At 37.5% G+C, this 133088-nt stretch overlaps 1 protein-coding gene across 1 annotated transcript; it reads right to left on the minus strand.

The window, feature by feature from the left end:
* Nucleotides 1-31095: 31095 nt before the first annotated feature.
* PXDN (peroxidasin) lies at nucleotides 31096-119616 on the minus strand (the record flags this gene model as incomplete). Its single annotated transcript, XM_080617054.1, has 23 exons — nucleotides 31096-31218; nucleotides 31860-31973; nucleotides 33182-33314; nucleotides 35753-35873; nucleotides 44219-44427; nucleotides 46802-46936; nucleotides 47792-49295; nucleotides 54080-54237; nucleotides 54674-54782; nucleotides 58096-58252; nucleotides 59214-59326; nucleotides 61646-61804; nucleotides 62937-63053; nucleotides 64396-64668; nucleotides 65583-65752; nucleotides 67858-67975; nucleotides 69242-69411; nucleotides 72317-72388; nucleotides 73002-73073; nucleotides 80405-80476; nucleotides 86939-87010; nucleotides 88608-88679; nucleotides 119405-119616. The coding sequence occupies 23 exons, from the start codon at nucleotides 119614-119616 to the stop codon at nucleotides 31096-31098; spliced, it is 4455 nt and encodes a 1484-aa protein (XP_080473180.1).
* Nucleotides 119617-133088: the final 13472 nt, after the last annotated feature.

The raw sequence follows: 133088 nt of genomic DNA on the forward strand, positions 1-133088 counted from the left end.
GAGCATGACCAGCAGTTTGAAGGAGGTGATCTAGTTTAGTGTTCACATGTTGATTTACAGCTAATGTAGCAGTACTGCAACTATGTAAAAATCCTGAGGGTGGGAGAAGTTGAAACTGGCCAATTAGTATTGGCCCACTGTCAGGCTGATTTCTGCTTTGCTCCTAAACCAAACCTGTGTTTCTTTGCCAAGATTATAAGTCTGCCATGGGAAGTAATTCTTGCAATTAATATAGCCCCTTACCCTTCAGCTTTCCTTAATGTCATGTTCTGCTAAACCTGCATATAGAGAATGTGTTCTAAAGTCTTAAGTCACAAAAAGTAGCAGAAACACAATATTTAAAATATATAGTCTGAATCTCCAGCTGGTACAAACTTTACCTCACTGAAAATACTGGCATTAGAACCCATTTGCAATGTTTTTTTGTTCTACAGTTCTTGTGTGTAGGAACACAGAACTCAACTTTTCAGTTTATTCTCCTCCTCTGTATCACAGATTTGGGAAAGCAATCACTTCACACGTGACTGGGACATTCCCGAATGTAGCTCTTTGCACAAGAAAAACCACATGGTGCTTAATAAGGGTATGCTAAGGTCCAAATTAGACTGATTTATGGAGCTTTACCTACTGATTCTCCAAGTATTATTCCTATTTCTGTTGCTAATATGCACACACTGATATTCTTCATAGAATAGCATTTTACCTCTGGAAGATGCAGAGATCTCTTTTTCACTTGAGATAGAGTATCTTCTGGAGAAATGTTTTCTAGGCCACAAATGTTTGTGGATAAAAGGGCATTCATGGCTGAAAAACATTATGCTAGCACCACAGTAAGTTTGTCTGTATAAAGTTCCTGGGCAAATGATGGAAAACCAGTGCCTGATGAAAAAATAATTGTGAATTGGAATACTCCTTGCAATATCAGTGTGTGCAAGTCTCTGGAAATTTGTTGTAAATAATTAGAAGTTATATCAGGAATCAACAGGATATCATACTATTACATGATATAGCTTAGAATTTGGGGAAAAATACTGAATGGGGAAGACTGCCTGATTTGTGTTAATAACCATACAGTGTAATTATTCAGTGCATCCAAATGAGTACAGTACATTTTTGACATTTAAAAAACGTGAAACACAAGAACAGCTGAACTCTCATATATATTCTCAGGGAGTTACACTGGCAAATGCCCCTCAATATGCAGGCTCCTCTTTGATTTAGGGTATTCACATGGGCAATTAAACTTCCATCCTCTCAGCCTGAGGCCAAACAAGGCTTTGCTGGAATCCTTCAGCTGCCAGATGAGCAGAGTCCCAGAACTTTCACAGATTTTTCTTGCATCCTCCTGTAATAAAATGACTGCCAAGGTTAACTGTCAGATGCTTATAAGGAGCAGTAACTCTCACAGTGAGAAAGGTATTTCCCATTGTTTAGTAAGAAAAAAAGGAAAAAAAAAATCATGTTGGAATACATGTGAAAGGAAAAGACAAACTGTGCTTTGAAGCCTGAGCCTTTTTCAGGACAGAACATCTTGAGTTTTTGCATCACAAAACATTTGCAAAAAATTAATAAGTGAATGGGAGTTACCAATTCAGAAGCCATTACAGAACAAATTAGAGATGGATAAGAAGCTGCTCAGGAAAATTCAGAGGAAAAAAGAGGCTTATAGAAGGTGGAAGCAGGGACAGGCGGCCTGGGAAGAATACAGGGATGCTGTCCAGGAAACTAGGGACCAGGTGAGGAAGGCTAAGGCCCAGTTAGAATTGAACTTGGCTAGGCATGTTAAGGATAATAGGAAGGGATTCTATAGGTACATAGTGAGTAAAAGACAGACTAGAGACAACGTAGGCCCCCTTCGGAAGATATCGGTAGAACTGGCAACCATGGATTTGGAGAAGGCTGAGGTTCTTAATGACTTCTTTACCTCAGTCTTCACTGGCAAAGTCTCTGACCACACCACCCAAGTCTTGGAAGGCAGACGCAGGGACTGTGAGAATGAAGACCCTAGGCCCACTGTAGGAGAGGATCTGTTTCGAGACCATCTTAAAAACCTGAACGTACACAAGTCCATGGGACCTGAAGAAATCCATCCGCGGGTCCTGAAGGAGCTGGCAAATGAAGTTGCTAAGCCACTGTCCATCATATTTGAAAAATCATGGCAGTCAGGTGAAGTTCCCGATGAATGGAAAAAGGGAAATATAACCCCCATTTTCAAGAAGGGGAAAATGGATGACCCGGGGAATTACGGACCAGTCAGTCTCACCTCTGTGCCTGGCAAAATCTTGGAGCAGATTCTCCTGGAAGACATGCTAAGGCACATGAAAAACGGCAAGGTGGTTGGTGACAGCCAGCATGGCTTCACTAAGGGGAAATCCTGCCTGACCAATTTGGTGGCCTTCTAGGATGGGGCTACGAAACTGATGGACAGGGGCAGAGCAGTTGACGTCATCTATCTGGACTTGTGCAAAGCATTCAACACTGTCCCACATGTGACATCCTTGTCTCTAAATTGGAGAGGCATCAATTTGATGGGTGGACCACTCGGTGGATAAAGAACTGGCTGTATGGCTGCACGCAAAAAGTTGTGGTCAATGCCTCAATGTCCGGCTGGAGACCAGTAACGAGTGGCGTCCCTCAGGGATCGGTGTTGAGACCGGTCTTGTTCAACATCTTTGTCGGTGACATGGACAGTGGGATTGAGTACGCCCTCAGCAAGTTTGCTGATGACACCAAGCTGTGTGATTTGGTTGATACGCCGGAGGGAAGGGATGCCATCCAGAGGGACCTCGACACGCTTATGAGGTGGAGACCTCATAGCAGCCTTCCAGTATCTGAAGGGGGCCTACAGGGATGCTGGGGATGGGCTATTCATCAGGGACTGTAGTGACAGGACAAGGGGTAACGGGTTCAAACTTAAACAGGGGAAGTTTAGATTGGATATCAGGAAGCAATTCTTTCCTGAGAGGGTGGTGAGGCACTGGAATGGGTTGCCCAGGGAGGTTGTGAATGCTCCATCCTTGGCGGTGTTCAAGGCCAGGTTGGACGAAGCCTTGGGTGGCATGGTTTGGTGTGGGGTGTCCCTGCCCATGGCAGGGGGGTTGGAAGTAGATGATCTCAAGGTCCTTTCCAACCTTAACTATTCTATGATTCTATGAGATCGCAGTCTGAGACCTTCCAGGGTACAGCCAGTTTTATATGCAAACAGAACAATTTATATGCTTATTTTCTCCAGGTTTGATTATGAATATATCTCACAATTAGTTTATAGATTCTTTTTGGTGGTTGTATTGATTTTCTATATATCTAAATGAAACTCCTTCATCAGTGTTTTCTGGCAGATACCACTCTTGTTCTGGTATGTAGAGCACTTCCAAAGTGGATTGCTTATGATATTTTCTCACTGCGAGCTAAAATCTGTTGGAAACACCTGTGATTTTTTCATTCTTCAGCAAAGCACTGTATTTTACATTTTGATTAGTGTAGCCTCTGCTCTGAAACTGGTTCTAAGGTTATATGATCGACATTGCTAGAAAAAAGATCTACATTATCCACTGTACATGTTTTTTCTAGTTTTCCAAGAAGCAGTCATCTTAACACACAACTTTCTTTTACCCTATATCTTCATTTGCAGCTGTTGTTGCTTTAAGTGGGAGTTGGATATGGGGATTAAACCCAAGCTATTTCCTTTAGGGACTGATGTTAATACTTCTGTTTAACAACACTGAGTCATCACATTTGCTCCAATGCTGTTCACTTACTGTGTGCTATACTGAAAAATCCATATCTTCCTTCCATTCCAGCTCACAGTTTCAGCAGAATTTCTCCCTGCTCTGAACACTACATTTTACTCTGTTTCCAGTGGATGAATTTTGTTAACTTGTATGTACTCTGTGCTATGAGATATTCTCATGTGTTTTATGGGCTGTGAAGAGTGATACATTTTGAAAAGATTCAGACATGACATTACTGAAGCCAAATATCTTAGCTGTATTCCAAGAAGTATTGGACCTTTGTATGAATAGTAAAATTATCCAGAGGATAGAAAAGATTCAGAGAACTTTTCTTTGATATAGAAGTCCTCAGGTTTAAAGGTATGAACCAGCTTCCGACTACTGAAGGAAAAGAAACTTCCCCATAGGTGATAGCTTACTCAACAGCCTGCTATACCAAGTTGAAATGTGTGCTTCCAGCCACAGATGGACTGAAATACACATAGCTTTCTGACAATAATTAACATCTTTCGTTGCTTTCACCATTATTAAGATTCTTCTCAAACATTTCCCACAATTATTCACAGTTTTAACATTCTAAATCTGCCAATGTCATATCCCTTGTTTATTATCATCTTTCATCATGTCTGTAGAAATGAATGCATATAAAAAAAGGTGGGAAACAAGCTGGTGTATCCATCCAGAAAATCAATTATAAGAAATTCATTCAGCCACCAGGGGAAAAAAACAAGTCCATATATGTCACGCAAACTTTGCAACTTGAGCAAAAGTGGCTAACTTTTGAGTTTCTCTGTTGCCTGCCAAATGAAAAAGTAGAGTCAAATATTAAAATATCCAGTCCTGTCAAAACTTGCTAAGAATCCACTGAAGCTCAAACAGTAAAAATTTCCAGGGAAACTGGAACCCCATTGTATGTTTTCCTCAGAGAGATCTTACAGCAAAGCAGATTGGACACATGCACATGATTAATTACAGTTACACGCCAAGAGTATCCACACCACTATGATTCAAAAATGAGAGCGGAAAGGATAGCTGTGAAAAAAAGTCTGAAGGAAAGCAGAAGTAAATAGGGAGCCAGAAAATTAGCTGTCAGGCTGGAAAAAACAAGACAGGAAAAGCAGTAGCTCAACAGGAGACAGAACGTTCAAAGGCTCAAGCTGTCATAATAGAACAGCTAGAACAGAAGAGCCTTTTTCTATGGTGGCTATTTCTTCACAGTTCTATTTTATGCTGGGATCTTGGGAGAAAAAACAGACCCCATGTATGGCTTCCCTTTTCTTTGTTCAGAAATTCATTGCAATATGGGGACTCAGATGATGTGAATGTAATTTAAGACAAATCAGTTAGAAGCTACATCAGTAAAGATGCTTACCAATGAAGTGCTTTCTAACATGACCTAGGAAACTGACCATGTTCTATCCAATTGTGATATTGGATATACAATCTGTGCATAGTATTCATCTAGTTTTGAAAATCCATTTAAAGTTACAGCAGTTAAAAAAAGAGTTCCCCTGACAGGAAACAGGCAAAATTGTCTAAAGCTTTAAATACTTCTTTGGGAGGAACGCATTTGGTTCCCAGTTCTGCCAGTGAACTGCTGTTCTTTCTCCATCTGTCAAGTTTCTCAGGTCGTGGTTGACAGTAATGGAGTGTCATATAAGAAATAAATGCACCATAAACTTTGATAAAGAGGCTTGATAAAAATGCTATTATTTTTAATTAAGAGTGTTTGAATTAAGTAAATGTCAGTTGTTGACATGGATTTTTGGGTTGGTTTTTTTCAATTAAAAAAAGCTAATATCTTCTGTTACTGGTGTTTCCTACCCTTCTTTTTTTCCTTCTGTCCCCCTATCTTCTAATTAAAAGTGATGTGAAAACAGTATTAAAGAACTAAAAATCCAGCATCACTTGGTTTGCATGTTGTTTAGAATCAAAAAAATTTGGTTGGTAGGTATCTCTGGAGGCTATCTAGTCTGACTACCTCCTAAAACCAGGGCTAGCTGCCAAGCCAGGTCAGGCTGTATGGGGCCTTGCCAGGTGGAGTTCTGACTGTCTCAAGGATAAAGACCCCACAGCCTTTCTAGGCAACCTCCTCCAGCACTTAACCACTGTCACAATGAAAATTTTATATTATATCTAGCTGGAATTTCCCTTGCTGCAAGTCGTGGTTGTTGCCTCCTTTCACTGACTGTATTTGAGAAGAGTTTGAATATACCTTCCCCCTCTTAGGCAGCTGAAGATAAGAATTAGACATCTCTTATTTTTCTTCTCTTCACTGAGATGTATAAGTCTATCTTTGATCCTTCTCATGCTTTATGCACCAGACCACTTGTGTCTTAGTGTATGTTTGCTGGATCTGCTGTTTTTAAGATTTTTTTATACACTGAAAGGCCCCAAACTGGACCAATATTCCACATGTAATTTCATTAATGCAAGGTAGAGGGGAATATTCACTTGTTTTGACCTGCTAACTACTCTCAGCATGGCTAGCTATGACACCTCCCTCAGACAACCTGATCATTTCTTATGGGAGATGAATTCTCACTGATCTGGAACAAAACTTTATTTCTATGAACTCCATGCTTTGCCTTGGAAAAAAATATTTTTTCTTCCTTTTTAAGAAGTGTGACAGAAAGGTTTGAGGACAGGTGAAATTAATTCTTTTTTGGACAGAGTGGTACAAAAGAAAACATGGAGTGATCAACTAAGCTTAATTCTTTTTACATGAGCTTTGCACATGTTAGACATGCAGATACTGCTGTCCATTCTGGGGACATTCTGAAGTTAATGATAAGGATTAAGATGCATGATAATGAGTCTGAAGAACTGGGTGAGCAAATAATTATATGAAAGAGACATCCTGAAAGCAATACCCAGAAAACTATGGAGCTTGTAGCCATCATCCTTGAAACTGAAATACTATAAGGTTTTTTTTGAGATATAAATGATCTAGAAATGGATTACAAATGTTTGTCTCATTTAAAGTGAAAAATAACCTGATGGACTAATCTAAGAATACATCAGTCCTAGTAAAAAGCAGTGAAAAACTAAGAATACATCATTCTTAGTCCCATATGCTGAAAGAAAATTTGATTTTTTCTTGTTTCCTTTGTATATCATAAAACATTTCTCTGAAAAAAACCAGCATGAAAGACGTTGAAAGAGTTTAATAAATTCAGTTCAGAATTTGTTAAAATGTTCAATGTTATGGAACACTGGGCATTCCTGGATTTCTCTATCAAGTGAAGACCTCATTAATCATAGATTATAGAAGATGATTGCACTTGAAGGAAAATTTCCAGTCATTATTTAGTCTTTGGCAACCAAAGCTGAGATCGTGTATCCCTCACCAAATGTGTGCAACTATCTTTCAACTTTAAATGCTGCTCACAAGGAAATTCAAGTCTATATTCATTATGGATTTTAATTTTTCTCCATAACACTGAGAAAGTCCATCACCTAATGCAGCACATCCCAGTATTTTGGTGAAATCCCTGCCTTTTCTGTCATAATCCCTGTCTTTTCAGAGAACGGAGGAACTGTGAGAAAATCCTTTACATTGCGCTTATGTGAGAAGGAGAACAACCATTCCACCTCAGAGTTCCTTTTCCTACTAGAATATATTAAGGGCTTAAATTTGCAGTAAGTATTGCATGTAAGTGTCTATCAGCATGATAAGCTAAGTTCCAGTTACAGTGTATGGAGTTCTAAAGTGTGCTGTCAATGAAGCCTGGAGAGCACTTCAGTTCTCCCTCTACTAAACTTATAAGGATTGATTCAGTTTATCAGAGGGATCCAGTGCCATTTGAAGAGTCCTAGGATCACCTGTTCGACATTTGGTAGGGCACAGACATCTGCAAGTTCCTTTATGCCCTCTCTCACTCTTCTGTGGATGTCTGCGTCAGCCTAGGGCTTCTCAGATGACACTCAGGAATGACTGTGCTGATGGGCTGATTAAGTAAATAATCCTCAAATACTCAGAAATCACACTGAAACATATTTTCACTGCCTGCAGCGGAAGTTTAAGCACTTAAAATGGCAGCTGATATCTACCCCCAAGCATCTAAACAGAGGTGTCTTTAGTGCTATCAGTGTCTGGGTCACCTTAATGCAGAGTGACAGAAATGGCAATGCCTACATTACCTGTGGTAATGAGGCATCAGTGACAGTGACTTTGACCACCTTCCAGTAACAAAAGTGGTTCTAAAAAAAGCTTACAACAGAATCACTGAGCAATTTTAAAGAAATTGTCTAGGGAAGGCTACATTGCAATTCAGCAAGAATGAATGTCAAGTTCTGCACACAAGCAAGAGCAATCAGCTGTATAATGACTGGATGAATAATTATGATCTCTGGTGCTACAGAAAACGGTATCTGAGCTATAGTGAGTCACAAGCTGAAAATGATTCAATATTAGGCTGCTACAAAACCCAGAACATACCATACCGTGATAGATAAACAATAGCTTTGTCCGCAAAACACATGAAGTAACTCTTTCCTTCCACTTGTGAGTAGTATGACCTCAGGGGAAGTACCGTGTCCATTTTTGGGCAGTGTAGATCAAGAAGAATGTGGGTCAGTCCAGACAAGCAACAAGAATGACTGAAGGTCTTAAAAACATGGCCAAAAAAGAAAGGTTGAAGGAATTAGGATTGAGTAATCTAGATAGGGCTGAGGGAAGAATACTTGGCAAGACTTACTCTTTTCTGCCTTTAAGAATAACAAACAGAATGAGGAGGAAAGACACAAGGCCTTTTCTGGTGCTGATCCCTACTAAAGACTTTTGGTCACTATGATTTATTTTTCCCATGCATGTGCATCAAGAGCAGGGTCCGTGCAGCCAGTTCGTCCATCACTATTGCTTAGCTCACTCTCATGAGCTAGACTTTTGGCAGGAGAAGGCTCTCTGGAAATGTGGAGCTACTGCCAAATACTGAGGACAGCCAATCTTGTAACCTTTTTTCCTCTACACTGTGTATCAGCTTGCACTTGTACAAAGAGTGCTTGCACAACGTAAGGACCTGACTGAATCTGAAACAGAGGCAAACAACACAAATAACTTCATGAAGAAACTTGATCACCTCCCTGTTTCTTTAAAGGCAGAATGCAACTGTCAGCTGAAGTTTAAACGGTGCTGCAGAGTTGCATACAAAATGTACTTCTCTTTAAAACAGAAAATAAATACCAATCCACTGATCAAAATCTGATGTCAGGTAGTAGCAAGGGCCAGCAACAGTCTAAGGGCATGGGAGTCGATGATGATTCAGTGCAAGCTGTACCCTCACCATCAAGGTGAGTTCCACAGGCTGAGGGCTTGCAGCAGGGTCCATCAACAGCCCCAGATCCAGATGCTGGGGATCCCATAAGAAGCAAAAGGAGATGGAGCCAGGGAAATGGCTCCAGGGAGAGTTGCAAAACAGAGGGACAGAGAGCCCCATGCTGAACGAAATCGGGTCCTGAGCCTACAGGCAGGGACTGGGGAGGCCCAGTGGAGGCTGTGCAGGGCCAGTAAGGTCTGTTGGTGCTTTCAGGGCCATGGAAAGTTTCAAAGGAAATAAAAATATCACACTCTTGATTTGACACACACCTGAATGATTTTAAGGTTACCCATATTTAAAAATTCCACATAATAACTTCTAAGTCCTGAAGATGATAGATAAAATTCAATAAATGCAATGATTTGTTCACTACTATTGAATTCAAATATAGCCAATTCTACTGACAGCAAAACATCAGATATATTTATTAGTAAATATGGGCTGAAGGAAAGATTTTTAGTCTTGGCTTAAGCCTGAATGGTTTTTACCAGAACTATAGTTTGGGTTGGTGGCAGAACTGACCATGCCAAAATATTTTTTAACAATTATGTGGTTTTGGAAAAATCTCATGAATTCTCCTGAGAATTGTTGTTTATTGAGAATATGGCTGCATCTCAATGGGAAATGGGTTCTTATGGCTTTAGGATCTTACTGAATGCCATAAGCATAACAGCAATGGTGAAGCTGGGAATTAAAATGTTTCCCTGCCTTTCTTGGCCACAGGTAAGATGAGTTGGATGCGGCATCCTAGTTTTAATCCAGCTGTTCTTTCAGGCACTATCAGATGCATAGCTCATTTAACTGACAGAAAATTCTCAGAATAATTTTTATTACTTGCATTCTGCAATAGCCTCGTTGATCTCTTCTCCTTCCCCATTTCATCCACAGACACAGACTTAGCTATTCATCATGTGTTCCTCACCTCATTGTACTATGAGACAGCTGCGCTCTGATGGATTGCTTTAGACCATTTGGCTGCAAAAGCTGGCAGGCAATCCTGTACAGCTGTAACCCTGGCATACTAACTTTCTAAAGAAAGCCATGCCACCATGGGTACCAGAGGGGAAAAAAAATACTCTTTTGTCCATGGAAAGTATGGCAGGGAAGCAGATTCACTTTTGTTTCAATAACAAATTTCCTTTGACTGCAGCCCTCCCTTTGATTTTTTTTTTCAAAGTCAAGTTTGCTGAATAGCCAAGAGCAGGAGAAGACCTATAGAACTTTGAGCCACAGTTGCCAATTATTGGAAACAAAGAATCTATGAAAAATCAGCAAAGAAACTGCTAAATGAATTCTTAGAATACTGCCTTAGTAGGAGGTGGTTTTATTCCATGAACGGGTTTCTTTTTCATCTGCACGCACATTCAATAAAAAAGCCTTGAGCAGTGAGGAATGTCTGGCATTTCTGCTGTCAGTGTGCATGTACATTGGAGTATGGTATTTTTAGAAGCCCATCACATCCAAGTATGCATGAATTCTCACGTAACCTCATAGTGTGAACAGCTCACAGAGTCAGGGATGAGAGGGTTTATCAGATTAAACACACAACTTGGTTCCTGCTGAGTGTCCAGCAAATACCGAACATGTGAAGTTCTCCAAACACACGCTGCATATTCCAATCCAGAGGCAAAATACACTTTAAGACTCAAATGGAGGAAAGAAGCAGAAAAAGCTGTGGTAGCCGGGGTATGGCATAGCTCTGTAGTGCAGAGCTAAATTTCATTAGCCTAGAGACTGCATGAAGAAAGTTGGATGTTCAGTGTGCTTTAAACAGCCACGTGTCTCTTGTAAGTGTATCTGAAAAGGTGTGCCGTTCTGAGGGGAAATTTTCTGTAAATAGGTTTCTGCTGGGGCTACTGTTGTTTCCTGACCCATGCCCAGAAATTAAGCCTTATTTCTTCTCTCTTGGCCAAACCATCTGACCTATAGCCTTAAAGTGCCTTCAAAATATAAGAAAAACAGGGTCAGCTTTACAAAGAATGCCCAGGGAAGGTCAACTTCAGAGAATGTCTGGTTTGAGACACACAGTTATTCACACAAGAAGGTGAACTTCAGTGAAAGGGGCAAGTTTGAACTGGCACCTTTCTGGAGCTTTTTCAATTTCCCTTTATTTCTCAAAAGATAACAATACCATTTTTACAAAGCCAAAACCTAGCAAGCGTAAGGAAAACATTTAAGAAAATATTCCAGTGCTAGAGAAAGATAGAAGTTTCACTGATTGAGCCACAAAACAATTTTACAGCAAGCTTCCACTTAAAAGGGCACTGGTTTACAGATAGGGTAAAGTGTCTCTAAGCTGCTGAATGACTTCAGATCCCTGAAATTTTGTAGGCCAAGCAGAGGACAGTTTAAAGTGCCTTGCATCTTTGCCCTAGCACAGAAACAACCAAAATTACTTGACATGTAAGTGATAAGGTGACTGAAAAATAAACAGGAACATATTCAACCAGTGTGCTTTTGAAAAAAATATTTTTTGCAGTAAAATAAGGCAGAAATAAATATGAACCAAAGGTCAAGTATTTTTTAATTTCTTTTCATTAAAGTGTTTAATCAGACTTTAAGTACCTAATTTAATCACCAAAGCTTGGGCCTAAAGCCATTTGCTGAGTGAAATCCAAGTTTAGAACATAAATACAACATTCATGCTTAATGCAGCTTTGATCTAATGACTAATAACAAGAAAGGATTCTTGTTCTATTACTCCCAGGACACAAAAGAAATGGCCTTTGTGTTAACTTTCTCTAACCTTGATTACATCTATATGTCTTGTAGGTCTAAGAGGGTAAGACAAAAGTAATTTCTGCATTTTGAAATGGGCTAAAGGGACTTTTTTTTTTTTTTCCCCTTCTTTTTAAGTTGCTTTTAAAAGACAGAATGAAGAAATGGGAAACAAAAATGAGCTAATGAGATGGCTAGTGCTACTTGTTTCTTCTTGTGAACTTGTCCAGAATTCGTAATGCATTTTTTCTTAAGAGAGGAGATAAAGTCTTAAATAAATAAAGATAACACAGTGTCATGCTACTGGAATTGTGTAGGCTTGTACAGCAGCCTGCAAAAACACTGTGGAAGAATATGTTGAATGTCTTTCTAGTCCCTATGGTAACCACTGGAGCAGTAAGTTGTTCTGAGGACAACAGGAAAAAAATGCTATGAGAAAAACAGACCCTTCCTGACTACAGCAAGGAAAAGGCATGATCTCTGCAGCCTCCTAGCAATAATGTACACTGTGATTATAACTTTAAGTATGCAAACAGAAATCCAAGTGGCACAAAGTGGATGAAAAATAAAGAGCTGGCCCAGTGCTCTGTGGTTTTATGATGGGGCTTGAGGTACAGAGGTAATTTTCAGTCTGTAATTAATATTTCCCTGCTACTGCCAAGGCTTTCAGAGACTAATCTCTCCTCTTTCAAGGTTCCTAATTGGATATTCTCTGAACAAAGTCCCATGGCTCTAAGTAACACAGTGATCACAATAATATTACCACATAGTAGCAGTTCTCCAAACACTTCCTAAGCACTGTAGGCGGCTCTGTTGCTGTTCCTTCATTTCCTGAATTCACACCTTTTCCCATGATCATATCATCACTTTACTTAGCACCTAACATCAATCATCTTCAGAGATGCGTTCAAGCTACTGCTAGGTATGAGTGGGATTTCCTTACTTTAGGACAGAAATACCTATTACCATCAGTGTAGCACTGCCATCAGAGCTCACTAAGTTGAATTTCTTGTCACAGCATTATCTTACATGAATTTTCAAGTAAAAAATATTAATTGCTCATAATTGAATGTATAAAAGAACAGCTTGGTATACTGAAGATAGGGAATTGTGTTGTTTCTGCTATAGAGATCTCAGAGAGCAGGAAGGAAATGTTCCCAAGGAACACAGGGGAAAGGAAGAGAATCTGGAGCATAAATTTTCAGCAGAGAATTGGAGGAACTAGCTGGGAAAGATGAACACCTGGCATAGTAATTGAAGTCCATAACATGATTTTACATTTGAACATCATACCTGTACCAAACATTTAAAACACTGTATGTTTAATATTGTTTCTAAAGCATATATCTATACTCCAAAACATAAAAATGTCAGTAGCATATAATATATTCATAACTGTACTAATGAACAGTTCATAGCCAGATAAATGTTATACTTGATTTTAATCATTGTCTAAATAACTGAGAATCCCTCAATGCTTTAACTAGCAAAATCATCTTTTCTACCAAATACAGCATGTTCTTGCATCTCACTTTAAAGGACAAAGAGCTCTCTTCAGTAGCTCACTAGAGCAATGATTGCCACTGAAAGGGACCCTTCATGTTACACCTCTGATCTAGGAAATACTTGCTCTAAATACAATTTTAGAAGTTCTTCACCTCATCATTCTCAGCAGCCACTTCCCCTTGGTAACATCCCTGGCTGGGCACCAAATTCAGACATCCTACTGAAGGACTGTTTTTCACTCCTGCATGTGCTGAGGGAGAGCCTTAAGGAAGCTGCACAAAGACAGATTGAAGGCCATTGCTCTCCCCTGGCACACAGTTCTTGGTTAAAAAATAGAAGGGGAACTAATGAAGAATATAAATAAGGGAAAACAAATACAAAAAGGCTGAAAAGAGGTTACAATAAAACAGAAATTGGAAACAGGCATAAATTAAAACCAAGAAAGTCTAAATAGAGACAGGCTGGCATCTGTTCAAGTTATGGGACTTAATTTAGACAGTCACCTTTAAAAAGAAGTCATAAAAATGCCTTGGCTGTATCAAGAACTTAAGTCTTTCTATACAGTAAAACCTCTGTTTCTCTTTTTTAATTTCCCCTATTTTCTCATGCATCTTGGCATTCCACTCAGGTCCTATCCCTCACAGATAACTTTCAACATGTTCCGAAAGGTCTTATTTAGACTAGTTAAAAAACGTTTCTATAATATTCTGATAAGCAATGGTATTGTTCTGGATCTTTGACAAGGGGTGAAATTTTTAAATAATACTAAATTTATATAACACAATTATTTGACACAATAATTTTTACTATATTACAACTCAAAATACTAAAAAGGCAGTTAAAAGTATAGACATTTCTGAAGTGATAATAAGTAAACATTGCCATCTATAAAGATGAACAGTAAGAAAAATTAGCATGAGAAAATGAGGTTACCATAACAGAACAGCCTGGTTTTTTTAAGGGAAACATCTTTTGTTTTTTGAATAGGGATAAAAAGTTGTTGAAAATTCTTTACAAAAAAAGATCTTATAAAATGCCCTGTCACTGAAAGCATGAATGATGTTGGCTATGTCCAAGGTAGAACCAAGCTAAAGTATCCACCATGAGGTCATAACGATTTCCCAGGACCTCCTTGAAAACGTGAAGTGTGTCACAAGGCGGATATTCCTGATGAAATAATGTATAAATACCTTCAATAAAGTAAGCAAGGGAGTTAATTCTGGCAGAAGGGATCTGCTTCGACTTATTGAGAACTTCCTCTTTTCTCATGTATCTTTCACTGACAATTTAAATCAATGGATCCTACAACTCAAACCACCAGAGAAGAGTAAAACCTGAGGCTGGTAACTTATTACATCATTCCCAGTCATACATTTTGGGCTGCCAGGAACCTCTTCTGTCCCTTTTTGATTCAGCACAGGGCACTGTTCAACCCATCTGTCTACCCTGCTGTCTCCTTACCCCTTTGGACACACACACACACAGAGGAAAATCTAGCTACAGCTAGCTAGTTTAGAAAAGAAAATTTGTTCCAAGCTGTTATGTTTCTCAAGTGAATATCAGATGAATTCATAATTGTGGGAACTCTTGAAACATTTCCAGTTTTATACAACATGTTTGTTTTAAGGCTCCGGTGACGTCTGTAATGTGTGGGTCTGCTGAGATTTGGAACAGATGCATTATTTTCCTCAGCCACCTGGAAGAAAAGTAAAATATTGAGAAAAGCTGGTTTGTAAGGACTCCCTGGTGTCCACAAACTGGTCTGGTTAATAAGAGAGAATTTTTTTTTTTTTTTTTCTGACTGCAAAACAAATAATAGCTAAACATAAAATTTCTGCTTTCTTACAGGAAAATAATGTCGGGAGACTTGCAAGGCTTAAAATTAACACACGGTAGCTTGCCTAGTGTTCTGGTTTGAGGGGGACATTAAAGATTTGGGAATGTACTTTTCAAAACTGTCCTGCAAACCTGAAATTGAAGACAGCAAAATCTCAAACCTACCTGCAATTCAGAGTAAATTGCAGCTCCACCTACTTAGACAGCTTTAGCAGGAGTTAGAGGAAATTCAGGAGGTTGTTTTAAGTTCTTAAGTTCTTTTACTGAGGAAAAGACACACTTCAAGTATGCACTTGAGGTTCAGAGCAAAAGATCTCTGAAAAAAAAAATGCAAATGGCAGCCCAAAGAATGGATTTTAATACAGAGAGAAGGACATGGAGTTGTTGGAGCAAGTCCAGAGGAGGGCCATGAGGGTGATAAGGGGGGTGAAGCACCTCTCGTATGAAGACAGGCTTAGATAGTTGGGGCTGTTCAGCCTGAAGAAGAGAAGGTTGAGTGGAGATCTCGTAGCAGCCTTTCAGTATCTGAAGGGCACCTACAAGGATGCCATAGAGGGACTATTCATCAGGGAATGTAGAGATAGGACTAGGGGTAGCAGGTTAAAACTTAAACAGGGGAAGTTTAGATCAGATACAAGGAGGAAGTTCTTTACCATGATGGTGGTGAGGCACTGGAATGGGTTGCCCAAGGAAATAGTAAATGCTCCATCCCTGGCAGTGTTCAAGGCCAGGTTGGACAGTCTTGGGTGACATGGTTTAGTGTGAAGTGTCCCCGCCCATGGCAGGGGGGTTGGCACTAGATAATCTTAAGGTCCTTTCCAACCCTAACTATTCTGTGATTTTATGAAGTTACTACATCATATCTACAGAATATCAGATTAGCAATCAGGTGAGAAGTGTTTGAGCAGTTGACTGAACTTTGCCTTCTCTTTTGTTGATGAAAATTGGAAACACAAATATTTTTTAGTCTAGCTGACTTGGATTTATCAGGTGGTCAGGGAGAAACTTTTTACTTTTAAGAAGTGTTTTAAGATGTCTTCACAGGCTGACAAGAGCTTTCCCATATTAAGATATACAAGGCACTGCTTGAACTGTTTTCACAAATTGACCTGAAATATCATCACTGTTAGGTAAATGAGGTAAGGTGTTTCTTGGCTACTGCTGGGAATAGGGAGGAGATCATATATACAGCAAAAATACACTTTTCAGAAACAAGAGATTTTGTCCAAGATATATACATTTCAGCAGCAAATGTAAAAAGCAGTTGCCTCACAAAACATCCTAAGCTGCTGGTCTAAAAATTATATATTTGGCTAGATAATATTCTAAAGAAGACAATCCTCTGACCAGCTGTGTTTGAAGGCTTAAAGCTCCTGAACCTACCTCTCCTTTACATGCTTCAGCTCTGGTATAAAACATATAATGGAATTTTCAAAGAACTACATTTGAGCCCTATATCTTCCACTGAAATTATTTTTTGCATTTCTTTGAACTATGACATTTCAAAGCAAACTACCTGCATCCATGGTCAAGAGAATATAACGTTTAGCTGAAGTCCTCTTTGGTCTCTGCATTTCAGATATTGAATGGCAATGACTAACATGATTTTATAACAAATTTTTACTCATCACTAGCAAAATTCTTGCCTTGATCTTGTGTGCTGGCCATTGCATAAGACCACCTCTGTCAGCAAGTGCTGTGTAAAGAGTTTAATGTAAGATTAGCTGGCATGTCTTAAGAAAAAAATAAGGAAATTAAATGTTTCTTTTTTAAGCATGCCCTCTGCAAATTGAACTAGAATATGAAGACATTTAATTATAATAGTAAGAAAATAAATATGGAATACATTCCTCTCACCCCCCAAATTCTAAATCTTCATTATCTAGCAATGTATAATTAGTTACATCTGCAAAACTGCACTGCTGCATTTGAAAATCCCAAAGGTCCTACTGCAATTTCTAACAGATGTATCACTGCTCTTAAACAAAGGGGAAAAATTATTTGATCAGCTTTTCAGCCCACTAACCACAAGAAATACATCAAGTTATGTATCCAGCATCTGGTGGTGATATCATGTCCTAGTTTGTTTTTTAGCATCTTACATGGACATAGAACTAGATCTGGCTGTGAAGCTGAGCAGAGAATTGTACTACAGTTCACTTCTTATTGCCTTTTCAGAAATTCTGTGAAGCATTTCATTGAAATGATAGTGTATTTATGAAGTCTATTGTTTAGTGAGCCACTTGTCAGCTTTGTATCATGGAAATAATCCAGGTATCAGGTTTACAGGAAATGTCTGCTTATGTTAGATTCAGAAGTGCTCTGCTGAGGCTTGTTGACATGCTTGATTCTTCCAATTTAGCCCAACTTGAAGCCAAAGAGGGAGTGAAATGAGCAGACTTTGATAAAAAGCTAACGGGAGTAGAAGGATTAAGATGAGAAGTTAAGGATGCAAGAAGGGGAAAAAGAACAAGTAACCAAAGTGCAGCACAGTAGAGAAGACAAGCTGAAGGGTGCATCAGAGAAGTGAGAGCAGGGCTAGATACAAATAGGGACTGTCAGCTAATGCAGGAACTGCATAGAATTGTATTCTTCAAGCAGCTCACATAATTGCCACCTATCCCGGGCACAATCTAGTCCATTGGAGTTTATATGTCTAAAAGTTGACACCCTTTAAATCTGATTGCTCTGATTGTGCTAACTTTTTGGAAAGTGCTAGCTGGAATGAGCTGAAAGTGTGCAGATCCTTTCTAACTAAACACTCAAATTTTCAGGTATGGAGCCTGGCATTGTTTTATTTACTGTCATATAGAGCTTCATCATTCCTGCTCCCTTGGAGTAAGCATCACTGCCATGCCCTACAATCAGCTGTTCTTGTATTTAGAGCAGCCTGACTTAGAGATAAAGTTGTTCTCAAGTCACTGCAGTGACAGTACTACTACAGCTGTGAATTTTCTGTTTTCATTTCATGAACATTTAATATTAGACAACACCTACTTCTCAGCCTGTCAAATACTCCTCTGTCAGCAAATTACTGTAAAAGCACTAAAAAACATAAAGCCTCATCAGAGTTTTAAATTAAGTGTTATCAAGTAGCTGAAAATCAGTAGCAGCATGCCTTTTCCCATTATATATGAAGAAAAATGAGAATTCACTGAAGTTATTGTTTTCAAAAGATGGCTAAAGTATATGTTTAATGCTGTTCCTTGGAAGAGGTAATGGTGCTTTGAACTCAATGGCATATAGAATATAAAGTCCAGACACAGGTGATATTTAATACATATTCTCAGGGTGTCCCTTCAGGTTAATGTAGGTTGCTCATTGTTCAGCATATTCACAGAATCATAGAATCATAGAATAGTTAGGGTTGGAAAGAACCTTAAGATGATCTAGTTCCAATCCCCTGCCATGGGCAGGGACACCTCACACTAAACCATACATCCCATTTTCAGTTTCTTAACTCTCATTATTCATTATATTACCCTTAATATCCAGCTCTTAAGATTTTTGTTTTTACAAGACCTGAGTACCTTAAACATAAATAGTTATTTAAGGAAGTTCTTCCATTTTAAGACAGTTACTTTTGAAAATTTTCAAACTATTAGCCAGCTAGTGTGCACCTTTTATTTACCCACATGCCAAAAAGTCACAGTACTCTTCGACAAATTACTCTGGGCATACGTGAACACAGACAGACCATAGATGGATCCTCTTTAACCTGATTAATGGCCTGGATGATGGAGCAGACTGTACCCGCAGCAAGTCTGCAGATGACACAATTATGGGAGGAGTGGCTGATACACCAGAGGCTTATGCTGTTAGCCAAAGGGACCTCAACAGGCTAGAGAAATGGGCCACTAGGAATTTCATTAAGTTCAACAAGGAGAACAACATCTGCATGACTAAAAGTTTGTTCTTACTAGGTATATATATTAATATAATTTTTCTTTCCATGTTATAACATGAAGCAGTTAATGATCATTCAGAAAATCTGCCACAGTGTAACAAGATCACTGGTGATTATCATATGAATCGTCTAGTAAAAACACCCAGCCAAACGAGATAAAGAATCTTAAGACTGAAAGAGAGCAAGAACACATCTATGAAATGCTTCGCTTAGTTTTACCTCTGCTCAACGTTTTATAGGGAAATCTCTAATTAAACCTTTTAAATGGAACTTGAAGTGTTAAACCCTTTTGAGGGAAGTGAATGAAAATGTAATTCATGCCTATAAAGATAAAGGTATCTTCAGTTGGAAGAATTTGAATTCAGCAGTGGAATGAATTAGTTATGCTTTGTGATGTGCATTTGTGAAAGGGGTATCTCTACAACTTTATCAAGATGCCTGTGATGCAAAACTTGGAAGAAATCAACTGCCCACTGAGAAACACTGGACACTGCATGGCTGTGGAAGCTCAGTTGAGAAACTGGCGGCATGTCTTGTCCGCCTTCCCTAAATTTTCAGAGACAGACTGGGATCAAAGATGACAACAAGTTGCAAAGTCAGTGTTTTCCAGATGAATTCAGGCTTAAGATTGTTTGAAGAAGTAGAAATTCTGATGAAAGATAGGCTTGAATGCTCATCTGACATCTCAGAAATTTAAACTGATGAAAAGTTAATTCTATCTGTTAGCAGTGGCAGCATGATTGTGTATGTCTTCTCTCGTAATGATTTTAAGTTCACTGGGGTTCAGTAAAATTCTGGGATGTTCTATGATTGTTTTCCAGCTATATTAACTGATATTTTTCCTTCAGTTTAATTTTGGGTGGTAATCTGAGGTTCAAGTAACTTAAGGATTTATTTTTAAGGGTATAGGCTATCTGACAGAAATTAGATATGCTCTCACTCTTACATATTCTTCACAAGCCTAACTCCATGTACATGAAAGGAAGGAAGAGAGGACAGAGAATATCACTTCTATCGTTTAACCCCCCCTGAAGAGCAGCTGGTAGGAAATGACAGGCACTGCAACACCATTATCAGCCAATCTCAGACCTGGAAAACTTCTATGATAATCAGATCCAAGACTCAACTTCCACTTCTGGTTAAAGTTCATGGACGTGTTGTAAATGGCAGTTTTGTCTTCCTTTGGTCAATGAAATTCCTATTCAAAGTAAAGGCAAAGTTAGTAAAAATGAAAAACAAACAGGAAAAGGAAGTAATGCAGAAGAAGGAACAACAGTTAGCTTTCCCTGAGACACAACAGACCACTAGCAAGCCTGAGAAAATTTTAGAAGACTTTAAAGAGACCTGCATTATTTTATGTTTTTCACAGATGGGAAACTTAAACACTGAGAGATTAAATTAATTTCTCAAGCATGCCAAAAGCTAATCCAAGAATAAACCCATCCTGTTTCTTATCTTCAAGGCCATCCTGCCTTCAATTAACTGTTCAAGACTTAGCCAGACAATGTTTAAGAGATGTTTTCCCCCCTTTCTGGCTTGGTCCAGAACATCTTTTAGGATCAAGATGTCAACTAGTATCAATACAGAATCCAGCAACTCTGGAGACAGGAGGGCCAGCAGCTCCGTTACCCACGTGTCCTTTCTATGCATCCAGCAGTCCAGATGGTTTCTTTAGAGCACTTCTGATAAACAATCTATACAAACATGTTACAGCCAAACCCGTTTATCTTACTCATTTGAAACACAACCGATTTGATCTGTTTAACAGCAAAGCCTCCTCCTAAACTCCATTTAACTGCTTGGGATAACACAGCTTGACTGGAAGAATTGAAAACCATTTTATCTCTTTCTAAGTCTAGTTTGGACAATTAATTCTACCTCTGACATTTACTAAAAAAGAAAAAAAAAGTTGAATTTTAGTTATATTGTTTGTTTAAAACATATAAAATACAGGATATTGCATACAGACTGTAGAATACTCTGAAACAGCCTGTCTCCATTTCTCAGTACAAAGGTCTGTGCTTCCTTCAGGTCGGGGAAACAGAATTATAATGGAGAATACAAAAGGCTGCTACTGAAAAGCAACTAAAATATGGACTGATATGTAAAAAATAATTTAATTATTTTCAGATACTGGGAACAAGGCTCCTAATCAGGATAATACTGTCATGTTAGCATCATTAGCAAAGATACATACAATTTAATAACACAGTAATAGCAATTTATCACCTAAAAAACCCCCATTTCAAATAACTGCAGATAGTTCTTCCACCATGGTATTTCTTTCAAAAAAAATAGAACTTCCTAGATACTGATGAATAAATCAGCGTAAAAATGTGCTTAGATAAGCTGCAATTCTTGCAAATAAGCAATATATTATTTATATTTATTTATTTTTGTGCATCCTGCACTTAATTTTGTGGAAATTTTACCATGAGCTGAACAGATGAATCTCTTTGGTGCACATCAGGGATTATTCCACACTTTGAGGAACTGAATAGTTGCTCAATGCTCAGTAACCCTTTTTCTTCTCCAAAACTGCATTCTATTTAAACTACTTCAAACAACCATTTTCCCAAATATTTCCTTCAAAATAATTGTGAATTGTTGTTTTATTTTGTCACTTCATGATAGTTGTTTGACAAAAGCTCTTTTAACCTCTCTTATGAAACTAGTCCCTGTGGTACCATAAATATTGTTTTTCTCTTAGACCCACCCCCTTAGTCAGAATACTCTGGACATGATTTTCTATCCTTTGTCTAGGTGCAGGGTCACCAGTGTCATGTCAGAGAAAGGCATGCAAGCCATAGGTGTCACTAGATACACATAAAAAACATCATATGCATCATAGAAATAAGTATGTATAATCACTACAGTCACAGAAGACTAACTCATAATGAAGTATTTCATAATTAAAAGAAAATACATGTAATAAAGGAATACCATATTCAGTGGAAGTTTCCTTCCTGCCTACAGCTAGAAATTCTTGTATTCCATGGAGATATTTTAACTAATAGGCTCTCAAGTTTACAAGACAAAAGGGAAATATGATTTTTCTGCCTGATTGCCAGATATTTTACCCAGGGTCTGAGAGAGAAATGTATTCATGTAGGTCATAATCCTGTGCATGCTTCCTCAGTGTGCTGTGCCAAGACTGACGTAGCAAGCTTTGAGAATCTTCAATGAAGACCAAAATGTGTTAACTGAGATCGGAGATAGCAGTCGTCATCCTGACAGTCTGGCAAGCTGCCTAGGAGAACTTGCTATATCTGCTGGGACAGTTATGGATAGTCTCTGAAGAGTGAATGATTTCCTGCAATCTAGCCAAAACCACGTAAGTTAGTTTTTATACAGATTTCAATTTAATTTGTAGCTAGACACTTACAGGAATTGACCTTGTGTAATAAAAATGACCTAGGGAAAAAAAGTCTGGGATAACATCACTAAGGCTTTTAGTATAAAATAACAAACCTGATGGTCGCCTGCAAAAGAAATTCCTTTAGTCCTTAAACTGTACACACATACTATCCTTAGCAATCTAATTAGGAGAGATTTGTAAGTAAATTGGTTATACATATTCCTTGGGATACTTCTCTTTTCATGAACTCCAAACCTGTAAATTTTCTGTTTATCCATCTCTGTTGTACGGGGGACGTGTAGAGTCAGAAGACGGGCCTGGAATGCTACAGAGTATAGGATTTCTTCCTAATAAAAATATATTGTTCAGTGCTGTCATACTGACCTGAGTAGACTGAAATTGAAACTGATCTCCTGATCTTGTATCTTAAAACACCATATTCCTTCTCCATAACGTACAAAATCCAGAACTACAGGGATATCATAATTTGGAGTGAACCCTTGGCCCAACAAGGGTTGTTCGCAGGTCCAACAATGCAGTATCAATGACATTACCACATTGGCTTAGCAGAGACAGGATTCCAGCCCTGTTTTTATCTCTTGTTAACAGATTTTTATGGGATTTCAGAATGAAAAGAACCCCACCTGGCTGGCTGAAGATAGGATGGCGAAACAGAAAAATGTTGATCCATTTAGGAAGCAGTTTCTATAGCACTTTTGCAAGACCATACCTTATTAAAACCCTAAATCTTAAGTGCCTCAATTTTCCATGATCCCATAAGAAAATTAAAGAACATGATCAACTGAAATGAGCTGGCACAGTCATTGCTGTGAGATTTCTTCAGAACAGTCAGGACTACTATTTTGTTTGCTGTGCGAGTATCTGTGAAATTATAACATTTTCTATAAAGTCTGGGACGAACACTCTCATTGTATTCTAGAAATAAGTAACCACTCCATCTTTGGTTTACAAAATGAATGTGTGACTGCTGTGGTATTTGCATTTTCTTTTTATATATAAAATGTTTGGGGTTTTTTTACCATTTAAAGTAGCAATTAATAAAAAAAAAATACCTTGTAGGCAACTTTGCTGTGTATAAATATATAAATATAACAATATGCCAAATAATAAATACTACAGGTTTTAAGGTGGCCAGTTAAATACTAAATACTGCTAATCTAGAAGACAGCTAAGATGGTTTGCAGAGAAGCAAAACCATTATCAGTAATTCTGCACAAAACAGAGAGATATTTCTTTCTACCCCCTTGCAAAGAAACAATTATCACAAAACCCACCAAGAGTGGTACTTACTTGCAGTGTTAGTCTCAACAGAAACACCAAGGCTTGAACGAACTCAGGTCTTCATCTGTGAATAATTTTCCAGAGCTGTGGTGCAGTTCACTGACACTAGGAAATTCCCACATCTGCAAACCATGGGTGTTCAGTAGGCCAACAAGGCATTTTATTTTCCAGTGGTGCAAATCCAGCACTAAAATACGCAAAATTCCTGACCACAGTTATAGCTTAATGTTGCCCAAACGCTTTAAACTTCTAATATAAACATTTCCCCCAGCTATATTTTTCTGCTTTTTCATAAGTGCGAGCTATGCTTGTTTTAATTTAGGTTAAATTAAAGACAGAACTACAGGCTTCAATACAGACAAGCTTGTGGCCTGAAAGGGAAAGGAGAGACAAGATTATCACTAGGAACACACAACCTGCACAGTATGTTACTACAGTGTAAATTCTGACTTTCCTGTCAAAGCCTCTCTCCCAAAGCTTTCATACATTTAAATAGTGCATCAAGAGTGAAGCAAACAGCAGTAAATGGGGAAAACCAGTGACTGCCACTAGCCTTTTTCCTTTTGTGAACAATTTCTCACCACAGAAAGGAAGCAGTAGCTCAGCTTTTATTTTTCCTTTACTTTCTTGCTCTCTGGAGTATGGTCAGTCATACTTGGCTGACTTTTGCTACAAGGAATGTATAAGAGGGATTCACCTACAGCTGCATTAGAATGTCTATGCCAGATTTGAAATCTTAAGTAAATTACTTTCCCTAATGAAAATTAAAACAATTACAGATTAATCTGGATTTCTTTCTAGTCTGAGTTTAGCCGATTAGTGTAGCACAGTTAAATGCAAAATCATGCATGGGGCCATAAAGAACTTCCCCAGTAACAAAACTGGGGTTAGAAAATAGCCAAAAGCAGCTTTAAGATCTGTCTGAATATGAATAATGAATTCTTCATTCTCAATATGCAAAATCCTTGATCTTAAAAAAGGTGAAAATGAAAGTTTTAAAATCCACAGTAACATTTACCTGCACCAGAAACAAGCTGTTATTTTCTGACCTCAAAGCACCTATTGTTTGTATTGTTTGAATTGACTGTTGATATAAAAGAAAATTCAAATAATCTCATGGGAATCTCTAAATACTCTCAATATAAGAGAATAGCCTGGCAACAAGTAAGGGTATTCTTGCAACCATGCCAAGCTACTTCAGCTAAAAGAAAACATTTATTCTGCTCCTACAGTGTCTCCAGTCTGCTGCACTGCGTTCAAGAAGGCCCCTTCTACAAAGCCTAATTAAAACAAAAGTCTTCTTTTTCTGTGTCAGCATTTCAGGTTTTAAATGAAAGCATAGGTTGCAAAATAACTTAATTTCATCCAGAGGGAGAGAAAACCCGAGATTAAAACAGCTTGAGTATTCTTTCAGCAACTGAGATTGTTCTCTATACATGAAAGCTGTCACACATGCCTCTCACATGTAGCAAGAAGATGGCTTTCTGTGGTAACGATGACCTGAAGAAAAAATGAGCCCTCAGCTTGGTACCTCCTAGCAGAGCTCATTGGAAGTATGACACTGGTATTATGGAAATTCATAACAGTGCCAAATCTGTTACCTAAGCACAGGAAAAGGACAGGAAGACCAGTATGGCCCTTTGGATAACATTTATAACTGGCTGACTCTGAATCCCCATCCAAAGCATCCCATCCAGGCATTTCACAGTATCACAGTATGTTAGAGATTGGAAGGGACCTCAAAAGATCATCTAGTCCAATCCCCCTGCCGGAGCAGGAACACCTAGATAAGGTCATACAGGAATGTGTCCAGGCGGGTTTTGAATGTCTCCAGAGAAGGAGACTCCACAATCCCCCTGGGCAGCCTGTTCCAGTGTACTGTCACCCTCACCGAGAAGAAGTTTCTTCTCAAGTTTAAGTGGAACCTCTTGTGTTCCAGTTTGTACCCATTACCCCTTGTCCTATCATTGTTTGCCACTGAGAAGAGCCTGGCTCCATCCTCGTGACACTCCCCCTTTATATATTTATATACACTAATAAGGTCACCCCTCAGTCTCCTCCAAACTATAGAGACCCAGCTCCCTCAGCCTTTGCTCATAAGGGAGATGCTCCACTCCCTTAATCATCTTAGTTGCCCTGCGCTGGACTCTCTCCAGCAGGTCCCTGTCCTTCTTGAACTGAGGGACCCAGAACTGGACACAATATTCCAGGTGCGGTCTCACCAGGGCAGAGTAGAGGGGGAGGAGGACCTCTCTCAAGAATGATGAACAAGTCCTTGTTCATCAGCTAAGGTCCTGCCATTCTGAGGGGTCAGGCTGATGGTCTACCTCAATAAACTTTTTGGCTTGTAGTCTTGAGATCATATTTAAGTCTCTTAGCTGTGAAAGCATAGAGGATGAAAAAGGAAAAAGTGATCTTCATTGCAAGAGGGGCAATGCCTCACAGTGGAGATAGGGGATTAAAAGCCTGCCTTACTATTTCCTCTAGTAGCTGGCCCAATAAAGAGTGAAATTGGTTTCCAGTGCCTGGGGACTCTATATTGCAGTCTAGTATACGTGTTGATTCTGTATATTTAATCAGTTCATACCTTCTTGATGAACTGTTGCATTCTGCCTGAAAAAATTCAAAGTACTCTATTTAATCTTTCATTCTTTCTCCCCACCAAAACAAAGTAACAGGACAATTGGACAAAAGGACAATTGTCCTTTCTCAGGACAATTCCCAATTCCTTTTTACTGTGTGAACACTTTTTTACTGCATTGATCCTTGGAATAGCTGTAAGCCAAGTTAACAACAGACAACATCTCATAAAAATATAACTAGGCTATGGGATTTATTTTGGCAACACGGCAACATTTTTAAAGCATGTGAATTTTGGGAATGTAAAGTTGTATCACTAACGGAGGCATCAAAGACACAAACATCTTTACTGAATGCAACAATTACATGTATTCCTTTATCACAGGAATTGCTGTTCTGTTCTATTTCTGAATCTAAACAGAGATATTAATTCATGGCTTTTCAGCTAAACACAGCTGGCCAGATCTTCCTGTAACTTAGACATATCTGATCTGTACTCTGCTCTGTCTGTTACCAGGCTGGAACACTAAAGCACAGTGAAGGACCATTCATAATACTGCCAGGTGGACAGCAAATGTTAGGCAGAAAAGTATGTTGGAGGTGCAGAAGTTTCCCTGCCATGTCACAGCAGGCTACAGGTGAAAAAAAGGAATGGAACTGCTGCCTGAAACTAAGCAGTCAGGATAAATGCAAAATAGTGTCTAAACTTTGTAGTTTCTTTTTTGTGGTTTTAACTGTGAAAAAACTTCTTGGCAATTAACCATGTTGAACCCTGGCTTTGGTCTTGTTTGGACTAACACAAACCTATTTACTGAAATAAAACCTCTTCAGGTATCTGCCCGGTTTAATCTCAAAAAAAAAAAAAAAAAATTATAGAAATGTAAATAGTTCAGTATTATCAGATTAGTCTTAGGAATTTACAAACTAACTATGTCTGTTAAAAGAAACACACATGCTTATCTAAGTTACTAGAAAAACATCTACCAGTATCTAAGGTACTAGAAAAATGTATTCCAGTATTTTGCCAATTAATTTTATCAGAATTTGGGGACAAAAAAAATAATCTGATTGCCCTAAAATTTTTACAGGATAGTGACTGAATGCTACTCATCAACATTTTTGAAGAGTAACTGGATATTTCAGCAGCCTGATGGAAACACATAAATGAACCTATTGCAGTTCTGCTTTTCTAGTTTTGCCTTATGCAATATTCAAATTCAAGCTATAGTGAAAAACAGCTAACTGCATCCTGAAAACAATTCTTAACTCTATGTCTTGGAGTCCATCTTTAACTTCTCTCATTTAACTGTAAGACAACTTAAGAATTCTAGCAATTGCAATGGTATTGTATCACAAAGTGCCCTGCTGCATGAAGTCATGAAGAAAGATAAATCTCAGGTGGCTCTAACAAAGGAACTGACCCAGTGCCCTAGAGATCCTAACACCTCTCCAAAGGATGAGAGTAATTCAACATTTGTTCAGCAGTAATTCCTATCTCTTCTGCACAGAAGACTCATTTTGAGCTGAGATTTCATGAAGCTGGGTGTTCATTTGTGAAACAACGTGAATAAAGAATGAATGTAGAAACATGTACACTGGAAGGCAATTCATGACTGGATCTATTTGAAGATGTGGAAAAGTGAAGAAAATGTGTAAGAACAGGCTGTAAGCATTGTGACATCCCCATAAAAATGGGGAAAATGCTCAGCACTAAGAGTTTTCAAATACATGCTTGTGCCAAGAAAAAAGTATTTTTAAATATCCTTTCTGAGTTTTCTTCCCATCACCTAGAACAGAACAGTGAATGGATACCTTAATTCTATGTGTCATATTACAGAACTACTGAATCTACAAGACTCATTACCTCATTGCTTAGTTCTCAGAAATAGTCTTTATCATGACAATCCTGCATAAGGTAAGTTATATGGATCTTTGATAAAAGTCTACACACTGCACTATTCAGCAAATAATCTACATAAACAATACGTTTCAAGAAGAAATCACTTGGAATTTACTTGGAAATGTGGCCCATTTTATTTTAACTGAAAAAGCATTCATTATACAGTGCAAACTGTTCTTTGGTAAATTTACTGATTAAAATAAAAACAACAAAGACTTTTTTTTAGGTAACATTAAAAAAAGAAAATAAATATGTAAAATTTGCAACATATTACAGCAATATTCTCACGGTGGACACTGAGGAAATGGTCATCAAGCCATTGGCCACTGTTCCAGAAATGTTAAAATCAATGCTGATTCTGCAGACACTGCAATAAAACTGAATTAGTACAACCCATGACTGATTACATTTTAAACTGTGGATAAAGACTTGTTTTTCCTGAATGGTTTATAGTCGGATGGATGGCAGAATAAAACTCAATATTACAGTTGTTTAAGCATATCCAGACTCCTAAGTCCATTTTATATACCATAGGAATAAACAGTGAACAACAAAGAAAACCTCCCACTTTACTCTGGAGGCTAGAGAAAAGAACAATCAGATATAAGGTTCTACTTTATAATGTATAAATGGAAACTCTCTTCTCCTATAAGCGGAAATCTTGAGAAAGTTTATTTAATAAAAAATTGGAATAAAAGAATGCAAGTAGTAACCAGCTGGATGCATTACTGCCTTATTTAACTGTTTAGACAGTCAAATTATATTCAGTTTAGCTCTGCAACCCTTCCTCTTTGAGGAATTCCTGCTATAGGTCAATGGGAGTTCCATCTGAGTTGGAATTACAGGACGAGACATGTGGTTTGGACTCTCAACAAAAGTCAACAAAATACCAGAGTATCAAAGAATTACATGAATGACAACCTCTAGGAACCATATGATACTCAAACATGCTCGCCACACACAATTTCTAAAAGCATTAACATAGAAAATTACATAAGTCAAAACATCATATATAAAATCAATTAAAATAGTCTTAAAAATATAAATTGTAGGTCCATGTGTACCACACACCTTCAACACACCACTCACATGTACATATTGCTCCTACCATAGCATGAAACAAGTTTCTGTAGTAAGCTTTAAAGATACACCAAAGTTTGAACATGTGTCATGGTATCAGTTTATCAAATTAGAAATTATTAATGTTAGTAATCAGAGAAATTATGTGCCAAATTATTATAATGGAACTCATATTGCTGTGATAGGTTAGCTATTAGACAGATATTTGATCTACCATACAATAATTAAGTATTCAGTCTGTTTACATAATCCAAATGTTTAAGATGAGAATGCTTAATTTTGTGCAGATTTCTTTGACACCCAAATCTCTGCTCCCAAATCTGAACAAAAAATCAGAAGTCAATGAACTATATAACTAAACAAGAGCTCTGGTTCTAGTTAGGACTGACTTAGGACTTAAGGACAGAGCAAAAAATTCTAACATATTAAGTGTTCAGGGATAGAATCAATTCAGAATAAACACAAAATGAGGTATGATAGTTGTCCTTCACTGAATATAATATATAATTTGTGGTAAAAATTATGTAGTTCATATTCTAAATTGTATTCTAAATGTCACAACTTTGAAATGCTAGCGTAGACATATACTCCATAACTTTAAACATTATTGTTAGTGGGAAATAAAGTCCATTGGCAGACCCTTTTTAACATGAATGAGAAAAATATTGAGGTAAAAATATATATGCATTAGATGAAACTGTGAAAAAAGATTTAAAAAAAAAAAATCAAATACCTTGTTAGAAAAAGTAGTCAATCCACAATTAATCATGATGCTTAATTTTGATTGCTCTTTTTTTCAACAAACAGTGACACAATATAATCAGGAACATATATCTATTGACAGTATGCACAATGAATCAGTAGGACTCTTTGTATACAACATGGCATGTGACATCGTTTCACATATTCAAAACAGGGCCATACAAATGAGTGAGCTGATCTGAGATCATGAGAAGAATGCTTTAAAACTGTACTGGATGGTCATGACAATGTCATTTACAATGACTTAAAATAGATGAAACAACAACAACAACAACAAAAATAGTTGCCAAGCAATTAGATATGTTTTGGCAAAAAGGGTTATGTTCATTTAGATCAAATGCTACTCTGTTGTGTATGTTTTCCTAGAATGAGGAACACTGTCAATTACATCTGTAATACACATTCGGTTCCTTTCTGTACCTTCCAAATACATTTATTTCTATTTCCTTACTAATTCTAGCTTTTTTGTTTGAAAATATTGATTAATTTTGCTCCTTACATTAATAAAAGGATGTTGAAAGGTGTCAGGTAGGGTTTTTTTATTTTCTTGCTGTCTTGGACACAGAAACATTAGTGTGACTCAACAATTTCCATACACAGGTGTTTGCAAAAACTAACCTTCTATTGCATTACTTTGGGCACCGTGACCTCATGTTTTCCTTTTCCCTGCATTTGCTAAATAATAACAAAGAGCTAAACATCAGACTGGTACTGAAAAGGGATAGTAAACTTTTAATGTTGTTAACTAAATATAGGAAACAAAGTGTCCATTTTAAAGTAAGTCTTAAACCCAGTCATTTTGGGTATGTAAAACTACCTGACAGTGTTCTTTTAAAGTAGCACCAGTTTGTCTGACCTGAGAAGTTTAACACACAATTAACTTTGACCTGTTTGCTCATTTCCCTTTTGTTAATTTTTGCATTGTGATTACCTTCATGGGCAGAAAATGATACATTATGTTACACTGTTACAGCACCATTAGAATATTGTAAATCTTGATTTCTTGCTGTTGTTAAGGCTGTAGTTACCTGTTTTTGCCATCAGTAGGCATTGATATGATTTGAGGAGTATGCACCCTAAATTCTTAAAAAGCAGACTTATGGCTTCTTTTTATTAATATTTTGTTCTAAGCAGACTGCACAGCAATCTCCTTCAACCTTCACAGGCGCTTCACACTCCGTTGGTGGGCATGATTCTACAAAACAGGTTATCTGACCAGCCTGTGTGAGGAAAAGGTAACAAAACCAGAACATACTTAGCCACATGTTCCAAACAAAAGATACATTTTTCATATTAATGAAGAACAGGTTCTCATTCATCCTCTCTAAGACCTTAGCTAGTATGATCAACTTCACATAGTTTATTTTGGCATAAACTTACCATGAGTAGGCTCTCTGTGTTATACCACCTTTCATGGAGCAGTACACCACTTTAGCTAACATTCAGGCATAAAACTGGGATTCTGAATACTGATGAATTTCTGTTACTACCTTTCTTGGAAAGTTTTACCATGATAAGAGAAAATTAAAAACTAGCACTAAGTTAAATGAGTTTTTATTACTTTTCATGCATTTTAGCGGACTTCTTCAAGAAGCCTCTCACTTTGCAGTTAATTTTGCCAGTACAACTATACATAAATGAAAGTGAAAATATAACAAAAGCATATAAAGGCTGAACTGCAAACCAGTTTCAAGGGCAGGGATATCTGAAGATTATAATTTTTTTGCACCAAATAACTGAATATCCATAAAAACTAATTGGCAACTATTACTCAAATTAGTAAGCACAAAACTGGAACTGCTGTTTTAGAAGAAAAAAACTATTACAATTTCTACGTCAAAATGGATTTCCACATACTTACTTTGCATTCACACACAGTGCAAGGGTCTCTTTTCCAGGTTTCATTGCTGGAATATGATTTACCCTTTTCATCAGTGCAATCAGTTTTACTGAGGTGTGATTCAAGTTTTTTTATCTGAAAATATTTTTAAAAGTTAGCAACTGAATCAAAGAAAGCTTTTTATTTGTGCAAGGTATTCCGTCTTTTTTTTCTCACACTACATAACCTATGATAAATAGCTGTTGGGTTTTTCTTCCCCACACTTAGTTTTCATAATGCTAAAAGACTGGAATTGGGTAATACATATGGAAATAGCCTTTCAAAAGAAAACTAACAGAAGATACCTCTTTCCTACCATTGGAATATACAGCTAGAGCATACAAAGGGAAGCAAACTGCTAATGACATATGTAGAAAGACAAATCTAAACTTTCAAAAATGTCTAACTTAAAATGAGATTAAATAAAGGAAGAAAGAAACAAACAAAAACCACTCGACTTAATTATAAATGTTTGTTTGGATTTTTTACTATCTCTATTTTTTCCTTAATGATGAAAAAAAGTTATACAATTAGTTTAATTTGATGATTGTGTGCTTCCTGGAAATGGTAATTAGGAATACATAATTTTTAACAATCCCTGTGTTTTTTTCACATCCCAAAAGACAGAGAAACTGACTGGGTACAACAATTATTAAATAATACCATCAAAGATGCAATCAAGTCACTATGCAAATAAATATATGTTTCATATCTATAAATGACATGGAAGAGCTGCTCCGGAGGAACTTAGTTATGGTAGGCAAACATTGTGGCCTACTGCGGATTTGTCTGTCCTGTACTTATGGTACATATTTTTAAAAATTAATTCCGCTATGGCTGAGTTATTCTGAATAAAGGGCTTGTTTGTGCCACATTGTAAAGTGATCCAGATCTTAACTATGTTTACAACTTTAGTCCGGCAAATGAATTCTCATGAAGTCTACATTTTAATCATAGTTTTACACAGATTCTACGTATTTCAGATAGGAGGAAAATATTTTATATTAATTCTAGAGATAAATTTTTAGAAAAAGTCTGTTTCCATGTTTAGCATACAATGATTACACAAGGCTTCAGGTTCAAAAGTCAACAGAGTATAGTTGTGGAATATTTCAGTATGATTTCAAAATAACATAGAAATAAAGAATAACAACACACCATATTTTCTGTTGTGTTTTGTTTGAGATATTATGTGGTGGGTTTTGGCTGAAGAGGATGTCTAAATATTAAACACATAAGAGGAGTGGTGTTAGGAAAACATAAATTAAATCTACAACTAGTAAATATTCATTATAGTGCCTTACCTGGTTTCTGAGACTTGAAATAGTTTTTTGCATTTCCAAAACAAATTCTTTGAAGTCATTCACTGCGGGCATGTTTGTGTTTTCATTAGATGCTGATGTGGCATTACGAAAATATTTACTCTGTTTCACAGAACTGCAACAAACGAATGCGAAGTCAGGATATGCATTTAACTCATTTTTATTTGGCTAGATATTTTAGAACACTTAACAAAAATGTAAATGAAAAGCAACTAATACATGTTGGAACTGTATGAACCACAACAACCACAAGACCCACTGGTCTGAAAACAGGCTGAGGTCAGGCAAGCTGTGGATTATTGTTACTATCACTTGAAACAGGGAATTCCTTCTACTTAGAAGACATGCATTTCATACAGGGGGAGACACAAAGTTGTCATCATTGACACTCCAGAGCATCACCTTAAATTCACTGGGAAACCTCTTGAGTCTCCAAATATTAAAGCAGATAGAAGTGAAAGAATTAAAAAAATGTTACTTCCAAATATGAAATTCCCATTTTGCATTCAGATTCATAGTTTCTCCCTCTTTATGCTCATTAGAAAAATGTGTATTAAATATGGCAAAGGAAAAAAGTTATTTTTCATAAATAACTTAGAAGCATATGTGTGCATATTCCTGTGTCCCATTTTAACTGACATTTGACACCAATACTGGTTATCATACACAAAATTCAGTCTTTTGTCTGTAGCAGTTTCCAGCTGATATTTGGTAAGAGAGGTACAACACTAAATTGTGTTAATTAAATCTGTTAATAGGAAACAGTAGTTAGCAAAGGAACTGTCCATAACTAATAATATATTACTTGGCACCACTTAAGAAAACACGTAGTCAAAAACATGTCCAATACTAATTATTAAGTCACTTATAAAGATCCCTGAATCAATACAAGCATTCCTACTTTGTTAGCATGTCTTCTCCAGAGCTAATGGATATGGAAAGAATGAACTAGCAAAGAAATCTTCTATCCTATAATACAGCTCACGATTTATAATCTTTCTGGATAAATTAAAACAGTACTTGGCAGTTGTTCTAGCTAGTTTCCCTTAGTTTTTCATTTAAATTAAAGAAAAAGCACTCTAAAAAACATGACATGCCAAAATTCAAGTAAACCAGCTGCTGTTGTATAACAAAAAGTTTAACCTTCCCCACTTGCTCATGTTACTGAAAACGAGAAGTTGAGAGGGAGACGGAAAGGAAGCTTCTCACCATGAATGCAATTTAAGTATAGCACTGAGCATGAAAACTGATAAGAATGTTAAAGGACTGAGGTTACTTTAGCTTTATTTATGCTATAAACTATTGTAAATTTACTATTTTGTAGTCCTAATTAGTATTTGGACTCATAAATTTTTGAGCTTCATTTCTGAAACATAGTCAAATGACAAGTTAATGAAAACAAGCTGACTTTCCTATGTAAGCACTTATTTTTTTCTTATTTTTATTTAATTTAATCCTCTTATAGTTTTAAAATTATGGGACCAGCACCTTTAAAAAGTGCATTTCTATTTTGTAAATTTAAAAACTTCTAACAGTTCACTTGCAAACACAGACAAAACATCCTTCTTCAAGAGGTACTTCGAAGGAATCTTTCTTTTCTGATTGTCTATAAGTAAGTTATACTTAGCTGCTGTCTTCTCCTGTTCAAAATTATAAATGCCTAAAAGGCCCTTTTACTTCAGGACAGTTTCCTATCAATTAAGTGAAATATAATGATGGCATTTCTTCAGTGCTACAAAAACTGCATGAGCATTTGAAACTGATGAAATAAATTTACCCGTCTACATATCTAATTGCTTTCCTTGCAAAAGGGGGTAGACTCTGTCAGCCCATCGTAAGTCAAGCAGATAATTTTATTTGCTAAAAGAACACACGCTATATGGAAAGAGCTATAATTCAAAATACTCCCAAATTTGCTCATTTTGAAGCATCTTCACAAGAAATGTTTGCAGAACTCATTTCATTTCACTAATTCATAAGTTTTTGATTCCCTGGAAATTGCAGGAATCCTGTGTAGTTAATTTGTGACTGACATAGAGTATTTTGCGGATTAGTGAGTTATAAACAACATTTTCTGTAGGCCTACTGCTCTCCATATAGCTCTGAGTATTTTGGTACTAGAAGCAGTCCCTATCATTATAAAGTTTTGCGTTGGCATTACCAACACTTGATTTCCTCCTATTTCTACAGGAGGACCTAGCAGCTCCAAGAAATAAAGGAAATAATTTAGTTTGGTTACTGCAGCACACTAGGAATGTGGCATTCCAAATCCCCAAAATTATACTTCATTACTGAGTTTTTTCATGAAAAGCACTGGAAGAGCAAAAGCACTATACTGTGTTACTCACAAAGGGTCTTACAGAAATTTGAGCTTGAAAAAAAGTGGTTTGCTGTTAGCAGATATGTAGAAATGTAAAAATGAAATACATCAATCAAACCTGAGAAAGCAGACACAGGGAAAAAATGATATGTACTCACAAAGAAATCACTCAGTTTCCTTCCATTTTGAAAACAAATGTTTCATTCTTATTTAAAAAAAAATAAAAATCTCACCTTACTGTTTTGGACATTTTCATTTTCTTCAAGGGCTTGTCCTCTTGAAAGCTGTAATCAAGAGAACGTCTTCCCCGAAAGTGATATGAAAATGCATTAAACTGTCCTCTAGTTCTACAGTCTGAAATTAGACAAGAAATGACACATTTTAAACTACAGTATAATTCAGCAGTTATTATATTAATATGGTTTTACAGTGTCTTCTGAATTGGCTAAGGCAATTCATACATTCAGTCTGATCCCTCTGGAATCAGTTTGATAGCAGTTGAATACGTCTCATCAATACCACTTTTAAGCCAACTGGATGCAGAGAATTTGATTATTCACAGACCAGCTATTTGGTACGAAACAAAGAAATAAAGATTATTTTCACAAGTCTATCACTGCTACTTTAGCTATTATTTTTACTTCTGAAATTTCCACTCTTTTGTCTTTTAATTATTTTCTGCTTTTGCAATGGGTAGTTACATATGGAGGAAAACAAGGACAAAAATACCAGCCTGTTGCTTCCTCACTTATTCCAGGCATTATTATTTGTTGTTTTTGGCATCTGAAAGAGAATTCTTAATTAAATCCTGGAGAACATTTGCAGACACACTTTACCAGTTGACCAGCCCCATTTCCAAATTTGAGGACTTGTAGGTATTACCAGTCACTTAGACCCTAAGAGATTTTCCAATGCAGAGTAAAAACCTCAAGCCTGAGAAATCTTCTAAGATCCTAAGAGGATGTCTTCATAGGATGAGGCATGTCTTTCCTTCAATTCACTTTATTTAGCCTTCCAAACACAGTGAGTATTTGGAAGGAGTCCCATTTAAAAAAGAAAAGCAAAACACAGAAAAACTGGAACAGCACTTTGGAGAGGAGACAATGAAAAAACAGAAGTTTTCTCATTTCTGTTCACAGAAGCTTTAAAACAAAAAGTTATAAAGGGCCAAGCTGCAGCAGGAACCAACAGCATGTTCATTTGTCAGAAGCAAAGTGTCTGCTAAGAAACAGAAGGGAAAGCTGAAATACAGAATCCCATAGACATATCTCAGCAAAGTCTGGTATGAGCAGAAAGAGCCATGAAAGTAACTGAACAGGGGAAGAAGAAAATTTCCCTAATGTTTCTCTTAACTTGCACTAGAACAAATTTATTCAGAAAGTCAGTAACACTTTATAAAGTATTTTTCTGGAATTTAGCAGTAGCTAGATTGAAAACCTAACGTATTAGCACAAATTACTGCACAAGTTCCAAGTCAATATGAGCCTCAAAACACTGATGAACTGGGCAATTCAAGAAACAAATGTAAAGTTGCCCTGTGATCACACAAAATAAGTATGCTGGATTTTTTTTTTTACTGTATTTGACTTATATTTAAATTAGATTATTACAATTTCCCTGTTAGGAAAAACTTAGTTTGTCTATAGTTTAATATAAATAAAGACGAGGTGAGGGAAGACTGACAAAAAGTACTGACTGATTTTCAGTTCAAAATCAATATCTACAGATCATTGTTTATAATCATATAATAGAGTAGGGTTGGAAAGGACCTTAAGGTCATTTAGTTCCAATCCCCCTGGCACGGGCAGGGACACCTCACACTAAACCACGTCAGCCAAGGCTTTGTCCAACCTGGTCTTGAACACTGCCAGGGATGGAGCATAAATTTTTGAACACAATTTATCCCAAATTCTCTTTCCCTTTTCTTTCCTTGGAGCTTGTCCCATTCTTGAGTAAATTTATTACCTTCCTTCTATAATAACAGCACCACCAAAGAACTAGATGATATTTACTGCCAACATGTTGTTCAATCTTCTTGTGTGTTCTGCTGTTTCTCACACAATCTTCTTGCTGGCCACTCAGAAACTAAATTCTTTCAGACGGGAGCAGACTGCTGTGTCTGTAAGATGCTTGGCACAAAGACTTTTTTGATCACCCTTAGACACTTCTAAATTTAGTATGGTGAGAAAAGGGGTCACACTCTGAAGGGCCACTGGAGAAAGAACTAGTTTTAGTCAGAGGAATTTTTTTCCTTAAAGCACTCTGCTGCTTAAAGTGTTTCCTGAGTGCCACAGAAATATTAGTTTCTCTTGGAAGCAATTTGTGAAAGGTTTCTGCTATCCTCTTTTGTTTAATGACTGCTAAAGTCATCTTGCACAATACAGATTTTTTAATTACTTTTTTTTTTTCACAATAACACAATGGCTCATTGTTTTTTCATTCCTAGGTTAGTTTTTAGACACAAAGGTCTGAAATTCTGGGAAGGTTTTATCACCCTAGACTGGTAAAGATGAGAACCATATGTTCAGTGGCAGCTTCAAGTACACAGACCTGACATTTCTATAGTTTTCAAAACTCAAATACGTCAACTTGTCAAATGAACAACTCTTGTTCTTGCTTTCTGTTTCATGTGTGAGGAAGAGGATTGTCATACTGAGAGGTACATGGCAGAATGTTCCAGCTTTTAGAAAGCTTGAACTAAGAAATTTCTCTCTTTCTTCATTTTTAAATTACCTTGTAGCAGTAATAGTAGGTGACAAAAATGAGACTAACATTCTGCTTTTTTCAGCCTACTTAAAATTTCCCTGAATTAGCTCAACCCAGTCCAGTAATGCATTTTCTGCAGAAAAGCTGAATGTTTAAAAGCAATCTGAGAATTCTTTTTCCTTTATGACAATGTTTTCTTCCAGAAGCTAGGTATTGTTACACTGCAAGTGTCAAGGTTCCATTTGTATGTGGAAGCCACGTTTACATCTGCAGAAAATCCTGTTTTCCAGAATGTTTTAAAAATGGACCTTATAATATAAATCGGATAGAAAACCTCCTGACAATTAGAAGTATTGATCACTCTTTAATTTTGAATAACTTCTCACATTTCAGGTCAAGGAGAATGAATCCAACAGCAGATTACATCGAAACAACTTTAGAGACTAAGCTAATGTGAAGAAAAGCATATATAATGTAATCATTGCTTCTATTTGATAACACTTCATTCTCTGACATTTGTTGTAGTGAATTAAGTTGTTGCTACTGTAAGCATTTGCATGTATCTGAGAACTCCTAGTCATGCCAGTGGGAGCAGCAAAAGGGAGGAGAAAGACTGAATATCTGAAATGTCAGAAAATTTTTTAAGTAGATGTTTTCACAAAGCAGCTATTTAAAAATTACACAATATAGGAAAGACGCTTCACCCAAATGACGCCCTAACTCAAAATAGCTATCTTTGTTATTGCTGGACAGGCCACATCCTTACACGTTACAGTGCACCTCTTAATTTTTCCTGTTGAATAAGACTTTTAAATAAATGATGAATTAAATAGCAGCAAAAAATGTAGCATGTTGGTTTAAAATTCTAACAGCAATCTGCTCAGATTGGAACAGATGCATTTTGCATAAGCATTATTTAAACATCTGGACAAAAGTAATGCTATAGAAAGCAGAAGATAAAAGTGAAAACCCAGACTGTCATCTCCCAGCTGATGTACTGGGAAGTTCTAATAACAAGGATGTTCTCTGAAGTTGATCTTGAAGCTCATAGACTGATGCTATCAAAAACTAGAAGGCTCACACATGGTTGAGAAAGCAAATATCAAGATAATTTACATAACAGCAATATAAATTGTTACTATATGGCTAATGATAGCCTAAAGGCATTTAAAAACATATTGGGTCTTTGTGATCTAAATAGGCTTTGAATGGCCGGCAGGAATATAATGAACCACCATTAGGTTCTTGACATCAAACCAAAGCAAATTCGACCACCCCAGTAGTAAAGTTAAACAGAACTAGTTAGAAAATTATGCAGATCAAAACTACGCATCTTTCGTAATATAAATATCAAATATCAGTGAGGAAAAAAAATTTGAGAGTGAAAATCCATGCAAATTTGGAAACTTGTAAAGTAAGGATGCTAAGAACTGACCTGCCCATTAGACTGGGAAGGTATCAGTGTCTTTAGAAAGGCAGTAACAGTCCACAGGGAAGAAGGAAATATTCCGACTACTTAGTTTTGCAGAAATCACTGAAACGCTTCCCTATCCATGTTTCCTTTACAGTCAAAAGACACCAACACAGGAAGAGATTGCAGTCTGAATTGTCCTGCAGTGGAAGTTTGACAGGCTGGGATCTCGATTCTAGGGACCCGTTCAGGAGTTTGGGTTTAAATACGGTGAATGACAGCCTATTGTTTTCCTGTCACTTTTCACTGGGTATGGCAACTACTAATGTGAGACCTCTGGTAGCAATGACAAAGTAATGCCGTATATTAAGTCTCCTTATTTTCAGTTTATGAATTAGAACAATATTTTAATGATCATGGATACCTGAAAAAGATACAACAGTTTTGGTTTTGACGAAACATAACTAAAAATCCTGTTTCCCTTAAAAAAAATTGCAGTCATACAGAAATGCTGGACTGTATTAAATGTACTTCTATTCCAAGAAAAAAAAGGGTGTAATACTCAAAATTACAGACCATGGAACATTATTTTAGCACTCAGGCATAGTCTGTATTGTTATTAAGCTAATAGATATTGTCTTTAAATATAAATTTAAATGTAAAAATATACATTTGAATGTAGAAAGCAAAAAATAAATATGATATAACAGAAGCAAACCACAAGATCTGTGTAAAGAGAAAACATGTTCAGGCATAAATTGTATCATTTTGGCATTTTGAGGAGTTTCGTTAAAAAAATTCCATTATCACGAAAGATCTTGCAGTCCCATGCTGAGACTGCCATTAAGATTTGAAATTGTTGGTCTCCCACAGCATTTAGTGCTCAGCTCAGTGTTGTTTAGTATTTTCAGTGAAGATAAAAGGCCATAATAAGAAGCATGTAGCAAGATATAATACTAGAAGTAAAAGCCAATTTCTAAATTAGAATAAACCACAATTGTTAAACAAATAGTTGATGACTTTCTAGAAGCGATGCTTAAGTCAAATGGATTAATGTGGTCAAGGAGCACATAGGAGCACATACAGGAGCAATAGATGACATAATTGTTGGTCTGGTCTTAAACCGCGAGAGTTCATATATATAGATCTGTCGTATGGGAAGACCAGATCTAAATGCATTTTGAGAATGTGTCCTAAATCTCCTAATGAAATTCAGTAGAATTTAAATACTTCTAACCCTAATTCGTATAATGGCATTTTCCTGAGTTATACATGAAATAAAGACTACCTGAGACAAGAGATAAGTTGGTTGCTGAGAACCAGTTAAGAAAAATCATCTTCTTAAATCTTCCTAAAGTTTGTGTGTGTGAGGATGACTTGCATCTTGCCTGAATTACTTCCTCCTGGTTCATTGTTTGACATAAAATAAAAAGCTAAAGAAATTTTTCATTTCAATTAAAAAAAAAAAATCATGATGGAAAACATTTCAAGTTTACATATTTGGAGTAAAAATGTGTTCACATTTCAATCAATATGTCCTTGCACCTGATTTCAAGACTTTTTTACATAATTAATATCACTAAAATATTTGGTATAACTGTAACAGTATGTTTATGTTCGAAGGAAAAGAGATTTATTGTTTCTGTGTTTTGGAATCAGAACTAAGCTATAAAGTCAATAACAGCAATCACGGAAGCATACACTCAGTACTTAAAAAAACCCCAACAAACAAACAAACCCCCAAAAACCAAAAAAGGTGGTTCCCCCACCACCACTAGAAAACCTGAAAAAAAAAAAACAAAACCAAAAACAAACAACAAAAAACCAAAAAATTCGTTAAAAGTTTCTTGCTTGGCAAATCTGAAGCTTGGATGCTCTTTGCTCAAATAAAGAGCTGCTGTAAATCTGCAGTAATTCCTCCACCATCTCTGACAAGACAAAGAAAGGTAAAAAGCAAAAAGAAAAAATTGTGTAGTTCAGTGGACCCCCTTTTTCCCACCATAAACTAGCAATTCTGTTGTATGATTCTTTAACTGAATTCTAAAGGTAATCTGATAGTTATTATAAAAGGAATAATGCTCTACTTTATAAGAAATAAATACTAGATTTACTCAAGAAATCTAAGAAGCAGATTTTTGTAACTAAGAAGTTTTTTTGTTCTGCATATGGAAAACTATTTTGACTTGAACAAAACAGGAAGGATAACAAAAACAGATGTGTTTTTTAACCAAGCTAAAACAGCTGAACATACGGGTTGCTTACTAAACATACACAAAGCACAATGAACAGTATTCTGTATTCTAAACTTTAACTTAGGATAATTTTAATTATAATCAGAAGTATTCTAAATGTGGAGAATGATTTAGCTTTTCTTCCTTTAGATAATAAACAATAATAAATTCAAAGAAGCAAACCCCAGAACATATTTAACTTAAACTAAATGCTATTCCTGATTGTATGCTGTGTATGCCCACTATACCTCAGAATATGATGAGTTTCTAGTGTCGCAGAATTACCTTTTTTTAATTAATTGATTAAACCTGGATTTCCACAGAAAGCATCACACCCATTCACCCACACAAGAAAGCAATACAAGATATGAATACTTCATTTTTAATTCATTAACCTCCACACAGACTACAGCAGAGTTCAGAAGAAGGGGATATAGATGGCCTTTCTTTTCTTTAAAGAACACTAGTTATTTGCCCTTTCTTTTGCGTTTCAGTTGTCTAACTGTACTGCATCCAGTAGTAATCTCTGGTAGTAACATTCTTGAATGAAAATACAAGCTAGGTTGTTGAATGGCTGAATACTCTAAAGACTTTCCAAAGATAACATCTGCTCTAGATGGCTTAGTGATAACCTAATATTTAAAGAATCAACATATAATTTCTCAGAAGAGATTTAGAATTTTTCAAATTTATATAATTGGTGTATTTGTGAAACTGTCTGTCAAGCTTCGTGAACTTCAGCTAAAGTGAACTTATCTGACTGATAGAGTAAGATTTATTTGTTTATGGTAAAGTATTTGAAGAGAGAGAATTTATTTTCTCTCAATGCTTTTGGCATAGGTCAGTGTTGTTTTGATGAGATTCTGGAAGACTTTGCATTAAAATTGCAATGCATCAACCATATCTAGAGTTTTATAAGCTATTTTCATTCATTTGGAATGGCAAATGCAGTAAATACTATTTTAAAAAATCTGAATAACTTAAAAAAAATATATATATTAGAGACCTGAATAAAATTATGTCAGAGGGAAATTGTACAAGATTTCATATATTTCTCCTAGTCTCACACAGGTAACTGATGTTTTGAACCAAGTCTCCCAAGGAAGAATATTCTTAGAGAGTGGTTTATTATTTAAAGAATTGTTTACTGGACAAGACAATACAGCAGTCAGTTTAAAATTGAAATTGTGCAGTATCTTTGAACAGTAAATCTCTATCTAGTTTTTCCTTTCTTAATAATAAAGTTTCTTCTCATGATAAAGTCATGCTAGTTGGAGTTCTTCCTCACTAATTACTGAATCTGTACCAGGTTGAAAGGACAACCTCGATCAGTTTACCTTTTACCTACTGCCTTCAATTCTGAGCTGTATCACTAAAGGAGACCACACAATTATATTTTATCAGAAGTTAAAAGGACATTACTGGAAGAGTGTAACCTCTTAAAAATACAACCTACTGATTCTTTATCCATGCATCTTTTGACAGAATATTGAATAGCCTACTCAGCAGTAGAAAAGATTTAAAAACTCAGATCTGGAGACCCTTCTTCAGCAAATCTACAAGATACTGGTATTGAAAGCTAGGTTTTTACCAGGTAAATTATAAGACTCTAATAATCATCAAATCAACAGTACCATTACCTTCTCTAATAAAAACAAGTTTTTCCCAGTTAATAATTTGACAGCAATTTCTAGATAACCAGAGTTCTACAGAGAAGTTTCCAAAATTCCTGAATATACTTTTTCTTTTGAGTTTTGTCAAAAGAAAACGATAACAATACTGTACAGAGATCTCAATAGAGAGAGGTCCTTGTCCTCTGAAGTATTTTGTTGTTTATGCTGCTGCAAAGCATTCTGCACATCTGTGTGATCCAGAAGATTCCCCTAGAGAAGGGATCTTCTAACTATGTTACAGATGCAGTGAAGTCTGATGTGATCATGGTTAAAGAGAGGCCATGCAGAAAATCTGTATGCGAGATAAAAGCCAACATACAGACTACCAAGGAACATGGAATTCATGGTGTCCTGTGCATCATGCAGTTAAGTAAGCCCTGTTTCTAGAGGTAAAAAGCACATCACCCCACTGTCTTTAATTTTCAAAGGTGATGCCGATGAAAAAGAATACTTATTCACAGAAGTAAGAAAACACATGCAATGCTCAAATCTCTGCTATGTTTAGAATGTGTCTATTTAATATGTGGAATGACTGCTCTCTTAAAAAAGGCTGGGCTCCAGATTTGAGTTTCTAACATCTTAACAAAAACTGAAGAAGTCAAATATCTTCTTAAAATAAAATGAATAGATGTTAAACAATGCTCACATTAATACATGCAAAACCACCTGTATACAGACCTTCACAGCAATCTTGCCACATCCTGAGGTCCAGTTTAGGAATATCTTCACAGCTACTATATCCATGTGGGAATTCAGCCACCTTAAAGACATCATGTTGTACCCTGGTTATGTTGTCTCCATTGTCACACAAAACTCTGGCAAGAGATGTCTGCTTGATCTGAGTGAGCTGAGCAGGTGTAAACACACCTGGGTTCTCATACCATAACCTGTAATCTCACAGAAAAGACAAGTTTGCAAGTGAAAAAAACAAAGCACACAGTTTGCCAGAGATATTGCAATAGTGTATTTAGAATTATATTAATTATTCCATAAATCCTGTTCTCATCTTTACATTGCATCTGAGGGAGTGATCCAGATGCCACAAGGTAAGTGCTTGGTGTCACTTCAGCCCTAGTTGGTGTCATGCTGACACTCTGAAAGGGACAAAGTCCTCAATAAATCCCTTGATTTCTGTTCCAGTCCCATTTCAATGTTTTGAGTATCTTTGGACACCTAGAACGAAGCTAGACTACCAAGTGTTAGACTATTTTAAGTAGCACTTTAAATTACCATAGATTTCTATCTCCAGGTAACTTCCTTATGGATATGAAAAAAATTTGATAGAATTGCTGAGATTAGAAGAATGGTCAATCTAGACTTAATTTGTTATCATGATAAGTAAGATTGTTAAGTTTACTAACTATTTTTTTTTCTGTAAAACTATTTTAATAACTATACTAGTTCAGGGACTTATTCATAACTGAGCATATGCTCAGTTAACTCGTTACATTCGAGAAGTAAACACTGTGGTTTTGAGTAATTTATATTTCATACATAAAGGGCTAAAAGCCTGTTACCGATAGAAAATATAAATAACACATTACTATGAAAAAGAAGCCAGCCTTTGGACAATAAAATGTTTTAAGTTATCATCCAGGATTTGAAAAAAAATTTCCATTGTACATTTTTTAACATATAAGAATTGCTCACTGTGATATTGTTTACATCTCACTAAGCTTTAGTTATAATTCCATATTGATACTTTTCCAACCTATTTCAACCAAAAATAAGTCGGAGGCTCTTGAAATTTTATAAAAATTAAATAAAAGTTTTATACTAAATTTAGAATGATCAATAATTTCTACCTACTTATTATATTATTTTCGTAAGGCATTGGACAATGCCTCATGAATTTCCATGTACTAGGATCAGAAAACAGATTCTGAAATTTCCAGCCTGACATGAAGTTAAGCTCCCTTCAAACATCACTCCTTTTCCTCACACAGGCACATTTGTTTTGCAAACAAAGCTGGCAGCTTTGATCCTCTGCCTACTATAAAGGCTTTTCAAAGAAGTGCAAGTTGCTTTCATTTTGTCTAATAATATTTTACTGTTTGCTGGCATGTTGCTTCAAAACATTTGTATTCTTTGGACTGCAGAATCCCGTTTCTTCAATACTCAAATGTTTCCCTACAGTTTGTAAATATCATTTCAGAAAACGAAATTAAAAAACCAAACCAGTCTCATTATCCTGTTGTGACACAAATAGGAGGTACTTGTCTCCAGCATTTGGAGCTGCTACTGCATATATTTCTCCTTTTAGTCCCTCTGCCTCCAAGCATGAGAGTTTTATGTTTCACAGCTTAATTTTTAAACACATTTTATGTAAGAAAACTGATTTTTTATAAAAACATATAAAAAGGCTTGTGTTATAGATTAGAGAAATAAAAAAGCCTTTATACTATTTTAAGTAGCAATTTTATAGCTTACATAAAGCAAATAGCATTAGATAAAGTGAATCAAATCCAATTTCCTAATTCTTCCTCTGTTTCTCTTTCGCTATGGATGGGACTAATCAGCATAACTCTTTCTACCCTCATGCCATGCAAGATCCAAGATCTGAGGTCACAAATTATGTTAAAATGAAGGAAATGTTGATTTTCAGATTCTGGACAAGTGTCCTGAAAATATGCAAAGGAAATCTGGCTTCTGTAACAATAGCAATGACTATTTTCTTATTTCAGGTACTGTAGAAACAATAAATAAGAAATTTCTCATAATGTGCATGTAAAATAACTTAAGACCAACTACCAAATTATGTTCTTTGGGATAACCTCCTGCTTTTGAATCTCCTTTGGTGCACATACTGATACTCTTTTGGTACATATGAAACATACATATTTCAGTTATACACAGTGATAGATACCTTTCTTAAGCAACACAAATAGTGAAAGTGTCTCAACAGCATAATTTCTTTGACAATAAAACAAATAACAATTAAAGGATATGAGAAAAATCCATTTTTCAGGAAGATAAGTGACTTGAATAACTGGCAGAAAGAAACTTGGCATGTGCTGGCTGTGGTGCTTTTTGCAGATCAGTTCAACAGATTCACCATAAAAAGTAACAGATTTTTAAAATAAATAAATCTAAAAATGTTTTAAACCTGTATTCTTCATTTTTCAATTATGTATTAAAATGAAATTTATATATACATAAATGAAAATAAAATGCAGTTTGGTTTGGAAACAAGACATGGCAACTGTTATTTAGCACCCTCAATTTAAAATCAATGTTGATTTCCATGGTATTTCAATTTACCTGTCTCCATTTCGAATACGTCTAAACTGTATGCTTAACAGACACATCAAAGTTGGCCCTAGTCGGCTCCCTGGAATTAAGTCTTCTACCATTAGAGCTGGAAATAGATCTATGTTCAGTGGGGAACCATACAACCTATAAATAGAAAATCACAAATATTTAATAGCAAATATTTTATATTTACAAAATAACCACTATATGGTAAAACTAAGGGCAAGAGACATGAATAAGGGCAAGAGACATGAACAATGCACAGTAAAAATGACAGTGATAATGCTACAACTTTTGTGAACAACCTGTGGGTGTATACACAAGAAATCCTGCAATGTAAGTTGGATATGGGTAATATCACAGGTATCTGCAAGTCCACCCCACAATTTCTTTTCTCCTAGTAGCTTTCTTTTGATTTCTTGGAACTGCTTCTTTTTCAATAGCTTCTCTTTCCGCCCCTCTGTAGACTTTTTATTTTACTGTAGCTACGACTAATTCTGTGTCTTTGGTTTTGTGTAGGTAAGCTAAGGATGGCAGGTAGCTGAAGACTTATTTTCAAACACTGGAACTAATGAAGAACAGCTTACAGGTAAGGAAGGATGTCCACATGAATGTACAGTGAACAACATTCCCATTTGCTTTAGTGTACAGAATGGATGGAACTAAACATGTAAATACTGGCATGAGACTGGCATTAATATGATCTAACATTGAACTAACAGTCATATTTAACAGCATCTATAAAAACAGACATTTTAAATTAATGATTTCCTGAACACACAGTATATATTAACTTCTCATTGTTCACAGAGATGAAGAAGTGAAGAAATTATCTGCATGTGGGAATTTTCCACATCTATTTTCTGGTATGGAAGTTTGTTTCTTAAAAAATTCCTTTATCCCTTTCTTAATAAATATTTTCTTTCAGATAAGACATTTAGGTACTATTTTTGCATGCACATTTAGATAATTGATTGCTTTTCTTCACCTCAGGCTCACCTGCTAAGTTTCTCCCTGATTTCAGGATTCTTAATTTCATTTTTCAGATCTTCAAAAGTCTGAGCTGAAGAAAGATTACAGTAAACTCTAAAATCATGGTAGGGAGGAATTCCATGATCTCTGCCTCTCTGAATATTCATAGCTGCCAGATCTAAAGCCACAGTACGTGCCATGGAGAAGAGTCTTTCTGTTAATTCTGTATTGAGTAATTGTGATGGGACACGCATCTTACCAGCAACACCAAACAATCCCCTTAGAAGTGGATCAATGCCTCCTTCATTTACAATCCGAAATGGAGAGAAGAATGCTTTATGAAGAGGTAGATGGCCTTGTGGAATAGGTTCAAAGTTTTCATCCAGTCGATACAGAAAAGGATTAATGAGTGTGTGACCAAACCTAAAAGCGGCAGTTGCAAACTCATTAGTTATGCCAGAATTAACACTGGGATCATAACCCTTATATTCGCCAAGCATCTTCATGCCTACCTCTCCAAAGATCTTAGGTAGCCAGTGGCTAAATGTTATGTGTTGCATTTCTGCACCAACAATTTTGCGTGTTTCGTGATATATTGTGTCACCATCCCAGTGTGGATTGAGTTTCAGTAGCTCTGTGGCAATTCTGTTGTGTTCTCTAAACCACAACGTGTGGATGCTGGTAAGACCCAGCTGTTCGTTAGAACGCTGATCACCAGCTAAAAAGCAGGGAATTGGGCTCTCATTTTCATCTCTCATACATTCAGTTGGTGGGCCAGTAGCAAATGGAAGAAGGGACTTTCCAGATCTCTGAACAATGCCCTGTCTCAGAAGACCCCTCTGACTTGCTAAATCTCTGATTTCTAGTGCTTCGTGGTCCGAACTGCCATACACATTGGATGCATCGATGTACGAAGTTAGCTGGTTGATCTGTTCTCGTGGGTACACAGAATTCATCAGGAGAGATGTCATGCCACTTCCACAAACTGGACTGGAGCGTACAAAAAACATGCAGCGTGCACCGTTTCGAACTCTGGGATCATTTGGTGGTATCATGATTGAAAAGCATGGAGGATCATTTGTACAAACTGAACTGCAATGCTGACCATCTGAAAACCTGGCCTCACTTAGGGCAGCCACGGTGAGGTCAAGATCATGGTCAAGAAACTGACCCCACTGCATAAGCATGTGAGTGTACTGGTCATCAGGAGTTATTGTCTCTGTTCCAATCAGAGTAGTTGAAACCAAGCGAGGCATTGGGAGTGGGTAGCCATTAGAGAGCCTCTTGGGTTCAATTCCCCGAGGCAAATTAAATCCATTTTCGTAGACTGACTTTAACAGACGTTCAAAGGCTGTCAGAGAAGCACCCCACATGGGATGCTGAAGGTTGTTGCATGTTCCATCATGTGTCCTGTACTTCTGGTGGAAGCACATATCTGAGCAGTTGTTCACTCGTCGATGGGCTGTACATCCTGAGAGATTAGCTATCAGATTCAAGTACTGTGGGGATACAAGATCATTATAGTGATAACCTGAAACCAGAAGACAGAGAGAAAGTCAAAGATTTTTTATAGACTCAGTGTCCCTCAGATTGCAAATTTATTTGAAAGGTTATTTTATTATTTTGCATTTCCTACCAGATTTAATATTCCTATTGTTTAAGAAGAACAATAATAATAACCCCATATGTGTACTACAGCATTATGTCATTTGAGCAACAGCCACTATTAGGCCAGGAGGTAATTTTGTAAAATTTCAGTTCAAGTAAAATTTTTACAAATTGTTCACAAAAAAAGCTCATTACTACTTTGTCATTTAAGAAACAGAGATCTTTTCAGAAATAAAAGCTTCTTATTAAGGTAAATAGGAAATTTTCACCATGTTAGTAAAAGCATTTTAAAAACTGTCCGTATCATTTACAGGAATTTAGACTTTATCATGTGAGACTGGATAATTCACTGAACATTATTGTTTTGTTTTGTTACAGTGAAAGTTGCAGAAAATTAAGGAAAAATTAATACTATTTTTTAAAAAATATAATAAAAAAAAGAAAAACCCACAATAGAAAATGACCACAGGCAATGTAACTAGACAATCTCCAGGACAAGTGGTGTGGTGTAACTCATATTCACATTATCCACGACTAGTTTCTAAAGAGAACTGGTGCTCATTTAACACCTGGCATAAGTTTCCTTTGCAATCCACACCATTCATCTCTGGGACTACAACACTTACTGTTTTCCCGTATTTTTTCTCAATTCATAAAAAAATAATATAGAATCATAGAATAGTTAGGGTTGGAAAGGACCTTAAGATTATCTAATTCCAACCCCCCTGCCATGGGCAGGGACACCTCACACTAAACCACGTCACCCAAGGCTCTGTCCAACCCAGCCTTGAACACTGCCAGGGATGGAGCATTCACAACTTCCTTGGGCAACCCATTCCAGTGCCTCACCACCCTTACAGTAAAGAACTTCTTCCTTTCATCCAATCTAAACTTCCCCTGTTTAAGTTTTAACCCGTTACCCCTTGTCCTATCACTACAGTCCCTAATGAATAGTACCAAATATATACCATAAGTCATTAGAATTATGTTTTTATAACTTCTAACTAAGGCTATGTGTTACATGATCTCTGCTGTGGTATGACAGCATGTGAAAGGATTGAAGACCATAAGGCCTCCTAGTACTGTGTTGGGTGACTGCAAATAGCAGAACATCCAGGCTGCGCCTTGTCCATGTTGCCTATTAGAAGACACTATAAAAGTGATTTTTTTCCTAGAAACATTTGGGCTTCATTTCAGGAAAAAAACAAAAAAGTCATTAATTTCAGCTATGTCTACATTATCAACTTGTTCAGACCAACAGAAATGTGTCTGCAGATTGAAATTTTTGATGCTGTGAAAGACATCGCTACTGTATCCATTGTGCAACAGAAGCAGGCTTCCTTCAGAAAAGCTTTGGTTTGTGCTCCTGGACTAAATGCTGCCCTGCACCACATTTTCACTTAATTTGAAAAGAACCTACACTTTTCAAGATCATATCACAACTCACACCAAAGCACATTAAGTGGGGACAAGTGGGAGATTGACTTCACATGGGCCCTTCTGACCCAAGGCATAGACACACCTTGAGTAATGAACGGATATACAGTGTGGATGAGTGAGGTTCCAGGATCTAGGAGAGAGCCCAGAAGTGGAATATTTGGGAATGCAGTTGTATTTTTAGCTAACTAGGAGTCATCATACACAATGGGGCTTGATCTGGAAAACTTGCAGTTAAGAATAAAATCAAACAAGCAGAATAAAGGCAGAAAACAAAAAGGAAATGTGTGAGCATACAGTGGTCCTGTGTTCCCACTATGATCTACTTACTCAAGAATATGAACTGAATGCTGTTTTTGCAAGAAGCTGGTGCAGGCTACTTGCACACAGTTAGGAAATGTTCCTTTTAGTCCAGAGCTTAGTCCCAGTGTGCCTGCAAAGACTCTGACCTTCATCTACAGTCAACAATATAAATGTGTGCTAAACACATTGGCTCTCTGCCAATTTCTACAATGCAAGACAATTTCAAACAAACCAAGTACAGCCCCGCTTTGTCTTTCCCTTCAAAGGGACTGGATTGCTCAGAGCTTCTTAGCCGGGACAGGACCTGTGCTCAGTCAAGGGATCTATGTTTTCTCAGCCTCAGGCTACATGTAGTCTGCATGGTTTACAAGTCAAAGCAAAGATATTAGAGAACCTACTGATTGCATTAGACAAAACTAACCTGTTCTTGTAGACATATGTAAATTATTTTATGGAATGCTTCAGACCAGGAGAAAGAAAAACAAACCACAGAGCAAACCCAGTAAGTGTCACTGAGTAATGGAGTAAAATACACTTTTTAAAGATATTACCGATTACATGTTATAATATGCTGGCTACTAGGGCAGTTTAATTCTAAAACTACACCCAGAGAACATATTTTCTTTATAATAACACTCCTGTTAAAATCATCTTCAGTCATCATGGTGTTATTTCCTTATGATCATTATTCATGCAGTCTTTACATAAATATTTGTGGTTGTCCTGGTTGCCACCCACATTTCTGAAATCAAGTTTTTAGCAAAACTCAACCATGAATGTTTTTGGGTGGAATAGCCTTCGTTCATTACCAATTTAAAACAAAACATTCAGCTTCTCTGTTTAGAAGTTCAGGTGGGATGCAATGTTTAATCTATGGATTAGATTGGATGGCTTTCTGAGATGAGTGGAGGGTACCATAAATGACAGTTTCAGACCCTTAATTACTCCTCGTGCTGCAGGCACAAACTCTGGCTCTGCTTTCCGAAAGGCTAGGTGATGAGCATTTCTAGTGCTTAGAAGATAGACAGCTCAATTCACATAATACTAGCTATATTTTTTTCAAACTGCAAGGAAGTTGTTTCATAAAGTCATAGAAATATTAATTAGAAGGGACCTCTTACTCAGACCAAGCTCCAGCCTAAAGCAAGGCTGTCTCCAGCACTGGATCAGCTCAGCTGTATGCCTGTCCAGCAGGCTTTAAACCCTTCAAAGACTGGGAATCCTCAGCCTATTTGAGTAAGTTGTTCCAGTGCTGCATTGGCCTTCTGGTGATAAACTGTTTCCTAACATTCAATCTGAACCTCCCAAGCAGCAGCTTGTAGCCGTTCCCCTTGTTATAGAGTCTGGCTCTGTAGGGGAGAATTTGGCTTCAAGGCCTTTTTTTTGGGATATTCCAAGATTTTACATTTAAAAAAGTCTCTGAATGGGAAATTGTTGAGTTTCTCAATTGTTCCCAGTGCAGTAGTGCTAACTAACACCTTTAATTGAAATTTGATTATTAGAAATAAAAATGAATAAGGACAAATACGAGAATTAAAGTCAGAGTTAAGGTTATTTAAATGAAAACGGATTTATTTCACTATTGAAGTTTCCCCTAAAAGACAGGTTTCTATGAATTTTGTAGGGCTGACAAGCAAACTCGGGTTGTGAACAGAATTTCCAGTATCACAGAAAGTCGCTTGATTTTGTGTTCATTAATTTGTATTTTTACATCTTAATGCCAATTCTTGGTAAACTTTAGGTGATTGAATTTCACTATTATAAATACCAGTGAAAAGTAGTCTAGCAATTCTCACACACCAGATTTCATATATTCCTGGTATTATATCCAATATGCTTGCATGTTCATCTAATCAGTGAACCAAATTAAATCAGGTTGCCCTTATAAAACACAAGCCTTCAAATAATTTTGAACAAGATTTAGTGGTAAACTATTAATCATAAATTATTTACTCAGCTCAAATAATGAGTAACAAGCTTCTTTTACTAGCAAATGTTACAGTACTCCCCAAAGCTTGCAGCCTTTGGTCTTATAACTACTTGCCTAGGTCACAGTGAGAGTTAAAGTTTTTTGGAAGTTTCAATAAATACTCAATTATAAACATCAAAAAGAATATAATAAGTAAAAAATATTTCCTCTAGATTTTCAGTGTAGCTTTTGGCTATGTCTCAAAAAGTCTATCATTATTTCCAAATGCTTCAGCCTTGTCTCTCAAGACTATCCGCACACATCTCTACACACATTATTTGTACATGCTCCAGCTGGACTTCCATGAATTTGAACTTGGACTTTTCTACTAAAAGGTAAAAATAGTAAACCTTACATTTTTTTATAATTTATAAAAAGCAGCAAAACCTGTATTTCTCATTACGTCAGAAAATTCCTTGATAAAGGAAACAATTAGCTTAGTTTAACACGTGCTTAAAAAATGAGGAACAAATAATTTTTTTAATACTGTTGTGGTAGATGCAGAAACCTTGGTTGGTAAAGTACAAATCCTTCTTGCTACATCATCTTTTTTCCTTCCCAAGACACGTCGCCACTAAATAGTTTTACTTAAAGAAGCAGGAAGAAAATATTGATTAATTTAATAACAGAAAAGTGTTCTGCTATGAAACAATGGTCCTAATGAATTAACAGCCAAACAGGACACATCGTACCTTCCATTACACTAAATTTGACCAGTAGAATCTGAACATGATTTTTTCCCTAATATGTCAGTGTGAGATAAAAAATCTCTACTCAGAGCGTTCAAACAAACTTAGTTACACCACAATGCAGCAGTGTGCAAACCAAGGACTTAATTGGGGAACATGCACATATATTTGGTAAAGTTTTGCAAATTCAAATACACCACTTATTTCAATGTTATGGTTCTGCAACTGGGACCTACACTCGGAAAACAGTGTAATGACTTAAGAAGGCAAATACACTTCAACACAGAAAAATAACAAGAGAGTACTGACTTGTTCCATTCAGGTCAACCATTAGACCATCTTGTACATGATCTTGAATAAGCTGCAATGTCCTTTCAAATATTTCCCCAGCTCTTGCCTGCTCAACAGTGTATGGATCCCTTGGGTATCGAAATAGGGCCAGCAAATCATTTGGAGAACGAGGACGACTGATGGATAATTTGAAAAAAAATAGTAAGTGTACACAAGAGTTGTGATAAAATAACAATGCTACATAAATTGTGTAAATGTTCAGCAACAGGATTAGTACATACCTTGATCATTCATCTCAAAATGGAACGCAAACAAAAAAATATATTTCATTAATAATAAAACATTAAACACTTAGCAGCAATTAAACTTTTAGCAGCCTTATAATAAAGATTATCTCGGCAGAAAAAACACTGCAGTGAATAGAAGTCAACAGGAGTGTTTAAAAAATAGGAATCCTTACATGATAAACTGTTAGTATCCCCAGAACTAACCAGATGTTAACAATGTCATTAAAATAATAAAATGGCTTCTTGCTTAATAAATCTTCCACTACTTCTAGTATATACAAAATTTATTTTGACTTCTCAATATAAAAAAAAGAGAAAGGGTTACCTGTCAAACAGATGTGTACGTGTTGAATTTATTGCTCTGTCAACAGTTGCAATTGCTTCCACAATCGATGTTTGTACAAAAGGATCTCCATTTCGGCTGACATTAGGGACTACAGAAAGAGTAATCCGTATGTTATGGCAAAGTGACCACACACACAAAAAGATACTTCTATAAAACAGAGTCTAGACACGACATCATTTCAGTTGTACAAAGTAAACTCTTGTTCTTTAAGCATTAGCTTGTCCAAATATAAAATTCTTACCTGTTTTGGAATTCTCTTAAAGAATATCACAGTACATAAAAATTTATACAATTTATAACATAAAATTTATAACAGAGGTTAATATAAGCTTACAAATGGGATTGCTTATAATTCTAAAACAAAATGAAGATAAGTACATACAATGCTTAACTGTCCATTAATTAGTCTGAGAATTTCAAGTAGAAACTACTGAAGAAAAATTAATTATTAAAGGTTTTTTCTGGTGTGGTGTGCTACCAGCTTTCAGGCTTTGATATCAAAAGCCTGACCTATATCCGCTGAAATCAATGCAAGTATTCCTGTTGAAATCATTGCTTTCAATTAGTACTGAATTTGATGTAAGAATTTAAAGGGTTTACAGAAATGTGTTACAAGTGGAAAACACTGACAGTCTTAGTTTGCCTTTAAGAACACATGCATCACATAAATTCGAAGACATTTCACAGATTAAAAAAAAAAAATCCCCAAAACCCCTAAATTTAAAAAAACCCACAGAATTTTATATATTCCTGAACAGCTACAGTAAATTAATATTGCTTTTCTCCTGAGCTTAGTCTAGTAAGCAACACACATTAATTTTAAAGGGCTAGAAAAATTGTATTTATTTTGGTCACTACTTTGTTTTCTACTTCAAAATTATCTAGCTTTTAATACTACATTTATAATCACATGCCTAAAAGCTATTTAACGACTGCATAACACTGGAAATTCAGTAGTGCATAGGCCCATTCATCTACTTTTCTATGCAGTACTCAGTTGCTGCTGGATGTTTGTACAACCTATCTAGGGCTAATAACCTTTCTTTTAGTCTAAATCAAGAACTATCAGATCCAAGGGCAGCAGCTAACAATTTCCAGAGTGTGTTTAGATTGGAGAAGCCACACAGGAAGAAGGGTAAAGTAGGGAAGAAGTCCAAAGCAAATACACTGGAATAAAATCAGCAGATGTATAAAATCAGCTGACATAAAAAATGTTGTTTGCAAGCTTTTCATTGCTTCCTTTTTTATTTTTTTCCTAGGCAGTATTTCATCATTCCTTCATAATGAGCAGCTTAGGCTGTGTCTGTATGAGTTTCAGACTCTAGATCTAGGTAATCAAACTTAACCACCTATACCAGCAAGTAAAACAGCTCCTGGCACTCTATAGCTGTAGCTGAAGCCCCTTTCTCTCCCCTGAGGCCAGCTGTCTCGGCTGCTGACAACATACTTCCACCATCCAGAAACAGATGACCCTTTCCACAGTGCCTAAAGTGGTAGCGCTTGATGTGTCTTAATTACCCTCTGTCCTCCTTGCTTGTTGTTTCATAGCAACATTACAGAAACTATCAGGTAAGCTACTTATTTTAAGGAAAAACACAATTTACAGGTTTGCTACTCAATTGTTTCAGACAATGCTTGTGTGCCATGAACCGTCTTAACACTGCAACATTGCAGACTGTAAAATCCAGGGGCTGGTCATCTTCCCTATTGCTGTCTACAATAGATGTAATCTCGGTGCTCATTTTAGATACATGTTTTGCAAAGCTATCATTCTGATTAATGGTACACCTGGTCTGAATCATAAACCTTGGTCATAGAATCACAGAAATGTAAGGGCTGGAAAGGACCTTAAGATCATCTAGTTCCACCCCCCTGCAGGGACTCCTTTCACTAGACCAAGTTGCTCAAAGCCCCATCCAATCTGGACTTGAACATCATGAATGTTCCAAGAATGGAGCATTCATAACTTCCTTGGGCAACCTGTTCCAATTCCTCGCCTCTCTCACACTAAATTTATTCCTTATATCCAACCTAAATCTCTCCTTTGAACTCATTACCCCTTGTCCTATCACTGCAGTCCCCAATGAAGAGAAAGGTGGTCAGATGTTAACTGTACTGTACTTGATTTTTGTTCAGACTATTTGCTGCCAGAAGTTCTCTTTTTAAATGGATAAATATTAAAAGTTAAAGCTCCCTGTAAACCTTTCACATGATTTTGTGGGGCAGGGCAGGAGGAGCAAAATGGCAATTTTTAGTAAGCAGTGAAAATAGAATCCATATATATCCCGCCTTACACTCAATCCAGACACTTTTACAAAACTACAGAAAAGGACAGGAGGAAATTACATTAAAAAAGCATCTTTAAAATATTATCAAATGTGCCCAGCAAGGCCTGCCCGCCAGCTTCTATACACTTGCCTGTATTCCATCTCAATTTTAAGAATAGATTTTTATGCATTAGGAGCATTCATAACACATTAACTTTGTTTAAAAGAAATATTGACACACAAGTTTCTAGGCATTTCTGGCTAATGCCATTATCGATACTCTCAAGATAGCAATTGTCAGTACTTATAATCTGTCCTTGCTCCTCTCAGAGCTTCATTATAACAGCAACCATAGGGAACAGTTTCTAGTACCTCACTAGTTTTTAGGAGAAACATCATTTACAGTTTCAGACTGTGTCATATTTCCTACTGAAAGACAATAACAAAAATTACAGAGTTTCCTTTTGAAAATGCATCTGAAAAATCAACAGGTTTACTCAGTAAGTCAGAAAGCATTAGGGTCAATCCTTAGCGTCTTTCGCTGCTTTATTAGAAATTATTACATATAAATGATTAGTAACTATTATTTTCAATTATTACATTCAAATAATTTTAATAAACTCAAATACTCTCCTTTTCTTTCTGATTTCTCCTTTAGCTTCTTACACTCATTATGACTTTCTTGAATTCTGTCACAATGGTTGCAGTCTAATTTTCAACCAAGTACTGTATGTGCCCCTTTGAAGATGACTCAAGGCCTTTTGTCAAGTTATCCCTGAAGATTAGGTTGTGTATTCGACTAGCAAATTTTAATAGGTCCAGATAACATTTCAAGAGGAAAGTAGTATGACTAACTGGAGCCCAAAACATTGTTTGTTTTGAAGCTTAACTCATAGAGACATTTTGGCTGACATATTCCCATCTTACATCTGTGCAGATAGTTGCCTGAATTAAATGAAGTAAAAAAAAAAAAAAAGAAAAAGAAAGAAGAAAAAAAAGAGGAGTATGGGAGAAAAAATGAAACATGAATAAAAGAAAGACTTCAATACATTATTAACTTTTTTGCATCTTACAAATTAAGCAATTAGAATGAAATTAATAATCTAACTCATACCTCTGATTCGTACACCTTACCATTAACAGTAAGCACCATACTAACAGAGGAGTATCCTATGGTATTCCGGGCAACACATTCATATCGACCTTCATCAGCTGTTCCAACATCACGAATGGTAAGAAATCCCTCTGGACTAACATGAAATTTTCCGCTCTCAGTTACCTGCACTCCATCCTGCAGCAGAGCACAATGACTAGTTATTCTAAATACTCTTTGTTTTCAAACCTGAATTTTTGCCATCTTTTTTCTCTTTTATTTTTTACAGAGGTTTTTTTTTTTTATATTTCTATTTTGTATGCCAAGGTAATCTTCAAGTAGATTTAGATAAACTTACATAAAAAGCTCACACACTGTTGACAGGAATTGCATGTACTTCTAAATTGTACACTGTATTTACTCACTTTTAAAAGCATTCATTACTGTAAATCAAAGTATTTTAGCAGTTATGGGTCCTCACGACATAAAATTTAAGACCCAAAAATAAGATAGCACCTCTTGAGAACATTTATACATACCAATTCTTCATGTACTATGTATTTAGAAGCTATTTAAGGTATACTAAAGTACATTTTCTGATTCTCACTAATTGAAGATAAAATAATCAGGAAGATCAATATCAGTAACCCATTAATTCATCATTAACTCTGCTAATAACTCTAACAGTTTGATGTAACGATTATTGCACCAACGGAAATCAAAAGGCACAGACAGGTTCCCACGGAGTCACTAAAATATGTCCTGGTTGAAGCGTCAACCTAATAGTATAAAAGGGCTCAGCAATACAGTATTTTCATTGCTTTATATCTATGATAAGTTGAAACTGCAAAAGTATTAATAGGTTATTCACACAGAACTGTCACTAAAATACATAGGCCTTTTAAGGCTTACATTATGAATTTTAGCTTGTCCATTTAATGACTTGCATAACCATATATATATGCACACATATATAAAATTCAAGTCTGGTATATATATATATGCATGCCTGTGCTAAAAGATTTGCTGATCAAACATCAGGTAATGCTTTCAGACACCGGAGCAAGCAATAATTTGACAGTGTGTACTTTAAAAAGCTCGTTATGAAAAGATGGAAAGGCCATTGCGTTTCTGCAACAACTGAACAAATGCCTAGTACCTTATTCCATGTAATTACTGGCTCCGGCTCTCCTTGAGCACTGCATGGGATCTGCACATTTGCGCCAACCTCCACTGTCATGTCACTGGGAATGCTGGCAAATACAGGCGTCACTGAAAAAAAGGTACATTGGCAAAGTATGAAATACAATTTGTACAAAAGATGATCTAAAAAGAGGTAAACACTGTTTATTTTTTTCAGTTACCCAACATTCCTCAATCTATAACCCTATTCTGTCTGCAAGCTTGTAGTTGCTTATAAGTTTGTCTTACAGATAAAATTCTTTAGACCTGAAGTCTGCTTTAGGGTGATTTTTAACAACTCAACTTCAAACAAAACCAGTCGAAACACTTTTTGCCAAAACGATTTAAGTTCCACAATTTACAAGCTCTAAAAATATTTCTGTGAATAGGTAAATCTGAATAAAGTCACCAGAATGAATATCCCATCAACTTCTGTAACTTTTCAAGTTTTAATTTTTTAAGCAGCAACAACAGAGATTTCTTAAATGATAAAAGCAAAAATTTCCACAAGTCATTCAACTGTGATTCGCCCAGCCCAACTTGCTGAGGTGCTAAGACTTCACAGAGCTCCTATCGTCCTGACAGTAAGCCCTAGGCATTAACATGTCAAAAAAATCACCTCCGATTTTAAGGACACAGTTATCAGTGTGAAGAAAATTAATGCATTTTTTAATCCTTCAAATCCAGATTGACATGCAGCACTCAAATATAATCATAAATTTGTATGTGCTTCTCATGAAGATATTAAAAATTGCATTCCTGCTGTAAAGCACTGGTATTTTGGGGGGGAGTGGAAGAGGGCTGTGCTTTTACAGAGATGTATTTGGCCACAGAGCATACATTTATACTACCAACTGAATGTGGCTCTGGTATTAAATTGTTTGTACACAAATGGCTGCCAAGAACCAGAAACCATTTCAAATAAGGCATTCAGAGCCAGACGTCCAGCACTGGGAGGTTTGGGTTCTGTGGATGTGAGCCATGTCACGCCACCAAGTAGAACTGGACCATCAATCCATATTAATTAATACAGATTTAGCCACAGTGACCAGTGACTATTCCTAGGATGAACAGTTCTTTTGTTAGAAGCCCAAAAGAAAAAAAGTCTTCTCTTCTTGCACAATTGAAAATAGCATGGCAGTGAATGCATGGCGAGCTCCAATTTCAGGCTGCATTACAGCCTTCAATCTTGTATTTGCTATTCTTTGGTGACTGTATTTTTCAACCTGGGTCACACAAAAATAATTTTCTCAAAATCAGTGAATTTTAACACAGCTGCAAGGCTATAAAGCTTTATAAAACTGAGTTTTGTTATATGGAATTTTAGTCAACAATTTCATCTAGGTGAAAAAAAACCCAAACATAACCACCAATTTTGACAAATCAGGCTCCTCCTATTCTTATTTAAGAAAAATCAATGGAATTTCTTCTGACCAGCCACTAAGCTCAAGAAGAACTTTGAGCTGCTTTCACTAAAATAATGTTTAAATGAGGTCACCAACAAGAAATACTTTGAATTAAATGTTTAATCCCTCTGAATTTAAATATCAAATTACTTAACTAAATTAAACATATTAATATGATTCTAATTAATCCTAGAATTAGCTTACTTAAAATTTAGTTAAAGAAAAGCGCAAGATAAATGGAGTGTTGTTTTTTTTTTCCTGTGTCTGCTGATTTTGAGTATATGGAATGACTTTTAATTGCGAAGGTCATTCCGCTATTGTAAAATAAAGTGTTCTGCTTCTGGACATCAAAAAAATATGAGACTTACGCTATTTATTCAGCAGCACAGAGTCTTATAAGAAACTAGTCTTTGCAAAGCAGAGTATTTTCCCAAGCATAGGAATACTGTCATCCTCAAAGCAAACCTCCATTCTTTACAAAAAGGAGTAAATCAGTTAAACCTCTTTTATAGAAGACAGACTGTTCTAAAGGAATGATACTCTGTACAAATACTGACAAGTATCCATACATATCATTTATTAAAAAATACCTGGAACCTAAAAAGATATGCTCAGAAATAACAATGAGAATTGTGAAATATTAGCAGTACTTTGAGCTGCAAGTTTTTTAAATGACAAAAGATATAGCGTCATTCTAATAAGCTTTTATCAAAAAAAGGCCATGTTTAGTTGTAAGCTTATGTGGTCTCCAAGTCACTTTGGATAAAGTCTATCAGGGCACACTCTCCCACATGGTCAAATTCAAAAGCAGCAACTCAGAATAATTGTGAAAGTGCAGTAAAAGTCCTGAAGGAAAACCCAATCACTATTTAAGCTCCGTTTCAAAAGTTTTTTTAATTCTAAGCAAAGATAAACTACTTCAGATTATTTTAATTTTTTTATTTATTTCTTTTTACATTACTTTTTTTATTTTCCCCAGCAGCAGCTTTCATGGACAGCATACCTCTAGGCTGTACAGTCAGGTATATGACAATTCGTTGAGACCCAATAATGTTAACAGCTTGGCATTCATATTGTCCCTGGTCATGCAGAGCAACCCTGGAAATCCTTAGGGTTCCAGAGGATAGGACCAAGTGTCTTCTGTCAACAGACAACTGGCCTCCTGAAACACAAAGTAACAGCAGTGTAGAACAAAGTATCTTTGCGTCAGAAAAAGGGAAATCCAGAAGATTTTATATTTGATGAAGCATTGGAAAAAAATAGAATATCTTTAAGAAAAGTTTGAAACCTTTCTTTCTCAGAAGATAAACACACAAAGCAAATAAAACATACATACGCACACAATCATAAACCTGAACTTTTTTTTCTTTGTGGTAGAAATAAATATTTTCATTGAAAGAGCATGATAAAACATCCAAAAGAGAAGGCATCATAAGAACACCAGTAGGTATTACTGTTCTTTTCACATGTGTGTGAAAGACATAATATGAAGACATAATTCATCATATCTGCCTAAGCCGTACAGAGAATCCATAAAAAAAATACATATAGCCCTGAAAAAACGGAATATAATAAAAATTAAACAAAAGGCACATCAGTGTCTGTACCCTATTCTTCCTTTCTGGACATTTCATTTGATTGGAGCAATCTTCTTAAGAGGGAGAAACAGGGACGTTATCAGCATCAAAATGACCAAATGTTTGTTAAAAATCTGCTTTATCTACCACATTTTAGAATTTCCTAAGAGTTGTTTTGCCTGCTAGAGAATCATTTGATTCAACTGGGTTATTTACTTACTTGCAAAACACCCACTACATTATTTCTTCCCACTGGATCTCGCTTAATGCCTTTACTGCCACTAACTGATAAAACTATCAGCAGAGTGTACACCAGTGCTCCTGTCAATGCGCATTAAGTGACAAAAATGCAGTTATACTGATGCCAGTTACAGGTTGGGCTGTACCTAATTTCAGATTTCCAGTTAATAACAGTCATCTCTATTTCTTCTGCAGTAAACCAGCTGCAATAGGTACTGCCACATGTAATTTGTCTCATATTTTTTAAACATTATTTGGAATCTATTATGGAAGCATATTTTAATGACTTTAATGAATAATGAAAAATGCTTGGGCAGCTAGCTTCTGTGGGACAGTCTGTGGGACACATTTTCCTTTCTAGCTAAAGCTGAAAGAGATGAGCCATGTTTCCTTCAGAGACTGATGCATCTAAGCAAATACATGGATCTAAACAAATACCATTTTATTAGTTTAAAAGTGAAAATAGAACACGATTACCTCCTTTAGTCCAGGCAATAACAGGCTGGGGATAGCCTTGTGCTTCACAAGGGAAGTCAACAGTCTGTCCCTCAATCACTGTTTTGTCTTGAGGAGTGACAGTAAACTTAGGTAGAGCTAAAGAAGAGAAAATAAACAGGTTAAAACAAAACAAACCCAAACTAAAAAATGCATAACTGTCTGAAATGATGAAATTATTCCTGTGTGACTTGAATAGCTCATATCAGTAGGAAAAGAGACATTAACAGGACTCTTTTATATTGTGACCCCTATAGGGCAGAGAGTTAAGGTAGTCACCAGTGCAATAAAAACATCTCACAACCTCGCCCTGGTGCCAGTGAAGACGTCTGGGATCTACTGCCATAGATCCAAAGTAAGAGGTATAGTAAGACTTGTAGAGTCAAACATAGATTGGATTAAAAATGCCTTCTTCTCCTCTCAAACAATCGTAGGATAAATTGTGAAGAAAATGCAGTGCAGTCAAAGCCATCCTGAGCTCCTTGCTTTCTTCTTTACACAAAAGAAAAGCAGTGAGTAGAAGTGTGGGCCAATTTCTGCAGTAACATCACAGCATTATCAGTGTAAAATGTAATTTGTTCAGCTCTCAAAACACAATCATCCAATTGGTGGATAATGAACAAACAAAACCACAAGGACAAGTTGTTCTGTATAGCTTAAAAAAATTGAACTCATTAACAAAGTATTTGCAACCTGAAGTGCTTGCCAACTAGAGATCTTAACATGAGAATAGAAAGAAACTTAAAAGTTTCCTCAAAATGCTTCGCAAATGCAAGTTCCAGCATAAAAACATTTGAAGTAAAAATATTCTCCATATCTATATATATGAGGCTTTTAATAGATTGTTCTTGAATATTTTATATTGATATTATTGACATACAATACCAAAATTATTGCAATAACAATAAGTTACAGTACTTTGACTTTTGTTTTGCAGAAAAGCTATGCTAACACCTCAGCAGAGTGATAACTTCCATGAAACACAGCAAAAAATGTTTCCACACCCACTGAAGTGTCTGTAAAAGAAAGGCTGCACAGTACTCAAAACTCCATTTCTAGTACTCCAGGCACAAATTCTAATCTCTAGGATTGTTGCCAGTTACAGAAAAAATGTAATCCCCCATAAATTTGATATTGCATGTTTATTCCTATCAGCAAACAAAACATAATAAGAAATAAACATTTCAAAACACTAATGATTAACTTCTGAGAATAATCAATGAAATTTAACTTTCAGAGAATTAGTATATAATATCTTACTTTGAGTGAAATGTATAGCAACTTTCCTACAGATTACACTAGAATCTTATAAGTAAAACAAAAACATTCATGGTTTTAGTTCAGCTCTGACAATTCAGAAAAACAGACAAAACCACACAGTTCAAAGTAATATACTGTTCCTAATATGTTTTATAGCTTGTCACTCTCAGTTTAAAGTTACCTTGGACTATGATGTATGCAGTTGCATGGATATTATCTATGCTGTTCGTTGCAAAACAGGTGTACTCGCCGCTGTCCTCCTGCTTCACATTTTGAATGTAAAGTCCTCCTGATGTGGTTATGGTGATGCGAGGGTCAACTGGTAAAGGGGTTCTGTCTGCTTTGGTCCAGGTAATTCGTGGCTGAGGGTGCCCGGTTGCACTGCACTCCAAGGTAACGCTCTCTCCAACCAGCACTTCGGTGTTTTGTGGGTGAATCACAAAACTTGGCCTGGCTGTGAGAAAAAAGCAATGCCTAAATATGACTTTCAGTTCACATAGGTAATTTATCCGGATACTGCAATACTCTGGGAAATCTAGAGTTTTTTAATAGTTCTGTTCCAGCATACTTCTAATCTTAGTGCAAAGTCTGCCTCACTTTAAACCTATTCTAGGTGCAGACATTTATAAATATCAGTAGATAACAAATATAAGCTCTGATGTTTGTTTCCTTGACTGCCATTAAAACTGTTCAAACATTTCCTTCCCATTTGCTGATCTTCGTAAAAGTCTCCTCAGAGGCACAAACACTGAGACAGAGAAAACAGACTAAAATTTGCCATAAATGAATAGAAACACAAACCTGATTAAGCTACATTTTAGTATCTTTTCCCAACTATGTGTATACTTTGCAGTGACATTTTAAGTTTACTTGATGTTGAGTGTCAAAACAAAATTTTCTCAGAGCAAAGTCTGGGATTTAAAAACATTACATCATGGAGAGTAATTTAGTGCTTGCAAACACAAAGACCTGGCAACACAGAGATGCAGGCTAAGAAGCTCCTTAATAAGGATGGCTGCACAGCATGTGTCAAAGCTTTCATGAGCGGCCTGTTTGGAAGCTTGTTGTTTTCAGGTATCCCCAGAGAACACTATTGTACTGAGCAATGTTGTAATGCAACAGTTTCTTTTCCTAACCCTTAAACAGAGAGCCTACAAGACTGCCATCAGAATTGCATACTACAATAAATATATTAACTGGCTGATTTTTGTTTTGGGGATATAACTTCATGATCTAGTTCTTAAGATGCCCAAGCACAAAAATTTACATGTCAAGAACATACAAAAGCCAAAGCATCTTACTTTTAGTGATCTTATTATCAAAACAATTCTCCATCTGAATGCAAAATTCAGATTTGGTGTTCTTTACCTGGTGACTCAAAGTATCGAAGAGTAACTTCCTGAGTTTTCACTTCTCCAGCCACATTTTTTGCCATGCACTGGTAAATGCCTTGGTCTGTTTCTTTAGTATTCTGAATCATCAACGTGCCATCATCCAGCAAGTTTAGACGGGAATCTTCTTTCATACTGAGCTCATTGCTGTGAGGAAAAGAATCTGCTGGAGTTAAACCTTTAAATCACAAGCACAGAAAACTGCCAAATAATGAAACCCAAAATATATTACCCAAAATAATTTGAGGAAGGGTGGGAGGGGGATAAGAGCTTTACTGTGTTAAGTAAAATAACAGAACTTTTAGCTTTCTCCTAAAGAGAAGACAAAAAAACATAAAATCAACCAATTTTGCCTCTGCACACATTACACCTTCAAAATGAAAAACCAAAATACTTTCATGAGTAAAATCTTACAGGAAAAAAGGTTTTAACTGGCAAACCAATTTAAAATGTTTGCGCTTGAAGCATATCATGTAAGTTCAACACTCAAGATACTTTCTACTAGGAGAAGGGTTACTTGCAATAAAACCATCTTTGTGCCAAACTCTGTTCAGATTGCTCAAGGAGCACTAATGAGCCTGATTATAATTCGTACTGGCCTGAAACATGAGTTAAGATTAGGTCGTCAGGCTATATTATAGATGCATGTATGAGACATTATCTAAGAACAGTTAGGGGTTATTATTAAAGGAACTGTTTCTCACTCCATCCCTCACTATATCAAGAAAAAAGCACAGATGAGGGATGAGATCTTATCCCCTGTGTACAAAACCCAGTCTGCTGATCTATTCACCATATTGCTCAATAGGTCTACGGCTTTTGACTGAAATCTTACCATGTTCAACTACCTTGCAAAGAGCTTTGCTCTCATTCATGCAGCCAGGAAACAAGCCAGAGTCAATAATCCCACACCCTAAGCTCGAATTTCTTCTTAAAACTCTTTCATATGTGTACTCTGAATACATGTTTTCTTTGTTTATTATAAAAAGTACATGAGCCGAAGAAAATTTTAATGTAATAATTATATCATACAAGTTCAAGGCTCTGTTCTTGACATACTCCATAAACACTGTACCCTTGCTGCACGTGGGGTTGTCACCCCCATCAGCAGAAAGCTACAGAACCAGGACTCTGTTGTTCCATTTTATCAGCATCCAACAAACTAAAATGGTTCATTTGCTAATATAAAACATAAGGGAATTTGCTTTTCAGATCCAGTTTTTCATTTGTGTAAGAGCATTATTAAGCCAGTCTGACTAAGTCTGTGGTAAACTCACAGTTCATGTGTCTATCATAAATTCACATCAGTATGAGGGGGGTGATGTGCTGGTATGTAGCCGGTTCAGCCATGCAGTACGCAGTAGTGCTGAAGAGAGCAAGGCAGAGCTTGAGCAGCCACTCTGCAGCAGGCTGGCCCTTGGACTGCTAAAAGACACAGGTCCTTCATAGGCTCTTCCCTCAATTCCCTAAGCAGTTAGAAGAAGCAATAGAGCAAGTTGCCCAGAGAACTTGTGCTACGTCCATCCCTTAAGCTCCAACTGAACAAAGCAACCTGGTATGATCCTGCTTTGAGAAGGCTGCAGAGACCTCCTTAGATGCCCTCCAACCTGAATTAACCTATAGTCCTATGATATAAGTACCTGTCTGCCCTCCATGTATCAGTCTGGGGAGCCTGGGAATTGATATATCTATCTCTGTTCTGGAATAGAGAGACACCTCAGAGGAAAGCTGCCTCTGAGGAGCTGGGGCTCAAGGAAGACTTTCTCTGAAACCTAACTTATTCAGCTCTTTTAAACTTAAAAAAAAGTTCTTAAAAGAACTTTTAAGTTCTTTTTTTTAAGTTCTTTTAAAAACAGCTTTTACTTTGCCTCAAAATGTATGCAAACAATAACTAACCTACAAACTGCATGTGCAACACATCCATATTGGATTGTCTGGTACTTACACATAAATCATTAGTTTTAAGCATGTGAGCAACTTTGTAGATATAACTACAGCTGAAATTCTTACCAATAGTATTATAGTCATAAATGAATATTTTTTAAAGTTATCAGCTCTTAAGTGTTTAAAATTATTTAATAAAACAGACATGGGCCATTATTACTTCATCTACAACTTTCAATTATAGTGTGTTTCCGCTGTAACTATTCCATATATAAGCACATAATGTGTGTGGACATGCACCCAGAAATGTACAAACACCCAGACAAACACACTTAAATCAGGTTTCTCTCTTCCTCTTTTAAACTTACTTGTTTCGAAGCCAGATAATTTCTGGTTTAGGATTGCCTTCAGCTCTGCAAGTGAAATACACTGTATTCCCTGAGGTAACATCCACATCCTGAGGCTCTGATGTAATTCTTGGCCTCTCTGTATCAACAATAAAACTTGTAAGGAACTCTCACTTGTTTTAAACTACTAAGGAACAGTAAATAAAAAATTTCTCATACACCTTATAGAAAAATATATGTCATAAATGTTTTAACTTAAAATATTTATTTCTTAATCAGGATTAAATGGACTTTTCCTTATGCAAAAGTGACTGTGGGCTTTCTGACCTTCTCCATTATTCCTTAAGACCTTTAAGCAGACTGGAAATGCATTGTGCAAATTTGTATCAGGTTCTAAAGTAGCTGTTTTATTTATTTGAACAGAGGCTCAATTTGCTTATGAAGGAAAAACTTTAAAACAACAAGCACAAGTGCCATTTAAAATAACTTCCTTTAGATAAGTATCAGAGCGTAACCTGCCTCCTACAGAATAATTTGTCCAGCTTGTTTCCTGCATTTTCCATATTCAGGCTCCTTAGATATGCAAAGAGCTGGTAGGATGCCATAGACTTATCCTTGCACTAAATCCCCTTTTTGCTATATTTTTCAAGAACCTTGTAGATGCTTATGGTCATAATTCTCATCATCAGAGTTATCTCCAACACATAACCAAAAGGACGATTTATTTATTTTCTATTTTGGCCTCATCACATGGCTGGGCAGACAAATGCCCACAGCTTGGTAAGAAATCTGCATTTTGATTTTGGAACAGAAGAGATGTGGGGCTGAGACCCAGGGTGCCCATGGGGTCATGCCTTTATACCCTCAAGCTGAAGGAATATAGATGAACAAAAGGATTTAAATAAAAGTGCTTATCCACTAATCCACTGAGAGTGCAGGGCATTCCTTATAAGTATAGCTGAGAAAAAAAGAAAGCCTGATTCCAATATCAACAAGAGTTTTAACAATAAGATCTGTGAAATCAAAAGCAATTCTGTGCAGTTTCTTTCTTCTCTTTCCTGTGTACAGAAGAAAGAATGCTAAACAACATTAATGTAACACCAAAGACCCTAGCTGTTGATCCTTTTATGATCAAAACTGAAATATAAAAACAAAAATAAAGTATTTCCAGATAATCACATTTAGTTCCTCAAGGACAAATGGCTATATTTATTTCATTAAAGATAGGCATAGAAGCAATCAGTCAGTCGGAAGCAGACAAAAACAGAGAAAGAGGAAAGGGAGATTTCTGGAAATAACCAATATTGATCAGTGTTATCAAACAGAACAGAATAATAAGCAAACAAAAATACAGATTAGGTACATTTAGCACGTTAAAGAAGCCATTAGGAAGGGGCAAACCCACCACAGTTAAGTTCTTCTGGCGTAATTGTGGCCACTGATCTTCCCTGGATTCTTCGTGGATACTCACAGGTAGCTGCTGCTTGAGCATTACCCGACTCTGCATACGTCTTCAACAGCTCTGCCAGCCACAGGATTTCACAGTCACAGTGAAGAGCATTTGAATCCAAACGCCTGCACAAAACACAAAGCAGCCACACCACTTGTTAGCAACCGTTAGACTATTCTGCTAGGATCAAAATTGTTCCTTTATATGCAGTTTTAACTTAAAATATTTATATGCTTAATCAGGATTAAACAGACTTTATATGTGGATACAATGGACAATATAGAATACAGGTAACAGACGCTTATATGCATTCTGGTAGTGTTTATTATAAAAATCCATGTTATTTGTACTGCATGAGTAGGACTGTGCTCAACCTAGCAACCATCTAGACAACTTTTCTTTTTTAACCCAAACATTCAGTGAATAAATCAGGGTTTATTTAGATGTTATACAAACTTTGCTTAAGTAAGGAACTTATACCAATCTCCTCACATTACTTTCTGTTCAACACTTATTACTGTATTATCTTCACTGCTAACCTGACATTTTTACAACTTCTCATTTTGATCATAAGGCAACTGAGACAAAGACTCACACTTTTATTTAAGTATTAAGCTCATGTTGAATTCAGTGGGCCAGTAACTTCATAAGAACACCTGCATATTGCACATAACAGGAACCCATAAATTCTGCTGACTTTCTTTCCAGTAGTGAAGGGCCCCTTTACTACTTGGAGAACTGCACCTTCTGGCTGAAGGGGCCCCATATAAACGTGGGGGGTTAAACCCATTAAGTACAGAAATCTATACCATTAAGTGCATCTATATACAAACTGGAAATAATATTGTAAAGCAAAACAACCTCAGTTTGGTGTATCTTTGAGGGTAGCAAGCTTTTTTATCATTTTGTCTTTTAATATTTTATTAACCGCTTTTACAAATGCCCAAATATTATTTCTTCCCTGTCTTTCTATGAAAAACAGGCAAGAACAAGCAGAAATATCTTAAAAGTTATCATACAAATGTCTCTCATTATATGAGATGTTACTGGTAGAATTTAAATCTAGAAAAAATCATGATGTGACCTTTAAGAGTGAGCTGTCTTAGGTCAGAAGATATGAGGTCAGTCTAGCCCAGTGCTCTCTTCCACTAATAATCACTACTGAAATTCACTTTTACCTAGAAATTATATGAAGAAGCATCTGTTTCTGTTCATTTGAACCCCACAAGAATTGAAAGAGGCATGAGTGAAGCAGCTACGACTGGAAGACACATACCTCATCAAAATATACTTCATTCTGCCTTTAGCCACAGTTAAAGGTATGGTCCTAGAGCATTAGAAAAATGTCCTACATCAGCAGAACCACCTTCTGGTTACATCCCTTGCAATCTCTTTTCCTAGTAGAGTGCTACATCTTGCTGCACAGCATGCCATCAGCAGTCTTCCCAGAAAGCAGGGTATGAATGCATGACTGACTTTCTCAAAACAGAAGTCTTGGATAATTTAAGGAATGTTTATCCTATTTCAGTGGAAATCCAAAGTGTGAGATAGAAAACTCTCTGAAGGTTACCTTACTATGGTACTTCTGCTGAGTTCACCTTACTACGGTACTTCTGCTGAGTTCAAGTTTTCAAATGTTTTCTTGAGGGACTAAGAAGCTGCTTATTTTCCAAGTTAACAGCACTTCAAGAATCGTATAATCATAGAATAGTTAGGGTTGGAAAGGACCTTAAGATCAGGTCTATTTCCAACACCCCTGCCATGGGCAGGAACACCTCACACTAAACCATGCCACCCAAGGCTTCGTCCAACCTGGCCTTGAAAACCGCCAGGGATGGAACATTCACAACTTCCTTGGGCAACCCATTCCAGTGCCTCACCACCCTTACAGTAAAGAACTTCTTCCTTATATCCAATCTAAACTTCCCCTGTTTAAGTTTGAACCCGTTACCCCTTGTCCTATCACTACAGTCCCTGATGAATAGTCCATCCCCAGCATCCTTATAAGACCTCTTCAGATGTTATGAGGTCTCCACGCAGCCTTCTCTTCTCCAGGCTGAACAGCCCCAACTTTCTCAGCCTATCTTCATATGGGAGGTGCTCCAGTCCCCTGATCATCCTTGTGCCCCTCCTCTGGACTTGCTCCAACAATTCCATGAGCTTTTTTATGTTGAGGACACCAGAACTGCACACAATACTCCAAGTGAGGTCTCATGAGAGCAGAGTAGAGGGGCACGATCACCTTCTTCGACCTGATGGTCACCCTTCTCTTGATGCAGCCCAGGATACGGTTGGCCTTCTGGGCTGCAAGCACACACTGAAGTTGGCTCATGTTCATTTTCTCATTGACCAACACCTCCAAGTCCTTCTCCGCAGGGCTGCTCTGAATCTCTTCTCTGCCCAACCTGTAGCTGTGCCTGGGATTGCTCCGACCCAGGTGTAGGACCTTGCACTTGGTGTGGTTAAACTTCATAAGGTTGGCATCAGCCCAAGAAGAAACGGCTTCTGGAGTTGCTTTTGAAAGTAACATTTATATTCTTCTTTAAGCATCGAGCACCATTTCATAACTATGTTTTTATCATCAGATATGGACAAGTATAGCAATTAAAAAAGAAAATACCAAAATAATCAAATATTGAAAGACATAATAGAAGGATCATCCAATGAGAATTAGACAAGAGAAAGGGAGAAAAAAGCCAAAAAACAAAAAAACCCCAACCAATTAAAAAAATTTAAAGAAGGATCTATATATGTTAGTTCGTCTACAAAACAAGACTGTATCAGTAGAAGTAATTCCAAGACAGGAAACAAAAGGATTTTCTCAGTCACTAGAGAATGCAGGATATGAACCAATGGTCTTAACCCACGTATGTAAAACAACTTGAGCAGAGCTTAGGAAAAACTATTTAATATTTAAAACAATTGCACAATGAAAAGACATTTGCAAGGAATATAAATATTGCAAGATGAGATATGGTGTAATTATATTATTTAATCTTTCTTTAGTTAATAATAATTCAGTTTACTTACAGTCTCTTCATAGATCCTAATTGACTAAATGTTCCAGGAATCAAATGAGCTATTCTGTTGTTATGCAAAAATCTGTTAAAAAGCACAAAAGTATGCATGTAATAATTCAGATTTTGAGATGCACTCACTTCATTTACATTCTTCTGAAAGTTTTATTAAAGAAAGTAGTTTTACAAAATAAAAAAAAAAAATCTTTTTGAAAATTTTTCAGCAATTCATTGGCTGCTATTTTTTAAGTGGCCTCCAATGTGTATTTGATGTGTCCATTTGGGGAAAAAGAGGCCATAAAAAGACAAAGTAACCAAAAGGAAGGGAGTTCATAAGCATTCAAATGAGAAACTCAAAGAAGAAAAAATAAAAGAAAGAAAAGTCATACTATAAATCTTCTACTTTTTCATTACTAACATTTATTTTAGGTGAAACATTGATCACAGCTCTTTGTGAAATCATTTTGCAATAGAAAATATACCACAAGCAATATTCACTTCTGTATGCCTTTAAGGTCAGCCTGACCTAAGTGTCTTTCTTGGCAAAGACTGTGTAGTAGTAACGGTAAAAAATTTACACTAAAAATAATCTATGCGAATGAAAAAAAAAAAATCATTTCCAGTTTCAAACATTTAATTTAATTCAAACAAAGAAGTAAGCTGATTTCTGAATCATACCCCAAGAAAAACAAACTTACAGCCTTTCAAGTTTTGGAAGATGGGTAAAGGATTCGGGTTCCAACGTTTCTATTTGATTAAAGTGCAGATACCTGAAAATATGTTAAACAAAAGGAAAAACACTGAAACAGTTTTCTTAATGGAGCTGAAATATTATAAAGCATTTGCTATAGTTTCCACACTGTTTACACATGTAAATGGTAATAGTCATGTAGCAGCTTAACTTTCTTCTATTGTCTGAATCCTCTACTTGAATCTGAGAAATACAAGACATGACAAACAAGAAGGGTTTGCATACTACTATATAGTGTGTGTGTGTCTGTACATGTATGTGCAAAAGATTTTTTTAAAAAACACATTACTTTAGAGATACAACTTCGAACTTTTTTGCCAAATCAACTTTTTTTAGTATGCATACTTGAATACATATAGAAAAAATAATTATTCTATTTTACAGGAAGATATTGCAGGTTGTTTAGAAAATATTTAGCTTCCAACAGAATCACATTTTCAGTGGGCAACTGTTTTCACTGCTATCACATTGAGTGAAAATTTCAAAAGATACTAAGTAACCTGCTTTAGTCCATGAACACTGCTATTTAAAGCTATGAATGCTCTCAAAAGCCAAGCAAATTCATAATATAAGCCCAAGTTTGATTGAGTTGCTTTCAGACAAAGAGCTTCCCAGCAACTGGCATACAATTAACTACCACAGCTGTGTTGCTTGATACTCTGTTGATGCTAATGTAAGCTATGAATATTACACAGCAACAAATATTACACATCTATTAACCCTGTACAACAACAGAAAAAAGTCTACCATAACAAGAGAATTAATCAGATTATCAATTTGTAACTGCTGTGAAAATGGACTGCAGAGGCAGGATGTTTCCAGTCTTTCAGTTTATGTTGTGGAGGTACTCTATAAACTTGCAGAAAACAAGAAGAAAACAAGAGAAAACAAGAAGTAATTGATGTGACTTGCACAAGGAACTGTGAAAATGATTTATAGACTTTAGATCCTGATTATATAGCCAAATGTATCCAAACCTACCAAAGGTTGCTATGTGACCTCTGACAAACTCAGGAACATCAGGAGAATGTGCACATATAGGAATAACTGAAAATAATCCCACAATTTAAAATCAAAGAGAAAATCTCAGACCCCAAAATCTCTTGAAAAACCAATCCTTCAGCATGAAAAGTAAAAGCACATGGGAACTTCCTTGTGCTGAAACGTCGCACGTGCTCTGTTCCCTGACCTGAGCTGAATGGTTGCTGCAGAGAGAGGAAAGCGGGAACAAGCAGCAATTACAGCAGAGAGCCGTTGCAGCAAGCCCTGGAAGGCGCGTGCAGCTCGGAAGTCAGGCACGTGCCTGGCAGTCTTCCAGAGCCCCCGCCAGCAGCAGCACAGCCCGAGCGTGAGCCAGCAAATGATGCCAGGGAGCAATGAATGGGGAACCGCAGAAAAGCCAATAAATCAGCACGGATGTGATCAGGCACATCAGAGTGTCAAGTCTGCTTACTGCCAGTGCAACGCATGACCACATATTGTAGTGAGCATAGAGCATGACCCTGTTTGCACAAGGAAACAAGAAGTGCATAATCATGCTATGCCTGCCAGTCTTCATCTCCCTTTTGAAAATACAGGCCAATTACATCCAAATTAAAAAGATAGACATCTCAAAGGCACATACTTCCTGCAAGGTTCAATTGAGTTGCCAGCAGAGAGCTGAGACTTCAGTCAGGTCCAGCTCTGACAAAGAACTACCATGACAGGACTGATATCTGCCCTGTGAGCAGGGACTGGCCATGAGGCGGGCACAGCTTATTGGGAGCCAGAGCTCTGCTCGCCCACCTCCCCACCATCAGCAGCATTTGGGAGGGGACAAGGCAAGGTAAAATGAAAGAGGGTGAAGAGGAAAAAAAAGGCACAACTATAGAGTTTGTTACTTTGATTTTGGAGAAAATTACATACATTACTTCTGGTGCAGACAACAGGGATTTTTTTTCCATTTTAACTTTGCTAATTCTACTTGCATTTTTATGATTCATGAGCACCTTGCAAAAGTATCTCCTTATCTTCCCAATGAATTAGTCTCTTGTACCTCTTTGTCATTGACAAGGAAAGATTTGTGGGTACAAATAATACCTCTTACAGGAACAACAAATTAGACACTAGCACAGGCTGCCCAAAGAAGTTCTGGCTGCTCCATCCTTGGCAGCGTTCAAGGCCAGGCTGGACAGGGCTTTGAGCAACCTGGTCTAGTGGAAGGTGTCCTGGCCCATGGCTGGGGACCTGGAACTATACGATCTTCAAGGTCCTTTCCAATCCAAACCATTCTATGATTCCATTAAATAAAGTTGGTAAAAACAGGCACATTGAGGTACACGTCCTTTTCAATTGCAAGGATCAGAGGTGACATTAGCAAAGAAAGAAAAAGAAAGGACGCCTCTCTTGGATAGTTTTAGTGATGTTTACATCGTTAAAGCAACAGCTGATTGCTGTTTAGTATTCCAGGTTACTATAATTAACAGAATTTGAAGAACGTATTTGCTTGAAAACTCATCTTGTTTTTCCAAGCAAATGAATCAGTGTAATTAAAACAATACTTCTGTTAAAAAACTTGCCTTGTTTATGACTTCATATTGTCACAGATACAACTACAATAATTCAGGCACTGAAGTATATTGTAACACCTTTACGTCATCAGATTTCATGCTGCCTAACGTAACTCAAAAAAAATCAAATCATAAAGTCCAACTGAAAAACACTCTCAACTGCTTCATACAACAACATAGTTGCATTTTGCAGGTCTTTTTACGTTAGGACCTGAAAAAAGTCCTGAGCAACTTGCCAGGTAATACATGAACAGAACAAGGTGTACTTGTGTGGACAAAGTAATTAGCCACAAGTACAATCCTAAAAAATTCTAAAAAAGATGCAGAAACCAGATTGCTTTGTAAGTCTACAATAAAAAGAAGTTAAAATCCTTGGCCTTATGACCTACATTTTAATCACTTTTTATCACTTAGGTTTATCACTTAAATTTTTTTCTTCTATGTTTCACATTAATTTCTTTTTAAAGGATTTTTAATACTTTAATTAATAGAGAATTTTTTTGGACTGGAAATTCACTTTAAAGAAATCATATTCAGGAAATAATATCACAGTGACATGTCTATAGATATCTTTTAAGTTCAGAGTATAAAATGCTCTTAATAGCAGGAAGATGTATTGAATTTGATATTAAAAACACTTTTATAATGGAAACATAGAGAAAATCATGTAAGAGTGATTTTAAATACCCGTGTCTTCCTTTTTTTTAATTCTGAATTCACAATCATGGATGAAACACAAGGAAATGTAATAGTTAAATGAAAAAAAGTCCAAACTAAACACACCTAGAGGAAGATAAAGCATTGGTCAAATAAGCAGATTTTCTCTTTGTTGTTATTAATCTCGGAGGATGAACATTGACAATAAAATTCAGTCCCACTGGCATTTTTCATAGCACTAAATTTACAATTAGATCTTCTGTAGCATCGTATTTCTATAGAGGATTATTTTTATCATATATGCCAATTGTTCATTTCTAATAGTATCTCCACATCTCTGAGGAAGTACTTAAAATCCATTAGTTGAGTATCATCTATGTTCTGAATATTTAAATAGCACGTTTGACATTTTGATTATTCGAAGAGAATAACAAACATATTGTTCCCACATTTATCACAGTTTTCCCTGTCCAGGGGTATGACAAGAAGTAACAGGCTTAAACCACAAGGAAAGAGATTTAAATAAGATTTTACAGTAGCAATATGAAATATTGTAACCGGATTCTTAAGGAGATTATGGAATCCTCTCTTTAAAGACTTTTAAAAATACGACTAGATAAAGGTCTGATTCCAGTCATCTAAATTTGTTGTGTCTAGCTGCTCTTATTTTAGAATAATGCAGATGCGCTTCTCAAGGCCCCTTTCATACTTTTTGAGTTTGTTCGTTTGTTTATTACTTAACTCTCTTTCATTCCCTACCATGGATGTTTTTAGCAGCAATGGGATTTTCATCAGGCACTACTGTGTTAAATGTGCATAACTGCTATACAGAGTTATGCAAAAATCCAGAACACTTTGCAATATAATATCTAAAAAAATTCTTAGCAACATTTCAAAGCCACTGAAAATTGGATTGTGGGAAATGAAATGAATAGAACAAGCTTCATCACTATATGTAAAATAACCTAATCTACTAATTCCCCCGAGAATATGTACACGTGTACACAACTACATAACTCTAGTTATGTAGTACATAATTACATTAGTTTGTGTACATGTGTACACAGCTATATAACTCTAGTAAGTTTTTGAAGAGCAAAATTATCATGATAACATGAAAGTTAACAGAAAATGCCTAATAACTAAGATTAGTTAACATTTAAGTAATTCCATTATTATTGGGGATTCCACTAGTTAAGGACTGCAGAGAACACTTTTTGTCCCTGGTACATCCAGCTCTTAAGCTGAGATTTCAAAAAATATAGTAGATATTTGGAAGAAACAGAACATACGCACATCTGGAAATAGACTGCACTTAGAGCTTGATCTTGGGATCCAGCAAACTCATGACCTCCCAAGCCAGGTACTTATGACATTTCAGGTGGGATTCAGTTGTCTAAGCACAGGCATATAGAGGCAGCTTTCATTGCCTTTCAGTGGCCTGGCTGCCTTTCAGCTGCTGCTCCAAAAAAATGCAAGAGTACTGCAGCTTTGTGTTGCATTTGCCAGGCCCAAACATATGTCTTGCACATTTAGCAGTGCCTAAACTGGTACTAAGTGGCTACTTTTCATCAGCCGACTTTCTGCTTTCATGCCCTGCCATGACTGAAGAGTTAGGTGACAAAATATGTATAGCTCAATGTGTTCAAGCATCTAAAATTGCCAAGTTTTTTTTCAGAATTTACTCTAGCACGAGCAAGTTTCAAGACCTGATTCAAAGATCTTATTCCCTTGGCAGAAATTTCTGAATAAAAAGTTATTTATACTACATCAGCAGCTAAAAATTCTGCTGTGGAGGTTTAAGAAGGATCCTGCTAGCCACTGTAAATACTGGGGCTTCTCTTATACATGCAACAGGCCTCCTAAATCAAATTATATTTACAGTTTCTCTTAAATAAAAACCAACAACAAACAAAAAACCCTAACCAAACAAAACCACAACAACAACAAACCACTAAGCCAAAACAAAGCAAACAGGAAAGTGATTGCTTTGCTGTTCAGTTGTTTTGTTTTTTCAAAAAGCAACTATTCTGCTTTCATTCTGCTTCACTGGAGTATAAGAAATTAGTATGAATCAAGTCTTTCCCTGAGATGTGGACCACAGCATCTACTTCTGAGAACTCTGCTGAGCACTGAAAAGAGCATTTGGCTGAGTCAACACATCCAGCAAAATGTGTTTGGCAACTTGAAGCCACAGAAGCCTCAAATGCAGAAACATCAACGGAGTAGTTGATTCAGTCCCAAACTGAAGTTAGAGGATTTGGTTAACTTGTTCACAAAGACTAACTTTGCCCTGTGAACAGTCTTTCTCCAAAGTTATTATGATAAAACAGATCCTTTAGAGTCAGAACCTATTTTTATGTTACAGATGCATAAACGATAGTTTCTCATAAACTTCAAATCTCAATGAATACCTTACACTAAATTTATTTCCAGGTTTGCCACTGGCTTCCTGTGCTCCCATTTTCCCACCTGGCAAGCCTTTTTTTTAAGATCTGCCCAGGACAAGAAATGATCTTTCGCATGTTCACCCAGCAGGGCAGTAACATCCTCGGCAGCTATACAGCCTAGAGCCATTGTTTGCAGCAACTGATGCCAGGACACAAGGTCAGACACTGGGAAGTGACTATGCCAGGCTCTGTTTCCTTACTTTACAGTCAAAGCTGAGACTCAAACTCTCTTTAAAACTTGATTTCATACAGAATAATGTTGACGTCTCTGAGTTTAATCTGATACAGTGTAGTATCACCGCAGGCAGAGAGACTTAACAGCAATGAAGCAGAAAAGTGCATTCAGAAGGCATTAATATTCAAAAATGATTTATGTTTTTTCAGTTGTAATGTAGATCAACATGAAATAGAGAAAAAGAAAAAAGGACAAACGTTGCCACTTGCAACGTTTGGGGAAGAACATTATTTTGGAATCACTAGTAATTCAATAAATGGACCTCAATACTTAAAATTCTACACAGAAAGTAAGAATTGCTATTAGCATGCAATTAAGCCCTACTAGTTGCTGTCAATATGCCACAGTAATCATTTCTAGAATAGGAAGAAGAGGAAGGCATTAAGAAAACAAAATACATATATATGTTTTATAGCTATCACTATTGACTTATGTAGAAGCTCTCCCTTCAAAAGAAATCTATTGCTCTCTAAAAGGAGCTTGTATGGTTTTGTGTGCATCCGAAGCGTGATTTTATTTCAGATACAGTGTCCACTAATATCCACTATAGGTTTATAGTAACTAGGAAACTGGTATGTGTCATAGAAAATTTATAATACACTGCTAACCGTCATAAGTATCAAAATTTACATCGGTTGTAGAAGATATTCAGCCACAAATTTATATGCAACAAAACTCACTGGTCTAGTACTGTCATTTGGCAGTCAAACTGTGAAATAGCTATGCATTTATAGCTCTTTCTGTTTTTCTAAACATTACCAGAATGAATGTATAGTGAGGCTTTCTGATTATAAACCAAAATACAGTTAAACTTAATGGAATCAATACAATCAGGTTTTGTCAAGATAAGTAGTGCATCTTTCACTGTTTATCAACAGAAACTATTCTTCATCATTATACAAGAAAAGGAGTATGATTTTGATCAATCTTTCTAGAAGACGTTACTGAAACATCCATATTACAAACAATGAACTGTCTTTTTAAACATCTGCATATGGCAATAATTAACACATCAATAATATTTTTAATTTAAGAAATTTCTTCTTGTATTAAAATGCAACAGATCTGGCTTAAACTTCAAGAGACTAATTGAACTCAGTTATGCTGCATAAACCAAAGTAACTGCTGCACTCAAAGGAACTGCAATCTCTCTCTAAGCAATATACATTAGTTTTCAACATTTTCCACAATAAAGCTACTTCTTTATCAAAGCTATGTATCAATGTATACAGACACTGGGAATTCAAATCACAAATAAAAGACAAACATAGAAATGAGGAATTTGACACACAGACCAATTGTGTTTTTTCACATGCAAATGATTATGTGGCTCTCTGCCTAACAACCCAGGGAGTGCAGACATGCAGAGCATGCAGGCAGGATGTACGGATCAAGGCGTGCACTTTTCTTCTGAAAGGGAACCATGGAGATGACAGCACAGAAGAGAAAAGGCACTTACAGTTGTTCTAGAGAGGCAAGTCCTTTAAATGCTTGCCTGTCAATTGACTGGATTTCATTCTTGTACAAATAGCTGAAACAAGAAATAATCAGTAATATTAGTACACAAACAAGAGCTACATGAAGATGGAAAAGAAGAATTAAGTTGACACATGAAGACAGCTTTTCAACTACACATTAGGAAAAAAAATACAAAACAAAAACTAGACACATACACATGAAAATACTTGGTCCTTGAGATTTCATCTCAAATTTGTAAGGAAAGACAAAAAGCTGGGGTCTTGTAGGCCCTGAGGTTGTCACCCAGATGATTTTGGGCTTCCCAGTGCTCACTGTTACTACTTACTGTTTCTTTGCCCTTCAGTTTCTTGATGGGCTTGCCAAAAAGTCAAAATAAATTCAGCTCAATGGGACAAAATTGTATCAGAAGTGCCTTTACCAGAAGAAACTGGGAATGCCATTGATCTCTTGTTTTCCTTAAAATAGCTCAGCTGGATACTAGTACAGATAGTCAAATTATGATGGAATGCCTTTTTATTGGACTTGGAGAACAAACAGTGAGAATTCTGTAACTTCGCCTGTGTCACATTTTGAATATTAAAAAAAACCCCAAAAATATAAAAATAAACCAAGTTAGAATATTGGTATCACATCCACAAAACAGCATTGTATATTTATTTTATCACTGTGTAGAAGATGGACATTAGGTCCCCAATGATACTCTATAATATAAACAGAATGAACATATGCAGAGTACCAGTATGCACACATTTCCATACCTCTTCTACAGAATTTAGATAAATCCCGATGGATCAGTGTATGTGCTCACATTCATCATGCTTTCAACAGCAAGGTTTAGTGAGAGGGTGTTGGAGAAAAATCCCATAGTTTAGCTGATGATGGTAGTTTCTTCATGGAGGCAGCAAATGAGAACAGTTTGCGGTTCAGTGTCAGTCACTCTTTTTTTTTGTTAGATTAGGAACAGGCTTGCAGTTAAGAACTTTCTCACAATTACTTGACAAATCATTTGAAACTCAGTTAATAAGGCATGGATTTCTATGAAAAGGGATGAAGAGACTTTGGACCACAACTTGATTAGCAGGCATTTTATTAGTAGTGGTTTGGGCTTTTCTATTATTACATTTTTCAGTAACTTACTGGAAATATTGCAAACTTCTTTTGATGCAACAGATAAAATACTGGCTCTGCTGGAGTTGGTGGCAGTTTCTATACTCACTTGACAACAGGCAACGTTTCACAATAGGCCCTAACAAGGAAAAAAGTTGTAGGTATCTAATGTTCAACTCATGGCAACTCTGGGGGACAATATGGAGTAGTATCCTTCCCTTGAGTCTAAATTTAGTTACTCAATGCACTGCTTGCTGAGATTCCAGCATATTAATATACTTAACACAGATATGCATCTGAATAAAAAGCAGAGGTCCCCCAATAACAGAATAATAAGGAATAATTTTTTTTTCTATGAGAATTTTAAAATGTACCATTTCTCCACATTCTTTAGAAAATTTTAAGGACTGAACAGCAAAGTGTTGTTTACCTTTATTAATACACTCCACTTGGCAGTGTGGAAATTCCTTTTATTTCTCTGAGTACTAAATTTCTGATCAGACCAATGAACCAGAACAGGCTAAGATGGTCTTAAAAACCAACTTCAGTTAAGTATCTCTTGAGGCCATTTGAATAGTTTTCTCAAAAAAAACAAATTATTTAATCCAACCTTTTTAGAAAATGTTTTACCAGAATCACTCATGTAACTTTTACTTACTTTCTGCAGACAAAGTAAGGCAGAGAGAAAAACAAAGGTGGCTTAGAGGAAGACTCGGATAATGACTTCATAAGCTTGTCAGACTTTTACCACCATACAGCAGGAAAGGGAGTAGCAGCCTTCTGTGTCCCCTTATGGAGCTCTTACCAAGCCACTGTAGTGAGACTTTATTTGGGATTCAGCTTTAAACTACAACTTTTTTTATTCTCATTAGAAAATGCTCAGCTGCAGAACTGTCAAGACCTCAGTCCATCATGTCACCCTTTCACAGAGAAACCCCAGCAACCCAAAGTCTAAAAAAAAAATGTGCCCTATGACCGATGTGTTAACCAGGCTTTCATTTATAAAGAAACATATATAAATATCTGTCTAATGAAGAGAGAGATGTCAGAATACAAAACACAAATAAGCAGCACTCACAAAAATTATTTATGTCTGACATGCTACTGTGCCTAACAAGTATAATTTTTTAAATACTGCAAAAATGCTCAACAAAAACGTTCTCAAAATTCATCCCAGGTACATTAGCAGAAAACAGATTTAGATTATAATTAGGGAAAAAGTAATTTATCAATTAATTTAATTACAAACTCTCAAAGAAGTGAATCATTACAATTTTACAAACAATGAACAAACAGTGGATTAAGATGACAAGGGATAGATATATTCTGATAAAACACTAAGTTAGTTTCTGGCATTTGCTACTAACTGTTTTCAAAGAGTTTAAAAAATTAGCATTTTTTCAGGAATGCAAGCAAGGCTGATAGAGGCCAGAGGTACTGGGCACACTTGGGAAATGAACAAACAAATAGATAACCAGTTATAAGAAAACTAGAAAATAGTAGTTTTAATTTAAAAGTTTGCTAGCTCCACAATAAGCATATTTATAATTTTTTAATGGACCATATTAGAAGTCATGTGATTTAAGGAAAGTAAAATTCAGATATATTGTTTGGAGGGGAGAAAAGGTAAAAAGTAATAGCAATATCAGGCATTGCAGAGTTAAACCTGACAAATAAATATAGGAAAGAGAGATTTATGGAGAAACATAAAGGAGATGGTGGAATTAGCAACACAAATTGCAAAGAAATGAGATTTGGAGTCATTGGAGGCATTCAAAGGACAAAGTTAGATAACCTGGACAGCAACAGCAGCAGAAGGCACAGAAGGAAACGTGACCTAATCCCATTTTGCGATCAGCAGTTGTGTACTTTTGCAAATCTATAACCTGTCTTCTATCACTCTTACTTCATTCACCAGAGATAAAACAAAACTTGCATGTTCTCTTTAAGTATTTCCAGAACCGATACACTTCATACAGTCTTAATTTCCATTTATCTTATTATTATCGCAATGTTGTCGTGTCTGATTCCTCAACTCTCCATTTCTTACTAAGTGAACATGTATCAATACTGTTGACAAAGTTACTTTCATTCTTTGTTTTTATTTCCTCCACTGTCTTCACACTAGCTTCTAGTTTACTGTTCTGTAAAGACTAAGTACCTTCTATTTATCTGGAAAAACTTTTTTAATCACTCATCTTTATTTTGTATTTTTTTTTGCATCTCCTCCCTGAATTTATTATTTTTTTTTTTTACTTAACCTTTTTTTTCAATGCCGATTCCAAATCTTCTAGTATCCTACATGTTAAAACAGTAGTATGATAATTCCCAATTATCTTATCTTTTGGAGAAAAAACTGTTGACTTTCAGGATCAGGAACAATCATCCTACTAAGTTTTCACAAATCTGCCAGAATCTGTATTATAAGGTTGAGATAATTTTCTTTATCACTCTGTACTACCATCCCTAAGCCAGTAAAATTAATAACTCACAGAAAATCAAATATTTTCAGTGTACCATACACATCATGTACACATACGCATCTTGTATCAGGAGCAACAAATTACAAACATGTTACCAATTATTTTGCTCAGATGAAGACAACTTTTAAAGTTTAATTTAGAAGGAGTGCTTACAGTGTACTTTGCAGAAGGGGGAACATAAGATCCAAAAATCATATGGAATCACTGAAGTTCAGAAGGAAACTATATTATGGATAGAGTCCAAGTTGCTAAAACCTTTTTGATCCTTACTAAGGGACCATATTGCCACCATTAAGGTATATGAAATAGACAGGAAGAAAGGCAGAAAAAAAGTATTCTCTAGTTTCATAGCAAAAAAAGAATAATTACATTTCTTTTTTTACAACTTTTAGTGTACGAATTCAAAGACAGATTACATAAAGAACATGGTAACAAATTTTCCTTAAAACATAAGCTTCAAAAATCATACATGCATATTTTTTATAATGTAAAGACCAACTTGTACAATGTTTAATATTTGTAATGCACAGAAAAAAGAGAAAATATCATTACTCTCTTCTTCAGACAGACAATTCTGGAAGCATATACATCTCAAAATTCTCAGCTCAATTTCAACAAAGAAATAGTACAAATAAACATTTGAAAATTCTAGGGCTTCTTTGACACAAGAAAAAGTTTTGTTTGAAAGCACAAAACCTGATCTTCAACAGAGATACAGGAAGGGGCCTCGACATGTCTCTCTCAGATGCTAGCTTTTTTTAAAATAAATATACTGTATTATGGTTTATACTTAAATATTTTATATAAAATTATATAACATATAGTTATGAATATTTTATCTGTCATATGTACCATATTTTATATATTACAGATATTTTATATACATGTATTAATATTTGCTAATAGCTATACATTTTATACTTATATATACTTATCTTTTCTTAAATCAAAGCCACTGAGAAATTACAGGTTTCTAATATTACTCAGTGAATCATACATTTTCAGAACCATCTGCAAGCTAGCACTTGAGTTCTTGTAAGAACACAAGTAAAGTTATGGACCAATTATCTCATTTTATGAAACACAACAATAAAATTAGGCACCCACAGATATCCATACAGGATCAGGCTATACAAAACCTCAATTATTCCAAATAATCTGGCTTTATAATATTAAATTCTGAACAACGTTTCTAACTTTTGTGCAATCTCTCTCCCCTAACTTCTACATTTGTTGATCCTGTCTGGAAATTCCCTTTGTTCCATAGAATACAGTTAGCATGTACTTGCCCAGCAGAAATCTTCACAACTGAACTGAATTTATTTGGTACATTTAAGCCTTCTGTACTGATTATCTGTTGTGTACCAGCATTTTTATAACTTTAAGCTGTACAGTTTAAAGCTAAACATTTATCTCACAGCCACTGAAATAGCAAGAAGATCTTACAGCTTATATTAACAAAACAGGGGATGGCTTTAAAGAGCTCTCTGCAGTTAAATACACTATCACATTGAACTTTATAACAAAATTTTTCAGGGAACAAGAGGAAAAGGGAAAGATCTTCACAATATAGATGTAAACATTACTACATGTACATGAAAATAAATCATAGTTCAGTTATCTCTTTTCACTATTTTATTGAGTGTATAGCTGAATTTTATCTCGGGTTTACTACAGCTATGCAAAAGCAAGCACATGAAAACAAAGAGCGAACAAGAAACAAGTGGCATTTTTGCATAGTTGCTGACTATACAAAGAAGTTTAGCCATCCTGAATTAGTAGATCTCATGTACTCTGATACAAGATCCACCATAGAAACACATCTTGTAACAAATACAAGCATTGTGGACTTTAATAATTCATTGCAGAGTCTGATCAATATTCTTTTTCATCCTATTGTACATAGATTAAAAAATGTTATTACTGAAAAACAATGCACATAAAAAAATGAGACCACGAAATGTAATCAAACAGCATGGAAAAGGAGGTGATGTGTCTGCACAGATTTATGTGATTTTTTTTTACCTCCTCCCACTTCCTTACAGTGAATCAGGCTGCATTCTTGAAAAGTAGGTGGGAAATTCAGCTTCTGAATTCTTTCCAAAACAATGAAATCTCAAAGTGACCCTTTCTATCTGTACAGCATTCAAGCACTGATCAATACTCCAAGAGAACAGACTGAAACTTTTCTATGTGACATTATATACAGTGCACTCCAGAGACTACAGCTAAGACTCTATCACAACTTACTATTCAGCTTTAATCTTTTATACAGATAAATTTTTAATGCCTTTTGTTTATTTAGTTACTTAATACACCCAATATGTCTGCTAAAAATGGGAGGAGTTAATCTTAAAATATAGAGGCTGAACCCAGGACAACAGGGTACCTGAAGACATAGAACTTATGGCAAATCATGAAGGTAATTTTCTATTTTGTGTTTGACTTAATTTTTATCTTGCAAACTTACACTGCATTCAGTGAACAATTTAGGAGTAGTTAAATACGTAATCTACATGCTTCTGCAGATACAAATCTAGGACTAGCTGCTATTAAACCACTTTTCAAAACACAAACTTAAGTACCTGTATGAAGGTTTCAGTGAACCGTTAAAGAGGTGACTTCCTAAACCTTCAACATCTTCCTTTTTAAATGCTCTTTCAAGTTGTACACAGTAAAGTGCAATTAGAAAGTCCTAGTAAACAGCAGCTAGTAGATCTACTGCCTACAGATATCACAGGCTTATTAGAAATCTGAAAGCACCCACTTACAAGAACAAAGATTTGTACTTGCCTCTACACCATACATCAGTTTCACAGATTTTCAAAGTGGTTTATCTCCTGATACAGTGAGTCAGATTAAAGTACAATCTCAGATTAAAACACTTTCCACATGATGCAAAAAGTGACATTGATTTAACTTACAGATATTTCAGATTTTCAAGGTCTTCAAATGCCCCGCTAGGTATTCTTTTTATTTGATTGTTGTTTAGAAGTCTATAGAAAGAAATAAACAGACATTTATTTTAACATATAGAAACAGTAGGGTGGAAAAATGTAATAGTATTAATAGTAATAAAATTAAGAGTAATAAAAGTATGGTAGCAGTAAAAAGAAAACTTAAAAATATCCAAAACAAAATGCTTTCCTCCCTAACAGTAACTGTTAGAAGGAAAAAAGTGACATGCTTTCACAGATGCTCACTCACTACCTTGCAGGAGAAAATGCTGAAAAAATCAGACAATAACAAAAGCAAAAAATCTAAAAGCTGAAATAATGTGGCTTTTTGTAGGTATCTGAAATGAAGATGAAAGGAAAAAAAAACCCTTGGTCTCAAGTTTATAAATTGCTTTGAAGTTGATAAAAATTATATTAACAAAGATTTGTATTAGCAGGTGCATTAAATAAATAGCAGGTGCATTTCTTAGATGTTTCTTAGCAATATTCTGTGTACTGGGCCCTTTACATCACACAGGAACACAACCATCTATATGCACAGATTTGCACTCATCTGTCATGCACTGGTTTTACGAAGAAAAGGGAATTCAAACTTAATAAAACCTGTCTGTATTGGGGCTTGTGGATCTCATCTGAGTGATTTGGACAGTTAAAACTTGAGGCTGGATAGCTAACAGAATAATTCAAAACTGGGTATCAATTACAAACAGAGGTATGATCAAAGGTGGCTGAAGTAGGGAAAGCTAGTAAAAATGTCTCAGTAGCACAGATTTGGACAATATACTTTGGAGGGAAAGTCCTACCATTTCTTCTGTGTGAATATAGAGTATGAGAAGTCTCAGTACATTTATCGTTATGTGCTTGCAGGATAAATAGATAATGGTGATCCAAAGCTCACAGATATCACTATTGTATTTCGGTTCACACACTACTTGTGTTCTAGGGAACAGTCAAATTTGCAAAGTCCATCTTAATTCCTCTTCATACCTCTTTGTATATTAGAGAAGAGAAACATGCATGCATTTGTTTTAAAAGTGATGTTTGAAAGAATGACGAAAGAGATACTAAGTTAAAACTAGAATACGGTTTGTAAAAAGTCTTTCAGAAAACATGGTCTTTCATTCATAAATGATAACAAAGACCTCGATAAAAGGCAGCTGAGCAGGAACAAAACCTTTCAACTTCTGTCAGTTCTGACGAACACATAAGAATATGAAAGTTTAAAACATTTGAATTTGTCAAATGTATTGCATATTGCAACCACAACACATTTGCACATCTGAGCCTCAGAACAGCTTTGTTGTAACTCCATAATTTATTACGCAATATTCCAAAGTTAGCAAAATTTGGAAAAAAAAATATGTAGTAAAAGTCTATATTTTTCATACCTCCAATTAAAGTATGTTAATAAAATATTAGGATGCAAATAATTTCATTTTTTATTTTAATATACATGTACCTGGTTTTGCTTTCAAATACTTTGGCCCTAAACCCTACTTCCATCAGCTCTGTAAGTAATACAGATGAAATTTGTAAAACTACTTACCTGTGATAAGTGAGCAAATTTGGCACATTATCAAAATAATCATATTAAATCAAAAGGGGAGAAGGGCCTTAGGGTTGAAAAACAACTTACAGTGTGTTCAGGTTTTTAAGCCGTCTAAACTCTCCAGGCTGGATTTCTTTAATCCTATTAAATCTTAGGTCTCTGTAAAAATAACGAATAAAGAAATAAGAATCATGTTATTAAAACATCTGTGTATTTTTTCATACAAAAAACTGAACTAAGCACAAGTATTTTGTGACAATGATGATAAGATTCCATGCTTAAACCACAGCTTTTGATCAAAAGAGAAGGCAAAACCAATTCAAACACCATTTAACAAGTTTAAGCAGAGGGTTGACCAAATCCGTCCTCAGCAGTCAATGCTGTAGGCTGTATCTAAGTTGAACATGTGGTCGTGAAGGATGCTCTCTTCCATAGTGACGCAACTTGCAATGGGATGTTGAATTGCATTTCACTAAATTGAATTTTCTCTACATTTGAAAAGCTGATTGTAAATAATACAGTAAATAAAAATGTTTTTAAATAAACAGATATAGAAAAATTTGGATCACTGAAAAAGCTCAGGAAAAAAAAAAAAAAGAGACAGCTTTCAAGACTTTTAAGTTACTCCACTCTTTTGGTTTGAGGCTTAAGTACTTTATGTTGTCCTACTTTTAAAACCGGTAAATACAGCTGCCCACAGCTATTTATTTTCCTATTTAATTTTACTTTCTCTTAGGATTTTTATTTGGTTTTACCATCATCAGTTTCCTGTTATATATTATATATATTACATTATATTATATATATAATTATATATATAAAATATATAATATATATGCTTTACATATATTTTATATTATATTATATATATATATTCCTGATCTATAGCTTAATGACAACTTCTCCAAAAAGAAGAAAATTGATTTATAAAGTGAGGGCATGCACTGAGAGCAGGGACCTTAGTCTCTGGAAAGCAGACAAAAGGGAAGCAAACAGAAAGTAACTACAATCTGAAAGACTGTGATCACACAGTGCACTGTCCTTCCGAGAACACACACTTTCCAACTGCTTTCAAAAAGTGGGACATAAACATGTCATAATTTCAATCTTTACACAAAAACCTGTCCTAATTAAAACATAAATATGCACTGCATTTTAACAGCTAATAAGTCTCTCTGGAATTTGGTACTAAAACGAAATACAGAAAAGCAGACAAAAAGTCAGCTGCATACTAATCCCATGTAACCCCACTGTCAGTGGTTGTATACAATGAGGGGTATAGTTGCCTGAAGTCTTTTTCAAAAAGCACACTTAAGTATCATTCCTCTTGAATCAGCCCACCAGGGCTTATTCAGCTCTGGAATAATGGCCTGAGAAAGACTTCTTTACATGAGTGGTTTAGGATGTGGCCTAATGTTCATTGTAAGGAAAGGATTAGACATGTTGTGTTTGCATTACGCTCCACCAAAATATTTGATCAGTAATGGGAATAAAACTGCTATCCCTTATTTAAATGTGCAGCTAAACTGCTTGTAGGCATGCAGGACAGCCCCTAACTCAACTACCACCTGAATCAAGTATTTCCAGATGTAGAACAACAAATCGTCATAGCTTGAATTTTTATTTACAAAAGCACCTTCCTTAATTATAGCTAAGCAGTGTCATATTTTGCTCATCACTCACAAGAAATACTCATAACACAGGAAAAACACATGTCCCTGCTGAGAAAGAGATGCTGCCTGAGACACTGAATCTCAGTTGATGAGATTTTCCAAACAAGCACTGGATGTTTCAGCCTGCACTGAGATAGAGCTGTACAGCAGATCCCTCTGTGAGCATCAGTGGACATGACATTCCATTTTATTGGGAGCTTTTTGTGTTTACTGGAAGCTTATTGTGTTTCAAGGGAGCATTTTATTTTTTATTAAAATAACCAAAACTGCAAAACAGAGTATTTTTTAAAAGCCTCAAAATACCATTACAACTAGCAATAATTAGCTCCTAAACAACATGGGACTTCTCAAATTGTTTGTGTTTTGTTGGTTTTCTGTTTGTTGGTTGCTTGTTTTTAAAGTTTCACCATTACAAATAAATCTTTACCCAAAGTAGGTAGAGAGAGAATGCAGAATGTCTTTTTAGATATAAAAGACTATACATTTGCCCATATGAAAAGCATGCATATTCCTTACAGCAAACTGAAGCTGACAAATAAGTACATAACTTAGATGAATGCAATGGAGGCCTCTGAATCAGCATCAAAATGAGCACCCTTTTGATGTGTCAAATCCATTCTGCAGTAACCTACTAGGATAACTAGGAATTAGCAACACCAGTCAAAATAACTTATTTTACTATCACTGCATATAGTGATAGCTTATATCAACTCTTTCACTATTACCTTTCTCATATGAAGTTGTCAAGACTAAATACTGTATCATGTTTGACACTCAATCCATTCATTTTTATTCTGCATAAAAGTACTAAAAAAAGAGCCATAACAAAACATAGCACCCAAATTTTCTCTATAGAGCACAGTGCATTTCATATCTGTAAGTAAAATGTGTCATAGAAAGCTATGATGTCAACAATAATCTTTTTATGAAGATTAAGTCTATGTTTTGTTTAAAGCTAGTACTAAGTTAAGTCTATGTTTTGTTTAAAGCTAGTACTACAATTAAATTAAACTTGGAGAAAGAACAATGTTAATCTTACTAAAATGTAGGATATAATTTTGGCACATTCCTTTAAAGGGGAGCTCTTTCTTCAAAGGAAGGAGAACTTCTAAGTGTTAACTTCAAGTTTTTTCATTAATTTTTCAACACAAAATCCCTCAAAATAAAAAGTGAAACAGATCACAAATGCTGCTCAAAATAAAGAACACAACTTTCTTGTTCTCTAAACTAACAGAATTACACTTCATGAGATATTTATTGTACACAGAAGATGAAAGTTGTTAGGTCATAGCCACTCTCTGAAGAAGAAATTCTGTCAAACTGTCTTACTTTCCTTTTATAACAGGATAGTATGCCACAGAAATATACTGCATATATTAATTTGAGAGGTTTGATACAATTTACATAAACTAGAGAAATATTGTTTATAGCAAATCTCCATAAACCAAGTCCGTAAACAAAATGAGAGGGGAAAAGAGGATAAGCGAAGACTACTTACTGGAATGAAAGATTGTATCAGGTAGAATTGGGCAAAAATCTGCCATAAGGCATTAAATATTTTAAGACAAAGTCGATAGCAGAAAAAATAACCTGATCAAGTTCGCAAGTGTTGGCAATTTTGGAGTAGATGCAACTATTCCGGAAGTTGTTTGAGATCAGAGACAAGGCTGAAGTTTTAAACCCCTGAGAAGTGGAAATAATTCACTGAAGAGCAATGAGTCAGGGAAGAATCAGACAGACATCAGTTCTTTCAAAGCCAATTCAGGTTTCGATATGTGACCAAAATAAAACCAAACAAAAAATTAAAACCATCAGTCACCACTGCCATACAATTGTATGGAGGAAAAAAAAAAAAAAAGAAGTATATTCCATACTAAACAGAAGTACCATTTCTCAGGCTTCAAATGTCATCCTCCCATGGCAGAGTTCATGTGTTCAGCTTATGAGAACTGACTACATTTCAAGGGGATAGGAGAAGAGCTCAGAGCAAAAGTGTAACAGCAACCAGAGCACTGGGAAACATCTCCTTGGAGAGTGAACAGCAGGAATAAGGACTGTGTTAGACTGAAAAATGAATAAGGGCAGCTCAAGCAGGCTATTATGATTGAGATCTTCAAAGACATTTGTGTTGCTGAAATACTGTGTGGTTAATCAGCATGCTGAGGTTTATTGTCCCTTTTTTCCCGACTAGTTCTTGCTCAACCATGCCACCACATGACTTTTTACTCGAAAAAAAACCCGACTGTTCCCTGTCCAGTCATTTCTCTCTCACCTTTTTGTTCCCCATTCTGCTCTTACAACTGACTGCATCCTAGCTGTAAGCTATGCTTCAGGGCTCAGCAAACCTGACTTCCACTGATCAGCCGAGTGGTGCCAAAAGGTCGAAATGGCAGACCAAGGGAGTCCACCCAGTTGCTGGCTGTCATTTTTACCCTCCCTAATCTCTAAACAATAAACGAAGCAATCAATAAAAATTATGCAAACACCTGTGATGATGGCATGGGATTTCAGGGTACTCTAATGACTTTTGTGTAACGATTCAAACCTAAATGTTACGCATTCAGCTTTTCAAATAAAAAACTAGTACACCTACCTCCACACTCAGATTGTCTCCTTTATTATTTATTTCAGAGCAAAAATATTTACTCCTTAAAATTATACCCTAGACAATATAAGAATATTTTTAGTGAAGGGTATGCTACTAATGCTTTCTTGTATTGAATTCTTTCAGCTTGTGGTCCTGTAAGCATCTTACTTTGGGGAAAATCTGCCTGATGTCCCAAAAACATCTTCTAACACTGCTATCTCAGCTCCTGTTCTCAAACATAGCCACATGAAGACTCATAATAACAAAAATTAATGTTCCCTTATACATAAAGCCCTAAAACTTGTCAGTTCTCAAACAAAAACACCCTAAATGGTTACCACTTTCCTCCTTCTTGCCACCCTCCACAGCTTAACAATTTAAATTGCAAAAATACTTCAGCCAGACTTCCAGAGAAGCTAAGCCCATCACTTTGAAGCATTGCATCTCCCATGAGTAACACAGAGCAACATGTCAACGATGCCAAGTAAACTGAATACTGTCAGGATTGCTTTCCTGGCCCCACGTCAGTCATCTGCTCCATGCTAATTCATGGAGTGTGACCAGGAAATGTTCAGCAGAGCGCGAGGCTGCGTGGGCCAAGAACGTGCCAGGGAGCACGCTGACAATTTAGCGATTGGATGCCCCTGAGAGTTGCATTCCAGAGCCTGGGAATGATCGGGGTCCCACAGCACTGCATTCAGCTGTGGGTCAGGAACTGTGCCAAGCAGGACACAGCAACAGGGGTGCACATACACAGTTGCTTAGCAGGCTTTCCATGCACCATTATGTGAACAAGACTTTATGAAAATCTTTACGATCTAGATGCAAATAAAAACAATACTCGCATGTTTCCTTTTCTGAGACAAAGCAAACAAGAACTGTGCTGCAGACACTTTTTGTCTGGACGAAAATGAATTTTGTTCCTAATAAATTAGTTATTTGACCTAACTGTGTCCATTTGTTTCCCCCTCTTAGACTACCTATTCTTAACAACAGCAAACTGCTTTCAATTTAGCATTGAAAAGTAACCTGTAACAATACTTTTATCTAGCTAAACACAGTGAAAACTTCTAAATATGTCAATAATATAAAACATTTACGCATCTTCTATTGTCCCATACAATCTAATGCTCCCAGGGCATCTCCGGGCACTACAGAATGCCCTATGTTTAAAGCTTGCACTGACAGTGTGCAGTAATGAAAATTGTGGGTTCTTTGTTAACACATCCTGATGAGGCATGGCAACATTTGGGGTGTAAATTCACTGCCAGTTTACAAAATAATAGTTTATAAAATAAATACATGCTGAAAGGCATAAATAAAAATTTGGAATATGAAAATCACACAGGATACACAGCAAGCAATACAGCTTTCAAATTCACCGACCTTAAATATCAAGCTACTTACAAGAAAAGTCAATTAAAAAAGCGCTATAGCCCTATTTGAAATACAGGAATCCCTTTAAGAGAAGTTACTTACTCAGAACAAACCAAGCACTGAAATTAAAATGGTAGGGGGTTTATTTAAAAAAAAAAAAAAAAAAAAAAAAAAAACAACCACAAAGTGCAATTTTCCTTTATTCATTTTCTAATTGCAAAACAACATATGGAGGAAAGCTAAGGTTTCATATTTCATTACTTTTAAAAAAGATTAGACTTGTTGTACTTTAATAATCTTAATTTAGATTCCTTCTTGCATATGTTTGACTTTTAAAGATTCTGTAGCTGCATCAAACTAAGAAAAATCACTAACTATTCTAAATCAAACTGATTTAGAGTAAGGCTGCCTATTTGTGTGCTCCTGACATGCACCTCATAAAGTGTCAGCCTATGGATCAAGTTGTGGATACTCAACACCAAAACAAGTCACCTAAATCATCACCCCATTGATGAGAAGCTGTTTGATGCCAAGTAATAAGCATTCACTAATCAGCAGCTAACACAAAAGGTGTTGTCCTAACCAGGGCAAATGGGCAAATTCTTTATGAAGAATTCCTGGAGCAGCAGCAGGAAGGAGGACATCAGGGCTTCTCTGCTTGTTCCACCCCAGGCATGTCCTTCTCATCTCTGCCTGTTGACAAGGTATCCTGCCACTTACTACAGTTCAGATGACTTCCCTGAGATCCCTTCATTGCTATAGAAAGAGTATATAGGAAATGGCTTTCTATTTTTTTAATTTTAATTTATGACAGAAAAAATTATCATGACACAAAAATGTTATATTAAAACCTAATAAAAAAAGGAAAATGGAAAAATAACATTATGCTACTGCTTCATTCATAGCCATGTTTCTCTACATATACACATAAAATTATCCAATTCTAACATGGATATAGAAACACTGTATAATGTGATGATTTAATTTAAAACATTCATCTTGTGACATAATATACATATGCAAAGCATACCTTCAGGGCATTAGTGAAGAATTTTATGTGACACACTCACATCTGGCAGAAATGCTGAAGTTACAGAGATTTCAAATCTAGTACCACAACTACAAGTATTCTTATCATTTTTGCACAGTCTTCTATGAATTTATTCTAGTGCACTTAAATCTGAATATAAAAGCTTTCAGAATATTAACTTTAGATAAAATATTCCTAATAGCAAAGACAGCTGAAAACAGTCAGAATTTTTGTTACCCATCTGCCATCTTCCTGGCAACTGGCTGGAAATGAAATCAAAAATAAAACTGAAGGCTCATTTGCTGGGGTGTAACAATAAGATTTACAAAATGTAATATGAGGAAATAGTTTCCAGCTTTATCAGCTAGAATCACCAACATACTTCCCAAATAATCTGTGCAAAGGGTGAGTAAGGGAGAAAGCTTCGGTTGCTTTGAATAATTTTTATTCTATTATTAAAAAAATGCTTGAGAAGAGATCTCTATGTGCAAATGGAAATCTTAGGCGTGATGTGTAATTACATCTTCTGTTTATAGCCTACCTGAGTTTGATAAAGATCAATGCAAAGATAGGCTATCATTCCTGTTTCCCTCTTAGTTTAAATCTCAAGTAATTCCTTTTTTGGTTACTGTTTTCACTGCTGAGACTGAGGGGGACAACTGGCTAGTCTAACCAAGCATTCATTGCTTCTACTGACCCCAAATAATACCTTGACAAGAGACTATGTCTTTCTTAACACTTTTGATGTAGGCCTGGTGTTCCATATTACCTATGTTTCCAAACTTTAGAAGGCCTCTTTAAGCATTTATCTGAAATTTTTCTTGTCCAAAAATGAAAATATTCTGTTGCTTTGTTAATAATGTTAGATGCAATCAACAGAACAATCTAAACACCAAAGTTACACTTATTAAATTTGCTGTGAAGGACTATTTTCCCGAGTACTGCTCTCAGATATAATAGATTATAAATCACATTGATATGTACATGCTAAGGAACACTACATGAAAATCAGACTAAGCGAAACAAACAAAACTAATTCCAAAAAAAAGGACTTCCAAGTTTCTCCAAATACAGTATCCATCAAGACTGAGTAAAGCCAAAGCATCAGATTTGCTATTGGTAAATTAGAACAATGCATTTAAACTCAAGTTTATAAGACCTGCATTTGTATTAGCCTATAATATTGAAAGCATCTTATTTTATACTTTACATCAAAAATATTTGTGTATCTTTTAGCAATGGACAAGAAAAAGGTAATGTGGATGAAATCAGCATAGTGGTATAATACACTGATGTTTGAAACATGATGTCGACATATTACTGGCTTCTATTATATCTTTGTTAAAAAGAAAAATACTGAAACATTTACCAATGAGATGAAATTGTGATTTTTACTAGCAGTGAAGTATCTCATTAACTTGCTTCAAGGGTTAACCAGTACTTCAGCATTAATTTAGGACATAAACTGAAATTCAGAGATATTTCCTCAGATAAGCAAAATCATCACAGCAGCAAAATGGAAATATCTGAAAGGATACTACTGTCTTAAGTATCTTCAAAACTTAAAGGTTCTCAAATATGTATGTGTATGAAGTGTGTATCATAAAAGAACAAGCCCTGTGCCCAACCCCCTGCCTCAACAATAGATACTTTCAAAAGGTTCAGTGAAAACTATTTAAAGCTTAACTCTTCCTCTGTATGTGATTGTAAAATATATGATAATACGATCTTTACTACTTTGACATTAAAGGAGGTAGCTTTGTTTTGGTAAGAATAAGCAGGAATAATGAAAACTACTTTCAAAGGATGGATTTCTCATTTTTACAACTTTCTGATATTGAAAGATATAAAAAGTCTAGAAAAGATGCATATGTGAAAGACAATGCACTCTTTCTCATCTTATTCACCAGTAAGGCTAATAATGAAATGCTGATTGGCAACAAGAAGTGACCAACCAGAAAAATAACAATTCCTTCAGCTGTGTGATACATACTGAATCTGGAAAAAAGTGCAAACTAGTTAATCTCCTTTTCCTTTAAAAGAGGGAGCAATTTAACAGATAATTATTAGATTTGTAGATCTATTAGACTGAATAGTTTAAATTAATAATCTAAGTTAAAGAATGACAACTGCATTTATCACTTGCTTAGCTCTCTTCAGATGTTTTAATAAGGTAGGAATCATCATTAGCAAATTCAAAAGAACAAAATAAGAGAAAAACATTATTTTTTTTCTGTTGAAGATTAATTACTAGCCAGCAGAAATAACCTATACCATAAATGCCAGACTACTATGTTTCTCAACACAGAACAAAAGATCTGCAAATGCCAGCAAGACTACATTGCTTATGTCTACTTTACTCTTACTCTTTTTTTATTTAAGGTCATCCCAGCAGGAAATGAAAAACAGCCATCAGCATAGTAAAAACATTCAAGCAGAGCAGAGCATGAAAATTGCACAAAAGAGGTTATATAATCAAGTCAGTGCAGTAACTGGATGATGTCAATGGCACTTTAATGCTGCTTTAACTACTGCCCTGTAAAAAAATGTGTCACTTTGTTGAACAAACAAAGAGAAAGCCGTCACTTTAAAAAAATAAAACCAAACCCCACTTTCAGCTGTAGCACTACTTATAGTAATCCTCACTGCTAGCAGCATAACATTTTCTAGAATACCAGAGGAACCAAGATATTTTTTTTCCCCTGGTTTTAAGATTTAGCCCTAGTGATTCTTTTATAAACAAAATTACATTGTTCTCCTTTTTCTTGGCAATTCATGTTTTGGATTAATTCTTCCCCAGTCTAGATTACTAGATACAATATGTGATTTTCTCTAATTTACATTGAGAAATGTTTTATTACGTGTACATCAGCGTCAGCACATAAAATAAAGTGACTGCATTTTTAGATGGGAAACTAAAATATAATTCTTGCATAGTGGATCGGTATCATAGCCAATAATACTTCATATACCATAATTTTAGTAACAAAAGTAAATTGTAGGATCAGAAAAAATATTGAAATCTGTAGAACAGGATGCAGGACATTTGGCAGTACTCACTTTGATCATAAAACCATGCTTATAAAAATATGAAGAATTCAATCTGGATGACCTATCAATTATCTAATAAAAATGATACCTGGTTTGCACAAATACGTAAGATTTACTGAAAGAGACTGCTAGCTTAGAAGTCTTTAAAAATATATTTATCAGGTACAGCTTTGATGAATGGAGAGCTTATAGTTTAGCCTTCTCCAAGAGCTAAGGATTTGTTTTAACTAACAATTATTTTGCCATTAGAGTTGAAAGGAAAACATTTAAATGTGAACTCAATGAAACCAATACAGTATTGTCTTACTAAGTCTGTAGATCCCTCTGCTGCCCTTGTTGCCAATTTTTCCAACCAGCTATGCAATACCATTAATAGGACTCAAGTGGGATTTGCTCATTCAAAGTTTTGGGCATGCAGGCTTAATCGTCAAGACTTATACATGGAATTTTTACTCTGGCATGATTATGGCTCTTTGTCTCATTCAGCCTTAGAGCCTTCCAAAATCCATTCATTAAATACTGCATTTTACAATCAGAAATTTCATGTTATAATAGTTTCTAATTCTCATGCTATCTTAAAAACAAAAAAAAACCAAACCAAACCAAACAAACAAAAAACAACAACAAAAAAAGGTCAATGACAAAACCAAAACACAAAAAAGGAAACCTCCCCTTTTAACAGTATGGGTAGAAGTCAAAGGGACGTAATGCTATTTCTGCAGTCTGAAGTAATAACAAGGAAAGGCAAAATCTGTCTTCATTCCTCCCAGGGGGATATATTTCTAAAACCAAATAATGAAAAGGTTGTTGACAGTACAGGCATGTGATTAATTACTGATTATTTTTGACAGAATAGGAATGGGTTGCTTTCTTGTCCTGCATTTGTGCCATGCCCAATAAGATAGGGCAGGCATGATAGCTGCGCATGAGTGCTGTGCTAACACAGATATGTGACAGTTAAGGTTTTGGATCAACCAAAGAGTTAACTAATGGTTGGCACAGTCTGTATTGCCAAGAGCTAGTGATACATCAAAATATTTTTAGAGGATTAGCAACAGTTGGAGATGCAACCTCTTCTCAGTTACCTTTTCAATATTTATTATTTCAACTGTACATTTCAATTAAAATTAAAAAATAAAACCAACAAAGATACCAAACAGGGAAGCTGAGTATTTTATGGCATACCATGAACCACTGAAACAAACACAGTAAGTTTCATTTGGTTTTGTCGTTAATAGTTGTGTGAATTACTGCTGTGAAACCCTCCACAGAAATACTGCTTTTATGCTATAGTAATAAATTAGTCTTTCCCCCTCCACCATCTACCATTTTGCAAAATAAATACTGCTTCTGCACTTCGCTGTCTCACAGGGATGCCTAAATCTAAGCTCTATATCCATGAAACATTGATATTCTCAAAAGAAAGAACTGAAAGCCAGAAAGAAACATTATCATCCCCTGACCTCCCACACAAGACAAGTCACATAACAGTAGAGAAGTTCCTGTCTTAAGGCAATTATTGCTGTCAGAGCTGAATGATTCCTTTGAGAAAAATATAAAACTGTGATTCAAAAAGACCATGAATCAAGCACAACCTAACGACTTGCTATTCATTCTAGTAGTTAACTATATTTGTTGTTAAAAATTGGATAGTCTCACTGTGCTTCCAGGGTCAGTGTGTTTATCTTCAGTCTCTGCTGACTAGAAGTAAACAGCTATAAGTGAGGTGCAGCACTGACCATTTTTCTTAAAACAGGTCCAGAGGAGTAAAATACTTTTTTTTTTCAGCAGTTCTTAAAGATTTAAAAATGAACAAATAAGTACTAAAACTTCAAATAGGAAGGCAGGCAGGAAAATATACTCACAATTCATTGTAATTTCTCCCATTTTGTTCCATGGCAGATTAGTTCTTTCATTCTTTACTGTCAGCAAAACAGATGCAGGTGCAATGCAAGTAAATGAGTGTGCATATTCATAAAAGAAAATCCACACTGATATAAAAGAGTCACTTGCATTTTACCAGAGTGAGCTCCAGAGGTTAGATTGCTTCTTAAGCCTCCTTCTAGCTCTGACACATCAGCCCTTCTCCTACAGGAGTACCCAGCTGAGTGCCCGTCAGCCCTGGGGAAGTATCAGTGCTGAGGGCAATGAGCTCTACAGGAGATCCTACACCTGAAAACAGGGATGTGAGTGAGGGTTGCAAAAGAAGTAACAAACTGTGCAGGTAAACTATCCTAGTATGGAAGTGTGATTTCCTCACCAACACAGTTTTGAGGGCTTTTCTTTCTTCAGGGCAGGCAGCCTCACTGATCCACTGCATGTTAATTTGCATCATATTTATTATACTAATAGATAATACCCAGCATCTACAATGCCAATGACCTTAATAAAGAATGCCCATTCTGTCTCTTTCAATTCAAAAAGAAGTTTTGCAATACAAGATCAACATCAAGCCAAAGGATGTGGAAATTTGAAGGAATTACTGCATCTAAAAATAACATCTAAATTTGACTCAAAAGCCTTTATTCATCGTAAATCTATGTGTCAGTCTTCCCTTTCTACCAGATGGATTTTATCAGAATGTATTTCCAACCATTACATACTTTCCAGTTATTTCCAATACAGCAATTGCCACTAGATTCAGACTCAGAGGTGGGTTTAGAATTTATCCAGATACTTGTTCTTACAGAATGTCAAGGACATTCACCTATTAATAGGAAAAGCACTACCGGCTTTTAAGAGTAAAAACAAAAATCCAGGTACTCTAATACTTGGATGCAGACCAGCTTCCTGGTTTCAGTCAAAGTAACAGCTCTTCCCTCCACTTCATGGAAAATCCCAGGTCATCTCACTGAAAAAGCTGCAGCTCTGGGAATTGTATTTTCTGCTTCCTGAGGTTAATATCAGGCTGCCAGAGCATTTAAGTTAGGTATTTTCTTGCTCTGCTTCCAGCTCTCTCCTGCTCCTGGCAAAGCAAATTCAGAAGAACTGGGAGTGACAGCGCTGCATTAGAACACCTCCTCATTCCTCATCAGTTCAGACTGCCTCAGCACAGGCATCTGTGCATTCCTGTCACTTGGGAGAAAGAAGCTGCCTTCTGACTACGAAAACCAATGGAAGCAGCTACTAGAAGAAGACATTCAACCTTAAAAGTACCCAACTAAATTACTTTCATGGAGGGAATCTCTGGGAACAGAGATTGTTCTTTCCTTTTCCTTCTTGCTATGTACATCCTAACATCAATATCAAAATTACAGGAAAAAAAATAATTAAAGCAATTTTAGAGCATTTCCAACTCCTGCTTCCTAGTCGCTGGTGAACAGGTTACCTTACTGAATGCATGAAGAGAGTAAATAAAAGATTAATAATAAATATTATGCTTTATACATTTTTATCGTATTCCATAACTTGAATCAATCAGCAACAATCTCACTTTACCTCATATTGCAGAAGTAGAACTGAACTAAATGATCTGCCTACAACTTCAGTTTTATAATTCTTTCCCTGCACATTTCTATTCTCTTTTCACTACCAAAATTAGATCTGGATTGACCAGATTAAGAAAACTTGGAAAATTGGAATGCTGCAAATTATAGATGTGTCTGAAATTTCCACGTTACACGTCTTGTCTGTGTTAGTTATTTTAAACTCCAGTGGCCTCAGGAGATCATATCTATTTTACTTTAAGTCATGCACCATCTTCCTAGCAGTTCTCATATTGGCAGTAGTAAGTCAATAATTCATTAGAAAGCACTTTTTGATATGTCTGTAATTATTTTATCATGTTAACAAAGTACTAAAAAATAGCAGAAAAAAAAAAAGCATAAAACACTTTTAGATGGAAAAGTTTTTACACACATATTGTTCCTAAGGCAAAAAAAAATCATTTCTGAGTATAAGCAAAGACAATTCTGTATTACTTCAGCCTTCACAGTTTAATGCCATTTTTGAAGTCACAAATCGATCTGATTTTTTCCACTTTGAACCCACTTCAACTTTCATCCTTGTTTTCATCACCCTCTATCAGTTACAAACTATCACTCAGGCCAACATAAATACCATTTGGGCTACATGGGGAGTAACTTCACATGCTTGACAGTAACATATCATAGCAAAAGTGGATTCTCAAGGGGTATTTCCTAGTGTTCAGAGGGAACAAAAAATGTTTTTAGCCACATGTGTATGAAAAAAAAAAGGGGGGGGAAAGTTAAAACATTTGATTAGTGTTACCAAAGTAGAATGAAAATACTAGAAATATCTTTTAAATATTAAATTATATACAAGCATGCCTTTAGGAAAGTCATATCATTATCATCTCATATCACATAATAAATACCTAGTCTGGCAACTCAATAGATGGGAGGCTAATTAAAAATTAATTTGTGGAAGCTAAAACTGCAAACATTTTCAGTGTAAGGCATCTGCTTTGGCTGCCAGGCTGGAGCAGCAGGCTCAGGGAAGCATGGAGCGGGGATAGGTGGCTCTCACTTCCCCAGCAAGGAGGGAAACTAGCAGGGGACTTCTGCAAGGAGGGCTCAGGGGCATTTACAGTCCTTTGTGTACATTGAAACTGGCCCTTCAAATTGTATCACAAATTTGGCTTATTTTTACAGTTTTCCCTGACAGCAAGCTTAGTTCAGTGAGGCCCCAGGGCAGTTTTAACAGGTTCCCTCAGCAAACAGTTCATCCCTCCTGCAGCCTGCCAGGCCACCTCTTCACTAGGGCTAACATGAGTGACCACAGACATCACAGGCCACAAAATCAGGGAAATGATTCACAGTGAAACCAAATGTTTTCCCAATGTTTATTATTCAACTAACTCTGGGAACTGACTGTGAAGATGAATAAGCAACTATTGCTGGCACCCAGCAGCCAAAACAAACCTTAAGTACCACTCACAGGGTGTTTCTGGGTTGTTTTTTTTTTATCTGCCAAGAGGTACAATCTCTATTTGGCAACAGAAAACTCAAACAAAACAAGCAGGTACATACTAGCATCGAGATACTAAATAGACCAGCTACTTGAATACATTAGACTCACTGTTTTCTTTTAATATACACCTTTTCTTTTAATTTTTTTTATACACCTTTTCTTTTAAGTCACCTCTAAAAGAATGTTTGAGTACTATCTCCAGCCAAAAATTTAAAAAAACATCTTAGTTTCAATAAGCAGATATATCTACTAATTACTTTTCATTTTTGAATAATAGATTCTTCAAATGTTCTTACTACCCAAAACCATATATTTACATATCTTGGAAACGTACAAATTATTAGTACTCTGCTTGACTAAGAGGACTGCTTAAAAGCCAGTGAAAAAATTCTTTCCCACAGACATTATTCACCAAATTCACCTGAAGAAACCTCTTGACTCACAGCTAAACCATCATTGTTGTAAGATTAGTTAGTCATACAAATATACCCTCTGATCCAGACACATAAAAATGCCAATTTATGGCTGGGATTTCCACAAATACTTAAGACACCTTAAGTAGAATTTAAGAAGCTGAAGAGTCCAAGCCACAGACCCAGCAGTTAACCTCTTAAACCAACAAATTTCTACTGGTGAAGTTTCCTCAGGCATCAGATGTGCTACCAGGGTCATGGCTGAAATCTCTCCTGAGATTTTGTACTTGCTCTGGTCTCTGGAGGGATAAATGCTTCTCATGTCCAAACCACACGGTTAAAGACAAGGCTGAGCTGAATGGACATTTTACTTCATACCCTCTTTGAAGCTTTGTCACTATGCAGTTAAAAATGACAGATTTATGGAATGAAAGACACACCAACCAAGAAAGAAAGAAAAAGCAAATTTTAAATCCACAAAGGCATTCAACAATTTTTTTAAATCCTGACACTATCAGAAATTTCTTACATCTGGGTCCAGATCTTAAAAAGAATTTATTTTATGAGCACCTACCATCATGTCCAATTATCTCCAAAGTTCAAAGTTGAAAAATAAAATCAATTAATTCCACCCTAATCACCTGCTTGTTTTAAAATGATTGTTTTGTTTATACTGTTCAGAAGATTGGCTCTTGAAAAAGTGAAATATCCCTTTAGATATATTAGGATATTTTCAAAGTAAAGTCAACCTACAAAAGCCAGTAAGTAAATAACAGATATTTTAATATTTAAGGATCCTATAAATGCAAATTCTACTTCAGATAACAGACTAAGATGTATTTATTATTATAGGCTAATAATGAGATTTAAACATCCGACAAACATTTTACCAATATAGAAAAATAGTTTTAATAGAACTTGATATTGTTGAATCGTGAATGCCAAACAACAACTAGTTCTTTCGTTGATGAATAAGGGATTACGAACACATGCCATGGAGTTAAAAACTGACCTACATAATATACCTCAGTACCTGAGTGTATGCGCCGTACAGAAGTTATTTGCCTACCTCTTATACCTGTTTTCTAGGTGTTGTTCATGTTGCAAGTTCATAAAAAATGGAAAACTTAACCTGTACCATCTAATGTGTTTGGTACACCCACAAAATTCTTCAAAAGATAATTCTATTTTACATCAATGGGTAGATATCTTCCATGCAGATATGTCTGGTATAAAGATTGACACTGAATACCAGGGGGTGTTCTTATTTTATTATAAACCTTGCTTTTTGCCACTTAATTAACGTGCCAAACTGTTCAACTGGAAATCACCAATAAATACTGTGTCTCAGACTATTTTTAAATTTTAGACCATATTTCTTACATTTCCACTTCTTTTATGCAATTCTTCACATGCAAGATGTATCCAGAAATCATAGAATCACAGAATAGTTTGGGTTAAAGAGACCTTAAAGATAATCCAGTTTCAGCCCCCCCTGCCATGGGCAGGGACTCCTTCCACTAGACCAGGTTGCTCCAAGTCCCATCCAACCTGGTACTGAACACTTCCAGGGATAGGGCAGCCACAGATTCCTTGGGCAGCCTGTTCCAGTGCCTCACCAGCCTCACAGGAAAAAATTTCTTTGAAAAAACATCTAATCTAAATATCCCCTTTGTCAGTTTAAAGCCATTCTCCATTGCCCTATCACTACATGCACTTGTAAAACGGCCCTTTCCAGCTTTTTTTGTGAGTCCCCTTTAATTACTAGAAGGCTGCTCTAATGTCACCCCAGATTCTTCTGTTCTCCAGGCTGAACAAGCCCAACTCTCTCAGCCTGTCTTCATAGGAGAGGTGCTCCAGCCCTCTGATCATCTTCATGGCCCTCCTCTGGTCTCCCTCCAACAGGTCCATCCTTATGGAATATAGAAGATGCCAAAAAGAAAACATCCACTCCACTAAGAACACAAAGTTGACACAGTATAAAACATCTCAGAAAATACATAATGGAAGAATTAGAGGGATTTCTAAGTTTTCAAAACTGTTGTTTACTGTATAAAGAAATGTGTCAACATGTATCAAAATTTTAGAAATTTCAATTTAGCTCACTGATAGAATACTCAGGAAAAAGAATTTCCTGAGTTTTAAAAGTTGCATTAAATACAGTATAGAAAAAGTTTCTATGCTGAGAAAGGTCTTTGGAAACCTTTAATAGTTGCCTAGTAGCAATAAGATGAAGACATCTATGTCTTCAATCTTTATGTAAAACCTGCTTATCTGTACATAAAGTCTAACTAGCAATCATTTTAATTGATTTATTTTAGCTGATTCTACACCCTACATGGGTGCTGTTATGCTTACTTAAGCTTTGCTGAGGCAAATAAAATTAAATCAGAAAGCTAATGAATTGAATCTGGCCAGAGCAAACCACCTATTCTTGCAGACCTGTCACAGCCCTGTAGTCCTTCTTGCTCAGTGGAAGTTTGCCCTTGTTTTGGCACTTAAAACTACTTTGCAATTAGATGTTGAGAATGCTACCCAAGTCAAAGATCTGACTTCTATGATTCAGTTTTTGTCTTTAAAAAAAAACCAAAACAAACAAAAACTACCTTAAAATACTCCCACCTCTCAAATTTTCAGGGAGATTACCAAAATGCCATCTGTCGTGGTTTAAGCCCAGGCCGTAAATTAGAACCACACAGTCTACTTCTCCCCCCACCTTTCTTCCCTCCGGTCCTGGAGGGGCGGGGAGGAGAATCGAAAGAATGCAACTCCCACGGGTTGAGATAAGAACAGTTTAATAACTAAGGTGTAACACAAATCACTACTGCTACCACCAATAATAATAATGATAAAGGAAATAACAAGGGAAGAGAATACAGCACCTCACCGACCGATACCTTGACCCCCATTCCGCAGCGATCCAGCCCTTCCGGGGACTCTCAGTTCTACATCCCCCGGCATGACGTGCTGTGGTATGGAATACCTCTTTGGCTAGTTTGGGTCAGGTGTCCTGTCCCTGCTTCCTCCCGGCTTCTCCTCCTCCCTGGCAGAGCATGAGGCTCACAAAGTCCTTGGTCAGGGTAAACATTCTGACCAGCAACTGAAAACATCGGCTTTATCAGTATTATTCCCAGGCCGAAAGTCAAAACCACAGCGCTGCACCAGCTACTAAGAAGGCGAAAAACTGACTGCTTCTGCTGAACCCAGGACACCATCAAACAAAATCTATTTTCTTGAACCCAAATTAGTTATCCCAAAGAGTAATAAAATAACCTTAAAAGGAATCCTGCTTTGATAGGCAGCTTTGCAGCAGCAAATCTGTTACTGTGGGTTTTTTATATACATATGCCATACCATCACACTGTTGTTCCAGCTTCTTACATTATCTTAGCAGACAATGTAATATGGCATTTATTTGTGTTTGAGTTTTAAATGGCTCACTAGTTATCTGTGCACCAGAACATACACTGCCTCACATTTTTTCCAAAATATTTCTGAAAAATTAAAACATTAATTAAAATTCAAAACATTATAAGACATCGATTCAGACACGCTTTAAAGATCTGAATGTTGATGACAGATGGCATCTGATTATAATGAAATTTGTCTTGTTATCATGATAATCAGGCATTAAATAACCACAAGTTATCAAAGAGTGAGATTTTATATTGAAGTGGCTTAATAAAACCATTTTGAGAAGTCTGCACTGAATTTCATGCTGCACCAGCTATGATGCTCACACTGCCTGGATGTAAGTCAAAGCACGCATGGATTCACTAATTCTGTAGTTTTTCTCCTATGAAGGAAACCAGCAGCCATATGGCAAATAAATGGATAACAAATCCATCAGTCTGGCTAACTCAACGCAAATAGCTTGACACTTAACAGTCATCATCCTGCTCACCAAAACCAGTCATTAGGTAAGGTAATGCTGTGTACAAAGTAATATTCTTTTCCTTTTTTAAACCAGCCAGGGAAGGAGCAGACTGTTGTAACAAGTGATTTAGGGGGAAAGAATGCTGAAAGAAAATGTTTCCAAAAGATTCGGGAGTGGCAACTGGAAAAAGAATAAAAGATCTGAAAATCTGACCAACAACAGATCACAACAAAAAAAAAAAGAGTGCAATGTCACAGTCCTTTGGATTTAAAAAGATATGCTCATTGTTTTGCTTAGTAAAACAACTCGGGAAAAACAAAACAAAACCCCAAAAAACAAATAAGAGAACACTATATTTCACCAAACTTCATAGTTTTCATTCTAACAACTTTCTCAATGTACAGGAAGCCATGCCAGGCACTGCACAAACTCTTCAAGGCAAGGTCCTAATCTTTACTAATCTTTGTAAACAAAAATACACAAAGCAGATAAAGCTGACGCTCCACATTGGTCTCTCATGTGTTTCTCTGGAAGTTTGAGAATCTTTGATTTTTTGCAATAAACATACATTTTCTTTTTAAAAGAACCACTTGATTCTCATTAGCAACAGTAATAATTCCATACCAAAAAGAAATCAAATTTGGCAGCCTGATAAGCAAAGGAAGGAAAAGGAAATACTTGAGCCATTCCATTCCAGCTCAGCCAGCTTTCATTGCACCATCTCTTTGGATTGTCTTGAAACTTTGCCCATGTTTGCAATAATGAAGAGTGTAAAACTATTTTTGTACTGTTTTGGGGTTTTTTCATCAAATCCAAATGGAAGAAATGATAAAATTGTTGTTGATAAATAGAAACAACTATAGGACTTAACTGAGTTGTTTCTGTTTTACTGTATATAGATATACACAGACACGCAGAGGCACAGTATGTATATAGCATGTGTGTATATAAACACAGGCACACACACAAGTACTTAAAATACTAACTTATTTTTATATATAAACTTCTCCAGAAATACAAGCAACTATAAATATTTAACTTGTGTGATAATAGATTTTAAATGTCACATAAATGGAGATTTTCTATAAGTGAAGTCTTAGCCTGTAAAGCTTCCTGGAAAGAGACTCAGCCAATGTCCAAGCCCAGGAAGAATCAGAAGCCTAGGGATTACTCATGTATACAAAGGTAAGCATAAGTTCACATTTGTGAGATCTAAAGTGTACAAAATATTAAATATTTGATCACAAAATGATATACAAAGTGGGAAAACATAGTGTAAACAAATACAATAAGCTTTGAAAGCCTCAGAAACTTGACTTTAAAAAGAAGCAATTGAAAAAATACTATCTTGAGAGATGAATCAAAACAGGTGAAATTTACGGTTTGTTTTTCAATTGATAAAAGAAAGAACTGGGGCCTGAAAACAATACAGCATTTTATTCTACCCATTCTGCGCAGTAAAATATTCCTGTAAAAGGGCATTCTGTAATTTAAAAAAAATTATGCAATTCTACACACATCGTGCACTATTTATCTTCTTTTTTTTGTTGTGTTCTGAATAACTGATACTTTTTCAAGTCATAATAGCATTTTTTTCTATTGTGTTGGTTTCTTTCTACAGCTTCCTTCTATCTTACCCTGAGCTCTGTTCTCTTCTTTACTGACTATACTTTCTACCACTCTGCTAGACTTTTAATCTTTTAATTTAAACTTAGTTTACTCAAAAGACAAACTATAAGCACATGTGGACAGCCTAATATTTATTTAATATCTACATCACCAATTTTTCTGCTGGCTAATGACATCACCACCTCATCTCTTAATGAGCACTGACCTCACCTGGGGGAAAAGTCAGTAAGAGCTACTCAGAAAAAGGGAGGAGGTGGGAATATTTATTAGTAATATTTTTCTCTTAGGCATATGTTTACACAATGTTAGATGAGACACTCCTCCCCTTGTATCTCAGATCCAGACCTTCTGGATGATGCAAGGGATAGGCATCTTTCTGTTAGTTTTCCACCAGCCTTCTTTGGGAATTAGAAGAAAGAGTATATTTACCCATGTCCAAGCATCCATTTCTCACTCTTTCCAGCGAGTAATTCCATGTTTGTCTCTGCTGCTCAGCAACTTACTTTTTGATGTCACTCATGCCCCTAAATTCCCCAAAGTAATGATGAAAATTGATGTAACTCATTTTTGCTGCTGTTTGGGAAAACTGAGCAACAGTAAAGACACTGAAGATATTTGTTAGCCTAATCAGAAAGACAGAAAAATATTTAAAACTGTGATTTTCAACTGGGAACCTAGACAACAATACCAAACAATCCACTCATCTACATAATCTTCATGGCTTTCCAAAATGTTTCCAAATAAAAAAATCTTGTGCTAGCCCCAGTCCAACCTCCCAAAGCTTTGTGAATTAGAAGGCACTCCTGAAACAGCTAGAAAGCCAATACTCTAGACAATCCACCTGAGCATAAAGAGACGTTGGTAGTAAATGGCGAATTCTCACAGTGCTGGAATGTCACCAGTAGAGTTTCACAGGGAGCTTTGCTGGGTTCAATTTATTCATAAGTGTAAAATGAATGAACAACAGCGAGCACAAAGTTTTGCTTTTGATTATTCTTCTATTTTAACAAAGTCAGACTAGGAAGAACAGCAGAAGGGCACATCAACATTCCATGAATGGCCATTAAAATGCAGACCTAATGCATGTTAATACAAAGTAATGTATACAGAGAAAACCAAACCTTACAAATAAAATGGTGGGCCTAGAACTGATTGTTACAACTTACAGACAAGATCTTAAGCTACCCTTGATAATTCCATGAAACAACAGTTCAAAAGATAGAAATATGTTGGGAATTATTAGGAAAGGAAATTAAAAACACAGACAATCCTAATCATAGAATGGTTAAGGTTGGAAGGGACCTTAAAGATCATCTAGTTCCAGTTCCCCTGCCACGGGTAGGAATGCCTTCCACTAGATCAAGTTGCTCAAAGCCCCATCCAACCTGGCCTTGAACACTTCCAGGGATGGTATCCACAGCTTCTCTGGACAACACGTTCCAGCGTCTCACCACCCATGTAGCAAAGAATTTCTTCTTAATATCTAATCTAAATCTACCCTCTGTCATCTTAAAGCCATTTCCCCTTGTCCTGTCAGATATCTTGTCCTTTTCAGATATCTTGTAGGCACCCTTTAGATATTGAAGACTGTTATAAGGTCTCCCCTGAGCTTTCTCTTTTCAAGGCTGAACAAGCTGCTCTAATGCTGCTCTATAAACCCTTAGTTAGCCCATATACCAGATCGGTCCATTCAGACACTAGGGAAAGTTGTTAATTCCCTCACCTCAAAATACAGCAGAGAAGGAAGGCGCAGGTCACAGAATCACAGAATCCCAAGGGTTGGAAGGGACCTCAAAAGATCATCTAGTTCAACCCTCCTGCAAGAGCAGGGTAACCTCGAGTACATCACACAGGAACTTGTCCAGCCGGGCCTTGAATATCTCCAACATAGGAGACTCCACAACCCCCCTGGGCAACCTGTTCCAGTGCTCTGTCACTCTCACAGTAAAGAAGTTTTTTCTGATGTTCACATGGAACCTCTTATGCTCCAGTTTACACCCATTACCCCTTGTCCTATCACTGGACATCACTGAGAAAAACCTAGCTCCATCATCCTGACACTCACCCTTTACATATTTGTAAACATTGATGAGGTCACCCCTCAGTCTCGTCTTCTCCAAGCTAAAGAGACCCAGCTCCCTCAGCCTCTCCTCATAAGGGAGATGTTCCACTCCCTTAATCACCTCTGTGGCTCTGCACTGGACTCTTTCAAGCAATGCCCTGTCCTTCTTGAACTGAGGGGCCCAGAACTGGACACAATATTCCAGATGCGGCCTCACCAAGGCAGAGTAGAGGGGGAGGAGGACCTCTCTCGACCTACTAACCACACCCTTTCTAATGCACCCTAGGATGCCATTGGCCTTCTTGGCCACAAGGGCACATTGCTGGCTCATGGTCATCCTCCCATCTACCAGGACACCCAGGTCCCTTTCCCCTTCACTACTTTCCAGCAGGTCAACCCCCAACCTGTACTGGAACCTGGGGTTGTTCCTCACCAGATGCAAGACTCTACACTTGCTCTTGTTGAATTTCATCAAGTTTCTCCCCACCCAACTCTGCAGCCTGTCCAGGTCTCGCTTAATGGCAACACAGCCTTCTGGTGTGTCAGCCACTCCTCCCAGTTTAGTGTCATCAGCGAACTTGCTGAGGGTACATTCAGTTCCCTCATCCAGATCGTTGATGAAAATATTAAACAGCACTGGTCCCAGCACCAACCCCTGAGGGACTCCACTAGTCACAGACCTCCAGCTAGATTCTGCCCCATTGACCACAACTCTCTGCCTTCTTCCTTTCAATCAGTTCTTGATCCACCTCACTACCTGATCATCAAGCCCACACTTCCTTAGCTTATCTATGAGGATGCTGTGGGAGACAGTATCAAATGCCTTACTGAAATCAAGGAAAACCACATCTATCGCTCTACCATTATCCATCCACCTAGTTACTTCCTCATAGAAGGCTATAAGGTTGGTCAAACATGACTTCCCCTTGGTAAAACCATGTTGGCTACTCTTAATGATCTCCTCATCCTTGATATGTCTAGAGATGGTGTCAAGAATAAGTTGTTCCATCACCTTTCCAGGGATGGAGGTAAGGCTGACTGGTCTATAATTACCCGGGTCCTCCTTTTTGCCCTTCTTATAGACCGGCGTAACCTTTGCCATCCTCCAATCCTCAGGCACCTCTCCTGTTTCCCACGACTTACCAAAGATGATGGAGAGTGGCCTAGCAATGACCTCCGCCAGCTCTCTCAGCACCCGTGGGTGTATTCCATCCAGACCCATCGATTTACAAATGTCCAGATTGCTTAACTGATCCCTAACCCAATCCTCATCTACCAAAGCAAACTCCTCCTTTATCCTGACTCCTTCTGGGGTTATAGGAATCTGGGGCCCCCAGGAAGAGTCTGCAGGAGTAAAGACAGAGGCAAAGAAGGCATTCAGCACCTCTGCCTTCTTTATATCCTCTGTCTCCAGGGCACCCACCTCGTTCAGCAGTGGGCTATATTGCCTCTTGTGTTAGTTTTATCCGCTATGTATTTGAAGAAGCCCTTTCTATTGTCCTTAACCCGACTTGCAAGATTAAGTTCCAAGGAGGCCTTAGCTGTCCTAATTGCCTCCCTACATCCTCTAACAACTGTCCTATATTCCTCCCAAGTGGCCAGCCCCTCCTTCCATAATCCATAGATTCTGTTTTTCCACATCAGTTTGCCCAGCAGTTCCTTGTTTAACCATGCTGGTCTCCTGGCTCCCTTACTTGATTTCCTACCCATTGGGACACTCTGATCCTGAGCTTGGAAGAAGTGGTCCTTGAATGCTGACCAGCTATCTTGAGCCCCTTTACCACCTAGTACCCTTTCCCATGAGACTTCCCTTAGCAATTGATTGAAGAGGCCAAAGTTGGCCCTTCGGAAATGCAGAATTGTGGCCTTGCTAGGTATTCTATTCCACCCACACAGGATCCTAAACTCCACCATCTCATGGTCACTGCAGCCAAGGCTGCCATTGACCATCACCACTTCAACCAGACCCTCCTTGTTGGTGAGTACTAGATCCAGCAGCACTCCTCTCCTAGTTGGTTTGTCCACCAGTTGCATTAAGAAGTTGTCATCAATGCACTGGAGGAACCTCCTAGACTGTGAATGATTGGCTGTGTGAGTCTTCCAGCAAATATCAGGGTAGTTAAAATCCCCCATGAGGACCAAGGCATGTAGTTGCGAGGCTGCTTTCAGTTGCCTGTAGAAAGCCTCATCAACTCCTTCGTCCTGATCAGGAGGTCTATAATAGACCCCCACAACTGCATCACCCATACCAGCCTGTCCCTTAATTCATACCCACAGACTTTCCACTTGCCCCTCATCTGCCCCTGGACAGAACTCAATACATTCTAGTCGCTCTCTTACATAAAGGGCAACTCCACCACCTCGCTTTGCTGACCTATCTTTCCTTAAAAGGACATAGCCATCCATGACCACATTCCAGTCATGTGAGCTGTCCCAAGAACACAAATCTTTCAGTGAGAAGACTTCTCAACTTTAAAAAGAATGGAGAAGCTTAGATTCAAAGGTCTTAAAATCATGGCTGGCATTGAAATGACAGAGAGGGATTGAGTATGCACTGCCTCTTCCAATAGAGGAAATGGGGGACACCAAGTGAAGCTGGCAACTTGCATGCTTCAAACAAAAGATGAGAGCAACTTAGACTATGACTTATACAAACTTACACAAACTATACAAACTTATACAAAATATATTATATAGTATATATATAGCATATAATATATAGTATATATATAGTATATACAAACTAAGTTTGTATAGTACTCCTTCTCACTGAAAGTTATGAGTGCAAGTAGCAGCTAAATTAGCTGGAAAAGATTTGTGGAGGAGAAATCCATCAAGGTTTACATATAATGGGGAAATGGTCTTTAGCTCAGAAAATCCCTAAACTGCAAATCACAGAGATGAATCACTACATACTGCTCAATTCTGTCTACTTGTTTATAAGCTGCACTTTCAGTCACCCTCAAAGAACAGACAGTAGGTCAAATGGATCTTTGGATTTACTCATTACAGATATCTTAATGTAAATAAATACATATTTAGCATTTTGACACTCAAATGTTAAGTATTTACTTGTCAAAAAACTATCTTAGTAGAAACAGATGAAAATCAGAAATTATATTTATTAACTGTAACATAATACAACATATTCCTCTGATAACAGTGTGTTAAATATATAGTAGGATACTTGCAGGAAACAATGGGCATGATTTTGCTCCACATGTTTTCCCATTCTTCAACAAAGAATCTGATGAGGGTTAGCTTGCTGTTGAGATAACAAAAATACCTTCCTACTAATGGATCTAGTGATATGCAGATATGTTCTGTAAATGAAGATTGTTTTGGGCCTTCTGCCACATCCCTCAGCAGCTTTGCCTAAAGTGTCCCAGTAAATGCCAAACACTATAAATGCTGTGCCCTTCTGTCCCTGCTAATGACCAAGCACATCCTACAAGCTCTGCAAATGTCTCCTTAACACACAAGCCTTGGCCCTGGGTCATTCAATCAGCAGTACAGACAGATTTCTGGGAATGGCTTTAGAGGGTTCCCATCCTACACACCCTCCCAAGCTGTTTTGCTGGGACGATCCAGAGGGACCTTGACATGCTTGTGAGGTGGGCTGATGCCAACCTTAGGAAGTTTAACCATGCCAAGTGCAAGGTCCTACATCTGGGTTGGAGCAATCCAAGGCACAACTACAGGTTGGGCAGAGAAGAGATTCAGAGCAGCCCTGCAGAGAAGGACTTGGGGGTGTTGGTCGATGAAAAAATGAACATGAGCCAGCTTCAGTGTGTGCTCGCAGCCCAGAAAGCCAACCGTATCCTGGGCTGCATCAAAAGGAGTGTGACCAGCAGGTCCAAGGAGGTGATTCTGCCCCTCGACTCTGCTCTCGTGAGACCTCACTTGGAATATTGTGTGCAGTTCTGGTGTCCTCAACAGAAAAAGGACATGGAACTGTTGGAACAGGTTCAGAGGAGGGCCACGAGGATGATCAGGGGACTGGAGCACCTCCCATATGAAGACAGGCTGAGAAAGTTGGGGTTGTTCAGCATGGAGAAGAGAAGGCTATGTGGAGACCTCATAGCAGCCTTCCAGTATCTGAAGGGGGCCTACAAGGATGATGGGGAGGGACTCTTCATCAGGGACTGTAGTGATAGGACAAGGGACAATGGGTTCAAACTTAAACAGGGGAAGTTTAGATTGGATATGAGGAAGAAATTCTTTACTGTGAGGGTAGTGAGGCACTGGAATGGGTTGCCCAGGGAGGTTGTGAATGCTCCATCCTTGGCGGTGTTCAAGGCCAGGTTGGACAGAGCCTTGGATGACATGGTTTAGTGTGAGGTGTCCCTGCCCATGGCAGGGGGGTTGGAACTGGATGATCTTAAGGTCCTTTCCAATCCTAACTATTCTATGATTCTATGAAATTTTTAGAATATGCTACAATCATGTAAACAAAAGCAGTAACAAGCAACACTGAGACTGTTGCCTTCAATTTAATTTCAGTGACTACTTTGAAAAACTACTCACCCACAATGACTGCAATTTCAAAAGTCCTGTTAGGTCTAATCGCTTAAAATTACACTCATTTAAAAGGTGTTTTACTCACAACAGACACGCAGGATAGCTAAAGCAATAATTACCCATAGCAAATACTATTATGAGCAACTCATTTCGAAACAAAATTTTCTCCTCAATGATTTGCATGCCACTCTTAATGCAAATCAAGTCCACTTTCTTTTGTCAGTATTTGTCAATATTTCTTTTGACAATATTTTCAGTTAATTTTTACCTTTTCTGCTTTTAACAGAACATTAGTTTCTATTCTTGTTCAGTCTGTGAGATCTAACTGCAGTGTATGCAACTATGCTTGTACAGCTAGCAAAAACCCAGACCATCCAGGTGTTGCCAAGAAAAACTGTGAACAAATTGTAGCATTGGTCTGTGTACCTAGCCTTGTAGACAGGTTTGGATTTTGGTTATGCTTAAGCGAGATACAAATAGTAACATACTGTATCAATGTTCAAAGGACCCCAGTCAGAATTACAAAGACTATGAGCTAGAAATTGCTGTAAAAACACAGAAATCCCCCAAATAAACGTAAGATGGAATACAATTCTGAGAAGAGAAGACAGCAGTAGTACTGTGTCCAGAATTTTACATTCCTCAACCATTTAAATGGTCTAATATAAATATGTTTGTAAATATGAATACATGAGCACGCTGTATTTAGTCAGAGAGATGAAAGGAAACTTCCACAACGGTACTTAAGGCATGAAGTGGTTTTGCAAACTGCTTTGGAGATGGGCCTCCATTCTTCAGGGAAGTCAGCAAAGACCTGTGGGCTGGGATGCCAGCCCTACTCCTACAAAGAACCTGAGCAATCATCTCATCTTGGGTGAAATCACATGCAAGGCTCCACGAGCACTTTCAACGCTGGCAGAATCCACCCCGCAGAAGAAATGTATGCTGTGGATCCTTGCCTGCAGCAGGGAAGCAGAAAGTGCCAGAAAGTAGGGGAAGCAGGAGAGTGAGAAAATGTACAGCCAGAAGTAGCACTGGCAAGGTCAGAAACTATAACGTTATGAACAGTTTTCTCAAAAGAGGGACTCACATTAGGAGTAGACATTTTTGATATGTGGGGAAAAACATTTGGCTCGCATTGTTGGTCTGGGCCTCATGCTGTTTTAATCCATGTAACAAATTATATGTGAAGTAGAGCAAAGTCAACTCAGCTTCCAAAATGGGACAGTTTTCAGAACCAGTGCTCAGTAAAAATCAATACAACTACATACTTAAAAATGAGGAAAAATTTATGTTTTTTTTTTTTTTTTTTTCAAAATTACTTTGCAGGTTCAATCTGTGCCCTAAGGATGAAACAAACTAAACAAGAATGTGGAATTTACCAATGCCAGTAAAAATGGGCTTAACCCATCAGCAACACATTTTGCAGGATTTCATGAGCCCATGTTTTAAAGGGGAAGGCATTCAATTCAAATTGATTCATTATTTCTAATTATCTAGATATCAACACCACTGCTAAACATATCTAATACACAGGCTCCACATGAAAGACAAACTGTCAGGGTCAAGTCAGAGATGAAATAACTGCTTCTTATTTTCATGCTGAAAAAAGAAACTATTCTTGTGTGTAGAAAGCCCTCTGTGGGTGATGGGCTACCTCCATGAAGCATAACACTGCTGTGTAGAACTGCACTTTTACATAGCAGAAAAGGAGAAATAAAAAAAAAATCAGTGGCAATTCAGTGAGTACTCAGACCTGTAATAATTATTCTGAAAGTACATGCTACAGCTAAAGGTAGGCAATTCATGCACAATAGGTAAACTATTTATGTATAATTGGTACCTTCAAACTACTTATTATTAAATAAACTGTAACATTGTTCTTTGTCCCAGAGATTCATATCGACTATCTTCTGGCCCATTTCCTCCTCACTCACAGTCTGTAGCAGAAGGAATAGAAGGAGAACTGTAGCAGAACTGTAGCAAAAGGAGTAATTGTGCATTTATAGACGTAATTTAGATATAGATTACTTATTTTATTTATAACAGTCCCCTAGTGCACTGGTGAATAAGGAGAATATCCATTACTAGATGCCAAGGCCACAGTTTTGTTTTGAAGAATGCTGGTCATCCACAGGCATATTTTGAGAATCACTGTTCAAGCTGAAAAAATGTTTTTAACTTCTTTAGCATTACTACTGCTACATTGCAGCTTGCATTATACTGGAATGATAATTCAGATTTGGGATACTAAACAATTTGATATATTAGTGGGGTTAGAGGAATATAATGCTTGCATTGTTCACTCTCTTCTGACTCACTGCAAGATTATAAATACCCACCATAAGAGGAGCTCCACCCCGGCTAGGTTTAACCTAACACTTTCTGCTGTTGCAGGCCGTTCTACCTATAAAATGAAACCAAGCCATTAAGACCTAACTCCATACTCTAAAGATTTTATTTATTTATTACATTTAAGATGATTCACAAAACTGGCTTTACAGTTTCCTGTAATCTCAAGGCAAAAGGTGTTCTGTAAATGTACTTTGTTTCAAATGTAAGAAACATTAACCACCCACTTCCTGTACTGTTCCCTAAAAGGTTTACAAGTACTGCAGGACTAATCCCATTCTGCCAAAAGGCTGTGCTTCTTGCCAAAGAGGGACTCAGTTAATGTTAAATGACTGTACTCTTCACATTAAATAATACTTGGAAGCTGAAACAAACCAAGGCTTTATAGATCCCTTTTGAAAATATCTGACAAAGTCGCAAGTCAATTTATTACAAGAGGCCCCGCAGAAAATTCCCAGGGCCAAGTTCTGCTCAGCTTCCATGGCTGTGTGTGTGTAAGGGAAGGACAGGGCTAGTGCCAAGAGTTTTCTGAGCCCAAATAACATATAAACGGGTTAGTGGAACAAATTCGTTCCTCAAGTAAGCCTCGAAACAAAATAAGTGTGTGGTGTTTGTTTAGAGCTTTGCATTTCTTACGGGCAAATACTGCTGGAAAGTAACTTTCAGTAATCTCGTGAATTAAATAAATGACAATCATTGTCAATACTGAATTTTATTGCTCACTCAGGCCAGACCCTGCAGAAGAACGACTGGGCACTTACACTGACAGAGTAATGCATGGATTAGAAGAACATCAAATAATGATCACAAGTCTCCGCAGGGACTTGAACCAGGTAAGTTTCCGATAAGCCCAGGGTTTGGGTTCCGGTTAGCTCATTCATCCCCACCACGTCTCAGAACTGAACGGAAAGTGCTACATTTATCCTCGTCGATCCTCCTGCCAACTGAACATGGTTTTAAGCAGGATACGAAGGAAGCAGCAAAATCTTTCTCGGGACGATTAAACTGAAGACACAATGCCCGTAGGTTAACCAGAATATCCACCTTTAACCGTTCCTGGAAAACCAGGGCCACCGGCCAGATCCCCGCTTCCCGCCGCCTAAGGCGGGCAGTGGACGCCGGGTTACCGCCACCCCAGGGACCGGCCGCGGGGTAGCGCAGGCAGCGGGGGGGGGGGGGGGGGGCCGGAGGGGCCCCACCGATAGCGGAGGGGGTGCCTGGGGCCGCTCGGGCAGAGCCACAGCCGCGGGTCCAACCCCCCTCCCCTGACCGCAAACAAAGGGCTGAGGTTCCACCGCCACTCAAAGTGCCTCCCACCCGAGGTATTCCCTCCTCCTCTACCCTCCCTCCACCCTGGTCCCTGCCCGTCCGGCTACTCACAGGATGGTCGTCTGGGGGGACACGGCGGGGACGCTCTCCAGCATCAGATGCATGCAGCGCACCGTGGTGCGGAAGCAGAGACAGCGGCTGGGGCACCACACGCTTCCGCGCTGCGGCGGCGGCGGAGGGGGCTGCGCGGCGGCGGGGGGAGCGAGCAGCACCAGAAGCAGGAGGCAGAGGCCGGGAGCGGCCGCCGCTTCGCACCAAGCCATGCTGCGGGGCGCGGGGCAGGAGGAGGAAGAGGAGGAGAGGGGCTCCGGCAGCTCGGCGTCGCGCCCACTCCGCTCCCCGGCAGCGGCTGCCGCTCTGGTCGGCGGCGGGGCAATCCCGTCCCCCCGTGCACGCTGGAGGAGGAGACGGTGGTGGGCCCGCCCCGGCCGGCGGCGGGCTGGGCAGCCGCCACGCCGCGGGGACTCCGCACCGCCCTGCGCACGCACCGCGGGGCAGCGCAGCGAGGTTGGGGTGATGTTCGCTGCTGCCCGGCCCTCGCCTTCATCCCCAGGAAAGGGAGGGGTGAGGGTACCCGCTGAGGCGGGAGAGTGCGTGAGCCTCGGAACGGGAGAGAGGGAAAGCAAAATGAAGTGGAGGAGGGAAAGGAAAGGAAAACGAGAACAAAAAGCTGAGAAATTAGAAGAGAAAAAAATAATAAGGGAAAAAGAAACCCGTACGGAAAGAAGCAAGTTCAACACATCAAGTCTTTTCTGCCGTGGTCTGAAAGACACGTACACAACTCTCGGACTACCCCTCTTAATGCTGCAACTTTCACTGCTGAACCAGGAGAATCTGTCGGATTTGCCTTCAATTACACTCAGCTGACAGTTTTGGGTAGGTGTATACACCAGCAAGGACATGAAGAGGACCACCAGAATGTCACTGTCCTTACAAGAATAATGGTTGCAGCCTCAGCTCCCATGATCTCACCACTTCCTCAAATCTTGCATAACACCAACTTAGATAACTTTCAAGATTTCTAACATTGCTCTGAATATGTTGTTCTTATATGATGTCAGGTCTTAAGTAGATAGACGCCTCATCTCCAACCCTCTTCATGCTTTGACTATCCCAGGTGAAAACACTGGAATGTCAGTTTTGAAATGACAATAACAGTGATCACAACTAGCCTATGAAGTGTAACACCAACATATTCTCTTACATATGATGAGTGTCAGCACCCCCATTTCCACCCCAGAAATAAGCCATGGTGCTACTGCAGGGTTGCCTGCATGCCTTTTTCTTCAAGCAACAATGTAGAAGCCGTTCTTGAAAAAAAAACTATTAACAGTTCTTGCTCCAATTCTCACTGTGAAAACTTGGTTTTAGCATGAGCCAGGGAACTACTTCTATTTTTAATGCCAAGTCAAACAACTCATGTTGGAAGTCAAAGCCTGGAAGTGTGCTACAAGTGCTGGAGATCACTGGTGGGCCCAGAATCAAAGTATAATTATATGAGTCATTATCTGTAACTGTCTTTTTGAAGAAGTACTATTTGACTACATTCTTCCCTGAGTCACTGTGTTTCTCTTCTCTACAGTGAGACACAACTGCTTGTATCTTAAAAAGGAGTTAGCTTAGGAGTGTTCTCCTTTAAAAAGGAGAAGCATGGAAGTGTTTTTCTTGTTCTAAGAAGTCCTGAACCCTTTAAAACATCCTTCAACTTCACAGTGAGCTGGAGGCTGGCTAACTGGGAGCCTCTGGGAGCCTGTGGGCACAATCTGTGGCTGGAGATAAGGGAGGCTTATTGATGTGCATCAGGAGCATAACTACTGATTTTCTAGGGTAGTCAGAGACTCTTGTAAGACTTTTACCATTTAGATACACTTCTAATTGGGTACATTTCTAAATGCTGTTTCGGGCTGCTATTTCAACACATGTAAGTTGCTCAGAAAATTATACACATAGATACCAGCTACTTGGCACTGGAGGATACCAGTCTGAAGTAGAAGAGAGTTTACAGAAGAAGGAGGTTAAAGTGTTCGTCACCTCAATGTCAATTAAGCAAGTAGCTGCTATGGGTATCACCTCCTCTGCATTTGCAATCAGTTTTGGTATATATGCGTATCTTAATCTGAAAATTAAATTTGTTTCCTGGTCCAGGAATAAAACTCAAGCAGTTTTGACCTACAACGTGCAGGTGTCGGCACAAGTAAGTTTTTGTGTTGGAAATGGCACTCACATTGGAACATCTTGGTGGTTGTAAATCTGTCATCCTGCAGTGCCCAGACTAAAAGCAGCAGAATATCTGAGGCTAGATAATTAAACACAGTAATACAGAGATATCGCTAATTTGGGATATTTGTATCATTTAGGAAAATATGATTATTAGGAAAAAATTATTATGTTGTTGCATTTTGGTCCTTTATGGTGATCTCTTTCAAAAGTAAACACATATTCAAGATTGATTATGTTTTCTATAGCAAATTAAAATTGTTCTGAAAAGATTTTAACATCTGGGGCTTTTCTAGACTTTGTACTATTCATTGGAAGTATCTATGCTATTCATATGTAATTCTGGGAATGAGATTAAAAGTGCATAGATATTTTTATTCTAATTAGGCAATTTACCCTTAACATGCATATTATATAGCATTCTTGCCATTTACATATATGTAAACTCCAGGCACTTGGTTAATATGTTATTAATGCTTCATAAGTCAAGTAGGTTAGGCTATTTTCATACCCGGTGGAGTATGAGGTGTAAGACTTATGGTTGGACTCAATGCTCTTAAAGGTCTTTTGCAACCTAAACCATGCTATGATTCTGTGTTTCTATGATTTTAATATTCACTGCATGCTATTCTAAATTTGTGAGGGAAGGTTTCTGATAAATAAGGCTTCCAAATGGTTTTGATATATCTTTCCATTCTTAGCCAGTTTTCATAGAAGAATTTTTATAAAATGTGAAGGGTCATTTTTGTTGACCCAGCATATAAATATCCATGGGAAATTTGTCTCCTGTTTCTAATTTCTGTAGCTGAGAAGCTAACTGAAAAAAAAAAAAAATAATGTATTTATGTTGGAAGTTAGATATCTTTCTTTCTGAATGCTAGGAGAAATACTTCCTTATAGATTGATATAGTATAAATCTCCGTCAGCTTCTAAAACTTTCCTACTTACCTCTCAGATTTTTGTCAAATACTGCCACTTGCTGGTCTTATTCCATACCAGTAATTTAGTTTTATAGCTTTTGCTTTGCTGAAGTACTAAAAAAACCCCCACTTTCTAAAAGATGCATCAGTTAATACTTTTATCTTTTGTTTTGCTAAAACTTCAGATATAAGAAATATAAGCTCAAATCCTCTTGAGTTCAATTTATACCTCCACATTAACATTATATCTCTGGATACAAAATGAGGCATTTAAGACATTTCAATTTGTTTTCAGATACCTGACAATGGAAATGCTTTGCGTTGACTTTGGCAGACAAAGAATCATGACCCAGTTTATTATTTAGGGCCATTTTGGTCAATAATAACAGCAACAGTCAAGAGGAACAGATTGTTAAAATAAATTATGAAAAAGTACCACAGAAATTTATATTTAAAGTGGTTTTATCATAATATACTGACACAGGACCTTAAAGCTTAAACATATTCAATCTTTTTTGTTTGTTCTTTTGTTTAATAAGGCACAAGCAAAATTTAGAGTGGTTTTGAAAGCATGTAATCTTGCCTTTTATTTCTATTACATATGCAAAGTGAATGTCATGGGGTAGCTGGGTGGCATGTCAGCAGGTGTGCTAAACCCAGGGTACCAGATAAATCAATTATTTAAATTCATGAATGCTTGTTCATAAGCTTTTCCTAATTATCTAGGAAAGCTTATTCTATACTCAGATGAGTACTTCTTGAAATAACCTCATGCTTCTTCATAGTCAGATCAGTCAGAGGCAGTATAACTTCTCTGCCCATGGGCATTCAAGAGTTTATTATATCTACTGGCCCAGCAAAGTATAAAGATGTTGTCTTCACAGCAGCTAGACTCACATATTCTTCTTCATATCCTTCTTCCTGTCAGTTGTGAAAATGATGTTGTTGATATCTTTAAAAGCTGACATTCTCCTTTCCTGAATATATCAGGAATTTCTGGGGAAATTATTCCTTCACTGGTTACATTATTAAAAAGATTCCCTCCAAGTTCAAACAAAAGCATGCCTAGCACTGAAATGCTCTAGGATATGTGTACTGGCCTCATGTCTTGCAGATTAGATTACCTACATGAGCATTGTTTCTTCATACGAAGAAATTCCTGGGACAGCTTTATATAAACTGTCAAAAAAAGAAAATATTGTCTTCCAAATTATCATTGAATGTTCACTTAAACCAGGCTACCTGGTGCTAGTGTATGTGTTCAAGGAAAGATGCTTACCATATCTTAAATCAGCCAGTATAACTTATATTTGCCAAATAATTCTCTTCTTTCGGATAATGTGTTTTAATGTGTCCTCCCTTTCAAAGAAACAGTTAAAGTGTAGCTATATGACATGGACCTTGCTAACTCATTATCTGATATATAGGAAAATGCCCAAAAGCTTGGGGGTTTTACTGACTGTACAATATGGATCTATTAGATCTAATTGTTAAGGAGTTTTTTGATCACACACCACTATCACAAGTAACACAAGTGGGGGTAAAACACTTATCAGCCTGCATTGGCTAGTGAAGTCAGACTTGAAAAGTAAACAGTGCAATAGGATAACCTGCTTTTATCTTTCTGGCTTTTTAAATTATATGCTAAGGAAAAAATACTAAATAAAATGAAAAATAATATTAAGCCCTGTTTTGGCAAGCTGCTTAAAATGCAGGAAAATACAGGCCCTTACTCAATAGCCAGCTGATGTACCTACTGGAAGAGTTGGCCTATAATGATAAAGAAAAGTAAAAAAATCCTCTGAAGAGACTTTCCCAAAGGAAAATGTACTCAAATCAGTGAGCTCCTGGTTTCCCACAGAGTAATTTTCCTTCATATCAGCGTAAGGGGAAATTGGGTGTTATTAGTTTAATCCCTGGCCTACACTGAGAAAATACCTCACCAGGAGAGATTCCAGCCTATTATTTGCACTACAGTTGTGCCTGGAGGCCTTAGCCAGGATCAAAGCAGCCCGGACACATGTTTTGTAGACATAAATGAAAACCAGTACATTCTCTGAAGACAGACAAATGCAGTAGGACTGTGACCATTCGCCACATGGGTACTGTTGGGATCCTGGGCACCTTTGGCCCAGGATCCTGGCCACTGGGGTGCAGGGCCAGCCTGGGAAGAGTAGACCTCATCCCTGAGGAGAAGGAGCTGCTATGGGGAAAGCCAGGGCCCACTCTGGGGGAAAGCAGCCCTACTTTTAACCTAACTTAATTTGCAGCCTGACCTCAGCTCATTCCCATGTGCTGTATTAGACTCTGTATGTGATGCCCAGCCATCCCAGCGTTGTATTGGACTCTGGTTCCCCCCAGTGGGCCTGATCCCAGCTCCAACCCACAGGTCAAAAACCTGATCTAGCTTTGGCTCATCACAGTCCCCAGGGAGGTGTGTAATGCCCAGGGATGGGGCTGTCCCAGTGCTCCCCAGCTGTCCTGCTCCAGGCTGAGGGGTCCTGGCTGTCAAGTCCTGCCCTGCTGTCCTAGGGAACCCCTACCGCTCCTGGCCATGGGGATACTAAATCCTAGGAACAGTCCAGGAGGCAGTGTTGAATAAATCCTGTTGAACTCTCCAAAGTAGTGTAAGTATTTTCTGTTCTTAATTTTGCAAGAATGAGCATCATCATGAGATTCATAGTCAGCAGATCAAGGGAAGCTGCTTTCTTCCTCGGGTGGTGCATGCTGAGGTTCCACCTGGCAGGATGCATCCTGTTCTGGGCTCTCCAGATCAAAGAGGATGATGAGAAACTGGAAAGAGGACCAAGATGCCCAAGGGCCTTGAATACATGACCTATGAGCATATGAGACTAGGCTACGGCTATGCTAGTTTAATCTGGTGAAGTGGGCCAAGGTTGTGATCCAACAGCAATTTATGACACCTTGAAGAGAAACTATAAAAAATTGATGAAGCAAAACAATTCTTTGCAGTGGTAGATAATATATACAGCAATGTGCAATAGCTGTAACTTGAAGAGTTTAGGTTGGGTATGGTGTCAAAACATTTTTTACCAAGATGGTAGTGTGACACTGACAAGGGTTACACAGAAATGCTGAGAATCCTCTTTTTGAGAGATTCTCAAGATTTGCTTAGACAAAGCCATGGCTGATAGGAGACAGTAGTGGCAATAATCATTGCCTGAGCAGGAGTCTTTCCAATAAGCCTTCAGGGATCCCCTGCAGCCAACATCTCTGTGGTTTTGAAATCAGCTGACTTGAGCTTTAGAAATGCCCATTTCTGCTAACAATAGGGTGAGTCTAGGTAACTAGCTTGGGCAAGATACCTCACAAGCCTGAAAGGTGAGTCATTAGCAACTTTACCAATATGACACAATCTGGGACAGGAATGGTCTGCTCTAGTCATTATGACCTTGGCTTCCAATAAAATGCAACAGTTCTTCTGGAGCAAAATCAATTTACCATATTAGAGTAAAAATTGAACAAAAAGTCTTTGAAAAAAACCAGAAGTAATGTGATACTTTAACAGGACATTAAGAAGAAAAATTACTTATTTTTCCACATAGATTTTTGTGTTTAAAAACAGTAAAACAAAAAGATACAGTTCCTCAAACTTTCAGGTCAAATACCACAGTATACAAAGAAGCAAGAGGGTGTGTTCAGCTAGGTTGTCTGAGATCTGGGCTATCAACAGACTTCCCTCAACCCATCCATATTTTTCTAGCTGTTCAAAGCCAGTAGGACTGTTCAGCTAGGGTGGGCTAGCTCAGTCCTGTTCTCTCCCTCAGGGTAGTTTTGATGTCCTCTAGTTGCTCCCTAGATTGCCTAATTCCTGTCTGATCTTCCTCCTTTAGTCACCTTTGATGTTCTGTTGTTGTTTGTTACAGGATCTCTGTTAGGATTAAGTTATTTTAGTAAGACATTCCTTCTAAGTTGAACACAGACAAACAACTATGAAAAAGAGAACAAAACAAAAATTTTTGCTCCAGGTGGCCAACTTCGATTTACAGTAGCAGTGAAATCAGGGTCTTGATTTGTAACTCAGGTTGTTGTATCATGACCAAAATCTCATGACCATTCATGCTCTCTTCCTGTTGGCCCTTGGATTTTAGAATGACCTGTCAGTGAGCAAAACAGCCTTAACAGATGCAAGGTTTAAATAAGAGTGAGCAAAACAAAGCCTGCTTAAGAGCCAAATGGAGAAAAAACAAACAAACAAACAAACCCAATGAAACAACAACAAAAAAAAACCCACCACAAAAACCTGCAAAACAAAACACTATTAAAACTTGTAGCAATATCAGTACCTTTTGCATGCAAATCAATGTAATGTACAATTCTCTTTAAGCTGCAAAGACTAATTATACTGTCAATAATCCTTGCTGTGTATCCTCCACTGTCCTCCACTAATCATGGTGTCCCACGCTTATCCACTGTCCTGGGTTCAGCAGGGGTAGTCAGTTTTTTTTTCTCCTTCTTAGTAGCTGTTGCAGCACTGTGTTTTTGACTTTTGGCTTGGGAACAAAAAACTGATAACACTGATGTTTAGACTGACCAAGGACTTTGTGAGTCTCATGCTCTGCCAGGGAGGAGGAGGGGCCGGGAGGAAGCGGGGACAGGACACCTGACCCAGACTGGCCAAGGAGGTGTTCCATACCACAGCACGTCATGCCAGGGGATGTAACTGGGAGCTACCCGGAAGGGCACGGCCCTTTTTTCGGCCGGGCTGTCTTTTCCGGCGGGCGGTATCGTGTTCTCTTCCCTTGTTATTTTCTCTTGTCGTTGTTATTGTTGGTGGTGGCAGTGGTGATTTGTGTTATACCTTAGTTATTAAACTGTTCTTATCTCAACCCGTGGGAGCTGCATTCTTTTGATTCTCCTCCCCGTCCCTCCAGAAGCGGAGGGAAGAAAGGGGGGGGGGGGGTGGAGGCAGTAGACTGCGTGGTTCTGATTTACAGCTTGGGCTTAAACCACAACAGTTCTATTTTGGCGCCCAACGTGGGGCACGAAGGGTTGAGATAACGACAGATCTGACCGGAGTGTGTCTAATCGTATTTGTGATAAGCATTCAGTGTTTTGGATTGATAGTCACTTGTCACAATGCTGATTTATTGGCTCTCAAAGTTGTTGTTTTTGATCTCACAGTCTCAATATGCCGTAGGTTACTTAGAGCCAGTATTTGCTGTGTTAGTGTTTTTCAAGTGTGGGGCTTGGGCTAAGGTTATTGTCTCATTGTATTTTATGGTAATGACTTGTAATACAATAGAAAAATTGATCATGAAACTGGTCTGGCTTATGTTCCCAGTGTGGTCACCACCTTTATACTTTGGGAGGTATATAATACAAATGCTTAGCAACTATACATCTTTTTTCTCCTTCCTGGGTGGTCAACCTATGAAGGAGACATTCTTTTACCCTCCCAGTGCCCCTTCCAGACCGTTTACAGCATCGTTTGAGAGTTTTGAAGTTTTTGAGTGGCCTTTTAATATTGTTGAGACCTGTTTGCTGATTGTGATGGGGGTCACCATGTTGGCACGCATACAGAGTGTGTTTTGTCCACAACCATTACGTCTGATCTCAAGAGTTAAGCAGAGTCGGGTTTGGGCCTTGTCTGGGGTTAGACGACAAAATAGGGGGACCGAGAGATTTTCCCCGAGGCTGGACAGCCATGAGTGGCAGGGTGTGTGGGATAGTATGGGCAAGTATCTAGGTCAGTGGGCCCCTCCAGTGTTTTGGAACTTCACCACCGAACAAGTGCAAAATCCAGAAGAATTAGTAAAACACTTAAATGAGGTGTGCTGTCATCCTGGTCATACCAGCGAGGGACAAATCATGTCAACGTGCTGGGGCTTGGCCTATGCTTACCGGGCCTTGTTCAACACTATCCAGCACCTTCAAAAGGAAAGAAATGTCCCTGGATCTGAGGGCGAAGCAACAGACAGCGCAGCTACTCCAGCTCCGAGCACAGCAGCTACACCACCCCTAGCGACAAGTACAGCCACTACTCAAACTTTGACTGCAACAGACAGTGCAGCTACCCCAGCGACAAGTACAGCCACTACTCAAACTTCAACTGCAACAGACAGCGAAGCTACCCCAGCTCCAACCACAGCAGCTACACCACCCCCAGCGACAAGTACAGCCACTACTCAAACTTCAACTGCAACAGACAGCGAAGCTACCCCAGCCCCAACCACAGCAGCTACACCACCCCCCGTGACAAGTACAGTTGCTACTCAAAGCACAGTGATAATGACTGCAGCTAAACCAGAGGACCAATTCGTACCAATATCGATTGCCCCCATACGCAAGAGAAAAAGCAAAAAAGAGGCAAGAAGGGTGAAGCAAGATGAAGAAACAATGTATTCACCACCCGGGCCACCATCTGATCAGGAGTCATCATCCCATGACGAAGAAGAAGACGAAGAGGTGACTTCTCGACCTCGGACCTCAACCGAGCTACGGAATATGCGAAAAGATTTTACCCGTCAACCAGGGGAGCACATCATCACCTGGTTGCTCCGATGCTGGGACAATGGGGCCAATGGTCACGAACTAGGAGGTATGGAAGCCAAGCAGCTGGGATCACTTGCTAGAGAAGGGGGAATTGACAAAGCAATTGCAAGAGAGAAAAAGTCCCTCAGTCTTTGGAGGCGGCTCTTGGCAGCTGTGAAAGAAAGGTTTCCATACAAGGATGATGTTACGAGTCGTTCGGCCAAGTGGACTACTTTAGACAAAGGCATCCAGTCTCTGAGGGAATCAGCCATCGTAGAGATGATCTATCACACCAAACCGAATAACGGAGATATACCCATAGACCCAGATGAAGTCGAATGTACACGACCCATGTGGCGAAAACTTACACGGAATGCACCGTCATCATATGCCCATTCATTGGCAAGAGTAACCTGGGGTGACATAGTAACACCAACAGTGGATGAAATGATTCACAAACTCCGAGAGTTCGAAGACAATCTCACTCCTTCCATCATCTCAGCTGTGGAAAAACTGTCCCAGGATGTCAAGCAATTGAGGGACAATCTATCTGATTTATCCAGCTCCTCACGTGTACCAACATACGTCTCAGCTGTTAACAAAAGACGTCCTATTGTTCAAGACAGAAGATATAGAAGGCAAACACCACGGGCCACCCTATGGTTTTACCTGCGGGATCATGGAGAAGACATGACGAAGTGGGATGGAAAACCTACTTCAGCTTTGGAGGAACGGGTGCATGAATTGAAAATAGGAACAAGGGTCAAGACTAATCATCCCATGAGAGCTGCGGCTTCAGTCTCTGGTGAGCAGGTTCCCAGATGGAGCAGAAGAGCTGATTTTACTCCAGCTCCTGTGATAACGAAGAATAATCCCTTTCAACACGACTTAGGTGTCCAACGTTGTGATGACTGTTAGAGGGAACCTGCCTCCAGCCAGGTGGAGGTAGGGGACAATCGGATTTACTGGACTGTGTGGGTCAGATGGCCTGGCACATCAGTCCCGCAGAAGTATAAAGCTCTCGTAGATACCGGTGCACAGTGTACCCTGATGCCGTCAAGCTGTCAAGGGGTGGAACCCATCTATATCTCTGGAGTGACAGGAGGTTCCCAAGAGTTGACTGTACTGGAGGCTGAGATCAGCCTGACTGGAAGGAAATGGCAAAAGCACCCCATTGTGACTGGTCCAGAGGCTCCATGCATCCTTGGCATAGATTACCTCAGGAGAGGGTACTTCAAAGACCCAAAAGGGTACCGATGGGCTTTTGGTATTGCTGCTTTGGAGACTGAGGAAAATGAACAGCTGTCCACCTTGCCTGGTCTCTCAGAGGATCCCTCTGTTGTGGGGTTGCTGGAGGTCGAAGAACAACAAGTGCCAATCGCAACCACAACAGTGCACCGGCGGCAGTATCGCACCAACCGAGACTCCCTGATTCCCATCCATAAACTGATCCGTAGTCTGGAGAGTCAGGGAGTGATCAGCAGGACCCGCTCACCCTTTAATAGCCCCATATGGCCAGTGCGAAAGTCTAATGGAGAGTGGAGACTAACAGTAGACTATCGTGGCCTGAATGAAGTCACACCACCATTGAGTGCTGCCGTACCGGACATGCTAGAACTTCAGTATGAACTGGAGTCAAAGGCAGCCAAGTGGTACGCCACGACTGATATTGCCAATGCATTCTTCTCAATTCCTTTGGCAGCAGAATGCAGGCCACAGTTTGCTTTTACTTGGAGGGGCGTCCAGTACACTTGGAACTGACTGCCCCAGGGGTGGAAACACAGCCCTACCATCTGCCATGGACTGATCCAGAATGCACTGGAACAGGGGCAAGCTCCAGAACACCTGCAGTACATTGATGACATTATTGTGTGGGGTGATACAGCGGAAGAAGCCTTTGAGAAAGGGAGGAAAATAATCCAAATCCTGCTGAAAGCTGGTTTTGCCATAAAACGGAGTAAGGTCAAGGGACCTGCACAGGAGATTCAATTTTTGGGAATAAAATGGCAAGATGGACGTCGCCAGATCCCTACAGATGTGATCAACAAAATAACAGCAATGTCTCCACCAACTAATAAGAAAGAAACACAAGCTTTCTTGGGTGCTGTGGGGTTCTGGAGAATGCACATCCCAAATTACAGTTCGATTGTAAGCCCTCTCTATCATGTAACCCGGAAGAAGAATGATTTTAAATGGGGCCCTGAGCAACAACAAGCCTTTGAGCAAATTAAACGTGAGATAGTTCATGCAGTAGCCCTTGGACCAGTCCGGAATGGGCCAGATGTAAAAAATGTACTGTACACCGCAGCTGGGGAGAATGGTCCTACCTGGAGCCTCTGGCAGAAAGCTCCAGGGGAGACTCGAGGTCGACCCCTCGGCTTTTGGAGTCGGGGATACAAAGGATCTGAGGCCAGCTATACCCCAACTGAGAAAGAGATACTGGCAGCCTATGAAGGGGTTCGAGCTGCTTCGGAGGTGATTGGCACTGAAGCACAGCTCCTCCTGGCACCCAGGTTGCCCGTTCTGGGCTGGATGTTCAAAGGCAGGGTCCCCTCTACACATCATGCAACCGATGCGACATGGAGTAAATGGGCTGCACTAATTACACAACGAGCTCGAATAGGAAATCCCAGTCGTCCAGGCATTCTAGAAGTCATCATGGACTGGCCAGAGGGCAAAGATTTTGGAATGTCAGCAGAGGAGGAGGTGATGCGTGCTGAAGAGGCCCCACCATATAATAAACTATCAGAAAGTGAAAAGCAGTATGCCTTGTTTACTGATGGGTCCTGCCGTATTGTGGGAAAACATCGGAGATGGAAGGCAGCCGTATGGAGTCCTCAGCGACAAGTTGCAGAAACTGCTGAAGGAGAGGGTGAATCGAGTCAGTTTGCCGAGGTGAAAGCCATCCAGCTGGCCCTGGACATTGCTGAACGAGAAAAGTGGCCAGTACTTTATCTCTATACTGACTCATGGATGGTGGCAAATGCCCTGTGGGGGTGGTTGCAGCAATGGAAGCAGAGCAACTGGCAACGCAGAGGTAAACCCATCTGGGCTGCTGCCCTGTGGCAAGATATCGCTGCCCGGGTGCAGAACCTGGTGGTGAAGGTACGCCATGTAGACGCCCATGTACCCAAGAGTTGGGCCACTGAGGAACACCAGAACAACCAACAAGTGGACAAAGCTGCTAAGATTGAAGTGGCTCAGATGGACTTAGATTGGCAACATAAAGGTGAATTATTTTTGGCCCGGTGGGCCCATGACACTTCAGGTCATCAGGGCAGAGATGCAACATACAGATGGGCCCGTGATCAAGGGGTGGACTTAACAATGGACACTATTGCCCGGGTTATTCATGAGTGTGAAACATGTGCTGCAATTAAACAAGCCAAACGGTTAAAGCCTCTTTGGTATGGAGGACGATGGCTGAAGTATAAATATGGGGAGGCCTGGCAAATTGACTATATCACACTCCCACCAACCCGCCAAGGCAAGCGCCATGTGCTTACCATGGTGGAAGCAACCACCGGATGGCTGGAAACATACGCTGTGCCCCATGCCACTGCCCGGAACACTATCCTGGGCCTTGAGAACCAGATTTTGTGGCGACATGGCACCCCAGAAAGAATTGAATCAGACAATGGGACTCATTTCCGGAATAACCTTATAGACACTTGGGCCAAAGAGCATGGCATTGAGTGGGTATATCACATCCCCTACCATGCACCAGCCTCTGGGAAAATCGAACGGTACAATGGGCTGTTAAAAACTACACTGAGAGCAATGGGTGGGGGAACTTTCAAGCATTGGGATACACACTTACCAAAGGCCACCTGGTTGGTCAACACCAGAGGATCTGCCAACAGGGCTGGCCCAGCCCAGTCAGAACTTTTACATATTGTAGAGGGGGACAAAGTTCCTGTGGTGCACATGAAGAATTTGCTGGGGAAGACAGTCTGGGTTATTCCTGCTTCAGGTAAAGGCAAACCCACTCGTGGGATTGCTTTTGCTCAGGGACCTGGATATACTTGGTGGGTAATGCGGGAAGATGGGGAAGTCCGATGCGTACCTCAGGGGGATTTGATTTTAGGGGAAAACAGACAATG

Source organism: Psittacula echo, assembly GCF_963264785.1.
Source record: "Psittacula echo genome assembly, chromosome: 4".
Lineage (NCBI taxonomy): Eukaryota > Metazoa > Chordata > Aves > Psittaciformes > Psittacidae > Psittacula > Psittacula echo.